Genomic DNA, 144,179 nt, shown 5'->3' with positions numbered 1-144,179 from the left:
TCAGAAGAGTAATAACATCGCGTCCTCAATCCTCCCAAGCTTTGGACTGCTAAATGCGCCAGGGAGCCCCGCCAAACAGCTTAGAAGCAAATCGCTTGGGCTGTATACTTTTGACGGGGGCTGTGCTCTCGTGGAGGAGGTTTTAGGCTTGGCGGTGAGCTCGAAAAGAAACAATCTGTGCAGGCCTAAACGAAAAACTGCATGATGGTTGTATCCACTTTGTCTCTGTTGCAACTTGTCAAAAAAGGAGCAGATGTTACAACAGCAGTTTCGATAATTGCTTGTTTTTCTTTCAGGAAAATAGGGCAAAGCCACGGCATTCTACAAAAAAGTGAAAGCTTTACGACCCAAGCAGAACAGATAATTGGCCCAATATTGTAAATGGATGGCCACTCTGTTCCTTTGTAGGATCAGCCTTTGTCAATATATTTCCAATATTGCGCCGATTATCTGTGGCAAAGGCATACCAGAGCGTCCGAAATGCGCATGTATTCTTCATGGGCGTGCAGATTAAGTCCACCCTGTCAAAGGGCTACTGCGGGCTTGTTTTGAACAATTTGAGGCGATAGTCGCATCACTTTCCTTACAGTCTGTTCTAAAAAACTGCTTTTCAAAATACCGAGTAGAAGTTTATTTAACAGCAAAAACCAAGAAACCCAAACGTAGTTTTGGCCATGATATGACGTCACGGATATTATCCCAAAATCTATCGTGTGCGCGTTGGTTTTGTAGACTGAAGAGCTTGAATGCTCGGGTCGTTACTTGTCTGAAGTTTATTTATTTATTTATTCATTCAAAATACCCCCAAAGGCCCTCATTTGAGGGTATTACATGGGGGGGGGGGGGGGGGGGAGTAAGTACAAAGCATTGTTATAAGGTTAAAAATATTGCACTAAAATAAAATAGAAATCACAAATTATTAACCATAATTAGGCATTCACAGAAAGGGTCGCAACAATGCACATAACAGCAAAATTTGAGAATAAATAACAGCACCGGTAGAAAAAGAAAAAGACGACACTGGAAAAAGTGCCCTGAAGTACAAAACAAAAAATATAAAATAAAAAGAAGACAAGGCGGAAGAAAGAACGCTGAAAAAAATACCTTTTTAGTTGTTGAAACATGAGTGGATAAGATGTTGGAATTTATTTAGATCAGATTCTGTGGCAATTTCTGATGGCAAAGCGTTCCATTCGGTTATTGTGCGTGGTAAAAAATAATAGGCATAATGGAATGACTGGCAGTTAATGCGTTTAACTTTGTAAGGATGATCGCGACGTGGAAAGATAACTGGCGGTGGCTGAAAGAATTCATCATGAAGGGAAGGATGGTGATAAAGCTTGTGGAAGAGTGATAGACGGGAAATTTTTCGGCGCAGTGCTAAGTTAGATATAACTCGGCTTTAGTCTTCAATGAGGTGACGCAAGTTCACTAAGCTTGAAATTTTGTCCTTCCGCAAAAACAGAGCTAATATCAACTAGCGCAAAAACTCTGACGCCCCATACGCAAGGATTAGAAATCAATTGTATAAATTGTACCCGATTGAGGCCACAAAATAGAGGATTTTAAACGCATTCGCTCTACAATGAAACGCCGTCCGGATGCGAAATTTTGCACTAACATCAGAAAACTAGGGAGAACATACCGTGAAAACTTCGGTAAAATCCGTAGAAGTAGAAGAAACGTCCGAGCTGCCCTTTAAGGTTATGAATCTAAATCAAATCAAGTGATGCACCCCGCCGCGATGGCTCTGGTTACGGCGCTCGGCTGTTGACGCGAAAGACACGGGTTCGATCCCCGCCGCGGCGGCAGAATTTCGATCGAGGCGAAATTCTAGAGGCCCGTGTGCTGTGCGATGAACCCAAGGTGGTCGAAATTTCCGGAGCCTTTCACTACGGCGTCCCTCATAGCCTGAGTCGCTCTGGGATGTTAAACCCCAATAAACTAAACTAAAACAAGTGGTACGTTGTCGGCGAGACTGTTCAAGGAACCTTGTCTTCTTTTATTTGATTGCATTTATATTACTTAGCGAGAGAAATTATGAAGGTTTCCGGGCAGATAAGGTTACTGGGCGCTCAACATTTAAAACAGTAAACTCATTGGTTTGCAACAGAATTTGTTGTAGTACAGATGCGACTTTAAAGAAAATTAGCAGTGACCATCATAAATTTCATTCAGCGTGGACCGTCAAAAAAAAAAGCTACACCTGAGCGTCTGGAATTCGAGGACGTCTGAAGTGTGCCTAAGAAAAATCGCTAAGCTGCTCACGTAGCAAAACTAAACCCAGATGGTAACTAAATCAAATCAACGTTCGGGCCCATAGTTCACTCCAGGTCGCGCCGAGTCCCTTCGGCGATGGCCGCGATCTGGGGCGACATGCGGGGGCTGTCTCCAGGGCAGGTACCGGCGAAGTCGTCCAGGTATGCGTCAAACACCGCAACGGGAGCATCGCCCATGTCGTCCGCATACGCACGGTGCATCCGCTCGCGTAGCTGCTTGGGCCCCGCGTAGGTGGCAACCTGGAAGCGGCAGAGGACGAGACTATATCCTCACTGATTTGAGGACAACTCTGGCCACTTCGGTAAAATGATGTTTGAAATCATGAGGGCGTATTGAAGCGAAAGCTACATTGGCCACGAACTTGCGATTTCGCTGTGGCGGTGCTCCGAGGAGGCACAGGGACCGACCTTGAGCCGTTGTTGCCTAGCAACCGCCGCTGCTGGCGGACGCCGCGCGCTCGCCGCGCCATTTGGCATGACGTCACACCGCTTGCCTCATTGTCAGTTTTTTAGACAGTCTATAGACTGTCCGTAGACTTCAGTCTATAAAGTCTAACCCATCTATAGATTTATGGACATACACTTTTAGTAGACATCTGTCTATTGACAGTCTAGACTATGAATACACAAAAAGAAATATATATAGAAAAGCAATAGAGTCTATCAAAAGTGTATAGATCATTTTTATAAAAGCGTTTACATATAAATACCAATGCTATAGACAGTCTATATACCATATATAGATTTCTGGCCATATACTTTTAGTAGACTTCAGTCTATAGACAGTCTAGACAATGAATAGACAAACAAAATACCTATAGGAAAGCAAGTGTATAAAAAGTCTATAGACCATTTTTATTAGACAGTCTATCGGCCATCTATAGATTTATGGCCATACACTTTTAGTAGGCTTCTGTCTATAGACAGTCTAGACTATGAATAGACAAAAAGAAATATCTATAGGAAAGCAACACAGTCTTCAAAGGTCTATAGACCATTTTTTAAGGGCGTTTACGTGACGTCCATCATGACGACAGCAACAGGAGGTGGGAAAGACAGCTATTAATCACAGGCACAGCAAGTTTGGATGCGGTCCCGCCCCTAGACACTCAACGCATCCGGTCGCGTCGCGTCATAGTGATCTGATTAGTGGTGGTTTTTAAGGAATGCATATGGCGCATGTCACTGTCTAACTCTGCCAGTACGTCACACCACCACCGCTAATCAAGTTTCTTTCACGGGACTAACTGAGCTCTTCAGATGCGTCAGATGCGTTATGAGTTTTCCTCAGTGACAGTATCCTTCCGTAGTTAGAAGGCGGTAACCTGTCGACACATGCCAATCATGTCCTTGGCGTCCCTTAAAAACTTCAGGGGGGGGGGGGGGGGGGCACTTTGGTGACCTAAAGTGTGGTGAGGCCAAAGCTTTTAGTGTGGTGTTGCTGCTTGTGTCACTGATGTGTGGTTAAGATGTTAAGTACACGAATGTTTGTGAATTTTAAATGCTGGAGACACTGGAGGGCGTTTAGGAGGCGTCCGTCTGATTCGACGCCTTTCTGCAAACACTCTCCAGCGTCCTAGACAAGGAGAACTACATATGCGTTGGCAGGAAGTAGCGTAGCCATTAGCACGCTCGGCTGCAGAACGGAAGGGTGGTGGTTCGAATCCCATTGTGCAAAAAGATTTTTTTTCTGGTCTGACTAGAAAAAGCGTGACACCTCTGCTGACAACCTTCTGTCGACAACGATGACGCATTTAAAGGCTTTCGCCTTAAAATACCCCCTAGCACTTACGTGATACAATTTGCCGGCGTCCGCAGAGTTCAGGACCTGTGTTATGACCATGACGCACTCCGTGTCGTCGGGATTCACGAACACCGGAGCGACGTTGCAGACGCTCTCGAAGCTCGTCTTGTTGGGACGCAGGACAAGTCCGGAGGAAGGAGGCGGCGGGAGGATCGCCGCTCCCAGCGCCACGGTGGCGGTGACGAAGGTGTCGCCTCCGACCTGTTTGAAGAGGGAAGCGAAAACGCGGTGTTTAGTGCACGAGTGCGTACTATAGAGAGCAGTAGGCTTACTCAGACTTGCACTATAGAAGGATTCAACTTAAAAAAACAACAGCAGTTGCTAACACTGGGACGCGGTCCGCGGCGTCCTGTATTACTCCGCTAGCCAATCGCAACTGTAAACGAAATCAGCTTTTTAGTGTTTGACTATATCAAACAATCCACGTATCAAAATTCTAGAGCTCATAATTTTTTTCTTGTGCTAAGCTTCCTGTTTACGCAACAAGAAACGTTTAAGCATTGCACTACTTTTTCGTCGTGGAGGAATTCTGTGCGCGGAGGCTGAATGTGGGCGGAGCTTCACTGCAGACTTAAGTTGTGACTATAGTCGTGTGAGGATTCGTATTAGCAGTGCAACTCAAAATATTTACGCGGCGAACCACGCTGGGTACGTTGCGTTATGGGTCAACGACAAATTCTACAGCCAACAAACGAATTCAACTCGTCAAAACCGAGGCTGCAGGAACCACCCTACGTCCAGAACTGCGCGCTGCGCCATCTATGGTCAGGCTCGACTACAGACGCGACTGCGTTGCGCACAAACTCGCCTTTAACGCGACAGCGTTAAGGCTCCTCCGGTTCCGCAGAAAATCCAACGTCCAGAAATCCAGAAAGTCCAGCATACCAGGAGCGGTATGAGGAGTTCCAGCGGTATATGAATGTAAAGTATAGCGAATGACCAATTCCGCATATATTGGCATGAATCCATTAACGCTATCACTCCATATTCTAAGGCGGAGCTTACGTATTCCTTCCAATTTTTGAGGCTGAGTTATGTAAAGGGTAAGGCTAAAGAACTCTTAACACGTACGGCATGGCTGACCGGCATGTACAGGCGCGGACAAAAGTAAACGGAGCACGCAAATGTCTTCGAATATTTTGCACGCGTCACCTATTGAAATTTCCAGAAGTGGTACGCGCATGCTGGTAGAGGAGGTTGGTGGGCTTTCTTGTAGACAAACAACGCGTCTTCATTATCAATGGAGAAGGCGTGATTGCACTTCGAACGCAATAGCGTGCTCCGTTTACTTATGGCCGCGCCTGTACATACACGCCTTCCCCGAGTACAAAACAGATTACTGCCCGTTACTTTTCAGCCCTGCCCCGGAGCAGAATGGTGAGACTTTAATAAGGCCTAGTGTTCTTGTCCTACCGCATATTGCAAGACGGCGACCAAACGGGTGACAACGTAGATACTTGATATAGAAGACAGGAGGGGATAATACGATGAAGCGCGAATTGACTTCTGTGACCTGTACTCTTTCGTTTTTGTTTCTGTTGTCACCGCTTTGGATGTCACCGCAAAATCTGTCTGCCAACAACACTCTTCTTTGCAGTGGTGCTGCCAGCGTCGTGTAGAGCTCCGTCGACTGCGTGACATCCAACGTTCAACTCGCCTCTATTGCTGGATATTGAAATGCAAGCTGTCGCATCCCGCTAGTTGAACGACTCCGAACCAAAATCCATGCACGTCTAGAGGCCACTCTTCGGAGGCTACGAGATTACAGCGCCAGTTCTCAATCTTTGCTATTGCGCTTGTGCAGTAGCGCGCAGAACGAAAATGCAGAACCAACTGGCCCCTGCTTTAGTACTGACAGTTGAGCTCTCACTGTGACCGCGGCGGCTCTAGCAACCTCTCACACTGCGCCCCAATGCGGCCTTACTTTCAACGTGCAGTTTAGACTGCCAAGAAATGTGACACGACGACCGGCAAAGCGCGATATCTAAGACCACTCAGCATTATATGCTTTTGAAACGTGGCACCAATAGACGAATCCAAAGTGGAATTCACCATACTGTTTGCAACCATGGTTTGTTCACCTAGGGCTACCGAACCCTCCTTGGGCGTCGCCTTATCACTTTCTGGGCTGTCCATACGCAACCACAGTGGAAAGTGCTTACGGTAGTATAGCGAGCCGTAGGCGACGATCAGTTTGGTAACGTCTTCTGTGAAAAGGCGGGCTCGAGTCAGCTGTCTTCTCGGAAAGGTCAATAATGGATGTTTCGCAGATGCAGAGTTTAAAGTAGAGTCTAGTTTCACACGTAATAGTGCGACTTCTGCTGGGGACATCGAGTGGATAGTGGAGAAAAAAGCAAAGAACGACACCTCGTTTCCATGCAGCTTAAGTCGGGTGAAATTCAAGAAAATGCGGATATTCCCTGGCAAAGGACCCCCTCCAGCAATAGGCGTCGGCCGACTCACACGGCCCTGCTATAGTGGCAATGCAGGAAGTTTCGTGACAATGCGGGAAGGGGCTATTCCAGGAAGTGCAAAGAGGGGACTATCCCCTTTCATCTGCCACTTCCTGCATTGTCATGCTATCTGGTTCATAAGAATCAGCCAACGCCATTGACTGGAAGGGGGTACCTTCGCAGGGAACAGCCGCATTTTTCTTGACTTGTATCCGACTATAGCTATTGACACGGGGTTCTCACCGCCATGCTGTAGGCGAACTTCCTCCGGTAGGCGACGCTGTACGAGTCCCGGATCTCCCGGAAGGCCTGCGCAGCGTACAGCCGTCCACCGCTGCAGTCGACGGAGCCCCGGGGCCGCAGTTTGTGCGTTGCCACGACAACAAGAGCGACGCTCTCCAGGATTGGCTCGAGGTCGTACAGCGCGGCGTAGCGTGGCAGCGGTGGCACCGTGAGCATCACCTTCACCCGGCCGGAGCCGAGGCTCTCGACGAGCACGTGGAAGAGCTGCGGCTGCTTGAGCACGTCGCAGCTGTCGCCAGGGTGGTTCCAGTCGAGGTTCACGCCCTGCGTGACCACAGCAGGCGTCAAGGCTGACTGCAATGCTAATAAACGGAGTGCTAAGTACAGGTAAAGTTGGCAGCTTTACCATACCATATTAAGTGGCTAACACGCTCACTTACTATGGTACTGTAGTAAAGGCAGCTTCCGAAGCGTTGGTGTCACTCACGCGCCTCTACGACGCCAGAGCGCCCTCAGTCTGATGAGGATCATGCAGAAATGAAAAAGCGTTGACTCACTATGGCGGGAAAGAACTAAACTAACCAGTAGGTATGCCGGACACGAGGACGGAGAAATAAAAAGCATTAAATGACAGGTTAAAAACGCGGAAGGTAAAAACCGGATTAATTCAATCCAGGCGACCATGGTGCCTGTACTTCTAGCTTCGCCCCGCTACACTAGGAAGGACAGGGCCTACTCCTGGGCCAACAATACGTGCACCTGGACGACCGCAGATGACACACTCATCGGTCAGACGATGATCAAGTGATCTCATAGTGGTGACATCTTTGAAATTTTCGTTTTGATATAGATATACCCCTAACCCTCCGCAGGACATAGATGCCATGAACACCGCATGGAGGACCTCATACACTCATTGTTATAAGAAATATTCTAGAACTAGTTATAGTTATAAACATCCTTTTGCCCTTACAAGAATGTTTTAGGCAGTCTATAGACTGTCGATAGACTTCTGTCTATGATGTCTATAGAATCTCTATAGACAAATCCTAGTGAACAGTCTATAGGCAATACAAATGCTATTAGTCTATAGACAATCTATATATTTATGGCCATATACTTTTAGTAGACTTTTGTCTATGCAAAGTCTACAATTTATGAATAGACAAAACGAAATATCTATAGGAGCAGTAGAGTCTATAAGAAGTCTATAGTCTATAATTAATTTTTATAATGGTGGGACCTACTCACGTCGTATTTGGGCCTCTCCGACAACGTAGCGTCGTTCACGATACCCTCAACGGTTGCTTTCCGCCAGGACGGGTCCCGGAGCATGCGGACGAATTCAGCGCTGTCACTGCGGCGACCACCGAAGGTGGCGTAGAAAGGGATACGCCGGCCTCGGTGTTGCAGTCGCCCGTCGAATCTCGAGGCGGATATGTTCTCGAAGAACTCGGCGTCTAGGGGCCTGCGGAAGCCGCCCGCACCGATGTTGTCCAAGGCCGCGTTGAATCTACTGAAGGACAGGCTGTAGAAGATAATGGTCGAGCAGAAGGACGTCGGTATCTGGAGTGGCGTGTACGGCCTCTTCGGGTGGAGGTACCTGCAATGAACGTTTCAGCGTTCTCTGGTTGGCCATTCGATGCAAGCGAGTTTAGTTTGAAATACCCCAACGGGCACTGAACCTCCCTCGGTCGTCCTGAGGATGTTCAGGATGTCTGCAGGACGTTCAAGGGAGGTTCAATGTCCATCGGGACTATGGACCCAAAGGTACACCCACCCCTATGACCAGCAGGGAGGCAGTAAAAAAATTACTGTCGGGTAGCGTGTCCTTGCTCTAGAAAAATAATATGGAGAAGAATAAGAAGCAGGCAGTGCTAACTAAAGAATCGCGTTAGCGCTCTTTGGTAGCCGAAGAACTTTTTTCATTTATTGCTTATATTTTCTCTTTCCATTTCATACGCCCGTTTTCTTTACACTCAGTGAATGGTATCTGAACGGAAAACCATTATGGCAAATTGCCTTCCTTTTCCTCTTCCTATCCTTCTTTCCTGATAATTTGAAAAAAAAAAAACCGTATCGCACCACTGTTTATTGAACTAGGAAACTTTTTTGGAACTGCAAACAATAAACATACATAGAAGGCAACGGCAACGGCCCTTTTGGGTTCGATTCAGCGAGAAATGGATGTCTTTTTTCATTGTTGCAGCAACAGGATGAGTTGTTTTGCCCAATTGATTCTGCGGCGTCCGTAATCACGTTACTTGCCTGCGAACTAGCTCTAGTGTAATCCCGCCGTTGGCTGGACGTCGTTGTGGGCCGTCTATAAATATTCCATTCCGATTCCATTCCGTTTTCGTATTTACGGCTCTCGGTGATTGGCTGAAGCGACGACACGCCCCCGATATCGCTTAGCTTGAATTAGCTTGAATAGCGATCGTAGGGCGTAGCCTCGCTTCACGCAATCATGGATAGAATAAAAAAAAATGAGGCCGTCTAAGCACATTCATAAAGAAGAAAAAGGGATAACATTTAGGTTGTCTGCTATGGTGTCTACAATGAGTGTCTATTGTTGCGATTTTCTCGCCAAAGCTCAAGTTGGAACCGGTTTTATTGCCCTTTTATATAGCATGCGTGAGTCATCACCTTCCAGAATGTCCGAGTATACCCTTCTTTTGGATTATAATATAGGGTACATTTTACTAATCCAACCTTAATCAACTTTCTGGGGTGGGCCGGCTTCCAAAATTGGTCATCCTTTGGAATTTTTGAGGGTGGGCCAACTTCCAAATATTGGGGATCCTCAGATTTTCAAATTTGGCGGTCTCCTATGATTTTGAAGACGTCACAAACCTCTCAATTGCATTCATAGATCCCTGGGAGTCCTCCTACCCCTCCTGGTGCAGTGGTGCGGTGGTTAAGCGATGCGCCACTGCACCGGCAGGTGGCTGTTTCAAACGCGGGAAAACAAGTGGGGTTTGCTCTTCCCGAGCTCCCATGAGGCTTATGCGCAACGCCATAGTGGGAAGGTGGCGACTGCATTGAATCTGGCAACGTTGAACAGTGTGCTCAGAATCAGGTGGGTAGGTTTTGATGACGTCACGAGGTCACGAGACCTCTCTCGACCAATCAGGAAATTTCGTTGTGGAGAAACCGGAAACTGCATGACGACAGCCTAAATGCTACCGTATTAATATTTATGATTGTCCTGGCATGTAATGCGTATGCCCAGTGAAGACCTAAAAGTCTCCTCCGGGCAGCGCGATCCCTACTGACCACGTGATCTTGAACACAGGCCATGGCACTGACGAGATGCCCAGCGGCGAGCACATGTATCGAAACACATCTTGACCACTTTGCTCACGTTCATTTCCACAGAGACAAGTACGCTTTGATGCCGGTAGCTGTCGCCTTACTACGCCTTCCTGGGTAGCGAGAAGTGGCCCGTAATTTTTACTGCTCTGGAGGTGAGCCAAGACGCTTTGAAATCACATCGCATTGTTTTCTTCTGTCTCTTGGCATTCCAGTTTTAAGTTGTCTACAATTCTTGGCTTCTATCAAGGCTGTATGAACTCATCCGATTCATGATCAGCAAATCATGCGACACATTTAAAAAGGTAAACGACGCTGCTCACTCGGTATCGAAGACGCAAAACACAGGCCGAAACTGCGGCTTCAAATCGGCGTCTGGTTTGTAGGGCGCACGGTAGGGGCCGCCGTCCGACAAGGCGGAGGTATTTTCCAGCTTCCTGGGCGCAGTGCCGTTGCAGACGTCGGCAACGTCGGCGTCTTCTACATACACGTCCTGAGGAAAGACAGCACGTCTGGCGTGAACGGTATGCAGTCAGCACGATGGCGGGGAGGGGTGTACGAATGCCATTAATAAAAACTATCATTTCCGCCTTCTTGTCAAAGGACTGCTGGAGCACTTTTCACGGCCTTTTATATTGCATTTTAATAGTTTCTATCAAAGACACGTCATCTTTTTTCGCATCAAAGTTGCTCTTGTTGCCCGATCAGCAAATCGAGTCCACCGGTAGCCGTTTCTTTAATATCTCGCATGAGAGCACATTTAAGGCGAAAGCCTTTAATGGCTCATACTGTAGCCCGTTAGCAGAGGGTGTCACACCTTTGGCAGCGTGTTAATTCGGGAACTAAAAAAGATAGGAGAAAACGAATGGTCGCTTCAGATAGAGGAGGAAAAAATGAACCTAGAAGTCACGTTTGATGACTGTAGAGTAATGAGCTAATTAATTATAGTAAAAAATGTCAAAATTGCGTCGAAATAAGATAGACATCGATATAGCCACAGAAACGATGTGACCTCACATCCACCGGAAGTCGTCACGGCATAGTGCAAATTATCACAGAATGGTCAGAAAAACGCCGGATTTGTGTCAAATTAGATGGAAAAATGTGTAATTAGGCGTAATTAACACTTAAGATCCCGCAAAGATGTATTTTGGGTATCAATATAGCCACAGGAATGGTGTGACGTCACATCCACCGGAAGTCGTCATGGAATAGTGTCCTCGGCTTTCGCCTCTCAACACTTCAGTTGCCAAAGCGTCCTCTTAATTTTTACACGCTTATGGCCTCATAAAGCTGGAAAATGGAAAGCATGCACGATGTGAACATATGACTATAAAAGAATTGCGCATATTTCGTGTAACGGAGCCTCATGTGTCTGCAGTTTCGGGGAATCTCGGTGTGTCTTTAGACAAGAGGGATTTGTCGTCGTAGACAGCAAGAAATTGCAGTCGCAGCTTAAGATGTCAGCACGGTTTATTGGAAGATCGTTTACACCACGCCCTGCGTTACTGATTCTAGTAAGCCGACGTACCCATCACACAGTGGTGGGTGGTTCTAGCTCACTAAATGCAATCCACAGAGCTCATCTGCCCCTCAGCTGTCGATGCGCTCTTCTGTATTCGGAGTGTTTTTTCCGAGTGCTCAGCTGAAAAGTTCTGTGCGCTCGCTTGATAGGCTATGTACAGATGAGTACAATAATAAAATGAACACCTGATTTTCACATAACCAGCAAATTCTAGTAGATGAGGTGTGAGAACCCGCAATTTTGTTCATTTTACTATCATTTTACCAACTATAGCCTTCTTCCGGAAGATTGATGCCATCTTCAAGTTTTTTTCATGTTCCATGCTGAAGTAAAAGTAAACCAGAGGCCGTAATTTCTAGAGATTATTTTCAAGCATTATTATGCTTCCTGTCCATTGCCTAGCCCGGCCTTCGATACCAGATTCGATACCGATACCGACTGATACTGCTTCTTTAGGTGTCAGTAGTGACGTCACATGCTACAATTACCAAAGGAAGAACGGCGTAGCGAATTAATTGGGTATTAAATTGCAACAAAGTACAGCCCCTTATTATTCACTGTGAATTATTGAGCGTTCCCTTTAGAACTGCTCCTGTTTGTACAAACTGTTCTAAAGTATATCGTTTTCTTTATGCGCTACTCTCTTCAGGTACCGTTCTTTCTGCGTCGCCACTTGCCTGAAGGGAGAACACTCTCCTGGCCGAAACGTCGCTGTTGCCGGCCGACGTGTTGTGAGCCGAGCGCGGGGCACCGGGAGGCCGCTTCCCGTCACCGGGGCCGGAGCCTAGGATGGGTGCGAGCGCGAACGCCAGCGGCACGAGCATCATTACGCCCGCGGCTGAACACAGGCTCCACGGCTGCCAGAAGCGGCTCCTCCATGGGCTCCGTACAGCCGCCTCGGCCGGGGTGTCCTGCCAGTCGATAAGTGACACACGCGGAGGTTTAAAGAACGACACAGAGCTAGAGAGATGAGGGGGCTAACTAGAGATCATATAGAATTACATCCTTATACAAAAATAAAACTCAGTCTCCTCTCCTAAATAACTTTCTTGTAGTATATTAGTACGCGTGTTTTCCGTTAGCGACAACGTTTCCCAAATGCACAGCCGCCAGTCGTAACGAGGGGGAGGGGGGTATTTGGCAATATAGGTAGGCCCATTGGCACGCGCTTTTAATTTCATCATGCAAGAAAGGTGCAGACAGTTAGGGACACGCCTATGGTGTCATCAAAGCTGCGGCTTTTAAGTGAATTCACGTAGTGTTTTCGGACTTCCTCTGCATCTGGTGAAATCCCTCCCACCAACATTTCAATCTTAGCCCAAGCTACTTAAAAGGGAGCCTGCAAACTTCAGGAGCGGGAAGTCCTGGAGAAGCCCAACTAACACTGAAACTCCACTGGACGTTCAGTGGACGTCCGCAGGACGTCCCACACGTCCCCAGGACATCCAAGAAAGCTTCAATGCCCATTGGGAGATCCTTAAACCAACACATGCATGAAGCTATGTGCGGTGGTCATGAACTCGCTGATATTTAAATACTGCCTTCGACTGCAATAAAGTTCCTCTACCGAGCTAAAGATTCTGCGCAATCTCTGAATTTTCATCCAGGGCAGTCACGCGTAAACTTGAGCGATGCTTCCCGAAAGGTGAGGTAAAGCAGCGGACAACAAACCCGTCTCCCATCAGCGATGACGGGCCACTCTTGTTGAGGCTGGGGCAGTGACTGTGTTGCAGGAGCTCCGACGTCTTCAAACCGTGGCTTCAAGCGCTCCCTCGGGGAGTCCCCGACTGGCATCGACGGTGGAATGACGATCTACGAGTGCGGATCAAAAAAGCGAAAAACGAGTCATGCTTAATGTTTTGATGACACAGTCCAGTAGATGGTCAAATGTTTAGGGGAACCATCTTGCAGGCGAAATATCACCTCTTGCCTCGCAAATTCTAAGACGCGCTCTCGCCGATCCAACTCGCACAGAAGTGATCTGGGCTCCTGGCCACCAGGGTCTACGAGGCAATGAGGCCGCTGATGCGGCCGCCCGAGTGCTCACACACCGGGCTCCTCATCCTAGCTCTCATGGCTCAGAAGCTCATAAACCGCTTCTGCGGTTCCGCGAAATCCTAATTTATTATTGCGACAGCCACCGTCTCTACCCGGCACCTGCCAAGGGGCTCAGTAAGGCGGAGGAGCGAACTCTGCGGCGCCTGCAGACAGGAACCCTTCTCTGTACTGCAATAGCAAAACACTTCGATCCGAACACAGATGGGCGCTGCCCGCACTGTGGAGAGATCTGCGATATCTTACACATGGTGTGGGCATGTACTCAGAATCCTCACCTTCCCCCCTCCCCCACCCCCACCCGAGAGGCATGGGAGACTGCCCTCCTCAACTGCTCCACACTGGAGTCCCAAAGGGCTCTGGTCAAGCGGGCGCGAGACGGGGCCTCGTCATGCGGTGTCCCGGACTAAGGATACCGACCATGCAGCAGGGTTTTTTTTTTTATCCCTCAAGCTCTCTTCGATTAAAGTTTTCACCACCACCCCCAAGGTGGAGTAGATTTGTAATGAGGAAGTAATTACTCACTGACATCCACCCAAGCGCAGCCATACGGCTACAAAGGAAAGCTATACAGCTTTCTCAGAAACTTCGCAGTTGAAGAAAAATTCGTCCTGGTCTGGGGCTCGAACCTGGGACCACCGCTTAACCGGATTAAAGTTTTCACCACCACCCCCAAGGTGGAGTAGATTTGTAATGAGGAAGTAATTACTCACTGACATCCACCCAAGCGCAGCCATACGGCTACAAAGGAAAGCTATACAGCTTTCTCAGAAACTTCGCAGTTGAAGAAAAATTCGTCCTGGTCTGGGGCTCGAACCTGGGACCACCGCTTAACCGGAGCAGTCGCTCTATGAGTAATCACTTCCTTATTATAAATCTATTCCGCCTTGGGGGATTCCCCTAAACATTTGACCAGCACTGTTCCCACTTCGAGTTACTGATCAATTCGCTCTCGCCCTACCATAAGCTTGCCGTCCCGGCTAGCTCAATTGGGAGAGCGACTGCTCCGGTGAAGCGGTGCTCCCTGGTTCGAACTCCGGATCAGGAAGAATTTTTTTTTAACTGTGAAGTTTCTGAGAAAGCTGTATAGCTTTCCTTTGTAGCCGTATGGCCGCGCTTGAGTGGATGTCAATGAGTAGTTACTCCCTTATTACAGTCCAGTAGATGAGGTTGGTGTGCATGTATAGTAAGATAATGCGTTCCTCTTGAGTGTGGTACGTTTTCAGTCGCACTTTAGTCCGCTTCTAACACTACTGAATCGAAATTCTTGTGCCCATGAATATGCTCAGCGCGGAATTCTACGAATTCACCTGGGAGACAAGACGCCCCTCTTACTGGCTTATCTCATTCAATACCCCATAGCACTTTCGAGGTTCCACCCATCTGTGAATCACAATGTTACAAGAACCTCTGCTCCATACGACTGAAATGCAATAAGCTGGGCAGCGCATCACCGACAATACCTGTTGAGACCTACTGCCAAAGGTTGCGCAACAAGGCTAAGCTTTTTCTTGACAAGCAACAAGAAGTCTGCGTTTTCACTACAGGACTACACAAGCAACAAAAACTGATGTCTTTCATAGTTAGTGGTTGATCTTGAATGTTTTCAGAAACCAAATGTGACCACTAGTATCGCTGCTTCAGCTTATACGATGCCAGTGGTCACGCTATCACCCCGGTCTGGTTGCGCAATTTTTTATGAAACGGACACAACGTCCAGACTGTGCAAGCAACAGAGAAGCATTGGGCGGGCATTTCAAATCTAAAGAACCTTCTCATGTTTTCCCAGGTTATGGGAAATTCAGTTCTGCATCCCGGAAACTTGTCTTTGTAGGGAATTCCTTGGGGGGCATATATGAACAGAGTAGAAAATCAAAACCAGACGCACACCTGGTTTTCGGCCCTTCCCGTGTCTTTTTATATTGCGCTGATCACCCTTCTAATGCTCACAGATGCACTGACCTCCAGTAAGAAGTAGAGGAAAATGGTGACATCTTTGTGTGGTGCTAACTTTTGGGCAATATTCTCATCGCAAGTAATAGCTGACGGATCTAGAAATGACCAAAGGTCTTGGTGCCAGGCTCAGCAACCAACGTTTGACAAAGGCGCTTAACTGCGACAGTAACATCGTCAATGAAGCCTCCCAAGCTGTAGAGTTGACGTTGAGCAGCGCTTATTCGGTTTTGACGCAGAAGGTTCCTCTGCGCCTAACATTACCTTCGAAGTGAAGCATCACGCACAGATCTTGTTCACTTCCACTCAATAATGTATGTCTTCTCATCCCTTTCTTCAGTATGCCGATAACAGATTTTGAGGGGGATGTAACTGCGTTCGAAGTATACAGCTACATAGTCCTCAGAGTCACAGTGACTACAAGTCCACTCACGTTTCCTCCGAGATAACTCGACGAACATGGTTCCAATTCGCCAGCCCCAGGATCTGCGACGGGATGTCCTCCGCCATCTGATAATGTCAGCCGAACCACCTTTCGAACAACAGAGCGGTAAAAACAAACCATTTGTTCAACTATCATGAATCTGGTGTCGTAGTAGAAACCTAAGTAGAAACGACCAAGTTCGCGCTATCCATTAAGAACTCTCTCTCGATCGTTCTTTGAAACAACCACTTAGGCAACATCCTATTCGCCATAATTCTAACGTGATATGAGAACATCGTTGAGTTTTGTTTGCTTATTAGCCCAGAAGTGTCAAGGATTAGGTCAAAATGACCTATGTTGTAAAAATTTGAGCATCAAAGCAAATGTTTGTTGAAAACATTTCCTACCTGGAGGAAAACAAAGTTAAGTCAAACCCTAGCTCTGCTTCTTTTAAACACTGCTGAAACACTCAGCATGACCCTTCCCATAATTCCGTAGGTTTCTCGCACTTCTCAAATGAAAACCATATGCAACATACGGAGTCTAAACAGAGTACACTGACAGCGCATACGAAAAACATGCTGCGCATCGGGCACTCCATGACGTTATAGGCATCATAAATTATTACGGAATTAGAATAAAATGGTTTGGAGCTAACAGAGGAAGCAAGTGAAAAGCGAACGTATTTTTGCACATCTTACAAATCATACGGACTGTGCATTTTCGCAGTTACATACGCGCGACTCATATATGCGGTACATTTCTGTGGGGTAGCGAAACCGTCAAAAGAAACGATTTATAAGTGTCTATAACTATTTTTCAGTGCATCTTAATCTGCCCGTTGGAAATGTAACAATGAGCAAAAATAGTGAATTCACAAAAAAAACATAGCCACACACTCATGCTTCTATCTTTTTGGCTCCTTTCGCCAGATGTTATATTAGCGTTTTACTGGCTGTTCTACGACAAGACGAGGCATTCAACTCATCTTTCACCATGCGCATTAGTTACAGATATTTTGCTCAGAGATCGATTTAAAAAATGGCCTGGCTTAGCTTATGGTTAAGTTTAGGATGCGAAGCATACTTCCGGCGGAGGCTGCGCGTCCGCAAGCGAGCGCACGAGTTGAGCCCCAGCTTTCACAGCTGTTGTGACGTCAGCGCCGCTAGCGGAAGGAGCGGGAGTTAGGCCGCCGGCGGAGGCTGCGCGTCCGCAAGCGAGCGCACGAGTTGAGCCCCAGCTTTCACAGCTGTTGTGACGTCATATCAGGTGGTGCGCCGATGTAGGTCAAGTGGTAGCTACGCGGCCGCGCGCGGCGCAGCAAGGAAGAGCTCGGTTGTGCGGCTAGTATGCTTCGCATAATAACCCGCAAATTGACGGCACACGTTCTGCGCACTTACGTCCGTAAATGATCGCTTAGAATTCAGGGCTCTGTCGTCCTGCGTGTCGACTGCCTCATCTGCCGGCCGTCGTTCACAGGTTGGTTCCAGTGGTTTACCTTCTCCCTGCACCTGAAGAAAGAAGAAAAGTGCATAACAGACCATGACCTGCACCTCATTCTTGAGCCTGTTTTAGGGCGAAAGCCTTTAATGGCTCGTCCGTTAGCAGAGGGCGTCACAACTTTGGCAGCGTGTTAATTCGGGAATTAAAAAAAGACAGCAGAAAACAAATGGTTGCTTCAGATAGAGCAGGAAAATATGAACCTAGAAGCCACGTTTGATAACTGCAGAGTAATTAGTTAATTAATTATAGTAGAAAATGTCAAAATTGCGTCGAAGTAACGCAGACGTCGATATAACCACGGGAACGGTGTGACGTCACATCCACCGGAAGTCATCACGGTAAAGGAAAAATTGTCACAGAATGGTCGGGAAAACGCCTGATTTGTGCCAAATTAGATGGAAAAATGTGCAATTAAGCATAATTAACACTTAAGATCCCCGAAAGATGTATAATTTGGGTATCGATATAGCTACGGGAACGGTGTGACGTCCAATCCACCGGAAGTCGTCACGGCATAGCGTCCTCGGCTTTCGCCTCTCAGCACTTTAGTTGCCAAAGTGTCCTCGCAATTTTTAGGACTCAGTTATTCTGGGAGAAAAATACGAAGGGGTGTTTAATTTCGCTGGTGAGGAAGGGCACTTACCAGCGGCAGTTCGGATACAGTTCGTTGGTGCCTTAACGCGGTCGTGTCGCTGTACTCTGCACCAGCGCCATCTGTGTTTTCAGCGGGAGCTCTGCTGTTCGCAAGGAGCGTGCTTGATCCTGCTCTCAGACACTCGGGATCGACATCTTTGTCAGAAGACCCTGTTGTTGACGAAGACCCAGTGTCTTCTTCCTCCCGAGGTAATGTACCCGAGACGGCAGTGTCCTTGTCCTCAAATCGTTGCGTGTCGTCGGTTGTCTTAGAAGGGGCGTCATGTGCCGAGAGACCTTGAGTGTCCTGCTGACTTTTCGGGGTGGTCGTCGACTCGGCACCGAACGCCTGACCGGAGGAGTGAACGGCAGGAACCGCAGCGCAGCTTTTGGTGTTTCGCCGAGCGATCATGATGGGCGAAGTGGATCGTGAGACCCTTCCAGGTTTGTCAGTAGTGGCTGCCATTTTCTCAGGACGCTGATTATCTGCATGTCAAACAACACAGACTGTCATGCGCAAACTTTTCCCGGCGGTTATTTTTAAGCTGCTTTTGTGACGTAACTTTCCACGCAGTACTTGCACAAGAATCTAACAGCTGAACAAAGTGGGTTAATAACCACAAACAGTGGTTACTATGGTTCCAGAACACGCATGTGTTAATGTTTTAGGAAAGAAATCGAAAAAAAATTGCCAATAGTTTAGCTCTGGTTAAACCTGGAGGATTGCGAAAGCAACGAGGAGAGAGAGAGAGAGGTGATGGAGAGCGCCCGGCAGCTGCGGCGGCCCCGGCACGCTAGGTATGTGCCCCTACTGCGTATATGCAGCTGGCGAGTGCGGCGGCAACGCACCAGCTATGCGCCGTGTGACATCACTGCTCCTCGCGCATGCGCAGTATGGCCTTTCCTCGGCTCCGCGAAATGGCTCGGGGACTCGCATAGTGTTGCTTTCGCAACAATAATCCGACGTCATGCTTCAAGTAATGAGCACGTGAAGACTTTGAACTTGTACCTTGTTTGTGTGTCTGTACTGCCTGCGGTGAAGAGGCAGTTGAAGCCGCTCTGCTCGACGAATGTCTAGATGAGTGCAGTCTGCTGGCCACACGCTTTACGGGTCTCGGGAAGTTCGTCTGACTACCTCTGGAAGTGGATATTCGATGCGTTGTGGTTGACGAATCAACTGTTTGCGAACCGACTGTTTTCCGACCACGTGCTTTCGATGTCTGAGGCTTCCTTCCAGCCACGGCGCCGACGCCCTGTTTACTTTCTTCACCGGAACTGGAACTGCTTCCGCTCGTGGAAAAGGTGGCAGAAGAATCGCTTCCTGAACTAGTGTCGTTACTTGTGGAACGCTTGCGCAGGGTGTAGCGTGATCTACTCGGTTCACCTTTCGTAGTACTACCACCGCTTCCCGGGACACTCTCAAGACCACTCATGCTTCTAATCGTAAAACCCTTCGAGCGTCTTCTAGTCGCAGATCTGCTCCGTGACGTCAGATCAGCCGAACTCCTTGATCTCTTGACACGCCTCCGGGATGTCTGTGGTTCCAGCTCCGTAATGCTCGAGGAAGAACTGTCGTCTGGAGAGGCATATTTACCGGAACTGACTCCCGTTTTAGAAACCGGGGTAATAGCCCTTCTGGGAGCCAGATTCGAAACGTGGCGTCCCTTCCTTCTCGGCGGTCGCTCTTCCTCAAGGCTGGAGAACCGCACACTCGGAGTTAGACGAGGCTGGGACCCGTCAGCCCTGTTCGTCCTCTTGCGCGGTGAAAGAATGGATGAAGATGCACGCGGTTGAGACGAATGGCTGCCAGCTCGTACTCCGCGACTACTGGGTGCCCCGGCAGAGGCTGGCGTCAGATAGGCAGAGGACACATCCCGCCTTGGCCTTCGCCAATTATGCACGTCTTCTGGTCTCCGTGGCGCAGTTTGGTTGACCGAGTACCGATGTTGGGCGGGAGCGGAGGTAACGCTGTCGGGAACTATCGTCGTAGGCCTTCGATCTCGGGACCCTCTGGAAGACGCCTTGTCTGAAGTACTGTGGGGCGAAGCTCTCCGTCGTCGGGCTAGAGGTCTTCCCGTTCCTATTTCTGCAGCCGACCCCTTGACACTGCTAGAAGCTCGGCTGGTGCCATCGAGGGACCGGGACATCAGTGCTCGAGTCTTGTCTCTGGTACTTTTGTTCTTTAGAAAACTGCAACAAAAGGTGTCGATAGCGTGCTGTTTGATTTTGTATTGTTTACTTCCCATACATCAGTTTCGATTCTCTTTACAGCATATATGCATGCATGCACGACATTAACTATTGTTTTCCAGCCCAGAAACATTTATTTCCGAGGGTTAGGCTCTGGATTCTAACACTAACGAATACTTGGTAAAAGCAGTCATAGGCTTGCGAGAATTAGCAATTTGCCATCAGTGGCCCAGCGGTAACCAAGATCATAGAGTAATAAATGGAAAGTGATAAATGTAGTTAGTATAGGCTAAAGAAATGAACGTCTAAAAGATTAGTTTCGGACACAGCACAAAAGAATGGTCAACTTACCTTTGAGCGTAGAAATAAACCGTAACCGATGGTTGTCAAAAATGCTTAAAGGAAGTGAATGGGTAAAACAAAAATATTGCACTGGTACCTGGCTTGCACAGAAGCTGAGTGAAATATCTTGGTGTGCATTCAAGTATGTTCAAGCACTGAAATGCCACCAGATTTCAGGAGCGGTTGCCTTCATGTTGTCATAAAGGCAGCTTATATAATCGCATTGCACTGACGTGATGGTACGATAAATCACTTTAGAGGTTTTAAACTTGACGCAGTAAGAAATTTCTAGTGGCTGATTGTACAGACCTACGACGTAGCACTCTAAACTTCCCTTATTTATGCATACAATAGCGGACGCTGCTTGTGGAGAGCACTAAAAATTGTGTGACACTCAGCTGAAAGGGAATAATTCCTACTAGGGTAGTTAGTCATCAGAACGTTTGTGGAAGCATCGGCCTTCTCATTTAGTGAATAGCTAGTGTCGTGTTGCAAAACGTGAAGCCCACACTTCTGCAGTGTAATAGCTAAACGTGAAGGCCGTACTTCTGTAATTCAGCCGCTGCGGTGACTCAGTGGTCGTGCTCCTCGGCTGCTGACCCGAAAGACGCGGGTTCGATACCGGCAGAGCCGGTCGAATTTCGGTGAAGGTGAAATGGTAGATACCTGTGTACAGTGAGATAGATGTCAGTGCATGCTAAAGAACCCAGGCGGTCGAAATTATCCGGAGCCCTCCACTACGGTGTCCCTCATAGCCTGAGTTGCTTCGGCCGCTGTGGTGACTCAGTGGTTGTGCTGCTCGGCTGCTGACCCGAAAGACGCAGGTTCGATCCCGGCAGAGCTGGTCGCATTTCGATGAAAGTGGAACGCTAGATTCCTGTGTATAGTGAGATAGATGTCAGTGCATGCTAAAGAACCCAGGCGGTCGAAATTATCCGGAGCCCTCCACTACGGTGTCCCTCATAGCCTGAGTCGCTTCGGCCGCTGTGGTGACTCAGTGGTTGTGCTGCTCGGCTGCTGACCCGAAAGACGCAGGTTCGATCCCGGCAGAGCTGGTCGCATTTCGATGAAAGTGGAACGCTAGATTCCTGTGTATAGTGAGATAGATGTCAGTGCATGCTAAAGAACCCAGGCGGTCGAAATTATCCGGAGCCCTCCACTACGGTGTCCCTCATAGCCTGAGTCGCTTTGGGGCTTTAAAGCCCCGTTAGCCTAAGCATACTTCTGTAATATATCTATGTAAATAAATAAATAAATTAATTAAGAAAAAGTGCAAATGTCTCGATTACTTCCTGAATGCAGTACACCAGCGCTGAATTCGGCCCCTTTGCCGTATACGTTGAAGGCAAGATCTGTGTTCATCTTTACACTTTGTTTTAACAAAAGTATTCCCCGAGCAAACTCTCATTGTTTGGCCAACCACGCGCCTCACCCCGCGTAAATATTCATGCAAGATCGCAGACGCCTTTTATCCGACAAAGCTTTGATGCTATGAAAATCATGGCAGCTAAACTGGACTTCCACCGGTGGGAGGCCAGCCTAAACGTTTAGCTGACATGTCACGAGACTAAACTTAAAGAGTACGGCAAAATGAGTAAGTCTGTCATCCTTACCTGGCTGACCTCGTTTCAACGTGGCTTCCTCTTTCCAAGTCGGCAGTGGCATCTTCAGAGCTGGATGACCCGTCTTCAAAGTGTTTTTTCCCGTGATAGCGTGAGCTTACAGAAGTACGCTTATCAGACATGACCCCTCTCTTTTAAGAAAGCCTCTGTTGGAATGCCTGGACACGATGCAGTCTTTGCGGACTTCTTCCTCCTTTTCATCTTCAGCGATGTCAGTGCACGTTAAAGAGCCCTAGGTGATCGAAATTTCCGGAGCCCTTCACTACGGCGTCCCTCATAGCCTGAGTCGCTTTGGGACGTTAAACCCTGTGGGGTTTAAAACGGGGAGATAGACCCGTTCTCCCCTTTTAAATGCGGCTGACACAGTTCAAAGCCGCGCGGACCTCACCCCGTGGTCGCGAGCGCTACCGAGCGCATGCCGACCACGGCGGGCCTTGCTCTGCGGGAACAAAGGAACGACACACTGGCTGACACAAACAAGGCATTTATTGCTATAACAACAATAACGCCAGCTAGCAACAAAATACACTGAGGAATCGAGGATGTCCGACTCACCAGCACGGTTACGAGCGAACGTTCGCCCACGGTAGGGCAAAGGGATAAACTCCGAGGCCCGACGGGACGGGCTCGGCGGGAGCAAGTTCCGACCAAGAGGCGCCCGCGGCCAAGAGCGGAGTAGCGCGCGGAAACGTCCGCTTGCGTTCCCGGTGCCGAGCGGAAGACTTGACTTGAATCATTATGGGATATTCTTGGGGGGGATACTGGTCCCGACGTATGTTGGCCTTGTTCACGGCATCACTCTTGGGGACCAGGGGGAAGGGAAGTGGGAGTTGGGAAGGGTAAGGGGAGGGGGATTTGTAGTCGCCGCTGTCTCCAAGCTTGCCGAAATCCAGGGCACACGTATCCAAGAGGTAGGCAGGCCCGCCGCAGCGACAGGATCGCACCAGGGAAGGGAAAATAAACGGCAGCACGCTGGGAGTGGCGCGCGCACGTTGGGGGGCTTGCTGGAGGCAAGCAGCATGGCCTCCGACCAGCTGGAAGGCTAGCCAGGGGCCAGGAAGGACTGCATGGCAGCCGGGGCTGTCAGCAGGACACTGTCACGATGATGGTCCTCGCGACAGCAGGTGAAGACCGCAAATAACTGCTCCGAGGTAGCAGCGCGGCGGGGGACGCTGTAGACCGGCGTTTCTTCCGGCGCGTGACGGGCTGTGTACACAGCAGTGGCACTAGGATGGTAGCACCACGAAGGCCAGCGGGCTTTAGCAGGAGCACTGCACAGTGTCCTGGGTAGTCCACTGGAAGCCGCACCAGAGGGGCAGCTGGATGGTGTCGCTGAAAACCGCCATGGTGAGTGGCGCGATGAGGCCCCGCGCGCACAAGTGCACGTGGGGAGGGCAGAGGGCAGCAGGCAGGCCGCTCTCACGTCCAAGTTTGGCGCAGCAGTCCTTGATGAGGTGGGCAGGCCACCGCCATCGGTGTCCGCTGTGCCAGCTGCTGGGAGCATCCAGGGAGGAAGGGGCCGCCGCCGCTGCAGCACACGACGGCGGCCCGGTGAGGCTGTCCCGGTGGGGGTAGACTACGCGACCGCCGGAGCGGCCGACGAGTAGGGAGGCCTACTTGTAGTAGGAACGCGGCCGCCTAAGCGACCGACGGCTGGTGGAGAAGCCCTAGTAGGGGCGGGAGAGCGCCGGACGGCGCTGGACGCGCGCGGTGTTCCTCGAGCTCGTCCGGAGGGCAGGCACGAGGTGGAGCCGGGCGTGGCGAGGGCTAGAGCACGACGGTAACGTCGGCAGGCGCGAATACTTCGCGAGAGGGGTCGCAGGGAACATCCGCACTCCTCGAAGGCCCAGACGGGAATGAGCAGAAGAGACCCCGTCGCTCCCCGTGAGCGCGCAGCAAAACGCCATCCGTGGCGCTGGTGTCGCTGCGACGCGAGCGCCCTCCCCTGTTAGAAGTAACCCCACTAAAGGGAGTGCGTTGCGGGGAAGCTAACCACAGGGAACTAGCGAGTTGAGGGAAAGCGAACGCAGGGGACGAAGGCGTCCCCACAACCCCAATAAAACCTAAACCAAGGCATAGCGCCGAACGGGCGATGTCATTCCGTGGACTCCCTGGCAGGGCTGCAACACGCTGTCACGTTTCAATTTTAAAGGCGAAGCTGAAGCGTCCTCCAATTTTTATTGCATGCAGCCCTTCGAAAATATCAGTGCCTCGTTGTTGGGATTAATACAATCCAGATCAAGTTAGGAAGTGCCAAAACTATTCAAAAACCTCTGCGAAACTTCTGCGGAAAATAGTGCTTTACTCGACCATCTAAAGTTGAGGAGAGATAGGGAGGGGGGGGGGGGGGGGGAGCAAAACTCGACATTTTGTTACTTAGCGCCCCCTAACTTTTAAATGAGCGATCATATTAAGTTGATATTAATGTGCTATAACCCACCACATCTTCCCAACAACTCAGTTGAAAGATGGCCCTTGTAACTTTCAAATGGATTCACTTGGAAATGCAATTGGTTCCAATTGTTTTTCTTTAGTGGGAGGGCCGCCGCGGTGGCTAAGTTGTTGTGATGCTCGGCTTCTGACCGTCGTACTGTGCGATGTCAGGGCACGTTAAAGAACCGCAGGTGGTCGAAATTATACGGAGCCCTTCACTACGGCGTCCCTCACGGCCTGAGTCGCTTTGGGACGTGAAACCTCATATACCAAACCAACCTCATGACAAGGATGACAAGGATGTTGCGAATTAAGCGGGTGCCTTAATAGGATAGGATAGGAAAACTTTTATTGTCCAACAGAAAGAGGGTAGCCAGAGGGCTACCCGCCTAGACGACGGCCGAAAGGTCTTGACTCTCGGCGGCGGCTTCGGCCAGTCGGACGAGTTGTAACTGAGTCGCCGGGTCGGAGCTCAGTAGCAAGGTCTCCCATTGATCTTTTGTGTTTATACCTCGTCCCTCCCGGGGAGCATGAGGACATTCCCATAGTATGTGGTCCAAGGTGGCCCTAAGTTCGCAGTTTGCGCATTTGTCTGAAAATTGCCCTGGGTACATAAGACTCCAGAGGGCCGGGTTTGGAAAGGTGTAAGTTTGTAACCGGCGCCAGTTGATGGCTTGGTATCTGGACAAGGATCTATCCGCTGGAGGAAGTCTAGCTCGTTGGAAACGATAGTGTTGTGCAATTTCCCTGTAGGTCACCATGCGATCCCTGTCGGTAAATACCACCTCGCTCGGGTCCGCCCGGAAAGAAAAGCCTCGGGCGAACTCGTGGGCCGTCTCATTACCAGGCAGGGATGCATGTGCTGGTGTCCAGACTAGTGTAATTTTCCGGTCTATTACATGACGGCTTAGAATTGTATTTGTTAGAGGGGAGACCCGGCCCCTGCTGAAATTTAGTATGGCGACTTTGGAGTCACTGATGATGTATCTCGCTTTTGTGCCTACACAGGCCAGTGCTGTGGCAGCTTCCTCTGCAGTCTCTGGGTTACCCGAGAGTATGGAGGCACTTATTTTGAGGAGTTGCTTATTATTGACGACCGCGACGGTCATCGTGTTCTTACCATACTCAGCGACATCCACGTAGACCACGTCCTCGTCTTTGTAGGAGCAGAAGCGTTTCTCTAGCGCCTCTGCCCGCTTGGCCCGGCGCACTGAGTGATGAATAGGATGCATATTCCTGGGTAATGGGGGTACAACTATATTGTTTCGAATTTTTCCGAGCATGTCAACTTTGGAGGTTGTTCTGTTATCTCGGCTCAGATTGAGTTTTTCTAGAATGGCCCTGCCGGTTGTGGTCCCGGCTAAGCGTTCGATTTGGGACGTTCTCACTGCTTCCGTAATTTCTTCCAGGGTATTATGCATTCCTAGCTCTAGGAGGCGGTGAGTGGATGTACGGATGGGCAGTCCTAGAGCTTGTTTCGTGCATCGCCTGATAATTCCATTTATCTTTTCCTTTTCTGAAACTTTAAGATCAAGGAAGGGGGCAGCATACGAGATACGGCTTACTACGAACGCCTGTACCAGCCGTAGGAGATTCTGCTCTTTCATGCCGTGTCTTCTGTTGGCAATCCGCTGTATGAGCCGCATAGTTTGTTGCGCGCAGTTTTCCATCTTAGTTATTGCATCACCGTTATGCCCGTTGCTTTGTATAATCATTCCTAAAATTCTGATTTTTTCAACATGAGGAATCTCCGCCCCTTGAGTTTGTAATTTGATGTTAGGGACGGTTCTAGTTTGTCTTTGATGCAGAGGTCGATAAAAAAGAAGTTCAGACTTCTGCGGCGAGCATTGCAAGCCCCTACGGCTGACATAGTTTCCGACCTCATTTATGGCCTTCTGTAGCGTACTTTCGATGTGCGCGTCGTGTCCACGGGTCATCCACATGGTGATATCGTCCGCATACATGCAGAAATTCAAGCCATCTATTCCCTCCAGTCTCTTCGGTAGCCGTATCATGGCCACATTGAAGAGAAGAGGGGAAAGTACCGAACCCTGAGGGGTGCCTATGCTGTCCAAGTGTATGTCTTGAGACTGACTTTCACCAAAGTGGATGCGCGCTATCCTGCCCGGAAAGAAATTGGCAATGTAGTTGTATGTGCGCTCCCCGACGTTTAAAAGAGTCAGGTTTTCTAGTATCGCCTCGTGTTTTACATTATCGAAAGCTTTAGTGAGATCAAGTCCCACTATTACTTTCGCATCCAGCGACTTAGTGTCTAATATGTCATGTTTGAGCTGTATCATGACATCTTGCGTGGACAAATGCGATCTAAAACCTATCATCGAATGGGGGTATAAGTCGTTGTCTTCCATGAAATTGTTTAGTCGCGTTTGTATGACATGTTCCATCAGTTTTCCAACGCAAGATGTGAGGGATATAGGCCTTAGATTTTCTAGATTGAGCGGTTTCCCTGGCTTTGGTATGAAAATTACCTTAGCAGTTTTCCATTGTTTGGGAATCTCACCCTTCTCCCAGCATTCTTGCATGAAATTGGTCAGCGCCGTTATAGATTTGTCATCTAGGTTTCTAAGCATTTTGTTGGTTACACCATCGGGTCCGGGGGCTGATTTGGTTTTCAGTTTTAGTATTTCTGCTCGAACCTCGAATTCGTGAATAGGGGCGTCTAGTTCGCTGTTGGATTTACCCTCATAGCGCGGTAAGGAAGTTTTGGTGCGGAGCCTATATATCGACAACGAATTGCATCGAGGAGTTCCTGCTCCGAACCTTCAAATTTATAACCTAATTTCTGTAAATTTTGTCGCTGTGTTAATTTACTACCTTCTGGATCGAGGAGGTGCCGAAGGAGGTTCCATGTTTTGGCGAGGCCGATATTGCCCTCAAGCTGGTCGCACATTGTTTCCCAGTTCTGACCGCAGAGTCTAAGTGCATATGCCTCAATCTCTTTGTTGTGGCGCGCTAGGCGTCTTCTGAGATTGCGATTCCACTTTTGTCTCTTTAATCGCTTTTCCATACTAGCTTTGGCCTCCCACATATGAAGAAGGCGGCTGTCTAGTACTTCAAGTTCCGCGTTGTCGTCGAGCGTTTTAGTCGCATTCTTAGCATCCCTGCGGAGTTCCTCCGCCCATTGTTCTATGTTTGTGATTTCTGCCTTTCTCCCGTCCTGGTTACGAGCGTCGCGGAAAGCGTCCCATTCGATAATATGCGGGGAGCGCGTTTGGCGCTTGGCATAAACCACGGGGTGTGTGCAGTGGTGTCGCATAAAAACGCTGACTAGGGTGCCTCGATTCAAGGTTCTGTTCACGATGGATCAAGCCACCCGCTGCTGACCCGTCTCAAAGGGTACGTGGGGCACTTTGATCTTACTAAATTGCGATGAGGCGAAAGCCATTTCCGCCTCTGCTGCTGCCCCTGTTACTGTGGTGATGACGTCATAGCTGACGGCACGCGCATGCGCCGGCAGGTGCCAGGATGGAGTCGGAGCGGTGGTCAGCGCTCCATATATATATTCTGGTGATGACGTCATAGGTACCGTCACGTGCATGCGCAGTAAATTTTTGATTACGACATAGTACGCCATCTGATGATGTCATCAGTTTTATTTATTTATTTTAATTATTTATTTATTGATACTGTTAGCCCTTTTTGGGCCGATACAGGGTGGGAATTCAATGACTTTTTTATACAACACAAATTGATTGATTATTTTTGATTGATTATTGATTATTTTTATTAATTTCTTAAAAATTCTTATTAATTTCGTGTTGTGACATACTACGCATTTTCGTTGACGTCATCAATTTTATTAATTATTTTCATTAAACTATTATGATTACTTTGATTAATTAATTCTAATTAATTTCGTGTTACTCCAAACTACGTCATGTTAATGGCGACATCAGTTTTTACTTGGCAGTTAAGGTGCAACAATTTCGTGTTACGACATACTATGCCATGTTGATGACGTCATCGGTTTGATTGACAGCTAGGGTGGGACAACAGCGGACGCACACGCGGGCGAGTCATGAACCTATAAAGGCTTTTGCCTTAAAACGGTTCGTTGTCGTCATCCAACCCACAGCGCTGTTACCTCTGGGTGTAAAATACATGATGAAAGTAAATGGTCAATAAACCCTCTACTTTCATCACGTATTTTACACCCAGAGGTAACAGCGCTGTGGGTTGGATGTCGACAACGAACCGTTTTAAGGCAAAAGCCTTTATGGGGCTTGATGAAAGTAAAGGGTCAATAAACCCTCGCCGCCGCGGTGGCTCAGTGGTTATGGTGCTCGGCTGCTGACCCAAAAGACGCGGGTTCGATTCCGGCCGCGGCGGCTGGAATTTCTTTGGATGAGAAATTCTAGAGGCCCGTGTACTGTGCGATGTCAGTGCACGTTAAAGAACCCCAGGTGGTCAAAATTTCCGGAGCCCTCCACTACGGCGTCTCTCATAGCCTTAGTCGCTTTGGGACGTTAAACCCCATAAACCAAACCAACAAACCCTCCTTTTAATCCGATTCCTTCGTCGTCACCTCATTTTACAGCGGTTCTGAAAGGGGATATAATAATGTTGCGGTACGCCTGGGATGTTAAAGCACGCCGCTTCACGAATATTGTCCAGCAAGAATTCTTTTAATGCGTTTTGTAGAAGCTCGAGTTACCTGAAGTCAAAATTGTGAATTTCAGCGTCTTCGCGCCTTTCCCTCTCCCCCTCGTCACATTTTAACGCGATAGCGTTAAGGGTCCCGTGTCGCAGAAAAGCCGGTGTCGTCGTCGTCGGCGTTGGCCGTGAGCGAAAAATCCCAGAAACATTAATACATAGAACCGAGTAGGAAATTGGTCGAGCTGGGGAATCGAACCAGGGCCTCCGGAGTGCGAGACGAGCACGATAACCACTCCGCCACGCCAGCACTTTTTTATTTATTGCCTGGCTTTGGCTCATAAAATTTAACCAAAAAACACTCAACAAACAACACACAAACTCTAGGTACATACGACACTGTCGTGGTCAGTCAGCACGAGTCTGGCTTCGTCAGATTAAAATTCCTGTAACATACACAACGGCTCTAGTATTGAGATCCACTCGGGGAGGCTCCGCAGCGGCTTTCGGGATGGCAAGAAACCAGTCTATTCTTTCCCGAACGTGAATTCGGGCAGGTCGTGCATCTGTATCACAATGATAGCCCAGCTGCCATTCTTGAGCGCCATATACAGTGGAGGCCCAAGAGCATTACGAGATCAAATGGGTACCCCATCCTCATTATCAGTATTTAACGAATTCCCTGCGCGTCAAGTGGTAGCTCTTTGCCACGCTAGCTCGGTGATTTGTAGTGAACAAAGGCGCGTCTAGTGAATACGGTGTTGTCTTAGAAGGGTGCTTTAGACATGTACTGTGGCGTATATTAGTAATTATGAGCATGAAATTACAGAAGTTGGAGTACTTTTCCGCTACTTTTCCACTTCGCTTGGCGCGCACGTAGCGCCATCAGGCGGCGCCCACTAAAACCACTCCCTCGTCCTCCTCCTCCTCGCATTGTACGCCACTGCCCCAACAGATAACGCGTGATGGCAGCGCCTCCCGCTCTTCTCGTCCGGGCGCAGTGAGGCCGTGCGGGGACGCAAGAATCACGCGGTGTGCGGCGAACAACGCAGCGCACATCCAAGGCGCTTTCACCACGAAGCTTGCGGCTTGCTGCCCGTTCGGTCGGCGCGGAAGCTGTGCTGGCGTTCGTGGCATCGGGTTTGTTGAGAGGCCTCCTAGACTCCGAGCGATTTGTCTAAAGGGAATTAGCTGTCCTTCGAGGGAGACATTGAGGGACCCTTCCTTGTGTTTCCCTTTGTGGACTCGCAGGAGTTCTGATTTTTCGGTGGAGCAGGCGAGGCCTCGTGCACTGACATATTCTTCCACGCAGGTAGCCGCTGCTTGCAGTCGTTCTTCTTTCTGGCCGAGCGACCCAGTGGTAACCCAGACCGTGACGTCGTCAGCGTATATTGCGTGCTGTATGCCTTCGATCTTCTCGAGTTGTCTCGCGAGGCCGATCATGGCCACGTTGAAAAGTAGTGGCGAGATGACGGACCCTTGAGGTGTGCCTTTGTTGGGGGTCGAAAATTTAGCGCTGCGAAGGTCTCCGAGCCCAACCGTTGCAGTGCGGCTGGAGAGAAAGGCCTTCACGTAGCTGTGAATCTTCTCGCCGCAGTGGAGGTTGTCAAGTCCTTCCATTACAGCCGTGTGGCTAACGTTGTCAAAGGCTCCTTTGATGTCGAGACAAGATACGAACGAGACAAGATACGAGTCTTGGGAATGTGGCTGCAGAGCAACCAGCGATGCGGCCATACGCTCGGCCTTCTCAAGCAATCGGCCACTCAGGTCGCCAGAATGATCACGCGCGTGTCGCAGAAGCGGAGCGGCATGCGAGAGGGGGATACCCTGCGCCTGGTTCAGAGCCTGGTGGTCAGTCGCGTGGGTTACGCCCTCCCGTACTTCAACCTCAACAAAGGAGAAGTGGATAGTGCAGATACCATACTCCGCAAAGCTTACAAGACAGCCCTGGATCTACCCATGAACACCTCCAACGAAAAACTACTGGCTCTTGGAATTCACAACACCTTCGAAGAGATCAAAGAAGCCCAACTGGTCACGCAGTTAGCTAGGCTCCAGCAGACTCCTACGGGGCGCTCGCTCCTTAGGCGACTGGGGCTAGGCCACGGTGTAAGATTATTTTAGGTGAGAGAACGGCGCGGAGGCGACGCTTCCCGGGGAGAGGAGAGTTGAGTTCTAGTAAGAAGAGCCCTCGAGAGGTGGCGCGCGAAACTAGCGCCCGCCGCGCCCGCCTCAGCGCCTGCTCTTTTGATCGCGCGCACGTGTGTTTGCGCGTCGATCTGTTTGGTTGTTTAGTGTACAGGTATGCTGCACGACGGGGAAGTGCTTTGTACCTTACTGCAACACAGGCTATAAGTCCTGTAAAGAGAAGTTATCGCTTTTTACGCCGCCGCACGACCAAGCCAGGCTCGACGCATGGAGACGTACGGGCGATCCCTCGCAAAGACCGGGTACTGCAGCGCACGGACCGTGTCTGTGAAAAACATTTCGCTCCTCACTTCATACTGAAAACGTGGTCCGCAGCTATTGATGGCCGCATTCTGATGTCGGGCAACAGGAGAGCGGGAATTGCCAAGGATGCTCTGCCAACTATTTTCGAAGGAGCGCCGAGCTACTTGTCAAAGAAGGTGAGAAGTCCTCGCAAGCAGTCAAGACGGCAGGCTTGTCGTGCAGCTTCCTCCGCGTGTACGCGCAGGACCAGCAGTGGAGGTACCGGACTTCAAACCCTGCCAGCAGCACCATCTGCTCAAAGCGCAGACGGCCAAGTCAACGAGAGCAGCGATGTTGTCGGGGCAAGTGACCTCTGCACTTCATCGCCGTTCGAAGAAATGTTCAACACAGCATCAACTCTCTGTCTTCCGACACCGTCCTGGGCTGTGCATCGCATCGACGCGGAAGAGTTTCGTGATCTCGTGTTCTACGACGCCTCTCTGCTACGCACAAGTGACGGAGCATGTGTGTTTTTTAACAGAAAGTCTGTGCATGTGAAAAGTGACATGGGTTTGCAAGCGTACATATTCGGCAAGCCGGTTGAATGTAGTGCTGTAGGCATAAATAATTTTGCTGTTTCGAAATCTCAAGTTGATGTGCTAAAAACCGTTCACAACTTGCACATTTGCAGTGGAGGACCTAATATGAAGGAGTTTCCTTCTGTGGCTCCTGATTGTGCTTTAGTTGACTGCCAGCGTAAATGGAGGCATAAAAGATGCCCACTGCTGTTACCGGTGGGAGACATATGTCGTGCATGCAGTAGCCTATCGGATACTCTCAGAATCCATGCCGACCGGCAAGCTCTTTTGCAAATAAATGAAATTTATCATGTCAACGCCTTTTTGCCATCCACACAAATGTATGCATTCTTCTCATGAACAACACTATAAACTGTATGTATCTTAACGTAGGAATATTAAAGCATAAAGACAGTATCGAATCTGTAGTTGTCACGGGTTATCACGGTTATCACGGTTTATTAGACATTTTCTGGGCTGAAATGTTGCAACTGTTTCCTGTGAATTCCCTTTACTTTGACGCTATCACCAATTGCGGCGTTATTGCCATGACGGGCCACTCGTGAGCGGTAGAATATAAGCTCGGTGTCGGTGTATAACAGTAGCTACGCTTGACCGCCTACGACGGGTGATTGGGGTAAGCGAAAACATTGCAGACGTTTATTCATGCGATAGCCAGTATCAGAGAAACTACCTAACGCATGCTCCAAAATCGGCCGGACGAACGGGGCCTAGCACCCCCCCCCCCCCCCCCCCCCCCACTCGCTGTTTCGCCTTCGCTGCACATAAAACCGAACGCTAGGGGTTAACATGAAGCTGTTAAGTGATGCTATTTATTTTACTGGACGATTTGCTTTGGCCTCGCAACGATGACGTTGCGAGACCAAGTTGGTTTCTTGTTTACTTGTCGCACCTATTCTTATACCGTGACTTCGCCCACACAGCGACCGGGCACTACCGGGTCTCTACCGGGTCTGAGTTGGTAGCGCCATCTGTTGGAGAGCTGAGAAGCAGAGGTTTGTCGCGAAGCGGAGAGCGGCGGCGTCGTCTCACCTAAAATATTCTTACACCGTGGGCTAGGCCGAACTGCGGAATTCGAGAATCGTACTGCGAGCATACCGGACGCAATTCGCCAGACACTAAAGGTTCGCTCCCTTCCCCGGAACATGGACCCCAACTTGCATGCGGCCCGTAGGGCAGCCCGGGCGAGGTATGTACAACAAAATCTAGCTACAAAATCCACAACGGTATACACGGACGCGGCTCCGTATACAGGAAGCTCACATAACAGCACAGTGGCGGTAGTCATTGATTCGAACTTAAAGGAATTAGCTAGCGCCTCAGTGAGGGATTGCACGGTAACCGAAGGGGAGGAGCTGGCCGTAGCTCTAGCGGCGGTAGCCGGTTATCGAAGCAACATGTCCCTTACCATCCTTACAGATTCGAGAGAAGCGTGCCGTAACTACATGAACGGCCGCATAGGTCGCGCCGCGCTCCGGCTCCTCCAGAGCGCGACCCCACCAAAGGTCACACATAGCATTTACTGGGTGCCAGGACACACCGACATAGCGGGGAACGAACGCGCCGACGAGGTAGCTCGAGGGTATACGAGCCGAGCTTCCTCCCAGTCGGACGATCTACCCGACCGAGTCAGCCCTACGTACTCAGACATTCTGAACTACTATAAGGGGGTACGGATCCGCTATCCGCCGCCTCATCCTGATTTAAATCAACTAAAGGCAGTGTATTGGCGAAGATTGCAGACAGGAACATTCCCAAACCTGCATATCCTTAGCAAGATTTACCCGACGCAATATCGGGACACTTGCCCGTGGTGTGGCAGCAAACCATCGTTGTACCACATCACGTGGGAATGCAGTAAAAACGACAACTTTCGCAAAGACCCGAGTGCAGAACAGTGGGAGAGCCGGCTCTCCAGCGGCGATCTGGGTTGCCAACAAGGTCTGATCCAGCACGCCCAACGAGCAGCGAAGCTCAGCGGAGCCCTGGAATAGGGCCACCGACCCTGTCAGAAGAAGGAAGATGGACCTCTTCTTTCTCGTCTGCTACTAGCACCTTTCTAGAGCAATAAAAGTCTTTCCTACCTACCTACCTTGTCTAAAGGGCAATGCGTCGCGCCGAACGGGCGATGACGTTCCGCAGACTCTCTGGCAGGCTGCGACATGCTGTCGCGTTCCACTCTTAAAAGCGATGCTTAAGCGCCCTACAACCTTTTGCACGCTGGAAGGTCGGCGCTCCTCCGCTGGTACGCCCTAATGCCGGCCCCACATCCGGGAGCGGAGCGTTCTGACCCGCATGAGCTACGCGGCTTATTGGCCGCAGCCATGGTAGCTGCCTATCTTCTGAAAGAATCGAACCAAAAAATTCAAGGGGCACTTTGACTGTCTAAAGTGCGTAGAGGCGAAAGCGTTTTCCGCACCACTTTGCCTATGTGACACTGGTGACGTCGCCACTGGATGACGTCACACATAATTGATGACGAAGTAATGACAAATTACTAATCAATGACTAATTACTGATTCATCACTCAGCACTAACTGACTGCTAATTAATGGCGCTTAAGCTTTTCCTTTGGGAGTGGAACGCGACAGCGTGTTGTAGCGCTGCCAGGCAGTCCACGGAACGCCACCATCCGTTCGGCGCGATGCCTTACCCTTCGAACGCAACGCTTTTTGAGGAAAGGAAATGGCGCTGTAATTCTCAGTTATCCCGGTGGACACCTTAACCGCACCGTACAGGAAGGGAGGAAGTGGCAGTGAAAGAAGCAAGAGGGGCCGTAATGAAGAAACTGAAAATCGTATTTGAGGAAAGGAAAGGAAATTACGCAGTAACTGTCTCATATCTCGGTGGACACCCGTCAAAACGCGGACACATCTGTCGACGCGGCTGCCGACACGGACGCAGACACGGCTGCCGATACGGATTGCTAACGACAGCATGAGGCATTAAAAGCTACCTCTCAACTTGCATACGCAGGTGCGACTGACAGAAAAGGGTGCGAGCATGAATAAGTCGCCGGGCTCGTCAACTTTAGCGCGTGATTGTGGGTCCTCTGCTGCCTGTAGAAGTGTAATATTTGACTCAGGTTTTCATAACAACACAGTGCTGTGATTGAACGTGTAGATGTGCTCTCCGCGGAAGGTGTTCCAGAGCCCCTTTAAGTCGCGATGAACAGCACGACTTAATTTTTCGAACAGAACTTGTCAAGTGTTTACAAGAAATAAACGTTCCAGGTAATAAAAGAACAGGGGCAGCCCCATTGGTAAGGAGATCAAGAACTACCGGACCAATCCTGTGTGAACACGAAGGCGAGTCCGCGCTTGATCGGTCTTGGTTTGATCATCGCCTCCACAAGATTAACGCCAGCGTCCTTGAATGGTCAGCGTTCTGCCCTCATCCTCGTCTCTCTCTTCATGGGCTGTGGCGTCGGCTTTCCAGACCACAGGCGGACGCTTCGCTCAAGGGTAAGCGTTTGTGCCCGCTACGTGGCGCTCTGTCTACACCATCATGTCGAATTTTTAGAGAGATTGTGCGAGTCCCAGGGCTTTACTTACTTAAGGCCGTTTTGAACGTACAGCGTGGACAGAAGCACTGAATCTTTCCGTGCTAGCACTGGCTTTGCGTTGTACCGCTCAACGAACAAAGAAAACGGGTTTTTCGACAACTTAGCACACTTCTACAAAGCACGCGCAGCGCCGATCTTCATGGCTTCCCCACGCTAGGCACCGTCAGTTGAAAAGTCGGAGGACACTCAAGCTTACGCGACAGCGTGTCGCAGCCTGCCGGGGAGTCTGCGGAACGCCATCGACCGTTCGGCGCGACGCCTAGCCCGTTGGACAAGTCGCTCGGGGCATCTATGAGGCCTCACAACAAACCCGATGCTACGAACGCCAGCATAGCTTCCGCGCCGACCGAACGGGCAGCAAGCCGCAAGCATCGTGGTGAACGCGCCTTGGATGTGAGCTGCTTTGCGTTCCTGCGTCCCCGCGCAGCCCCACTGCGGCCGAACGAGACGAGCGGGAAGCGCTTAGGAGGCGCTGCCGTCGCGCTCTATCCATAGCTCTATCTGTTGGGGCAGTGGCGTACATTGCGAGGAGGAGGTGTTAGTGGGCGCCGTCTGATGGCGCTACGAGCGCGTCAAGCGAGGAGGGAATTTTTATTGCGAGAGCAATACTACGCTCATGAACTGCCTTTCGCGTAGCGGCGGCCGGTAGCCACGTTTGATCTTTAGAATGGCCTCTGACGTCATGCTATAGTAGGATACAACTTAAAAAACAGCAGTTGCTAACACTGGGCCGTGGTGCGCGGCGTCCTGTATTACTACGCTGGCCAATCGCAACTGTAAACGAAATCAGCTTTTAATGTTCACTACATTAAACAATCCATGTATAAAAATTCTAGAGCTCGTAATTTTTTTTCTTGTGATAACTTGTTTACTTAACAAGAATCGTTAAACCAGCGGACTACTTTTTCGTCGTGGAGGAATTCTGTGCGCGGAGGCTGAACGTGGGCGGAGCTTCACTGCAGACTTACGTTGTATATAGATGGGCTACCAAGTCGAGTCGTCGCGCAGCGGCGGCTGGTAGCCACGTGTGACATATAGAATGACTTCTGACGTCATGCCATGCCTAGTGACGTCATAGCGTGACGTCATACAATGGTGAAAGATGTGCTACCAAGTCGAGTCGTCGCGCAACGGCAGCCTGTAGCCACGCGTGACCTGTAGACGCATAGAGTTTCTTACTATTACCTAGAGGGAAAGCTGGCGGCGCTGCCCTTCAGCCACCATGGACGCCCAAAGCATCATGGGGCGGTGAGCTACTTGTTGCGGCACAGTCGTAATTTTTCGGAAATATGGAGTGGCACTACTAAGATGTTTCATTCCGAAAACTCTGTTCGTGTGTGCGCAGACGACTTTCGCGCGAACGCAGTGTGCAAAAGCCATAGTAATGAAAACGCAACAGCACACGACGCCAATAAAAGGTTTCACTTTTCTGAAATGCCACTAAAAACCTCTTAAAGTGTTTAAGCAACAACACTTTTTTTGAAACGATATTTACTTTTAAAAGTGTGCCTGTTAATTACGAAATATTAGTTTTTAAGGCGAAAGCCTTTAATGTCTCATCGTTGTAAGCAGCAGTTGTCGACAGAGAATGTCACGCTTTTCAGTTGGTCGAAACGGTCGTGACGTCACAGGGCGCCAATTTCAAACGGGGCCAATTGTACTTTGGCTAGTAACCATGCAACCAATTTAAGGGACCATATAGTGATGCTCCAAGTAAGTGGGACTGAGCTTAGTTAATTGCTTAATTACCCAATTAGCCTAATTAACTTCTCTAGTCAGGCCATATAAATAAATAAAACCTCGTAAGAAATTGGTCGAGCTCGGGAATCGAACCCCGGTCTTCGGAGTGCGAGACGAGCGTGCTATCCACTCCGCCATGCCAGCTCGATGGTTTGGAATGAACAAAGGCACGTCTAGCGAATACGGTGTCTTCGCTCACTGCCATCCTCCTCCCTTCCCTTCCGGCGAGGTTTAGGTGTCCACCGAGATATGAGAGAGGAATACATTTCCTTTCCTCAAAAACCAATTTACCGACGAGCGAGGCGTAGAACCGAATGGGCAATGGCGTTCTATGGACTCCCTGGCAGCGTTGCAAGACGCTCTCGCGTTCCACTCTTAGAGGCGAAGCTTAACATCTTAACCACACATCAGTGACCACACTTTAGGTCAAAAAAGTGCACCCCCCCCCCCCCCTGAATTTTGACGGGTGTCCACCGAGATATGTGAGACAGTTAGTGCGTAATTTTCTTTCCTCAAATTTTCATTTTCTTCATCACGGGCCATCTTCGTCTTTCTTCTTTCACTCCCACTTTCTCCGTTCCTCTACGGTGTGGTTCAGGTGTGCACCGAGATGACAGAGATTTACTGCGCCATTTCCTTTCCTCAAAAACCGTTGCGTTGAAACGGCAAGGCATCGCGCCGAACGGGTGGTGGCGTTCCGTGGACTTCCTGGCAGCGTTACAACACGCTGTCGCGTTCCACTCCTAAGGCGAAGCTTAAGCATAAGCTTAATTAGCAGTTAATTAGTATTCAGGCATTAATCAGTAATTAAACATTAATTAGTGATTTGTCATCACTTAGTAATTAGTACTCAATTACATGTGACGCCACCAGTGCCACAGAAGCACTGAAAGTGGTGCGGAAAACGCTTTCGCCTCTACGCACTTTAGACAGTCAAAGTGCCCCCTGAATTTTTGTAGTGTTCATTAATTGGCCAATAGGAGAGCGAGTCGTCTCTTATTTTGGGCAAACTTTGCACTTAAATGCTTTTCTGCTCGTTTGTTGCAATCATTAGACAAGATATTGAATGTTAGGACGTTTGTAGTTATCAAACAGCTTTATTTTTCTATTATTTTTTGGCCAAAAGTTGCAGTTCCGCAACAAGTAGCTCACCGCCCCATGATGCTTTGAGCGCCCATGGTGGCTGAAGTGGTCTCGAGGGGTCGCCATGCAAACTCCCATAGACGGGCTGCCAGCTTTCCCTCTAGGTAATAGTAAGAAACTATGTGTAGACGCGGCGCAGTGCGTTCCTTCTTTAGACGCGGCGCGCCACGTTCCTTCCGTCAGAGGCGCTGCGCTCGCTTTCGCAACCTACCAGGCTTAAACAAGCTAAGCACCCGCCAATTTTTTCGCTCACGGTCAACGCCGCCGACGACGACATCGGCTTTTCTGCGACAAAATTAGTTTTTGACAAAAGGAAATGGCGCAGTATCTATCTCAGATCTCGGTGGACAGCCGAACCACGCTGTAAGGGAAGGGATGAAGGTGGGAGTGAAACAAATGAAGAAAGAAGTGCTGTAGTGGAGGGATCCGGAATAATTTCGACCACCTGGGGATCTTTAAGGTGCACTGACATCTCCCAGCACACGGGCACCTTCGGTTGATCGCCTCCATTGAAACGCGGCCGCTGCGGCCGGGATCGAACCCGGGAACTTAGGCTCAGTAGACGGGCGCTCTAACCACAGAGCCACTGCAGTGGGCTTACTTTCGGCCACATGTGAGTCTAGCGTCCGCTGACATCGCACAGAACGTGGGCGCGTTTTAAGCTTCGCGTTCATCGAATCGCTGCAGCCGCGGTCGAGATTTCATCCCGCGTCCTTAGCTCATCAGGTTTATGGGGATTTAACGTCCCAAAGCGACTCAGGCTACGAGGGACACCGTAGTAAAGGGCTCTGGAAAATTCGACCACCCGGGGTTCTAACGTGCACTGACATATCGCACTGGACACGGGCCTCTGGAATTTCCCCTACATCGAAATTCGACCGCCGCGGCCGGGGTCGAACCCGCGTCTATCGGGTGAGCAGCCGAGCGCTGTAACCGCAGAGCCATCGTGGCGGTTCGTCCTTAGCTCATCAGCCGAACGCCGCAACCACTGAGCCACTGTGACGGGCTGTCCAGTCCATCGCGGCGCGATTCAGGTGTCCGCCGAAAGTGAGACCGTCCTCGCACCTTTCACAGCTAAAGCTGTATTAGCTTTGCATAAGCCGTTTAGGTGGAACAGTGGGAGCCGTAACGCGTTACTCTTTAAAGCGAAAGCTTTACTGACCTAGTCAAGCCAAGGTCATCGGCGCCGCAATTTGACCTTCAAGTGGAGGAGCGGTGGTCTGGCAGCCACGTCACTCGCCGTTTGCTGGAAAAAGAAGTCGACGCCGCTCTCGCGGCATTCGCGTTGTAGAGAGAGAGAGAATAAACTTTATTTGTGGAGTCTTTGAAGAGGAAGGCTCTCTTCTGGCGCAGGCGGGCTACTGTCGTTTGGTGGCCTTGATCTGTTGGATCTCGGCGACCTGGTCAGCTCTCTCTGTGAGCAACTTTTGTTGCCACAGGTCCGAGCTGCGCAGCGCGGTCTCCCACTGCTCCTCTGTAGTTATTGGTTGGTTTGGTTTGGTTTATGGGGTTTAACGTCCCAAAGCGACTAAGGCTATGAGAGACGCCGTAGTGGAGGGCTCCGGAAATTTCGACCACCTGGGGTTCTTTAACGTACACTGACATCGCACAGCACACGGGCCTCTAGAATTTCTCCTCCAAAGAAATTCAACCGCCGCGGCCGGGATCGAACCCGCGTCTTTCAGGTCAGCAGCCGAGCACCATAACCACTGAGCAACCGCGGCGGCACCTGTAGTTATTCCGTTGAAAGGGTTCTTACTGCAGGCCCACATGATGTGGTTGAGGTTAGCATACTCTCCGCAGCTTTTGCATTCTGCAGAGTACATATCCGGATGAATTTTGGCTAGTATTACGGGGTATGGGAATGTGTAGGTCTGGAGCTTCCTGCGAGTGGTTGCTTGCTCTTGCGTGAGCGCGGGGTTGGGAGGGGGATATTCCATTCTGCTCCTTTGATAAAAAGTCGTTATTTCGCTAAAGGTGAGTAGATGGTCCCTAGCTGAGCTGACCCCGTGGTTTGGGAACGCACTTCCTGCCCGGATTGTTCTCGCCACGGACGGAGCGAATCGACCGGAGCCGTCGACGTCGTCGGAACGATTTCAATAACCCACGCTTAGCTGAGCTAAACTGCAACCATTTCTGAGGTTGAGCGTTAAATGAGACAGTTACCGCGCCGATTTTTTTTTTATCGAAAGCTTAGCCTAGCGGTGCCGATGAGAGTGGGTGCTCGCAGACGTCAGGCCGAGTCTGGTCGTCCGGCCGACATTGCCAACCTTGCGAGAGATTCAGCAATAGATAGGGAGCACAAATAAAGCAAAGCTTACATATAGCCGGATACAGCTTAAGCCTGCAATGAAGCCCCTCCCACATTCAGCCTCCGCGTACAAAATTCCTCCACGACGGAAAAGTAGTACGCTGCTTAAACGTTTCTTGTTACCTAAACAAGCTTATCACAAGAAAAAAATCTCTGCCTCTCCCGTAACCGAGAGTAGAGTAAGCATGAAATGTTTACGGGCCTAATGTCATCTCGGTGGACACCCGAACCGCACCGTAATGGAAGGGAGGAACGCCACCACCCGTTCGGCGCGATGCCTTGCCCTTTGAACGCAGCGCTTCTCCCCCGGGCCCCTGTGCGTCTGCACGGCTTTGCTTCGATGCGCGAAGCCCCTAAGAGATCACGTATGACAACGAAGTGTATCGTGGCATTTATGTGCTTTTTGCACGCGTTATTAGAAATCGGAAATTATAATTCCGTGCATTATCAAACGCACAGCGACTGATATCTTGATAAACATTGAGAAGGTTTGGAGACCAACCGGCGCTTGCATGCCGGTCGCGTAGGAGGGCTTAGAGAGTCTCGTTAAATCGTACGGTGCCCGGATGTTCTCGTTTCAGTGCCCGGATGACTGGAATTCAGTGCCCGGATGAGTGGATTTCAGTGCCCGGATGATGGCTCTCGGTCTCGGCGTGACGTCACCACACTGCCGACAACGGGGGCTAAAAGCATTTCATGCTTAAAATTGAGCTCTAGAATTCTGATACGTGGATTGTTTGATATAGTCAAACATTACAAAGCTGATTTCGTCCCAGTGTTGGCAACTGCCGTTTTTTTTTTTGTTGTATCCTACTGAGGGGCTTTAGCCGAAACCGATGAAGAGCGGGGGCTTCGAAAGCAAAGGAAAGGCGCATAGCTGGCCCCCAGGGTCAGTGGACACCTCAGTCGCGCTTTAAGCTATGTGGCGGTAGACAGATGTGGCTGCATGCGTTGGCATTGACAACGTTATGGCTGAAACGCGGCACAGGATATAGACCGTCGGCGTTCGTTGTATTCATTGGCATTGGCGTTCACAACGTACTAGATGATTTAGGAAAGAAAGCACGCATAACTGGCTCCCTGGGTTAGTGGGCGCCTCAATCGCGGTTTGACGCACGTAGGGGTGGTGGGAAAGAGATGCGAGCTTGATGCTGACAACGATGATTTTGAGGAGAGGGAGGGAGCATAACCGGCCCCCTGGGTCAGTGCACGCCTCATTCGTGCTTTGAGGTATACATGGGGATCTCAGTGCACGTTAAAGATCCCCAGGTAGTCGAAATCATTCCGGAGACCTCTGCTATGGCACCTCTTTCCTCTTTCACTTCCACCTTTCTCCCTTCCCTTACGGCGCGGTTCAGGTGTCCGCCGAGATATATGTGAGACAGATACTGCGCCATTTCCTTTTTTTCAAAAACCAATTAAGGTACGTGACGGTGGTGTGAGAGAGATGTGGGCTGCATGCGTTAGCGCTGACAACGTTGTGGCAGATACGTTGCACTGCAAAAATAGGCCGCAGCGTGCCTTCACGCTGCTTATGCAACCGTGACTTTCGCTTGCATAACCAGGGTTAGCCGAGCTAAACCGCAGGCATTTTTTATGCGAAGCATATTAACGTAGGTTTCGGGCCTTCGCGCGACGCCCGGCGGTGGCCACCATTGACCTTGAAGTGAGATCACATGATGTGACGTCACGTGATGACGTCACACCGGCTGCAGATGGGGCCTCATATCGCGCCGTCGGACGTCGCCCAGCGGAGGTCTCCACTATATTCTAGGCACTATACCTCCACGCTTCGGTTCGCGCCGTCGCGCGCGACGCGGCGGCGGCGCCACCATCGCTGCATCACGTGTTATGTGACGTCACGCCAGGGATGAAGCGGCGCGCGCCCGCCGTCGCATCAGTCTCTGTGCCCGCAACCGCGCCAGCGTCTTTGCGCCGGGCGTGTATGCGGTCAAGATGCCTCCAAACGCTAAGGAAGATAATAATAGGAATGCAAAACGAATCAGTGGGGAAACAGTTTAGACGTGTTGTGTAGAAATGCTCAAAGACAATACAGAATAAGTGACGTGCAAACCAAGAGTCATGCATTTACGGACCATAAGAGTGTGTTTGTCGGGCTGCAAAGAATAAAGTACGACGATTAACCTAAAACCACGTCTCCGTTACTTAGCCCCATCCACACTGAGGCAGCTGCTTAACATGCTTCGCATCCACTGGGCTTAACCTTGATAAGCCTCCAATTTTTTTCCCTCAAAACTAACCGGTGGTTCTCACTTCCGTCATTCACCGTCTCCCGCTGACTGGAAAGAGTGAAATCACAGAATCGCCTTTCGCCTCTATCGCCGCTGCGGTCAGGTTCGAACCCGGGTACTCCCGCTCAGTAGCTCAGCGCTCTAACCACAGAGCCACCGCGGCGGGCGGAGCCCAATGGCGTTATGTTGCCAAACTAGCAAAAATCAAACTAGTAGGTACATTGAGATAAGATCAAGACCGGCTAGGTGAGTCGACTTCTACCTCCCTTGGTACCTGTGGGTACCGATGAGACCTAGGATATAGAGTGAGTGAAGGTGTTAAATCGCAGACAGCTGGGTTCTCGCTAGTGGATTCATTCCAATGTTGTAAAGGGATTGGGGAGAGTACGGAACCAAGAAGGGCACCGCGTGTGAGTGATTAAAAGGGAAGGGGGGGGGGGGGGGGGGTGCTTTCAAGAATTTTGGAGTAGCTATAGCAGAGAAAAGCACATATATACGAGTAAAGGCGGGGACGCAACTTAAAGGGTCAGTCTACTGAATTTTATCGACCATATTTTCTTCGCGGCAACCGATAGCTCTTTACTCAAATTACCGTTTAGCCAGCTGTTGTGCCAAGGAGTGCGGTAGAACATTTTAAAATAGAATTTATTAACGTGGGAACACATCTGTATGAGATGGTAGTCTCATCTGGCAACCATCTGGATTTCCGCCGCGCGGCGACAAACATGGCGGCGCCCGTCGAAGCCGGACCTCTCGCTTCGGACTGAATTCTCGTTGTTGCTGCCTTTTTCAGTGCGTTCACTGGCCATAAATGGGGCGCCTGTCTTTCGTTTCGTCTCATCTCGCCTGTAAGAAAACATATAGGAGATAAATTTGCTTTAATTTAGTAATTAGAGTGAGAGATTCTGCCGTTCCTAGGCTTAAGTGGAGAGTCGGTTTGTTTACAGCAATGGTTCCCGTCCTGACGACCAGATGGCGCCACTATAGGCTGAGTTTATTTTTGCGTCTCTGCTAGCATACGCTGAACTAAAAGTGGGAATGTGCCTGCGTTTTGCGTACGTGTAACTATAAATATTCATGTAATTTACAGAAAAAGCGAGCGGTACGCCTTCTACAGTTTACTAGAACAAAACGTGCGTTTCTCTGACATTGGGGCATACAAATGGTACGTAGTATATTCACTTATGCTTCTACAAAAAAAGACTACCACTTTCTTGAACAAAATGAACGTTTGGGGTCGCCACCATGCTTTTTTACGCAACTTTTAACGCCGAAATAAAATATAAATTCCTGCCTAAACCGGGCGCAGACCCCTCGTTATTGATGTTATAGGGTGCCAACTACCAGAATATGCCATTATTTATAAACTCATCTCGGTGAGTAGACTGACCCTTTAAAAACCCATTTCTAGCTTTGCTATATAATAATTTGTAGCCCATTAAAAATATTGTAACTGCTTTGCAAATAAATTGTTTCGTTCAACACTGCTTCCTGAAATCAGCAGCTTTTCTTGAAGTGGTGCACTTTAGTTTCTGTGGGCATGTCACTGTGTATACCTCTCTGTTTTGGCTGCGTAATGGTTTTTCCTACTCTGTTTTCTTTCCTGTATTTTTTATTTTGTGCCATGCATATATGCACTGCCGTAGAATTTTTCTTCGTTAATAGCGAATAAAGTTATAACAATCTCCCAGAGTTGTAAATACTTTATTAACGATTTGAATAACCTTAAAAACTGAGAAGAATCTTCAATTGTCTTCTAAATTCGGCATCTAATACGAACACCGAGGGGTAGGCACTTTGATGCACGCTTCAACAACCGCTGAAGTCGTCCGAAATTGTGAGTGGCATACTATTTCAATTGTCATTGTGTCGTGTGTTATTGTAAACACTGATTTGAAGCTTCTGTTCTTTGTACTCGTTTTCTTCTTTGCATGCTTCATCGGGAGACCGTTTCTCTTTTGTATTTCTCTTTTTACAGACATAATGGAGTGGCCCAGTGGCTCTGCCCAGCGCTTGATGCCGCGGTATGGCTCCGAGTTTTCTGGCCGAGCTAGAAGATCCTTATCAGAGCACCTAGATGGCGCAACATCCCAGTCTGTAGGCTCCACCGTCGGTTTACATTTGCCTTGCACAGGAAATGACCACACCGGCTGCCAAATCACGACGCATCTTTCGAAGCTCAACAAGTTCTTCTGGAACGCTCGACTGGAGCTGCGCAAACTGTCCGGCACTCCCGGCAAGCTCGCTCTCGTCAGCATCGACGAGTCGTGCCTGCCGCATCCGAAGAGGAACCAGATACGTCCGGGAGCCTCTCTCGCCTACCGCCTTCTGAAGACCCATCCATGCCTCGCTGCCCTCGACATCAGCACCGGCAGCTTCAAGGGGTCCGAGGCGCTACTCCGCGATGCCCTAAAAGGCAACGCTTCCATCAAGTCTTTGAAGATCCACTTCAGCGGCTACGTGAGGCGCAAGGATTTCTGCTCGGCAATCCCGTCTCTTCCGAATCTGGAACTGCTGGAATGCTTTACAGCTGACGAGTGTCCAGTCGCGTTTTCCGCGGCGATCACGGAGGCTCTCCAGAGGACGCCATCTTTGAGGGCTCTAAGAGTGCCGAAGTTGCGAATGAAAGGCAGCGACGCTAATGATTTTATCGGAGCGTTAACAACAAACTGCTACCTCGAAGAACTCTCGCTGCATGCTTCCATGATTTGCGAAGCTTCTTCGGAATACCGCGCAGAGTTCTCAAGGTACGTAGCCGTCAGCAGGACCTTGACGAAACTCTGCGTTGGAGCCCACAATGAGGGGCGCCAAAACTCGCTGAAGTGGATACTGCAGGGCCTCTTAGAAAACCGAACGGTGACGGATGCTAGCCTCACGGACTTTGTCATAGATCCTGAGAGCGCGGCGCTGATGACCGAGGTGCTCGTTCGGAACCGCGTATTGCGGAGGCTTAACATCACGATTCTCACCTTCGATGCCTGGACAGGTCGGCAGTTAGACGTCGCGAGTACGGCCGACTGCAGTTCCTGGCTCCAGGCGTTGGCAGACAACGTGACCCTAGAAGCGATCACATTACCGCTCGGCATTTTCGAACCAGAGTCTTGGCGGTTGCTGTTCAGGACCCTCGCGGCCAATAACAGCGTCTTGAAGCTAACCATTTCCGGACTATGCAGCGAGCGTTACCTGTGGGAAAAAACCTGCGAAGCTCTCACGGGTAGCGGCGCTGAGGACAATGTTGCCTTCGACACTACCATCTACATCCTGCAGAACAGCGAAATCCTAAGGTGCAGGGGATTCTCGCAGTTCTACGCCTTTCCATGCCGCGACAACTGGGGAGAAGTCGATCGGACATTTGTCCTGCTACCCTCCCTCACCCACATCACGTCCGCCCACCTCGAGATCTGGCTGCCCGACGTGGACGAGACGCTGAGCACGGCCATCGCCTTCTACATCACAGCTACGGCCACACTTAGGAAACTGCACCTCACTGTGTGGCTTCGCAACGTATTTACAGAAACCACCAAAGAATGCTGGCGGCTCATCTCTGACGCTCTCCACCAAAACGCGAGCATTAAGGAGCTGCGGGTCGGGGCCAGGTGCATGGATGACGAGGAGGTCGAGCTTCTGGCGGACGCCGTCAAATGCAGCCGGACCATCCGACGCGTTCACCTGACGGCCGGTGAGCCGCGCATAGCCCTCGCCTTTGTCCGACGCCTCCGCTTCAGCATAGAAGACCACTACAAGCTGATCAGCGTGACCGTGGATGGCTGCGAGCTGAGCGCAGTGCAGCTGGCGATTGACCTGTTTGTCGTCCGTGACGCGGCGCGGCGAAACGCGGACGTTGTTGCCTGGGCTTCCGAATTCGTGATCGGCGCCGTGTATGACAGGTAGGTACGCAGAGTTCGACATGGCAGTGCTGTAAGCAACCGGATAGTAGGCAGATTTCTTTTTAGAGCGAGAGCTCTACTCCTCGGGTAAAACTTCCGATTTCGATGTGGATGAGACAGTGACCATCAAAGCCTCACAAGGTCAAACCGAACTTAACTGCGTGGTGGAATGGCTCAAGCTATGGTAGGATGACTATGTTATCATGACTGTAACCATTGGGTACCTGACCTTGACCACATTTGAGACAGTGGGCACCACATCGACAATGACCTTCAATGCCACATAAAGTCAAACCGAACTTAACTGCATGGTGGTATGGTCCAAGCTATGGTAGTATGACCACGTGTTCATATCACTATGACCATGAGTACCTGATGACCTTTAACCTTGACATTTGATTGGAGACAGTGGAGGTCATGCTTAACAGAGCTTTTGGCTCGTATAACTAGGTTGAGGCCACGTTGAATCCCAGATCATTGGTACTGATCTTGACCTTTGACCTTGACATTCGATCTGTGGCAGTGGAGGCCATGCTTAGCAGAGCTTTGGCTCGTATTACTAGGTTGAAGCCACATTGAACTCTAGACCATTGGTACTGATGTTGACCTTTGACCTTGACATTCGATTTGAGGCAGTGGAGGCCATGCTTAACAGCTTTGGCTCGTATTACTAGGTTGAAGCCACGTTGAACCCCAGACCATTGGTACTGATCTTGACCTTTGACCTTGACATTTGATTTTAGGCAGTGGAGACCATGCTTAACGAAGCTTTGGCTCGTATAACTAGATTGAAGCCCTGTTGAACCCCCGACTGTTTTTTTTTGTCACACTGCCTACCACTGTATGATATGGGATGACAAACTGTAGGTTGAAGCCACGTTGAACCCCAGCCATTTTTTTTTAGTGTTACACTGCCCACCGCTCTATGAAATTGGATGACAAATTGCCGTTTTCACTGATTTTGCTCTAACACTACCACTGACAAGAGTACACTCTGGCGTCCGCACTTCTTCAACTGTTGGAAATTTTTTCTCTATCTTCTCATGTGGACTGTTTGTTCCTCGCAGTCATTGCTGTTAAGATTTTTAACCTAGTTTCATGGACCACCATTTCATCCCCCCACCCCCCAATAAAACATAATTCGGAATTTCTAGACCACGGGCACTGTGTTTAATGCATACTTTGTTGCATCATTTAACGAAAAAGAAATTTCAGGATGTCGTTAGTAATGGCCAAGGACTAAAATCATGTCATGTCATCCGTGACGCCATATACACCATTTTACGAGGAGCGGGCAGGCGAGGGAAAAATACTCTCAAACACGTGCGCTGCGCGACACCCCACTGTTGCCGTCCTCCCCTGGACTGATAATCCGGCGCTCGGAGCAACGTCCGCGGCTGCTTAGCTACCGGTCAAGCGCGTGTTTGCGTCTGTACAACAAAAGCAGCAATGTTGTACGGAAGACCAACGTCTTCTAAACATCACTGTTTTATTGTCGGTTGCGGAAATAGTAGACAAAAGTAGAAAAAAACAAACGCCGCCAGTATGTACGCGCACCATGTTATGCGAAGGTCTCATCACGTCTGCGGAGTCCATTTCTTCACCGCTTTTCCGCCGGTCCCGAGTTGCATTGGCAGTGGACGTAGTTGGTGAACAAAAAATACTTGCGCCAACAAAAAGCTAAACGTTAGAGCAGTTTGTGAACGAAATGCAGACAGAAACAAACGCACTGCCTGTGCCTAATATCGGGCGCGGAACGAAGCGCAGCGCCTGGGTTACCAATCTATAATCTGTGCATAATTTTAAGAGATCAAGTATTTGGACGGCCTTGGCAGAGCTCTTTTTTAATTCAGCAGTACACTATGTGAGGACTTCACATATTTGGCCACAACTTCTTTTCGCCGCCCCACATGATCGTCAATATCGGGAGGGTGTGGGGATCGCCACCTGAAAAAAATAAACATGTCGTTAGTGCAAAAATACTAATTTAATTTGCACAGCATGCCATGAATAGAAGCGGCGACATGAACTTTTACCCAACTGCAAAGTGAGAAAAAATGCAGCCATGGCAACGTAAGATGAAAAAAATACACGGCATGCTCAGGACGGTAAACTCTGCCATGCATTGTAATAAATTATTCGACTGAAATCGCATCGAATGCACTGTAAAAAAAAATCCACACTATGCATAACCGTGCCAGAGATACAACAAACGCAGCGACTTGAGCAGTGCCCCGACCGGACTGGGATTGGAATTCTCAACACAGGTCGGCGATTCTGCCTGTCAGTAATTGGTAATGGCGTTCCATTAGCGTACCAACCTATTAGATCGTGTAATTGCACATTTTATGGCATTTGTGCACCAGTAAGTGCTGGCGGGAGCGGAGAAGGCGAGAATGCGAATCGCTTTCAGTCAACTGGCTTGTACGCTCGTAGTACGAACAGCAAACGGCAGGAGGGGCCGAATTTCAATTTAATAGCGCGTATCTCCGCAAACAAACATTCTAATCATCAGAAGTGGATTCGTTTCGGTCATGTACTCGCTGTTTCCAAAATGTTCAGTTTGTAAACAGAGTTTGTACTCTGTCGTAAGCTCAGCATCTAAACTGTCACACTTGCCATGTCCAAGCAGGCAGCGAAAGCGTTCATGAAAAACTGCGCTCCGCGAAAAACTAGATATTCATTGCCCTCCGCGATCTTGTGTTTCAACACATTTTGCTTCCGTTTTTCTAACATGCAACACCGTGCCACGTTTGCCCTACAGGCAACCGGCGACAAAAAAAGCACGCGTGAACTGCGAGCACCGTGCTGATCGCTTGCTTCCAGTTGGTTATTGCAGGAGCTAATGGCATAGCACACACGAGGATGGACACGAGGCGAACGCCCACCCAAAATTTCTAGGCTTGGCAGGAATAAAATGGGCGAATGACACTTTCAGAGATCGCACGCTGCTTCGTCTGCAGCCCACCGGCTGCAAATTATCAGTCCAAGATGGCGTCGGCGGTAGGCGGCGCTCGAGTAAAACAAACATGGCGGCGCCCAGGTATCGAAACTAAAATCATGTATACAGAAGTTGTGATGGCGATACTGGATTGTGGTGCAACCAGCGGCGACTTGTTCGTATATGACTGGTTACATCATTTGAGCAAGTTTTGGATAGAGTTCGTTTAGTTCATGCGACAGCCGTTGGCTTCTACGTGGTTCTTGTGCATTTTTTGTTTCTAGAAAACGATATATTTGGAGCACTAACTTAATGGCCAAATTATTTCTTGCGCACCATAATCAACAATGCTACGAGCCACAGACAGGATTCACTTCAGTGTTGATCGGGTATCATGGTCCCGAGTAATTTTAGAAAGTGTATACAAAATGCGGGTGCCTTGTGCGCTGTTATCAACAAGCGCAATGCGAACACAGAGACTAGAGAATCTCGATCCCTCATTTGATTGCAAACTAATGCTATGTTGGCCACCGCGGTGGCTCACTGGTTATGGCGCTCGGCTGCCGACCCGAAAGTAGCGGGCTCGTTCCTGGCCGTGGCGGTCGAATTTCGATGTAGGCGAAATGCTAGAGGCCTGTGTACTGTACGCTAAAGAACTACAAACGGTCGAAATTTCCGGAGCCCTTCACTACGGTGTCCCTCATAGGCTGAGTCGCTTTGGGACGTTAAACCCTCATAAACTAAAATAAGCTACATTGTGGCAGACGACAAGGGGTGAGAAATAGTGTCTCGACCCGTACCAAAGTTCTTCTCTTCACAGGTGCTTTGCGGCAAATAAAAGATATTGCACTGCACATACATGTGATCGTCGTAACGCTCGCTTCTCTGGATGTGCATTGTTAAGGTTAGCCTATGCCAATCCAACGGTTGCCATATCCCACATCGCCACAATCAGTCCGCAGAGGAAATATAGCAAGCACACTTATCGTAATGCGAGTTTGAATGGCACGTTTCGAAAGATGCTGTGGCGAAAAATAGCAGTGCTTTTTCTCTTGGGTCTAAGCCTGTTTTCAACGTCAGGGGGCTAGATGAATTCAAAATTGGGGATGCATGGGTCGCGGGATAGCTGCGTTTCTGAGAACGCACGAAACCCTGATGCAGATACAGCGCCCGTGCCTTGGAACGAGTTGCCCGACATCCCGCGCTTCTGGACGAGCTCGCCGAGCAGCTATCGGTGAGCGGCGCCGAGGCCGCTGACATGGTGGGCCGAGGGCTGCGCAGCATCGAGAGCATGGACGACTTCATGCGGCTGGCGGGCGTCGTTAGGGAGCGGGTCCAGTGCCGCGCCGTCCAAGACGGCCGCACTCAACTGGACAGCCTCAACGAGTACTGCTGGAGCGCTGTGAGGCGTCACCTCCATCTCGACGACATTCGGGAGTGACCGGAGGACCTCGGCAAAACTCACGCGTGGTCTTTGCAATCGTCGCGTGAAACAAATGTATTGAAGACAGAGAGAACGCTGCCACAGCAGTAGCTGAAGGTTCTTTGCTTGGTGTCATATGTCATCGTCATCAGCCTGACTACGCCCACTGCAGGGCAAAACCTCTCACATGTCTCTCCAATTAACTCTGTCCTTTGCCAGCTGCGGCCACCATACGTAACCATACCCCCGCACACTTCTCAATCTCATCCATAGAGTTTCTTACTATTACCTAGAGGGAAAGCTGGCAAGCCGTCTATGGGAGTTTGCATAGAGGCCCCTCGTGACCCCTTCAGCCACCATGGGCGCTCAAAGCATCATGGGGCGGTGAGCTACTTGTTGCGGAACTGCAACTTTTGGCCAAAAAATAAAAAAAAATAAAGCTGTTTGATAGCTACAAACGTCCTAACATTCAATATATTGTCTAATGATTGCAACAAACAAGCAGAAAAGCATTTAAGTGCAAAGTTTGCCCAAAATAAGAGACTACTCGCTCTCCTATTGGCAAAGTATTGAACATTATAAAAACTATTATTTCGTGCTCAACAGGCGCGCTCTTAAAAGGAAATACGTTTTTAAAAAAAATTTAGTTGATCAAATACTTCAAAAGGTTTTTAATGGCATTTTAGAAAAGTGAAACCTTTTATTGGCGTTCGGTGTCGTTGCGGTTTCATTACTATGGTTTTTACACACTGCATTCGCGCAAAAGTCGTCTGCGCACACACGAACAGCGTTTTTGGAATGAAACGTCTTAGTAATGACACTCAGTGTTCCTGAAAAATTACGACTGTGCCGCAACAAGTAGCTCACCACCCCATGATGCTTTGCGCGTCCATGGTGGCTGAAGTGCAGCACCGCCAGCTTTCCCTCTAGGTAATAGTAAGAAACTCTATGATCTCATCCACCCACCTAACTTTCTGCTGGCCCCTGCATGGCTTGCCTTCTCTCAGAATCCATTCCGTTACCCTGAAGCAGCTTGCCACACTGCCACCCTCAGTGAACGCTACACTGAAAGAACCCCAGGTGGTCGAAACTTTCGGAACCCTTCACTACGGCGTCCCTCGTAGCATGAGTCGCTTCGGTACGTTAAACACCAACCAGCCAACCAACCGTTACGCCTCTATCGAAACGCGGCTGCCACGGCCACGTTGGAACCCGGAAACCCCGGCTCAGTATAATTATTCGCTTTTTTACTGGGAAGGGCTACTGCGGTGGCTAAGTGGTTAAGGTACTCGGCTGCAGACCCGACAGACGCGGGGTCGATCCCGATTGAGGCGGTCGCATTTCGATGGAGACGAAATGCTAGAGGCCCGTGTACTGTGCGATTTCAGAGAGGAAGAGGAGGAGAAGGAAAGGCAGGGAGGTTAATTAGAACAACAAACCGGTTTGGAACCCTGCGCAGGGGCAAAGGGATGAGGGGACATAAGGGAGTAATAGGAAAATGAAGTCAGTCAGCGTTGGGTAAAGACACAGCCTATCATACATGCCAGAAGTTCTCAAGAAGCCGAGCAGTGCCTGGGAGGCCTTCATCGCAAACGCCTGCCGCAGCCAGTGGTCGAGAACCTTATTTTCCACCAACGGGCGTGGATCTAGATGCTCCAGCGCATAGCAGAGAGACTGACTTTTGCCATTGTGTACAGGACATTCACAAAGAATGTGGGCTGTAGTCTCACCACACCCGCAGATGGTATGGCCTCCGTCAAAAGTATAAAGCCCAAGCGGTACACTTCTAAGCTGTTTAGCGGGGCCCCCTAGAACATCTAACAATCCAAAGCTTCAGAGGATTGAGGACCCAAAGCCATTTATCATGCCGGAGATTAGTCGCTGAGGATGTATAACAAGGCACGCTGAAGGCCTCGCAAGTAAACCCTTTGGGCTGTATACTTTGGATTGGGGTGTACATGCATGGCTGTTATCCATACCGATTACAAACGAGTAATGGTTGGTGAAAGTTACACCAAGTGACACATGGCACAGCAGAGCTGCTTCACATCACAGTAGGCCAGGTGGAAGCCTGAGCTTCGGATCAGGGTTTAGGGGTTTTAAACGTGAATTCGAAAATTGGCCGGGTTTCTACATGGCAGGTGTGATCTCGCATGCAAGTATGCGAAGCCTGCATGCTGCGTCTGCTCTAGAAATGGGGATTGACACACAATCATTGTCGTGGATGACTGCTTGCTATGCTGCTGTGTCCTAGTAGCCATAGGTAGATAACGCCATGCCCTTTTTTGATGGCAGAGTGATGTAGTCCTCTGATTTCCGCGAGTAGTTGTTCATGCACAACGCGGCGAAGAGCAGCTGGTAAGTCTGAAAGGGCTGCTTTGGAATCTGACGATAGACCACTGCTGAGGACTGTGCCGATTGACGTGCTCAAAGGCGACATGAAGAGCGGTTAGTTCTGCACACGTCTAAGAAGTCTGATGAGCTGTCCTGATTTCTGTAGCCCTTGCTGGGATGACCACTGAGCCTGAAGAACTGATAGGGTTCACTGAGCCGTCTGATTAGATGTGCAGCAGGTTTGCATGATGCTTATGGAAATATTCAAGAGTGGCTTGTTTAAGTTCCATCGGCAATAAATCAATCTTCTTCCTGATGCCCGGTATTGAAAGAAGCGCAAGGGGTTTGTGCATGCTCCATAGTTGAGAGGGCCATCTAGAGGAGGCTGTAAACTGTGACGCCGCGATGTGCATCAGTGGTGTTTGTGAATGATATGTGTGGCCTGGTAATAGGACGACTGGCAAGGTGTTGAGAGGGAACCCAGGAGGAGTGTCCGAAATGTGCCTTCAGTGTGTCAAGTGTTGAGTAGGTAGTGATTGGTTTCTGCTGGACGATTTGTACGGCTAAATTTCGGTAGTCCTAGGCAGGTCCGAAGAGCTTGAGCATGAACGCTTTGTAGGCTTCGTATGTGGTGATCTAAATTATCCAGAGCCCTCCACTATGGCTTTTGGACATTAAGCCCCATAAACCAAACTCATGACAAGGATGACTAAAATTCCCCGATGTGTGTAAAAAAAAAATCGTTACGAATTAAGGGAATGCCTTCAGAAAAACAGCGGAGTGTGCAAAGCAGTCGCTGGTCTGTGCCTTGGATGTGCCGCCACGGCGGATGAAATGAAGGTTTATTGATCATTTACTTTCCTTACGTATCCTACATGCACAGGTAAAAGCGTTCTTTGTCTGGATGACAACAATTTTTTTATGATGATAACGCTTGGGTACCCGCCGCTATGGCTCAGCTGTTAAGGCGCTCGTCCACTGAGCCGGAGTTCCTGGGTTTGAACCAGACCGCGGCGATACGCAAAAGGCGCCCATGTGCTGTGCGATGTCAGTGTACTTTAAAGGTCACCAGGTGGTCGAAATTATAGCAGAGACCTCCACTACGGCACCTCTTTCTCTCTTTCTTCTTCCACTCCCACCTTCCTGCCTTCCCTTGCAGGGACAGTTCAGGTGCACATTGAGATATGAGACACAGTTGCTGCATCATTTCCTTTCCTCAAATTTCCTCAATTTTCCTTTCCTTTCAATTTTTTCTATATCATCAACTAAAAAGACTGGCTAACACTCATCCAAGTTTCAACACTGATTTCTTGTAAACAGCAAGCCTTTGAACGTTTGCCAAGTTACTGAAGCTTAAGCACATCATGGCAGTGTGTTCTAGTGCAGGCTAGCATGCAATATACAAAAAGTAAAATGTTTATCAACTCGGCTGCTTCAACATTAGTCCAGAATTGTGGAACTATGCAGCCACAACATTCATTTTAATCTAGCTGACAGAGCAAGTATTATCGTATTTTCCGGTGTATAAGACGCAGCTTTTTTTCAAAAATTTTGCTAGTGCGTCCTATACAAGGGTGCGTCTTATACGCTAATTTTTCGTGTTTTTTTTTTGCGAGTTCAGAAGTTACCCAGGTTCATGTTCAAGCTTTTTTCATCGAAAAAATATCACTACCAATGACGCGGTTGTAACACGGTTAATACTTCAATACGGTGATCGCCGTGCGCAGCTTTTCTTAGGTGAACTTTATCATGAAATGGCTGGGATGACGACATCCGGGATCACAAACACGCGACCGTTTCGGAGGCCCCAAGCAAAAGTAATGTGAAATGCCAAAAGATGAAGACAATCGCACTTCTCGCCATTGTCAAGACAAGCGAAGACAAGCCGGCGTTCTTTTTTAGCCATCCTTTGCAACTTTGCTCCGTGTACGTAGTACGAAGAGAACGTTTCAGCCGCGTTGCCGCCAGAAATGGGCGAACATTTTGATAGCGCATACGAAGATGAAGACTTCGTAGGTTTAAAGTAGAAATAAAATGTTATGGACATAATGCAGAGTACTTTCGTTTTTTCTTTTTTTTCCTAAAACGTAGGCGGGTATAGCGTGAGTGTTGTCTTTTTCGATCACTTAGCGTTGCTTAAGAATTTCTCACAGACTGTGAATTTCGCGATGGTCGCGCAAGCGTGTTTAATTCTCAGTAACCTAATCGGTTAAATTGGGGTGCGTCTTATACACGTGTGTGTCTTATATACCAACTTTTTCAATGACAGCCTGCATATATGGCGGGTGTGTCTTATACAAGGGTGCGTCTTATACACCGGAAAATACAGTAATTAAAACGAATGAATGCAGCTCAAAGATCATATTTCTTTAGCAAAAAAGTGCATGAAAGGCCTGTGCACTTCTGTTCCAGTAGGCTATATTCGATTCTTCCCGCAAAAAATGGCGACTGTTGACAGAATTGCAAAAGCATGCTTTGAAGATGTGAAGAGGAAATGTGACGCGCTTGAAATAATTTTTCCTACTTTGGTCAATGTGCATGTCATCACGAGCGACACCAAGAGACGCAAAACAAAGTGCAACCCTTACGCAAAATTTTCAAATATATATATTTACTCTCCATCTACCATTTCAAGGGTCTCTCCTATTTACAATGCATGTGCCAAACAGTAGTTTTGCCAACATCTGTACAGAACGGCGTTTTTGTCCATATGCACGCCACTCCAGCAAAAAAAGAAAAAAAAACAGCACAAAGAATGAGCACTTCCTAAGATCACATCATTCACTCACTTCCCCCATCACACACACACTCTGAAAGACAGAAGAGATAGTCTCACAAACAAAAATTCCTTGCCTATTTCCTTCTCTTCCGATCATCCCCAGCCTCAACAATGCACTGGTTTATTGCGAGACGTAGTGACTGCTAGGCGTTGCAAAACCATGCAAATGAAAAAGTCTGCTGCTTCCCTTCTTCACGCAGCTCTGAGCTGAACCCAAACCCAAAGCACAAGCCGAAGCAGAAATGAAACGTGAAGCTGGAACTACATCCAAGACGGGTGGCTGAAAGGCCGGCGAAGCTGTGTGCTGCTGGCTTGAACACTTGTTCCCAGTGGCACAAACACACTAGACTGTGCACACCACACATCTGGAAATGCAGAAAGGCAGGAGAAAATGCAAGCAAGTTTCAAAGGTGTTACTGCACTGTGCAATGCTTTGGGAGCAATGAAGGCAATCATGAATGGCAGCCCTTGCTTTTCTACACTGACGTGTTAGAGCAAATGCCCCAAAATGTGAGCCTCTGAGAGACGAGCAACTTTGAAGCCACTCCTACATCCAGCTAGGTCAGTAAGGTGGGCCAATAAGTTGCAGGGTTACAGGGTTTTTGCAAAGATTGAGAACCACTGGTGGAATCAGGCAAGTAATTCAGCAAGCACAGTTGAAGCAAGCAGCTGAGCAAGCTAAACGGCAGCCTCCGTAAAAATGCATAAAGGAGAACCGTAAAGACAATCGTGTGATTCTGGCCAAATGTGTCTATTCAAGACAGCAAACACTTGTCATCAAAACTTAACTGTCACAAATCGGAACACCATGCTCGGAAGGCAGTTGCAAAATGTTCACCACTCTAAGTGTTGTTCAGAGTATAAAATGAAGGCAAATTTTTAAACAGCACGGGATGGCAATGTCAGGGCTGCTCATCCCGATCAACACAATCGTAGGTTCCTAGAAAAACTGCAGAAAGACCTTATTAAGCAACTATTAGACTACATGCGGCAACAATGTACGATTCATGGCTTACAACATGTGTGCATAAACAAGAGTGTTCAGAAACAAAAGCTGCAAATATGTGATCAAGAGGACCCTGAACAAGCCAAAGCACTTTGATCGCCAATACTCAACATGGCCCAGCAAACCGTTTTGCAGCTACAGTTTCATCACATACAGTTTCATCACATACAAGCATTCGCAGTGCCGTCACAGTGATGTGTCCCACAACAACGCAAGTAACAAAACAACATCATAATTAAGCACAGCACATCCACTACGAACTTTCAAGTCAAGGTTTGTACTGTCAGCAGATTGAACTTGATGGATAACAGACTTGAAACACTGTTGGCCATCAAGGCCAGCAAAGCCAAAATCCTGTTTTATATGCATTTATTCACATAATAGATGCACTAGCTCTTTAGTTGAAAAAAACAAAACAAAATTTTATTCAAATTTTATATTGCCGCACATAATAAGCCCATTTACCAAATTTTTGCAGATTTTTCCAGCAAAGTGCAGCCATTATGTGAGCAAACACAATGAGTTGCCCATAAGACGGTTTATTTTATACAAACGAACTTCAGCAAATTAAGAAAACTGCTGTTAGACTAGTCATGTAGCCATTTCAAAATTCTTGCGTTTACGAAGAACCCCACTCGACCCACCCTGAAAGTGCAGACACAGGTAGTCCTTTCGACCATCTTTTCTCACGTTCAAAAAATTTTTGCATCTGTGCTTGGCATACTTTGAATGGGGAAGTAACAGCCGTCACACAACAAACAAAGGACCCACCAAGCAATGAATGTCATTGCATAAACTGAACTTTGACATACTTTCAAAGAAATGAAGAAAGGTGCTTTTTAAGGTGCCTAAGACCAAGAATGCATTTAGAGGAGCATACTTACTCTCACTGGAATAACTCGAATCAACTTTACACACAGCGAAGACTAGCACAAAATGTTGCAAAGCCTGAATGTGTGCTAAAATAGCCAATTTACTTTCCTGTTTGATGAAGTTGGCAACAGTTTTGTTACTAACATAATAAGCAAATGCAGTTTTACAGAAAGATGACTAAAAAATGCAGAATGAAAGCTTTCTAGCCTTTTTTTTTGAACTACTGAACTTTGCAAATTTTGAACTTTTTGAACTTCGCAACAGGTTCAGAAAGAATGCACAAGTTCGGCGGCAAGTAGCGTGCATTGTTTTCGACACACAGCACTGACATCTAACAACCACAAACAGTCAGTACAAAAGGTTTTCAAAGCTGTGCTCACTCAGAACCAAGACACTGAATGTCACAGAGCTCTTCAGAACCGAGGAGAATATTTTTTGCACACTTCACGGAGTAGGAGGTTTGAGCATAAAAAGCGCAAGACACTGGCACAGGGAGCTCGCATGTCACACACTTTTCTTCTACAAACATTCAGAAACACTTTCAGTCAAAGACCCAATTAAGAAACGGGTTGTGCAGTTTACTAGAGCAGTACTCACTCCTCCCAAATATACAGACTGTTCGATCAATAACAGAAGAAGGTATAGCCCTCAAGACCCTGAGTGTAAATTAGGCCTCCAATTTGGTTTAAACATCTTTGTATGTTTAGGATGTAATAATTCAAGTTCCAAAACATGAATGAACTATCTTTTTACCCATTTTGAACTTATGGCTGCATGCTGGGAAATGTGCGATTACTATGGAACAAGCCGTGAAGATTCCCGAAGCACACAAGAAAATTCCTCATTTGCTCAGATGCATGCTTATACTATGTGCATTAGCTGCACTATAACTAGTGCTAATAAGTGCTTTAACGCCAGCTGGAATGTGTGTAAATCCTTTTGTTTTATTCTTACCCCTACCATAAAAGGTGCTTCCACTGCCTCTCACTTTTTTCAGAGCTCCTGAAGACGAGGGAAATGTAACGACTTTGACCATACTCCCTAGATGGCAGCACAGGCTCTAAAAGTAGGTAAAAAGGGCTTTTTTCAACACTAAACCTCCTTGCATGACTGTAGTGTTTGCAGCTGTACTGTCCAATGCGCGAAAATTTTTGATAGCTGGGTCTCGGGGGCACATATGCTGTTTTCAACAAACGACTGCCCAGTTTACACTCAAACTTCACACGAAAGCAGCCATTAGTGGTGGGCATGGGCCAGTAACTGCATTCATGATGGTATGTGTAAGTTCGCTAAAAAAAATTAACCCCTGTGCCCTGTTGTCCGCAGCCAGCTTATACAGTAAAGCAGGGGTTCTCAAACTTTTTTGCTTGGAGGAACCCCAAAAGCCTTCAATAAGTTCCAGGGAACCCCCCCCCCCCCCCCTCCCCTGCTTTCACTTACCAGCAATGTTGTCGAGTGCATTTTTGCAAAGAGAGAGTTGCAAAAGTTAAATGTTTATGGGTGATACTGCTTCCCTTTTAAGAGCAAGTCAAAGCGTGGCTCAGTAGCACTCAGAGCCAGTCTGATATCAGCTGCCGGGTCAGGGCCGGTGAGGGTTCTCGCGGAACACAAGAAGACAGCCCGCGGAACCCCTGTGTTCCGCGGAACCCAGTTTGAGAACCCCTGCAGTAAAGTAAGGTTTCACTGAAAGATGACAACAGTGCTATCTATTGCTAAGAAGGCGATGCTTGTGTCGAAACAAGCTGGAAAACTCAGCACCTATGGTCTCGCGTTGCAGTAGGCCAGGGGTTCTCAGCCTTTTTGGGGAACCCCAGAGGCTGTCAAGTGGTGCTAAGCAGCCTTGTCTGTCCTGGCTTCCGTCCCTTCCTGCCTAACGTGCATGCAAAAAAAAAGTGTGCCGACACATCCTCGTCATCATCAGCCTGACTACGCCCACTGCAGGGCAAAGGCCTCTCCCATGTCTCTCCAATTAAACCTGTCCTTTGCCTGTTGCGGCCACCGTATCCCAGCAAACTTCTTAATCTCGTCTGCCCACTGAATTTTCTGCCGTCCCCTGCTACTCCGGCCTTCTCTTGGAATCCACTCTGTTACCCTTAAGGACCAGCGGTTATCTTGCCTTCGCATTACATGCCCTGCCCAAGCCCATTTCTTCCTCTTGATTTTGACTAGGATGTCAGTAACCCGCATTTGTTGGTGGTCCTGGTGGTGAGGTGGGATTAGCCTTACAGTGGACTGTTGGCAATTGCTCCGCCTCAGTCACTAATTTGAATGACTGCGTCTCTGCCACTGTTCTTAACCCTTTGAAGGTTTTTGCCGTATATGTACGGTGGCGGTTTTCTGTCCCGCAAGGTCTTTGCCATACGGGTACGGTTTCGATCTTCCGTTTGAAATTTTGCGCCAAAAGAACAATGCGTGCTCACTGGGGGGTGCTGCCACCTCTTAGGACTTACAAGAAGTGTTTGAATTTTGTGCTGCCTTCTTACGGAGATAAGCAGAACTTATGTCTAGCTTTAGCGCGGCGGCACAGACTGCGGCAACACCCCTTTTGTAGTTTTGGTTTCGCCGCGTGATCGCAACGGAGTCGCGCGAAATTTGAGTTTTCTTTTTGTCAGCACTATCTTGCAGGGGCTGCTGAAGTTGATTTCTATCTTTATTGGCACTGCTCTTAGCTTGCTTATCACCGTTGCTCGCGAGGTATTCTCGCCCTCTGTGGCAACGCGCCTACGCGGTTTCGATTCCGCCGCGGGATCGCAACGGAGTCGCGCGAAACGTGTGTTCTCTTTGTGGGCACTGTTTTGCAGAGGCGGCGAAAGTTGATTTCTATCTTTATTGGTGCTGCTCTTAGCTTGTTTATCACCGTTGCTATTCTATTCTATTGAACATTTTCCAGTTGGGAGTGATGCTGTCACCAAAGTACTGTTCCTAATTTTTTTTTTACTATTTAATCTCGATTATATACATTTTGTAGATTCAAGATCCGCAATAAAGTAATTTGACCACCTGGGAAAGTTTCTTCAAAATAATTCGACGCTCAAAGGGTTAAGGCCAGTGTCCTCTGAAAACTTCAACTGTGTTTTTGGCACCGATCACCGCTCAGTTCAGGATCCCCCGAGGTACACTACGCATAGTGAAACAGTGTGCTGTATGCAATTGCAGTGCAATTAGTCTCAAAACAAAGGGCACAAGGGAGAAGCGTTAGCTAAGGCAAGCGGAAATTTAATTGCTCGGAGAACCTAAAAAGCATTCCAAGGGTTCCACGAAACCAGGTTTGAGAGTCTCCGCTGTCGACTAGAGGCAATTTTCCTTGTTTCATTCAAAACATGCAAATAACACGGAGGAATGTAGCAAACGCCACGTCTGTGTGAAATCTGAGTGTTAGCGAATCGATACTGCAGGACTGAATAAGCACCGACGCACTGGCTCAAGTAATTTCAGGAAATTTTTCAGTCATCGCACTGCATAAATCGCAATGAAATTGCATGCTGTTAATGCGTCAAGTGGATTTTCATCTCATCTCTCTCTTAACGTCGTGGCTTGACAAAAATTTCAGCTTCGCTCAACATGCAAAGCAACACCACTTTTGCTGCCATCGTACTGGAACTACCACAACTAACAGTGTCATTCGCGTCAACACCACATTCACCATCACAATTACTCTGTCAGACTCTTTCACAAGCCCAAGATACTCGCACAACTTGTTCGGCATTCCATTGACCGTTGGTCAGGAGTGGCAAACAGAACTGCACTATGCACCAGTCTCTCAGAAGTTCACTACTGAGAGACCATCCATGCCTAGAGACTAGACAAGCACTATCATAAATTGTGCGCTTTATACAAAATAAGGAGAAAAACTATTCTTTACAAGCTATATATACCGCATCACGAACAGACCTCTTCGCTAGCAGAGAAAACTGCAAAAGGTGCAAAGGTGTCTTCCGTGAGATTAAAAAAAAAATTCACTCAGCATCACGAGTCCGTGCCTAGGAATCTATGTGTCTTGTCCTAGAAAACCTCACTTCCAAGCACTATACATCTACGTACTGCCCACTGTCTCGAACCTACAGCTGTACTACCCAGCCATACAAAAGCTCTAGCTCAGTTTTCACAAAGCGCCTTTGTACAAAGGAAGCCTCTGTTAGGTTATTCAACACTAGTTAGTACTCGCAGTGCACAACATCAACAGTCCATTAAAAACGCGCCACATTTCTGGCTGTTCTAAGGGAACAGGTATAATATTACCTATAGGAAAGAACAGATTACAAAGCCATATAAAGGTCTTGTAAAAGATGCAACCACCATAAAACCGGTATATATATAAAAAACAAGGCATAGTATGCATGACAAGTATGCATCAACAGAGCAAATGTTGGGGCTGATAGAAACATTGCAATTTTTTGTAAAAACAAATTTTTACACAGTGACGGGACAGAAATCTAGAGATACCAGGTTGTTTGTCAGTTAGCACAATGAGAAACAAGTGGCTAAATTAAAGTAATCAAAACAAACACATGTCAGTATCGTGTACAGAAAGATTCAAGCCCGTGGTTACTGGCAGACCTAACAGAATACAGTAAGTGCCAGAAAACTAGAATCCAAAAATCATCTTTTTCAGTTAGAAAAAAAAAAAAATGGCTCCACAAAACAACTCTCTTCTCTAGTTAACAAGAAACATGCTACTGCCAACTACAGAACTGCCCCAAGAGAGCCACTGTTTTACCAAATAAACCAAACCTTTAAAGTGCCATGATGCTAAAACTTTTGTTGAGTTTGCTTACTTTACATATCTTGCATGATACCGAAACCATGAGTACTCATAAAATTTTAAAATTATGACACCATATTTCAAAATGTGGTTTTGATTTTCAACCTGATGCAAACTTTCAAACCTGATGCAACACCAAAACTACCCAACAGGTGAAAAAATCCTACAAGACATTTAAAATAAGCCAGCACAAGAAGCAAGATGCAAAAATGCACTGGCTACGGCTTAAGGAGCAGTGAAAGATGCATTTGAGATGTCCGTCCTTTAGACGACAATCAAAACTGAACAATCCGCTACTGCTTTGCAAAGTCATGCAAAACACCTCTTACTTCACAGGTGCTCAGCATTTATCGATCTATATTATTCGTCTATAGGCGCCAACATTGGGAAACTAAGAGGCTCCACTTAGCAGAAGCAGCTTGAATATACAAATATTTACACAGACTGCTAGGGGTTCAATGTTAGGTTTTCTTATGTATGGTTAGTACTACCACTCGGGGAAGAATATAAAATTTTCAACACAAAGCGCAAACGTAGTGGTCGGCAGCACTTCAAGCAGCTACAGTCAATACGCCATGTATTGAGCACTAGATATTTCACTAACACGTCTTACTTATAAATTCGTACACTTTGAGACGCAGTGTGTGCAGCTGCTGCTGACAATTCCTCCTTTGTCCAGACTTCACTCGAGCTTGATCTTTCTTCTTCGCACTTAACGAAGAAAAAACAAAGTTAGGCAAGTTCACGTCGATCCAGGTGGGAAACCATGTGGAACGACGTGCGCTGCATAACTAGGCCGCATGGAAAATGCTATGCTACTGTGCATTAGGTGGCAGCAAATTGCTGTTCTTAAGGGGGGACACTGGTCTTGAAAAGAAAATTTTGATTAATTTAGCCATAGTGATTACATTTTCAGGGCACATGTATTTTTGTGCGCTGATTCTAGGTATGTCATTTAATTTCATGTAAAACTATTCCTTGAGCACTTATGCACTTTTTATTCTAGTATTTTGCGGAGAGTTTTGAAGAAAATTTGCTGCAGGAAACTCGCTGAAATGTATGCCATTGGGTTCTCTTGACACCAAGGAATACAATAAGGGTGAAATTGTCTTCCTGGCTCTCATAGAAGTCGACTAATAGGGTACTGAAGCTGCCACTTCAGAAACAGGAATACACACTTTCCTTCTCATTTCTGAAGCGACAACTTCAGAACTCTATAACTTAAGTTCTATGATAGGCAGGAAGACATTTTCACCCTTATTGTATTCCTTGGTGTCAAGAGAACATAATGGCATACATTTCAGCGAGTTTCCCGCAGCAAATTTTCTTCAAAACTCTCCGCAAAATACTAGCATAAAAAGTGCATAAGTGCTCAAGGAATTGTTTTACATGAAATTAAATCACATATTTAGAATCGGCACACAAAAATACATATTCCCTGAAGATTTCATAACTGTGACTTCATTAATAAAAATTTTTTTTTCAAGACCAGTGTCCCCCCTTAAGATCACGAGCTTGTTGCCACTGTATGTAAACAATAAAAACCTGCAGCCAAGCTGTTCACAGGTCACCAACAAAACTGCTCAACATGCCAGCCAATGCTCCAGCACGGCTAAAACCACCGGCCGCACAGTGACGACCGCATCTCGACCCTCAGCGCGGTGCGACGAAGCAGGACGGGCGCGCCCATCAGACTGTGTGCACCACACCTTTGGCCTTGGACGTTGCGGCCAACGTGAGTGTGGCCTCGAAGCCGTCGTCCACCTCCGTGCCGAGGACGGTGGTGTCCTCGGACAGCGATCGACACGAATCTTCCTCCTCCTCCGCGAAGTCCCCGTTGTAGTGTTCCGCGATGTTGGACCCTTCCGAGAATGACGTCTCACTGACGCAGCACGGCTTGTGGCACTCTTCCGACGGACTTTCGGCCCCTTCACCAACACTGTGTGTGGAGAGAGAAATTTACGTTAAGAAGTGCAGTTTTAGCAGCACTGCCAGCAACAGGATACGCTGCACCAGTGAAGATAAAAACGATCATCGAGGGGTATTTCAAGTGATCTTTCATTGCTAAGTACCGTAAAAACCCGCGTATAATAGGAACCCGAATATAATGCGAGGCTAAGTTTTAGAGACGCGAAATGGGAAAAAAAAAGTTTCACCCACGTATAATACGAGTAGCACAAGCTCACAGAAGACATTTATTCAAATCGCATCCCGCACTTCACTTCAATTACTTTGTTCTTCAGTAGCGCTTTCTTCGGACATTTCTTTGTCCGACAAATCATCCCAAATGTACTCATCTTCCGTGCCATCGAGGGCGCTCGAGATGCCGCGCTTCTTAAGCCCGCTTCAGCCGCCCGGTTGGCGTCACTGCAGGCTCACCTGAGCGCATCCACTCTGCGTAGCACCGCTTGACTGCGTCCTTGAATGGTTTGTTTACACAACCATCAAGCGGCCGCGAAAGCTTCGTCGCGTTCCGCTGCACGCGAAAAGGGCTTCTTTCTGTTGTGGCCATCCACGAATGCTTCCTTCGACGACACCAAACTGCCTCCCGGCCGCACCGTTGCCGATGTTCTCCGCAGCTAAAATCGCTTGAAAGTAGCCGAGTACTGTTTTCAAGACCGTGACATCGTGCTCCCTAAAACAATATCCACTTCACGAAGCGTGCCTTACATGCGAGCACGTGCGTTGTCAACAGGCGCATGGCACACCGCGACCCCCCGGCGCACCCAACGGATCAACAAAGAAACGACGTCGTGACGTCGTTTGTCGAGAGTAACGAAGCCAAGCCGTAGCCACGCGCCAATAGCAAAGCCAAGCCGTAGCCACGCCACAAAAACGAAACCAAAACTTCGAGCAACTTCGAAAATTTTGTTCGGATCCGCAAATAGTACGAGGTGGAAATTTAGGACGCTAATTATGGGAAAAAAACCTCGTATTATACGCGGGTTTTTACGGTATTCCCTTGCAGCGCAATACACTGTAGTGTACATTTTAATTTATAGTACTACAATGTTCAGGGTTGCCTACTCCCAGCTTGCACATGCGAGAGATATATGGCTACGCTCTTCAGATGGCCAGTGCGTCCGATGTGGCCACGCATCAACACGAAGTGGCACGGGCACCTATGGTCGGGTACAACTCAAGGACGAAGCGGTAGATGCCCCCAAAAGAGGCCCCCCCCCCCCCCCCCCCCCAACCTTTAAGACATGAAAAACAGCATGATAAGCCAACATTAGAAAGCCACCAGTAAAGTAACAAGACAAGCCAATGTCCATGCAATTCTGCTTTCGCATGCATATAAAATTTAGGCAAAAATTCTCTCATTTTTCATCGAATTCTATAGGAAAACAACCATATAGGTTGCACACTGTTCATCTTATCTGAGGATTCGTCTTCGCTAAGTTCGCCTTAAGAGTTTGTTGTAACGGGAATCTACTGTATTGTTGTATGACGATGATCATCATCATCAGCCTGACTACGCCCTCCGCGGGGCAAAGGCCTCCCCCATGTCTCTCCAATTAGCCCTGTCCTGTGCCAGCTGCGGCCACCGTATCCCCGCAAACTTCTTAATCTCATCCGCCCACCTGACTCTCTCCCGCCCCCTGCTACGCTTGCCTTCCCTTGGAATCCACTTCGTCACCCTTAAGGACCATCAATAGTATAGATACGTGCTGTTTAGTAACACAAAGCTGCACGTGTGCCAATGAGCAGCATGTAAGAATGCAGGGCTCTCAACTAATTTTTACCTCTCAGTTTCTTTAGCATACACTCACATCCCACAGTACACTGGCATAGGCATCCAACGTGCAGTAGATAAAAAAAAAACCCAGCTGCCATTTCGTTACACAACAAGCCATGTTCTAGATAGAAACTTAAAGGGACAGTGAGGAGAGCTCTATCAATATTTTTTTTACAGTAAAATCTGATAGTTTGGCATTTCATGGCTTTGTTGTCACTTGGCTGGCAGCGAAAGATGCATTTATTTCTAAGAAATCTGGATTCAAAGTTGAAAAAGTTTTTCCCGCCGCTCTGATTCAAACTTGGGATTCTCCTATGACGACACAGGACTAAGTGACGTGAAACACGACGTGCACATGACGTAAGGCAGACTCCATGATTTCTGACAGCCAGCAGTGCGGCCTGGCAGCAGCCGAAAACAAAGCTACCACTGGCCACACGTTGAAGGCATCTATCTATCGGCTATTGCGGCCGTCGCTACCGTCGCTTCGTTTACATTTGCACCGGCGTTTTGCCAGCGTTACGATGGATCCCGTTCTAGAAGTCGTCAACGAAGTTCTCGCAAATAGACACCTTTAGCATACCGTGTACCTTGTTACCGATAGCAGAATACCGGGAGCCCGCCTACTGCCGGGGAGCAGGCGCTGATTGGTCCCGGCGCTGCAGGCACGCGCGTAGTTGCCGGATACGTGGCGCCATCTGGTGACGTCAAGGAGATATGCGCATGCATTGGCTGTGCCTCAGTGATTCGTGCTTTCTCGTGATCTAGTGTTTCTAGAACCATTGGTTCTAGCAACACTGTTTTGTCCTATGACGTCATCACGCTTGTACTTGCGAGTTTGGCCTGTGGCGGCGATACCTGTATTTTGATTCTTGCTCTTTTCTACGTTACAAGAGCTTTGTTATCAGTATGAGTGGCGTTTTTCTAATCAGGAGCTGGTATTCTGTCGATACAAGCCAGCTTCAATTTCTCCTCAATGTCCCCTTAAGCAGGCATAATAGCTGGCAAAGAGATTCGTTGGGGCAATGTTGCAGCTTGTGATCAGTGCGAGCTGCAGGAATTCCTCGCAGGCAAGAAGAATTTCTAGATTAGGCACTCAACAATCGGGGATGCACCTAGAGACAGGTGATGGAAGCAGCGCTGCGGAACCTTCTTTGGGCGGAAGCAAGAGTGGGACGTCAAACTCTGTGGACTCTGTTGCAGAAGCCAGCAGAGAGACCGGTGGCACTGCAACGACAACTTTGGGCAAGGCCGCGACAGCCTGGTCCACGGCAGTCTCTTCAGAGCGCAGCTTCTTCGAGACACCGCCAGAAGAACCACTGTCACTGGAACTGCCTGGGCATGGTCTCATCTGCACGGAAGTTGACAACAAAAGACAGTGAGCCATGCTGGTACCAAAAAAAAACAATTGTCCTTTTATGAAAGACGTGAATTTCGATAACAATACAGTGCAACCCTGATCATGCGCCCCTCATTTGTGCAACAAACTGCATTTTGCGACAAATCGGTGCAAAGAAACAGACACATTTTCGCAGCCAGGATGGCAGGCTTGTTTCTTACGGGAGCGTGTTCCATTATGAGAGATTTCTTATAAGACGATGTATGAAACACACAACTGCCTCACGCGGTTTCCTAGAATTCATATAACTGGTGGTGTTCCTCTTTACCAGGAAAAACAACCCAATCTGCAGATCCACGTTGCTACTTTACTAAGCTCCATGCATTCTTTCGCACCACCAATGTTGTTCCGCGCATGGGACCATTCAAGTTCGTAAATCCCACTGTTTTCAAACAAGTCTGCGTACAGGACACCCGCAAAGGCTGTCTCCCTACCATGGCAGCACAAAATCCAAGGAAACAAATGCCCCACACAGAAACAACTGCGTATCACATACACTTATTCAGTATCTGCCTGGTGGTTCTGAAAGTGTGCTGCGTGCAGCCACTGAGTGATATTACCAGAGGGTTCTAGATTCGAACACAACACGCAACAATCAACATGATTGCACCTAGAAAGGTGCCCAAAAGCACCAAGCCCAAGCAGCCATGACAACAAACCCAATGCAGAATTCTCATCGCAGTTCTAACAAAGAAGCCTGCAACTACACAACAGATATTAAAGCATGGATGCATGATATCTGTATAGTTTAATTACTAAGTAGTTTCTAAACATATGATCAGAAAACTGAAGTATTAAAGGCTGCTTCCGAGTATATAAGCACAGCAACCCATCTAAATCACAAAAAAAATGTTCTAAAGCACGGCCCTTGTGCAAGTGTGTACAGTTGTAAAGCTTAATACAAACAGAGAGGAGATCCTAATAAGGAAGTCATTACTCATTGACAGAAACTTCGTAGTTAAAGAAACGTAGTTCACGTAGAACTACGTAGTTCTCAGAAACTTCGTAGTTAAAGAAAAATTCGTCCTGGTCTGGGGTTCGAAATCTACTCCACCTTGGGGGATTCCCCTAAACATTTGACCAACACTGTTCCCACTTCGAGTTATTGATCAACTCGCTCTCGTCCTACCATAAGCTTTCCGTCCCGGTTAGCTCAGTTGGTAGAGCGACTGCTCCGGTGAAGCAGTGGTCCTGGGTTCAAACCCCAGACCAGGACGAATTTTTCTTTAACTGCGAAGTTTCTGAGAAAGCTGTATAGCTTTCCTTTGTAGCCATATGGCTTCGCTCAGGTGGATGCCAATGAGTAATGACTCCCTTATTACAAACCTACTCCACCTTGGGGGATTCCCCTGAACATTTGACCAAACAGATCCCGTACCAGCACACACATACACACACCTGTACGGGTGAAGGACCAGTCGCGACAGGCAGTGCCCTCGTGGACAGGTCCTCCAGGGGTATCTCCTCTGAATGGTCACGTGACCTGTGACCCATGCGTGGTGAGGACTCCCGCGACGTCGACCGGCCACGGGATACAGGGCTGCTTCCCGAACGCCTGTTGAAAGAGCAAGTTCCTTCAGATAGAGCGAAATTAAAAGTATGTGGAACCAGCCACACTACAATTTCTTTTCACAGTCAATCGTAAACATTTCTGGCAACACTCGGTTATGCTACTTCTTTCACACAAATGCCGATACGAATAGAGAGAAGCAAAGAAGGAAAACCACTTCCACAGCTCAGTCAACCAAGCTCGTTCAATCCGATCAAAGGTAAGCTGTTTCTATTTGTCTGTTTCTTTATTCTTTTCCTCCACTTTTAGTCAAAGTTGAAAGAAATTCTTGGAATCAGTTTCCCACTGCACTCAGGGCTGCCACGATCCTCGTGTCTTTCACTCGATTTCCGAGACTAGCTGGCTCCTTTAGCATGCTAACTAAGCAAGCAACTCATCCTCCACAAATTATTAGTGGCCATAAATAAGCAGGCCCTTTTATTACAGCTTGCATTTTATATTTGCTCTTCTACACTATGCACCCTAGGCCAAGTATGTGAATATCAAATAACACGGCTCTACAAACAGCACTTTTACACAACTGAATCGAACACAAACGGTGCAGCTAATGATTGAACAGAATAAAAATCGAACAATGAAAGAAATGGATCCCGTATGAACCAAACACTCGTATGATTATTTGCTGCTTGCGCAGAATATTCACCGCATCAGGCATGCGAGTGAAAATTTTCTTCACCATCAATATGTAATTTTTTTGCTTAATATTGCAATGTTAAAGCCAATAGAAAAGTATGTTCAAACCCGATCAACTGCAAAATGGACACTTCCACGCACTAGAACTAATTATGGTAAACAAGCACTTAATTTCCTTATACCTAATGTTCTAAACAGCTACGAATCTAACCAGTTTAGCATGTATAACCTCCGACCACATGATTTAAAAGTGTACTTTGTAAATAATATTCCATAACTTTCTTTTCATGTATTGTAGTTTTGTGTATGTATCGGTGTCCTTTTCCCCTTTGTCATCAACCCAGCAGTGTATAACTTTCAAATGCATTTGTTCAGTTTTAATTGTTTTTTCTAGTTTCAAGCTACATCTCTGTGTAGCCATCCGTTCAATCGTAAATATTATAAATTCTTTCTATAGTGTGCTCATATGCGACCTGCCACCGTTGTATGTATGTTTATTTTATTTACTATTTTGTAATGGCTCTTAGATGAGCCACAGGCATTTTCAAGCTATTTTCTTTAGCTTTTGGCCTGTGGCTCATTCTAAAGACTGTATGCACATTTGTAAAATAAAGTTTGGATTCAATTCAATTCAATTCAATTCAAAATAGTGAAGCATTAGTGGTGGTGGTGCAGCATGGCGCTATAAACCATGAAGTTTGGCCAGAAATGCGAAAAGAATCAATACTGTAATCCAGTAAGAGTACGTAACACCGTCATGTCATACGCACAGGAAAATGAACTTTTGCCACTGATGAGAACAGTGGATAGACTGGCTGCAACACTTCGGTATAGGCAAGGCCTCCAAGACCAGGCCTGGCGAAAATCTTTCCCAGCCCAAATGGTTTATGGAACAATTTCCAGTTGGTTCCAGTTGGAACCAACTGGGTTCCAGTTGGTTCCAACTGGAACCAGCTGGGAATTGTTCCATAAACCAGTTGAGCTGGGAAAGATTTTCACCTGGGAACGTTATATCAGAAGGGTTTGCTAAACCTGGCTAAACACTCAATAGAGTTTAATCGTAGAAGCCATGTAGTATGAGCATTATGAACGCCACCACATGAATGGACTGTTTTGCGGTGCTGCAGACACATCATGGCAGCACGCTGTTGGGAGTGAGAGCTGCGTTTGGAACAGTCGCCGTTTGAAATTATGGTGTTTCCTCATATTGATTATCCGAAAACTGCTCGAAAACTTCAGAGCACATTCAGATATAACTTGTGCAGCGAATCAGACATTCTCGAAGATTCGTACACTCCTGTAAAATATCTTTCTCTGTCACCTTTCCCTAATGGCGTTATTACTGAACTGAACCAGATAACTGATTCACCGAGTAAGCAAGGAAGCGAGACCGAGCTCGATTTAGAAATGATAACGCTGCGTTGGATTTAAAGCCCAACACATGAGTTGGACTCCCTATTCCCTTGCTCGTGACTACAGCGACCTGTGTAAAACAGTCAAGCATGCTTTCGTTGCTTGTCAACCCTCACTAATGAGTATTTTGCAATGCCCAGATGCAAAGCGTACCTTCTCTGCCGACCCTCGATGTCCCCAGCACTTCCCCGGTGGCCAGAGCGGGCCGTGGCAAAGCCGGGCACCTTGGTGGATGACGTGAAGAGTGGCCGGTAGGGCTGGTGGGGTGGAACCGCGCCCACCGTGCCTGCCCGACCACGAAGACCCGTGTCTTGGGACAGACTCCGATGCATCAAGCCTGTGTGCCAGAGAAGAACAACTTTGTTCCAAATTGTTCTTTATACAGCAAAAGCTTTAAAGGTGCACTGAAGAGGATTCTGAACTTGTCTTTTTGCCACGGGAACTCGATCTACACGTTCCTAGCATTCTTAGAAACTGCGACTTATTGCCCTGTGTGGCCGATTTCCCAAATTAAATCGAATTAACGTCCGGCTCCCGCCGTTTTTTTTTTTAATTCTGCCTCGTACGGTGGGCGGAGTCGACCAACGCGTGGAGCGCCTTTCAGCCAGTCCCGTGGCGGCTTGCCGCTCTGCCACCGGCGGAGTAATACGTAGTAGTCCGTAGTAGCAAATAGTCCGCGTGTATTTTTATTTCTTCGGGCTTATTTTGCGGCTATATTATCTGCGAATGAAACTATTTATTCATGTAAACCTAAAAAACAAAATAAAGCGAAAGCAAAGCCTCCACGGGACTGGGTGAAAGGCGCTCCACGCGTTGGTCGACTCCGCCCACCGTACGAGGCAGAATTAAAAAAAAAAGGCGGGAGCCGGACGTTAATTCGTTTTAATTGGGGAAATCGGCCACACAGGGCAATAAGTCACTGTTTCTAAGAATGCTCGGAACGTGTGGATCGAGCTCCCACGGCAAAAAGACATGTTCAGAATCCTCTTCAGTGCACCTTTAAGCTACCATTTATGAATTTTGCACAGTAGAAGTAGTAGTAGTAGTAGTAATAGTAGTAATAGAAGTAGTACTAGTAATAGTAGTAGTAGTAGTAGTAGTAGTAGTAGTAGTAGTAGTAGTATGCCGTAATCGTCAACATAACCAGTGGGTGCAGTGTGCCATGGGAACCACTTGGAAGGTGGTTACTGTGGAAGGCGGAGGAGGGTACGGCAAGAGCGTAGTAATGCATAACCAGAGGCTGGTTACACGGAAATCATCCTGCTGGTGGTTACCATCGAAGGAGGAGAGTATTGCGAAAGCACAGGAAAGCTTGACCAGAAGGTGGTTACCACGGTACGAGGAGAGTACTACGAGAACACAAGAAGGTGCAACCACTGGGCGGTTGCCACGGGAACCCCCCACATCCTGGATTCCAAGAGAAGGCAAGCGTATCAGGAGGGAGCCGAAAGTTAGGTGGACGGATGAGATTAAGAAGTTTATTTACAGAAGACTGCTGGCTTTATTGCAAAGCCTTAAAGGGCCACTGCCCAGGGTCCGGACATTTTTGAAAAACAAGCCCACTGCATAGATGAGGCATCGAAGATAACCTCTGCAAAATACTAGAGCCATGCGCGCCCCGAAAAGCTGCGAAAATTCTAATCAAAGCCCGTTCGTTCTTTCCTTCCTTCAAAAACGGGCCCGGCCCACTACTCTGCACCCCGCTGACGTCAAGGGGGGCTACTTTCGCTAAAGGCACTCCATTGGTGCATCGTTCTGACTGACGGGAGAAGGTTGGGCGTAGCCTTGGCGTCGCGTCGTCTGCACAAGGCTTTCCGCAGCGCCTTCTGTTCTGGCTCATGCCTACAAACCCGCATGAAGGAACAAAAAAAAAAAAAAAAACTGCGGAGGGAGCGTGTGGCGACAGCCTTGAACCCTAGCCATAAAAAGTAAAAAAATAGTAAAACTGAGGGAGTTGGTTCGCCCCCCCCCCCCTCCCCCCCCTGCCGTGGTCACGTCACGAGACGCTCTGCGTGCGCGCTCCCTTCTCAGTTTCTTTTCTTCTATGCGAGCCCCCCAAAACAAGGTTTTAATTAGTAGTGCAGCAGAGCCTTTCCCTCGCTCGCCCACTTGACCGCTCCGCACACACACCGCTTATCTGTCGTGCATCTTGCGTACGCCTTGACTCCAATGAATGATATATGCTTTGGAGCGGAGAAAAGACACAAACACACAGAACACAAACACGCATGGAGAAAAGCAAACGGGCGGTTGCCGGGTCCGCGCTTCGCCGTGTGTTTCGAACACAACCGACTTCCGCCCCTCCGCTCGTGAAACGGTGGGGAGGCCTAAAAGAAAATGAAAAGGTGGCTCGTTAACTGGGAATGACAAACAGATGTATGAAAGGATGCGCTTGCTAACAAGTCTAGGTGGTCGAGCCGATCGCGCCTCTCGATCGTTCAGCGTGCGGAGAAAATGCAAAAACCAAGAAAAGAATTCTATTGAAGGCGGGGCCATGACGTCGCCCTGTGACGCACTCCACAGACACCACGCCTCCGGCTTACACCGGAGAACGAAGGGGTGATTTTGCCTTGCCGAGCCTACTCGACGAGGAGCGGGAGAGAAGAATTTCGAGGAGGGAATGGAAGGAGAGGAGGCTCGCTCAAAGAGAGGTAGAGAGTGTCTGCTGCGCTGGGGTGGGCACGGGCCCTTTAAGCAGGAGTGGGTGTAAAATACACTTTGACAAAAAGAAAACCTCCTTGAGGTACACGCAACTCAGCACACAATACCGAAAAAATGAACGACGAAAAGAAACAACATTATACAATATTAGACGACGCCTCGCATCAAAATGAGCACTGGGGAAAGAAAAAAGAAAAAAAAAGGAAATGTTGAATGCTGCAAAATTGTTACGAATTCCTAAGCGACGCCGTAAATGACTCCACAGTAGAAGCCTCTACAATATTCGCTTTGAGGACATTCCATTCCCGCACAGTACGGGGGAAGAAAGAATTCTTGTATGTTTCAGTGCGGCATGAGTATTCTTTCACTTTTAAAGAATGGTAGGATCGTGTCGAACGACCCGGGACGAGCTCAATGTACTTGCTGCTGTTAATTCCTAATTTGTTGTGAACAATCATGAACATGTATTTAAGCCTCTCGCGGTATCTCCTGAGCTGCAAAGAATCCAAATTTGCTTTCTCAAGTAGCATGGTAGGGGACGTCTGCCAGCTGTATGAATTATAAATAAATCGCACTGACTTTCTTTGAATATTTTCGAGTGTTTTAATGTTTTCTTTAGTATAAGGGTCCCACACAAAAGAGGCGTATTCTAATACAGGTCGGATAAAAGATTTGTAAGCTAGTAACCTAATTTCCTGCGTGGAGTACCGGAGAGATCTTCTTAAAAAGCCAAGTTTTTTTATAGCTTTATTTTTAATATTAGAAATGTGTTTGTTCCACCGTAGGTCAGAGCTAATCGTTAATCCCAAGTACTTGTAGCTGTCCACAGTAGACAGGGGATGGCTATTAATAGTATAGGTAAAACTTAATGGCCGCTTCTTCCGCGTAATAGGCATTGAAACTGTTTTTTTAGTATAAATACTCATCTGCCACGTTGAGCACCAATCATGAATTTTAGCCAAGGCGTCATTAAGAAAAAGCTGGTCAGCAGGAGTTCGTATTTCAAGATATAATACACAATCGTCGGCAGCTTGATTTTGACAGGAATTTCTTTAACAATGTCATTTATAAAAATTAAAAAGAAAGTTTGCGGGGATAGGGTGGCCAGGACCGGCACAGGACAGAGTTAACTGGAGAGATACTTGAGAAGCCTTTGTCCTGCAGTGGGCATAACCAGGCTGATGATGATTTCGACACTATCTTGCTGTGCCAGTCATATCTGGACGCGGCACCCCTTCAGCAGTCCGTCTGAATAAACCAGTGCGAGACCCACAGTGTCCAAATTAGCGAACGTCCGATGCCACAGACTTACATGGGTGTCGGCAATTCAAATTATCCAGATTTCCAAATTCACCATCATCATCATCAGCCTGGCTACGCCCCCTGCAGGGCAAAGACCTCTCCCATGTCTCTCCAATTCACCCTGTCATGTGCCAGTTGCGGCCACCGTATCCCCGCAAACTTCTTAATCTCGCCCGCCCACCTAACTTTCTGCCGCCGCCTGCTACTCCTGCCTTTTCTTGGAATCCACTCCGTTTTACACTCAAGGACCAGGGGTTATCTTGCCTTTGCATTGCGTGCCCTGCCCAAGCCCATTTCTTCCTTTTGGTTTCAAATTAAAGGTGCACTGAAGAGGATTCTGAACTTGTCTTTTTGCCGCGGGAACTCAATCTACACGTTCCTAGCATTCTTAGAAACTCCAACTTATTGCCCTGTATGGCCGATTTCCCTAATTAAATCGAATTAACGTCCGGCTCCCGCCCTTTTTTTTAATTCTGCCTCGTACGATGGGCGGAGTCGACCAACGCGTGAAGTTCCTTTCAGCCAGCTCCGTGGAGGCTTTGCTTTCGCTTTATTTTGTTTTTTAGGTTTCCATGAATAAATAGCTTCATTCGCAGATAATATAGCCGCAAAATAAGCCCGCAGAAATAAAAATACGCGCGGACTATTTGCTACTACGGACTACTACGTATTACTCCGCCGATGGCAGAGCAGCAAGTCGCCACGGGACTGGGTGAAAGGCACTCCACGCGTTGGTCGACTCCACCCACCGTACGAGGCAGAATTTAAAAAAAAGGGCGGGAGCCGGCCGTTAATTCGATTTAATTTGGGAAATCGGCCATACAGGGCAATAAGTCGCAGTTTCTAAGAATGCTAGGAGCGTGTAGATCGAGTTCCCGCGGCAAAAAGACAAGTTCAGATTCCTCTTCAGTGCACCTTTAAGGGGGGACCCTGGTCTTGAAAAGAAAATTTTATTATTATAGATATAGTAATGAAATTTTCAGGCCATATGTATTTTTGTGTGCTGATTTTAGATATGTCATTCAATTTCATGTAAAACAATTCCTTGAGCACTTGTGCAATTTTTATGCAAGTATTTTGGGAAAAGTTTTGAAGAAAATTTGCTGCAGGAAACTCACTGAAATGCATGCCATTGGGTTCTCTTGACACCAAGGAATGCAATAAGGGTAAAGTTATCGTCCTGGCTATCATAGAACTTGAGTTATAGGGTACTGAAGTTGTCGCTTCAGAAATGAGAAGAAAAGTGTGTATCCCTGTTTCTGAAGTGCCAGCTTCAGTACCCTATAACTCAAGTTCTATGATAGCCAGGATGATAACTTTACCCTTATTGCATTCCTTGGTGTCAAGAGAACCCAATGGCATGCATTTCAGTGAGTTTCCTGCAGCAAATTTTCTTCAAAACTTTTCCCAAAATACTTGCATAAAAATTGCACAAGTGCTCAAGGAATTGTTTTACATGAAATTGAATGACATATCTAAAATCAGCGCACAAAAATACATGTGGCCTGAAAATTTCATTACTATATCTAGATTAATAAAATTTTCTTTTCAAGGCCAGGGTCCCCCCTTAATTGGGGGTCAAATAAACAAGCTTTTACTACTACAGAAATGCCCCACCAGGATAAGGAAAGCAGTGAGCCAAGGCCCACTCACCAGATGATGTGGCCGCGAGTGCCGCCCCCGCCCCGCAGGGTGCCCTGGGCGTGTGCGGGTGGTGTCGCAGCGGAGAGGGCGGCTGCAACGGCAGGTCCAGCAGCCGCGCAATGCTGTGCATCTTCCGCTGCCGCGCGCGCAGGCGTCCCTTGTTGAGGCGCTGCTTGGCCGCCATGCAACGGATGTGGTCGTCGAAGAGGAAGCGGGCCGCCAGCAGGGGGCCGCTGCCGGGGCCGCTGCTCCGGCTGGCCGCGCCCCGACTGTGCACCGTGATGTGCAGGCACCGACTGTCCTCCTTGTCGCCCGTCACCTCAATGTCCTGGTCGCACCACGCGCCGATCAACCGAATGCGAAGGAAACCGTTAGCAACCAGAATAGTCTCACACTAACCAGCACCAAAGCCTCACTCACATCACCATCAACAGCAGCAGCATCAGCATAATCCATAGAGTTTCTTACTATTACCTAGAGGGAAAGCTGGCGGCACTGCACTTCAGCCACCATGGACGCCCAAAGCATCATGGGGCGGTGAGCTACTTGTTGCGGCACAGTCGTAGTTTTTCGGGAACACGGAGTGGCACTACTGAGATGTTTCATTCCAAAAACGCTGTTCGTGTGTGCGCAGACGACTTTCGCGCGAACGCAGTGTGCAAAAGCCATAGTAGTGAAAACGCGACGACACACGACGCCAATAAAAGGTTTCACTTTTCCGAAATGCCATTAAAAAATCTCTTAAAGTATCTAAGCAACAAAGTTTTTTTTGGAAACATATTTACTTTTAAAAATGCGCTTGTTAATTACGAAATATTAGATTTTATAGTGTTCATTACTTGGCCAATAGGAGAGCGAGTCGCCTGTTATTTTGGGCAAACTTTGCACTTAAATACCTTACCTTAAATACCTTACAGCTACAGAGTTAACTCCATAGCTCTCGAAAATGTCACATCTTACAAATATCTGGGTGTTTACATAACAAACAACTTTTCATGGCATGTTCATGTGAAATATATTACCAGCAATGCTAATCGCACTCTCGGTTATCTGCGTAGGAACTTTTCTCAAGCACCAAATCATCTCAAAGTAATATTATATCAAACATTAATTCGACCGAAACTAGAATATGCCTCCGCAATATGGGACCCAGCTCTTTCGACACTAACCGACGACATCGAAGCAATTCAAAATCGATCAGTGCGCTTCATTCTGTCTAATTATGCCCGTACTGCAAGTGTTTCCTTAATGAAATCACAACTAGGTCTACCGAACTTGCATATTCGAAGGAAGATCTCCCGTTTGTGCCCGTTTCATAAAATTTATTTCAATAACCCTTTACTTAAAAGTGAACTCTTTTCTGAACCTACTTACCTATCAACGCGTGTCGATCACACATATAAAGTTCGCGCCCCACACTGCTGTACAAATCTGTTTTCTGACTCTTGCTTGCCAAAAACTATAACGGACTGGAACCACCTTCCCCCCTCCATTGCCTATATTCAAGACCCTGTGGCATTCAAAAATGCGCTAAAAATTTTTTTGACTGTCTAGCCTGCTTATTTCATGTTTTTTCTTGTCACTTGTTTGCTGTGTCTGGAGCATTTTGTTTCTTTTCTTAAGCCCTGCAACATATGTTTCAGTTTTTATTTATTTCCAAATACTGCGGGCAGCAGTGCTGCCCAAGCAGGAGTGCCTGTACGCGTGTGCTTTCTCTTTTTTTTTTCTCCAAATTGCTTTGTTGAAATTTTGTTCAACCCCTGTACCCACCCCCTCTGTAACGCCTCCTAGGCCTTGAGGGTAAATAAATAAATAAAAAATAAATAAATAAATGCTTTTCTGCTTGCTTGTTGCAATCATTAGACAAGATATTGATAGTTATGACGTTTGTAGTTATCAAACAGCTTAATTTTTCTATTATTTTTTGGCCAAAAGTTGCAGTTCCACAACAAGTAGCCCACCGCCCCATGATGCTTTGAGCGCCCATGGTGGCTGAAGTGGTCTCGAGGGGTCGCCATGCAAACTCCCATAGAGGGGTCGCCAGCTTTCCCTCTAGGTAATAGTAAGAAACTCTATGGTCAAGCCCACTTATAACAATATTCAAATTTTTTTATTTGAAATACTGCGGACCATGCATGGTGCTAGCAGGAGGGGCACATTCAAACACTTTTCAATACAAAAAATGACAAGCATATGCATAGAGAAAAAAATAATAAGTCAGACAATCAATCAGAATTGAACATATAGACAGGCATCGCAACACAAAACAAACAAAACTCATGAAATAAAGAGATGACGTTCCAACTCTGCTACAAAATTGCTGGACAGAAAAATATGAGAAGGTAATGCATTCCATTCAAATACAGTTCTAGGGAAGTAACTATTTTTAATTGTGTTTGTGCGGGCGAAAATTGGTGCCAGTGAGTGTTCCTGCGTATGCCTGGTTCTTCTCGTAAAATGAGCTTCTCGTAAAGTGCCATGGAAATACCATTGTTATAGCCAATAATTGTTATAACAGGGTTGTGCCAAAAAAAAAGAAAAGATGACAAACTTCAGAGCATTTATTGATAGTAAATATCCGGAGTGGTTTGATTGTTCTAATGCCTGTAAAAGCTCGTTAATTCGAACTTCAGGGAACCGGAACAATGTTCACCGTTCACCGATGACCAAAGCACCGCCATCACTGTGCCAACGGGAGCTTTGCGCACCTCCACGTCACAGGAATCAAGCCGGCTTTTTGGAAGTGATTCTTACGAGAAATTCAAGAAGCATGCAGAACTAAGGGTGCGGTGACAGCTGACAAGAGAAAAACCGCGCTGGCTGCACGCACGCGCGCTGCACCGACTGATTGGGGGTACGCATGGCGCGCGTAGCCAATGCAACAATGCAGCGGCTCTCCTGAGGCGATGACGCCTGCCTCTTTTGCTTTCGTGGCATTGCTGCGCCAGCCTAGTCCATTGGTCGGCCCCCCACGTGCGCGCTTTTGTGTTGTAAGCATGGTTATGCTGGTGTGGTTGTAGCATTTCTTTTCTTTTTCTGTAACAGTTGACGCTCAATTACCAGATTTAATTGTTATAACCAATAATGTGCCTTGACAGCATTGCTATAAGCAGTTTATTTTACCATAGAACACGTGGCAAAGCTGATCGTGCCACGATTGTTATATCCGATATATTGTTATAACCAGTATTGTTATAAGTGGGCTTGACTGTATATCCAAAATGCAGGACTACCAGTGACCTCAAATTAGACCTGTCCTGTGGCAGCTACGCAAATGCCCAAGAAGACTCTGAGAATGACACTCCAGACATGACTAAAAAAATCTAAAAATACTTCTCCTGTGATAGCCCTCAATGAAAGGCAGCACAAAGGTTCACAACACAGTCTCGGAATGTGCTGAAATGTTGAAGCACGTGCACAAAGCAGACCATCTGGCGCACTTACTGTACTTAACTAACCGGTCTAAAGCCCACAAACAGTACAAACCAAAGTTCAAATTTACAACAATATAGACCACCCACAGGTGCGGTCAACTCAGGACTGAATTTCTCAGGATTACGCCTTGCAGGTGAACAGACCTAGTACCCTTCTCAGGAACACCCCCCTTTTAACCTACCGTATTTTCCGGTGTACAAGACGCACTCTTGTATAAGACGCGCCCGCCATATATGCAGGCTGTCATTGAAAAAACAGGTATATAAGACGCACCCGTGTATAAGACGCACCCAAATTTACCCAGTTAGGCTAGTGAGGCTTAATTAAACATGCTTATGCGACCATCGCAAAATGAACCGTACGTGTGAGTTCTTAAGCAACGCTAAGTGATCGAAAAAGGCAACACTCATGCCATACCAGCCCACGTTTTAGCACAAAAGAAAAAAAAGCGAAAGAACTCTCTTTATGTCCATAACCATTTCTTTTTATATAAAACCTTCAAAGTCTTCATCTTCGGATGCACTATCGAAAAGGCAACGCGTCTGAAGCATTCTCTTCGCACTACGTACTTGAAAAAGGTGACTAAAAAAAAACATCGGCTTCTCTTGGCTTGTCTTGACAATGGCGAGAAGCGCGACTGTCGCCATCTTTTGGCATTTCACATTACCTTTCCTTGGGGCCTCCGAAACGGCCGCGTGTTTAAGATCCCGGAATTGGTCAGCCCCGCCGTTTCATGATAAAGTTCACCTAAAAAAGTTGCGCACGGCGGTCTGCGTATTGCAGTATTAACCATGTTGCAGCCGCGTTATTGTTAGTAATATTTTTTCGGTGAAAAAAGCTTGAACATGAACCTGAGTAATTTCTGAACTCGCAAAAAAACCCGGAAAATTCGCATATAAGACGCACCCTTGTATAGGACGCACCAGCAAGATTTAAAAAAAAAAAAACGCGTCTTATACACCGGAAAATACGGTATGCCTTTTTTCCCGAAAAAACAAAAACCGCCGATCAAAGCTGACTAATTTCTTTAACTAATAATACTGGATATTCCCATGTGCAGCAGTATGCTGCTTGCAAGACCACAAGTGGGCAAAGCAAAAGTTATTTGGTGCACTGTTCTTGAGATGCACAACAACGACCGTGATATACCTTTGCCAGCCAGAAGCACCGGCACACTCGAGAAAGCATGTGCAAATACCTGCACGACCTCTTCCCTGCTTCTCTTTTTTAATCCCTAGCTGCAGCCACACACCCACTAAAAACTGAAAAGCTCCCGGTGTCAGTACACCGCGTGAAAAAGTGCAGAAACGTCTGGCAGTAGAAAAAAAAAGAAAAAATGGCACCTGAAGGAAGCCAACGAACTTGGCCACTCCCCAGCCGAGCCGCTTGGAGTCTGGCTCGACGAGGACAAGCTGCGCCACGTCGATCACCATGAAGCGGCGAATCTTCTGCGAGTCCTTGCTCACCACCGTGCAGGCAATCAGGTCACTGTTGTCTGCACCAGTGAAGCGAGCGAGCGAAACGTCCCTCACTACGACTACCTCCGCGAGACAGAACACCTAACTTTCTTAGCAGTCAACAAGTAAAGAGAACCAAAAGTGCAATGCAGCAGACCAAAGTAAGCACAAAAATAATTAGAAACCGAAAAAAAGTGCATTGCACAACACCTCGCGTTTTTTTATACCCGTGCCACACGCGCACAAGAAATGGCAGTAAATGCTTAAGGCCTTAAGTTTGTTAATGCCATTATTTTCGGAGTTGGTGCTACACGTCCACATTTAATGACATTATCGAAAGTGGCGATGACGATAACGCTTGCAAGGTAGTCAAAAGTTTCATCTGAATATAAACATTCCTAATGAGCACAATATATCAGGAATGTTGTTCAAATGTAATGTAAAAACGATTTTCCAGAAAATATGGCTGTTCCTGCTTTACAAGTCGAAAAAGTAGCCATAAACTCGCATGTCAGCCCATAAGTCGAGAGTACCAGTCAATAAGGCTGGTTAAAATGGCGCTCTTCGCATCGAAAATGCGGTTTAGGTGCCTCATCTGGCTGGAAGTTAACAATTAACCATTTCCTACTGGTTAGGAAGTTGTTACTGACAAAGCTGCATGCTTTTCTGCGTGTAGAATGGGAACGAGAGCACACATTGCACGGCCGAATGAGTTGTGGTGAACTCAGTAGGTCGCGAATGGCAGTAAGGCTAATGCCATTAAATTTACGCGTGTGGCACCAAACGAATGCCATTAAAACTTAAGGCAGTAAGCACTTAATGGCATTAAATCTGTCCGTGTGGCACGGGTATTACTCTCGGCCTAGCAGAGACATGCAGCATTAACACATTTTTATTTCACAGGAAGCTACGCTTTCGGCATATCAAGCTGCTTATTCACCGCGATGCGATAACAATCTGACATGGCAATCACTTAGCAATCAGGAACGCACAACTGTGCATATAAAAACGGCGCCATCATCGCCAGCTGGATTATGTCTACTGCTGGAAAAAGGCCCCTCAGATCGAATTCTAAACATCTTAGCATTGCACCAGCCATAACCACTGTATGCCCACAAACTTCTTAATCTCATCTGTCCACTTGCCCCTAGCTACATTTTGCTTGCCTAGGAATCTACTCTGTCACCTTAGTGGTCCAACTGCTGTCACAAAAGAACAGGTCGGCTGTAGATCACCGCCACTTTGATCCAGCAGATGACTACCGAGCAGTAGCATCATTAGAAAGTTTCTTGTTGCTCTGCTTAGTAAACGCAACTTCACCAATTGGTTTGGTTTTGGTTTTGGGGGGTTTAACGTCCCAAAGCGACTAAGGCTATGAGAGACGCCGTAGTGAAGGGCTCCGGTAATTTCGACCACCTGGGGTTCTTTAACGTGCACTGACATCGCACAGTACACGGGCCTCTAGAATTTCTCCTCCAAAGAAATTCTAGCCTCCGCGGCCGGGATCGAACCCGCGTCTTTTGGGTCAGCAGCCGAGCACCATAGCCACTGAGCCACCGCGGCGGCCAACTTCACCAATTAGATTTTTTTTTTAAACTGCCCATCGTTTCATTACCACCTCCATATGCCCATGACAATATTGCCACGTATCATTGTAGCGTTTGTTCGTTCAAGCTCAAGGCTGCAGGAAAGGGCTGTTATCATTTTTGTTCGTGACGCCTCGATTGACTGACGCAGTCTCGATTGACGTTCGTGACGCAGTCTAATCTCGATTGATCGCAGCCATGAAAGGCTGCATCTATGTGTTTCCAGATTACTGTAGAAGATCTTCACCTGTTATCTCGAAGTTTCCTTGCCGGCTTTAAATTGAGCGATGCCGCGAGCGGCGGACATTCATAGTTCGACGATTGACGAGCACGCTTGTTGCTTACGCCGCCACCGAGTGATTCAGTTCTTTTGCGGGCGCAAGTCAGCCCAAATAAAGAGCTTCGTTTGCAAGTATTTCTGGTGTCTTCCTGACCGCTGGACTGCCGTCACTACAACGTGACAATATGCAATCCACAAGCACACAAAAAAAAGTAAACGTAAAAGCAGTATCCCAAGCAGAAAACACGTGATCAAAACAGGTACTGGCAGCACACAAGCATGGTAAACACAAACAAGTAAAAACACAATGAGACCAGTCCTGAAAGTCTGCCTCGAGATTAGGGAGCACCTTACCATTCAAAAATATGCATGCATGCGTGTGTGTGTGTGTGCGTGCGCGCATGCGTGTGTGTGCGTGCGCGCGCATGCGTGTGTGTGTGTGCGGGTGCGTGTGCGTGTGTGTGTGTGTGTGTGTGTGTGTGTGTGTGTGTGTGTGTGTGTGTGTGTGTGTGTGTGTGCAAATTCTGCTCAACACTTCAAGCACACAGAAAATATTACAGTAAGCCCACTAGCAGGATACTAGATACCATATTTGCTTGCATGATAAACCACTTACTTTCTTTGTTTTTTTTTTTTCAGAAAAGTTTACAACATTTGGGGGAGGGTTCATTACACAGATAAAAAAAAGTTGACGGATTTTTCTGTGCAAGGCAAAATTTCATATCAGACATCCCCCCGACTGTTCGCCCACTTGCCCACCCAGCCATCGTCAACAAAAGTGCTCGATCGACAGTCGTGTCCCTGCATCAAACGCATTCATGTCGCCAGTACTTAGCACTGTTCGCTTCAAAAGGTGCTTGCTGTATCACAGCGCAATCAGCCAATCACGGCAGCAGCCAATGCCCACTTGCCCACCCAGCCATCGTCAACAAAAGTGCTCGATCGACAGTCATGTCCCTGCATCAAACGCATTCATGTCGCCAGTACTTAGCACTGTTCGCTTCAAAAGGTGCTTGCTGTATCACAGCGCAATCAGCCAATCACGGCAGCAGCCAATCACGGCAAGATAAAGCGAACATGCTGTACACCAGCCCTAAAGGTCAGGTGTGTTTTTTTACAAGAGGCTAAAAAAAAAAGAAGTAAATACTCAACCACAAAAGTGGGGAGTGGGTTCATTACACGAGTAAATACGGTGCTTGTAGTGCTGATCCCCATTTTCCTACTTGTGTCAAGTCCTCCACTACACAGTAGAAGAACTGCAGATTGGGCTAGTTGGTGTAGATTCATAGTGATGGTTCAAAAGTGCAAACACACACAGACCAAGACGGAGACAAGACAGACACAGCGCTTAACTTACAACTGATTTTTTATTAGGAAGAAGTATGTCATAAATATACACACACGAAAACAACACACACAAAAAAACGCTTATAGCTGTGTGTATCTGCCGAGCTTGCACCGCTTTGTGGCACTGTCGGCAAGACATTTGCCCTCAGGATGTACAGGCGCTTTACACAGGGGATAGCGGTTCTATGGATACACACGTGCTTTTAAAGCGGTTTTACCTTTTTTAGTACTATGAGATTGATGACATTCCGCATGTGCGCTGCTTTTTCGTGTGTGTTGTTTTCGTGTGTGTATATTTATGACATGCTTCTTCCTAATAAAAAAATCAGTTGTAAGTTCAGCGCTGTGTGTGTCTTGTCTCCTTCTTGGTCTGTGTGTGTTTGCGCTGTTGAACCATCACTATGACTCCACTACACACACTGCTGAAACAGAACACTCACTCACTCACACAGTGAGCATCTGCTTGGCTGAAGCAATGCAAAGTTAGTTCCCTTCCTCCCAGAAGAATTTGTGGGGTAGCCCAAACACCCACTCTCCCCACCCCCTAAACAACCTCCACAGCTTTAGGGCTTGATGAGGACCACTAAGGAGATGAAAAAATGGCTGAGGCTTAACTTGGTTAAGCCTGGAGAATGCGAAGCATCATCGTGTCGCGTAATTTGGAGGCACACAACCACAGCGACGGCGCGAGGTGGGCCCCCGTTTCTCCACTGCCGTGACGTCATCGTATCACGTGGTGTGACGTCGTTGTCGTGACGTCATCGTGTCACGTGGTGTGACGTCGTGTCACGTGATTTGGAGGCGCACAACCACAGCGACGGCGCGAGGTGCGCCCCCGTTTCTCCACTGCCGTGACGTCATCGTGTCACGTGGTGTGACGTCATGTATCACATGATTTGGAGGCGCATAACCACGGTGAAGGGCTGAAGTGGTAGCTAAAGTAGTATGCTTCGCATAAAACACGAATGAGAAGAGAGATGCTCACTCAGGTCGAGGACATCGTCCACCTTGACACAACTCGCCAGGTTGGTGAGCGGCAGCTGGGTTTCCCTCTCGCTGCTCAAGAACAGCGACAGTTCACGGAGCAGGAAGAACACTCGGATGGCCTGCGGAAGTTGAACAGGCGGGGACAATACGTTAGGTGGCTGCAAACTGCGCGGCATAACGACAAAGCGAATGGCAATGCGGACGTAGTCTGTAATATTACCTGACAACAGAAGCAACCACCCAAAAAGGAGGCTAATAAAGGGACAATGAGGAGAAATTGAAGTTGGCTTGTATCGACAGAATACCAGCTCCTGATTACAAAAACGCCACTCATACTGACAACAAAGCTCTTGTAACGTAGAAAAGAGCAAGAACCAAAATACAGGTATCGCCGCCACAGGCCAAACTCGCAAGTACAACCGTCATGACGTCATAGGACAAAGCAGTGTTGCTAGAACCAATGCTTCTAGTAACACTGAAACACGAGAAGCCACGAATCACTGAGGCGCAGCCAATGCATGCGCAAATCTCCTTGACGTCACCAGATGGCGCCACGTGCCCGGCAACTACGCGCGCTCCTGAAGCATCGGGACCAATCAGCGCCTGTTTTCCGGCGGTAGGCGGGCTCCCAGTATTCCGCTAGCGGTAACAAGGTACACGGTATGCTAAAGGTGTCTATTTGCGAGAACTTCGTTGACGACTTCGAGAACGAGATCCATCGTAACGCTGGCAAAACGCCAGTGCAAACGTAATCGAAGCGACTGTAGCGACGGCCACAATAACCGATAGATGCCTTCAACGTGCGGCCGGCGGTAGCTTTCTTTTCGGCTGCTGCTAGGCCGCACTGCTGGCCATCAGAAATCACGGAGTCTGCGCTACGTCATGCGCAAGTCATGTTTCACGTCTCTTAGTTCTGTGTCGTCATAGGAGAATCCCAAGTTTGAATCAGAGAGACGGGAAAAACTTTTTCAACTTCGAATCCAAATTTCTTAAAAATACATGCATCTTTCGCTGCCGGCCAAGTGGCAACAAAGCCATGACATGCCGAACTATCGGATTTTACTATAAAAAAAATATTAATAGTGCTCTCCTCAGTGTCCCTTTAAAGGCAAACCACCACCTAATCTTTGCTAATGCATACAAAATGCGGTGCAGAACGCGTTATACTAGTCGAATGTGTTTGGGGAACAATCCAAAAGCGTATTTCAATTGAGGTCCATCTGACCGTCGGCAACAAAAGCGCATGGTTTAAAGTTGCGTCACCAACATTAGTGTTGCCGATGTTTGTTCACTTCAAAAGATGCTTGCTGTATCCTGACGCGATCCAACAATTTTGCGACATTTGTGGAGAGATTAGTGAACATGCTGAACACCGGCCCTGAAGGTCAGGTGTGCATTTTTTACGAGAGGTTAAAAAATGAAGTAAATTTTCAACAACAACAATTAAGAGGCGGGGGTTCATTATGCGAGTAAGTTCATTACGTGGGTGGGTAAGTACGATACTATGCTGGGACGAAAAAGAAAATAAAAATGAAGGTCCTGGCCCATGTCATTTTCAGCACACTTTAAGGGCCAAATTTCATGACAATAACATGATATGCACTCAGATAATCAGTACACAGCCTTGGTATGGCTCCCACATTCCTTTATGGCTCAAATTTCAAGCCTCTCATGTTCTCCTCCTCAGGCCACCAATTTTACATGCCATCTAGAACTCTGCCTAGCATGCCTTTCATAGGGTTTGGGAGATGGCCAGATTATGGAATACTATTGTTTCGAAACATGCTTTGGACTTGCTATTTCATTCCTTGAAATGTATGGAACCCCGCCTCCGAGCATGTCACGCTTCACAAGTTGCCCACAGCGAAGCATTTCAGCTATCACTTTTTCACCTTGGAACAATGGGAACACTGCCACCAGCAACAAGGCCCAAAGCTGAACTCCCAAATGTGCCATGGGGTTCTCCGAATTCAAGCTTATGTCTCTATTTTTGATCTGCACATTCCCTGCTAGTCTATAAACAGCAATGCGCTCATTTTTGGTCCCAGTGCTCGGCCCAGCAAAGAATTTTGCGTACCTCACGGGATATCTTCTCCAGTCCTGTAATGCTACGCTGGCAGATGCTCTTTTTCTAGACTTTTGAAGGCTTTCAACAAGTTTAGCTATAATTTTCTTCTCAAGATTTCATGTCTCTACCCAGATCCTTCAATTACGGTTTGTATTTGAGGATTTCTAACCAACCATCAACCACCTGATTCATTTTTTTTTATTTAAATTTTATTTACAGAATACTGCAGACCCTATAGATGGGTCCAAGCAGGAGGGGCAAAAGCACAAAAAAAAAGAGACGCGGCAGATTACATAGCACAAAACACACATAACAGTAATGGAACATAGTAAAGAACAAGGAAAAAAAAAACAAGTCGGCAATTATCAATAAGTAATTTTGTTAATGGCATCGATGCTGTTTACAACCTCAGGCGAGAGTTCATTCCATTGAGTTATTGTGTGAGGAAAAAATGAGTATTTAAAAGCATTGATTCTAGCGCTGTAAGGTGTTAGTGATTCCGTGTGACGATGTCATGTTAGTCGCATTGTGATCAGTTTAAGAAATAAATCTGGGCTCACGGAGAGTTTGTTATTTCTGAGTAGGAAAAGAAATTTCAATCGTTGAATTTTTCTTCGTGTTTGCAATGTCTGTATGTTGTTTTGTGCCATAAGAGTGGTTGGAGAGTCAGTAGAACGATATTTATTAAAGATGAATCTCACACACTTTCGCTGGATCATTTCCAGTGCCTCAATGTTATGTTTTGTGTAAGGGTCCCAAAAACTATTTCCATTACAGACAGCAAACTTCTGTTATAGGCAGTTTCTCGCACATTGGGATCTTCTGCACTGCTGTTTGCAGCAAACAAATTCATGAACCTTGTTTCAAGGAAGAAAATGCAGTCAAAATTTTGTTGCCTGTGAAGGCTTTTCAAAAGGCAGAGGGGGGGGGAAAGGGGAGAGTGGGGAAGGAGAGAACAGAAGAGGGCAGAGCCAGACCCTTCGCGCCCGCTCCACCTCTCCACAGGGCAGGCGCTTGTGGAACTCCACTCCGGACATGGGGGTGCCCATGGGGGGAAGCAGCAGGTTGGCATCCATCATGAGGTACTCCACGTTGAGCGGCTTCTTCTGCGCACAACACGGAAGAGGCTCAATTCGATTCCTGGCACTGGCGTCAATCAAGGAGAAAGGATGGGGGGGGGTGTCAAAAGATAGCGCTTACACAAGCTCAAGCTTGCCCTCACTGAAAGCAACAAGAACACTTAACAAGCAATTCATGGAAAGTCTATGCAAAAGCACCAAAGTTTGGGCCAGTTGGTATTGATCCATCTTGAAAACATAGCAGCACGAAAAACGAGGACAAAACAGACACAGGTACGACAGGACATATGCTGCACTTCCAACTGAATTTTATCCTGTCATCATGCTTATCTGTCTCTTTGGTGCGCTTTTTCTTTTGTAGCAACGTCTCTGCAACAGCTGACAGTGAATCTGGAGGAAAGCCTGACATGCACAGTCGGTCAGTTTGCAATTGAATACTTTCTAACATTTTATGTGGACATGACTTTTCCAAAGCAGAATTGAGGCAATTCAGGATGGCAACTCAAGTAATTCCATACCTTCATAGAGTGTCTCATAATCTTAAGAAAATTGCAGCAAGATACGATGTAAACGTGCTCTTCTCCGCCCCAAGCAAGCTATCAAAAGTTTGTCCTATGATGGTTAAAAAGAAAAAGCCGATTTGTACTATCAACCACCAACTAGGTTTCACCCGTTGCACCACTAAGGTAGTGTACAGCATTCCGCTCACTTGCAACAGAGTGTACATAGGTCAGACTGGACGTTGTTTTAATGAGAGAGCTAGGGAGCATTACAATCTGGTAAAAGAAGGAAAGAGCGGCCATCTTGCTATCCACTGCCGGGACTGTAAGTGTAAACCCATTTTTCGGAAAACTAAGTTTCTTGGGCATGGAAAGGATCGGATGGAAAGAGAGATTATTGAGGCATATCACATTAGAAAAGCAGGTGGTCAGTGTGTTAGCACCGCTTCCTTGTCTCTTCTTGATAATGAACTGGCGTTTTTGGATCATTGCGATTGATTTCCACGGGGACGATAGTAGCGCTGTACTTAAGCTTTGGTTTCCGCAATAAAATTCAGTTGGAAGTGCAGCATATGTCCTGTCGTACCTGTGTCTATTTTGTCCTCGTTTTTTCGTGCTGCTACGTTTTCAACATGGAAAGTCGCAACAAAAAGCAAAGTGATGAACAATGCATGAACATGAGACATCAGCTACGAATTGATTGAACATTGGCACAGAAGCATAAGGCACCAGCAAATAAGGCTGCGGAAATAAAGGAACGAAAAACAGGACAATCTCCATAAACAAAACCAGAAGCAAACACAAATGATGCCAGCCAACTAACTGGCAATGTCAGAAGACAATTTTCTTTCGTCAGGCATTATCGTAGCATGAAACAATTTGATTACAGTAGACTCACGATAATTCAAACAATTTTCCTTTTTCGTTAACTAGAACAAATTTCAAAGCTCTGGCTGATCGGCCAGGTATACTGTGAATGTTTCAAAGCTGCTTAATTCGCAACACAGTTTCGCCCAATTCACTTAATCCAAACTTCCTTTTCTTGCACCAACGTTCCCGGCATGCAAAAGAGCGGCGGCCAAGGCCGAATATATCAGGTTCGCTGTGCCCCGTGAACTGAAAATTGGGCCCCTCCAACCAGTTAACTTGGACACAGTCCGAAAGGGGGCCGTATCAAAGTCCGATCGGCACTATGTGGTTTTGTTTCTAAGTTTTGCAACCAGTTTGCGGTGATAGTGACTATCGGCCGCAGGTCAACAAACCAAGCCCAGTTGAGCACCATTTTGATGCTGATTGGCATGTCACTGGTCTGTTTCTAAGTTTTGCAACCAGTTTGTGGTGATAGTGACTATCGGCCGCAGGTCAACAAACCAAGCCCAGTTGAGCACCATTTTGATGCTGATTGGCATGTCACTGGTCTTTTTTTTTTTTTTCTTTATAAGGCACCTCGCCACTACATGCAAATATGTGTTCCCCTCATTTCCATGGCTGACCTAGCTCCACGTGCAAAATGCGATTGTGACAGCACTATTAGGAGAAGTGCCACTCGTAGGTGTGCGGCATACAGTTCGACATATCGAATGTTCCTATGAACTTGAGTTCAATAAACGCGGACAGTGGGGCTATACTTTTGCGCAGGATTTCCCTGGCGATGCTGACTCTGTGCAATCATCATCATCAGCCTGACCACCCCCACTGCAGGGCAAAGGCTTCTCCCATGTCTCTGAAATTAACTCTGTCCTTTGCCAGTTGCGGCCACCGTATCCAAAAAACTTTCCAATCTCATCCATTCACCTAACTCTCTGCCGCCCCAATTAAGCAAACAAGGGAAGGGGATGAGGGGCTCGTTATAAATATGAAAGAAGCCAACAGCCACAGAAACCAAGGGGCACAGGGGATTTTTTTTTTAAATTATTTATTTATTTTGTGGTGTTGATCAATTTAGAATATTACTCAATATGTTATCGCTTAAAGCTAATTGATTGGAAAAGCAGAAGAAAAAACAACCACATGCCGCCGGTGGGATCTGAACCCACGACCTCCGAATTACGCGTCCGGTGCTCTACCTCTGAGCTACGGCGACGGCTGTCAATTCTTCTGCCTTCGGGGGTATTTATGTTTACAAGTAACCTAACCTTGAGAGTGTTCATCAGCGCGGAACGTCCTGAGTTACCGCAGGTGTGACGTGGAACGTCATCGAACGGAGAGGGTGGAAGCTGCGTGAGAACCCTCTTATGCCTCCTATGGCGTCAAGGCTACCAGAACCGAGGCCCTCGCTAAGCAATTAAGCAAACAAGAGAAGGGGATGAGGGGCTCGTTATAAATATGAAAGAAGCCAACAGCCACAGAAACCAACCTTAATTCTCTTGGAGTCCACTCCGTCACCCTTAAGGACCAGCGGTTATCTTGCCTTCGCATTACACGCCCTGCCCAAGACCACTTCTTCCTCTTGATTTCAACCAGAATGTCATTAACCTGCGTTTGTTCCCTCACCCACTTTGTCCGCTTCTGATCACTTAACGCTCCACCTATCATTTTTCTTTCCATAGTTCGCTGCGTTGTCTTTAACTTAAGCTGAACCCTCTTTGTTAGCCTCCACGTTTCTACCCCATAGGTGAGAATGTGTGATATAAACAATAATTCGATAATATCAGAGTTGATACATCTGGGATTGAGTGTACACTGAAACCAGCATGGATTCAGGCAAGCAGAGCACAAAAGAAAAAATACTGCAATGCATTACCTTCATTTCTTGGTACTCGTCTTCGAACATGTCGAGAAAGATCTCCTCACTCTGTTGGCCATCGGCAGCACATGCAACGAAGAAAAACAAAAGCAAATACCATGTAGACTGCGTTTTAAAGGAAGTCCCATAACACTAATTTTTTTCACAAGAACCTGTACACATTCGACTTGAAGATTTTGTCACAGTCAGCAAAAGGCACTCACTAACTACAGCCACAGTTATTATACAAGCCCGGTCATCCACTACAAATCAGTCGTTCCACTTTTGAAAATTGAAAATTGGTTTTTGAAGAAAGGAAATGACGCAGTAACTGTCTCACATATATCCGTGGATTCGTCTTTTTTTTTTTGTCTCTTCTGGCTTACCAAAGCTCCGTTTCTCAGTGGAAGCGGCCCCTCTATCAATACAGCAAGGTAATCAGCACCCAGAAATGTTCTACTGTTATTTCACGGTTTTATGTTGAATTTTTGTAACCGAGGGGCCCCACAACTTAGCACGGAAGTTTTCAGAGGCGTGCTTAAATTAAACAAACCCAGTACATCAGTGGTGATCCTTGAAGATACAAAATGACTACAAGTAGTCAAGAACTGGTAAGAATGAAAAGAACAAAAAAGGTGTACGAATTGGCATAGTTAAATTGTTAAAATGGGTGACGTGGGCGGCTAGCGTGTTGGACGAGCATTTAGTCGACATACAGGCAGATTTGGATTTGGCCTTCGTTGCATCCCCCATTCTAATACTGCTGTCACACGGGCACTTTCGATCGCGATCGGTCTCGAGCGCGGTTGAAGTTTCAAGTGCGATCGAGATGGACAGCTGCTACACGTATCCACTCGATCGCGATCAACTAGTTGAAATGCTACATACGAGATGGCACTGCTTGTACTATCATCATCACCATTGATTTTTTAATAAATTTATAGTAACAATAGTTAATAAAACTTTCTTGTGAAAATATCAAACTGTGAGCAGAAAAAGCACCTTAATTACTTTCTGCTGCAACCAGCAGTGGACTCGATAGCGAACAGCAGCAAAACAACGCTCGGTGCACGCGTGAACGGTAGCGCCATCTAGTGACAAGGCGCCAAAGCACATCAACGCTGTGATGAAGAAGTTTTCTTCCGTAATTACTGGTAGCTAGGGTCAGTGCATTGCAAGCCTTTTTTTCGTTCCAAGAAGAAAAACTGCAAATAGTAGAAAATGTAACAACTGACTAAAAGCAAGACAACTGCTTCGCCAGGTGTCGCTCTTGCGAGGTAAACACACTGCATTTAGTTAGGCCTAAGAGTTTGAAAATCGCCAAATTATCTGAAAAACAGGGGCTAGTTGTCGCTTAAATCTCTACACGTGGGCGAGAGTGTGCGAAATAAAAGCGAACCGCTACCATTTGAGTGAGCTATCGCGTCGAAGAATCCAGCGGTGGCATGTATTTATTCCGAAGCGGGCGAGCAGGGCGCCGCCATCTTGTCAACGCATCCCCTCGATCGTGCTCCATGCGCTCGAGCAGGATCGCGGTCGATCGTGATTGAATTTGCCGTGTAGCAACGCCGGATCTGCATCGAGTTCGATTTCGATCGACTCGATCGCGATCGAAAGTGCCCGTGTGCCCCCCTTCTAAGAGGAGCCCTCGCACCTTGTAGAAGTTCCGGAGCAGGAGCGTGCTCTCCTCCTTGGCCTGCTCCAGACCGGCCAGGTGGTGGTCCTGCAGGCACGACTGGCCGTCCACGGTCGCCAGCTGCCGGAGGAGCAGCAGCGACATCTCCAGTGTTGCCAGCCGCACCTTGCTCCCTGCCGGATAAAAAGGAGCGCCGTGGGGACAGGTTTACAAGCCACTCGGAATTTTCAAAAACCGTGCAAGGAGAAATAAGGACAGCCGCAGACTTCCAAGTATCTCATGGAATGAAGCAAGGCATGCTGTAAGTGCAGCAATCACCTAGCAGGCTTATTGAGGCAAGCGTTGGCAGCTTACAGAAACTGAGCCACTATGGTGGGTCTTAAAGGGTAACTGCAGCACTTTTTCGAGAATTTCGCGATATTCAAGGATTCAAATCTATATAGGCTGTAGGTAAAGCATGCCAAGTGCTTTAGCACTAGCATTTAAAATGGTGACATAACTGACGACTGAATTCTGTGCTTCTCTTCAATGCACCAGAGGAGTGCAGGGAAATTCAGCGTGACGTCACCGAAAGTACGATTTCAAATTGCCGCTGTCGTCAGCCACACCCTGCCCCGACTTATTAGACACTGCCAAACTACTCTCGGCAGAATTTGCCTTCAGTGGCGTTGGTTTTTTCCTTCGAAGCAGGCATTTGTGCGTTGGAAATGTATCGATACCTTCGATGACGTCATCATGCGCCCCCCACTTGGCGTTGTGCGCTGCAGAGAAGCTTGAGGGGCGTCCGGATTTTAATCGGCGATTATTTCACTATTTCAAGTGCTAGCCCAAAAAGACTTCGTTGCTTTACCTGCAAGTTTCACACATTCGACCCTCTTAAGCTCATTGATATCTAAAACCTATGCAGTTTCTCTTTAAAGCTTTATAAGAACAGCTAACTGGGAGTAAAAAATTCACACTGCAGCAGCAACCTCACTGCAGAGGCATTCTTTGAGGAAGGGTTCAGATGAACTAGTATTACATAAATAAACAGGGTCCACAAGAGACAAGTCAGTCAGAAATGAAAGCTGCATGCAGCGGAATTCCACAAAGGCTAAAAAAAAAAAGGCAAGAACACCACAGACACACACACTCACCATATTTACAGCTCAAGGTGATGATCTGGATCAGCTTGTCCATAAGGGCAACGTTGTACCAATGTTTTGTCTGCAGATTATAGACGGGCAATAAGTTGAAGGACGCAACTAACAACACTCAGTTCCCATGCATACCTCTGGATTCAGCGAAGGCATGAGAACCGTGTCTAGAAGTTCCCGATTGATGCCTGTTAGAAGAAAAACAAAATGTTAACAGTTATCTCTCCTGTGGTAAGCCGCTGCAATGAAGAAATAGAAGCGAATACATCCGCCAATATGCTTAATATCAGATACTGCACAGCCTTTTGCTATGCAAGATGAGGAGGGAAACCCCCAAAATGCAATGAGAAACGTTTGCCAAAGATTCCACCAGAATTTTGCCATCCTTCAAGTGTGTTTATCTTTAAGGGGGTCGTAACAAAACCTTGTTTCCACCTTTTTCAAATGACTGCTCTGCTCCACTGGTTAAAAAGAAACCTCTAGCTCCTACTGTGCATGTGCTGTTTATGTTAGCGACAGGCACATGTGACACATGCCAGCAACTGTCAAACACATGCATGCCACTTAGCAGGCACAGATGGCACCTTGTGGGACCAGGTCGCGCCTGGCGTGCATGTTTGTTTTCAACCAGTAGCAGACAAATTTCCGCCATTCCCCAGGAACCACCACATCTTGTGAAAAAGGGGGATTGTAACCTAAGAGCAGACCTCAAGGTTTACAATGAGTACCAGCAACAAAAAAAGTATGCCGAAAAATAATTGGGGAAGGGTTCATTAATGTTTAAACAATTAGAAACATAAGGAATAAGAAATGAACTTCTTTTATGCATCCTTAGTTTTCTTCGCCACTATTTGAAAAGTTAATAACTAAATTCACTACCAGCAATAAAGCATACATTCTTCTATATCCTCTTCATGAATGCTTAGGGTGAGTTTTTGATCATTTCAGTATGGCAAACATGCCCAAGTAGAAATGCAGCAGAAAACCAGGGCCCTCGTTGCAGAATGCAAACTACTGTAGGAAGGCAGACACAGACGACAAAAAAGCCCCCCCCCCCCCCTCCCTCCCTCTATCTTCCCCGCCCCCCCCCCCACAAAAAAAAAACAACAACAAAGTTTACTACTTAGGCAGAAGGACCTGTCCTCTTCCAATATCATACAGCTGTATGTTACTTCTTGAAGGCTGGTCTATCAGTTGAAATACAAAAGTACATGTGACCTTCTTTTATCACATAACATTAGTTTCCTGTAAGTACCACTGTTATAGAGTGGAATCCTGCTAGTTCAAATTTTCCTTATTCAAGCTCCCTGTTAATTTAAATTGATGGATCTGGTTTAATGAATATCAAGTGTATCAAAACAGACCTCTAATTCAAATTCTATAGCAGTATCAGAACAGTTACAATCTCCTTCGAGGCTTGGATTATCATAAATGATTGCATTTACATAAACGCAGCACCATGTTAGACACCAAAGTCAATCTCAATACAGGCAATACATGATGTCTTCCCAGACGGCGAAGTTTTATACCATTCACATTCCTGACTGCAAAGCAAGACGCGACAAGAACAGGAACGCACACATCGCCCACATATATATCTTAGTAGAACACAGAAAGATGTTACATTACCCACCAGCTGCATGAATCCACAGAGGGAAAGAGAGGCAGAAGAAGAGCAACATCAGAAGAGAAACAAATTACGCAGGAAGACCGACTGGCACATCGTGTACAAGAACAGTACAGAAGAAAATGAAGACATTACAACAATAACAACACAGAGATGAAGACAAGAGAGACACTAATGACACAAAGACAAAGCAAATGAGGCACATCTACTAATTATCAGGCAGAGCAAAAAGCAAAAGCATCAGCGCTAACGCATAAACAGTAGTAAACAAAAATCTCGCAAAATAGATAACCTTCCAACTGTTCTGCCCATTTGTATGAGAAAACACTCCTGATCAATGTATTGCACTGTCCCATTCGTAATGCTACATTTACCATCTACCTTCATCGCCCGAGAACAGAGCCCACAGTAGTAACCAAGTTCAGGCTGTCTCAAATCACTCGAACAAGAAGGCCTGTCTCAAATCACTCGAACAAGAAGGCTACAGGCCTGTCCGAATGTTTTAAGACTACTCAGCGGTGGGTGCAAACACAGGACTAAGACCTTCACAGTCTGCATGAAGGACTCTGAAGGCTTTGGCAAAATTTACTGGTTAGATGCCAGGACTGTCGGTGAACAATGAAAAACCCTAACAGAGTTGATAGTGGAGTCAACACTGAGTGTCAAATTCGGTTTGGGTTCCGCCGTGGTGGCTCAGTGGTTATGGTGCTCGACTGCTGACCCGAGAGACGCGGGTTCGATCCCGGCCGCGGCGGTTGAATTTCTATGTAATAAGGGAGTAATTACTCATTGGCATCCACCCGAGCGCAGCCATACGGCTACAAAGGAAAGCTATACAGCTTTCTCAGAAACTTCGTAGTTAAAGAAAAATTCGTCCTGGTCCGGGGTTCGAACCCGGGACCACCGCTACACCGGAGCAGTCGCTCTACCAATTGAGCTAACCAGGACGGCAAGCTTATGGTAGGGCGAGATCGAATTGATCAATAACTTGAAGTGGGAACAGTGTTGGTCAAATGTTTAGGGGAATCCCCCAAGCTGGAGTAGATTTTGTAATAAGGGAGTAATTACTCATTGGCATCCACCCGAGCGCAGCCATACGGCTATGGAGGCGAAATTCTAGAGGCCTGTGTACTGTGCGATGTCAGTGCATGTTAAAGAACCCCGGGTGGTCGAAATTTCCGGAGCCCTTCACTACGGCGTCCCTCATAGCCCGAGTCGCTTTGGGACGTTCAACCCCATAAACCAAACCAAACCAAACCTCAAATTCGATTATGCATTGTTTTTAGCTTTGCAGCTCTGGGGAGCTGTTCAGACACCCCCTGGAGCAGACTGACCTGGATTGTGGCCCAGTGCGTAGAGTAGACACAGCGCGAACAATGCTGGGTGGTCGTTTTCGCTGCAGTCCAGGGCATTCAAGATGGCAGCCAGGAAGGGCCTTGAAAATGAAACGGGAGGAACCGAGAGAACACATCATGCCATCAGAGCAACTTATCCCGCACCACAGATGCGTCAAATAATCACACACAGTATGAAGATGGTGCTTTACAACAATGATGATACAGGCAACCGTGTGAAAAATGCAGGCTGGTCAATGTTCACCGAGGAATAACAGCCACTTAGTTCGTAACAAGTTATTTCCTACAGAATACCCAGTCACCAGCACCCTTCCTATGTGAAACCCAGCATTGAATTTCTAATTCATGTCAGGACACCTCAAGTACCTGCAGACACCATGAGAAAACTTATGCTGCCTGTGACGTGACCTGTGCTACTGAAAAGCTATTTACACTCCAGCCGAAAGGCATACCCCTAAGGCCCCTAATTTTCTTCCGGCGGACAATTTTAAATTCTGCGAATTGAGAACAAAGAATCTGCATATTCCATGGGAAGCCTCCCATGCGTTAAAGGGACTATGAAATAAATTTATCGAGATTATGTAAAGACAGGCAATCCATCACTCGTCACCCCAGCGCAAGAATTTTTGAGCTAGCATCAATAACAACGAAGTTATAGACGATTAAAAATCACGCTCCTCCTCTCCCCCCTCAACTCGTACGCGCGGGGCACCATAAAAAAATAAAGAAAACAGCTCCGGGACTGGGCTCCGCCCATGAATACGTCATTCGCTGACGTTCGGTTTACGACTTCCGGTTGTCCCACTCCCGAGGAGCAGCGTGCGTCGGCAGCGTCTCTCCGGTCTCTGCGCTTTCTTGGCTCCCGAACTCGCGACAGAAAGAGGCGGCAGAGGTAAATTGAAAACATATGCGCGAAGGCAATGTCCTGGCTCGCGCCTGCCCGAGGGGGGCGCGCAGCGGCTCGAGCAGACGATTTTCACCGCTACCGGAAGTGTGCTCGTGACGTCGTAGCTGCCGCTGCTCAAGCGAATGACAGCGTGTGGTGGCCTGCCGACGTCATGGGACTAGTGACGTCTGTTTTCCCGATTTTGGTTCCAAAATGGCTCCCTACGAAGACACCAAACGGCCCGCGAATTTTAAAAAACACGATTTTTAAAAATTCATAATAAATTGCCGGCTCAGTTCCGAAGACTCATACTTGGTGTCAATGCTTCTGAGCATCACTTCTAACATTTACAAGCGGCTTTTAATTCTTTGCATGGTCCCTTTAATGCCTGTGGCCTCACCTGCAGCAGCGACCACTATGCCACAACTTCCTGCCTTGCTGCTTTGTGTTCTGTGCTGCACAGTTCAGCTTTCATGGCCTTCATTCTTTCTCAATGGCATGTACTACCCTTCTCCCAGATTTCCAGCAACCCTTTTTCTCCAGTGCATGGCACGCACTTCGCCTCGACGGTCAGGGTCATCAAGAAGTTGGCATTTTCTTGCATCTCACAAGCCTAGTGGGTGCTTGCTGTGGGTATCTCAAAGAACAGCGGAAAAAAACTGGCTCTATATTTGTAGTTTGGCTCCAAATAAAGCGCGAGATGTTTTTTGAAGCACACTATTCAGAGGAAAAAAAAAGTATTACGTTTGCACAAACATGGTAACACTGCTTTCGACAGATGCCAGTGCTGTGCCTCTTCATAAAGAAAAGTGTGCGACTGCATTACTACAGATTCATAGAACTCCACATGCTAGCTTGCTTGAACGGATAGGGTAGGAAGCACATCACGGCATCGGCAGAGCTTCTTTCGTTAGCAGATTTTAGGTTTCTAGAAAATTCATACATTTAATTTATTCCCAATCCATTCCTTGTAACATTCCAACTGTTGTCCATGAACACAACAGTTTCAAAAAAAAAAAAGAAGTGGCTGCTAATATGCAGTTCCGTGAAATCGCAGGCAACTAAGGGCCTAAGGCATACCTAGCAAAGCAACAAAACATGAAACAGGTTTACGTTTGCAACTGAAGTCCTCCGAGTCCAAGGGTCAAGTTATTCAACGCCTACTGGTATGCACCAAAATAAATTCCACAACAAATGTTCACTGGTGGACAATACTATTTTCTCTCCAGTCTCTTAAAAGCATCCGCTGGACAGACTTGCATATCTTTAGAACAAAGTACACATTACAATTTCCTCTGTACCCTCACTAACTCTCATTCTTAGAAGTTAAGCATCATTCTTCGCAACCTGCTCCCTCATCTTACCGAACTTCGCATGCTGAAAGCACACTTCGCGAGCTGCTTTCCGTCTCTGAGCAAACTTATTTTTCGTGGAAGATGCACCACTTACCGCTCACAAAGCCAGCCTTGGCTAAACTGCTCCATGGCAGCCATGTTGAGCCTCTGTGCAACTTGAGCCTTCTGTTCATCGGTGATGTTGAGGCCACCGTCGGGAATGTAGGCGGGATTCACCTCGCCTGCAGAACAGCATTCACATTCACGGCAGTCAGAAGGGCTGTCTGACAGCGTGACAAAGAGAGAGACGGGCGTCTTCTACACTGTAGAAGACACCAAGCCCAGTGCACCTGTGATGCACAGGGCCTAATGTATCACAGGTGCACTTGGCATGCTGTTTCTACCAGCACGACAGACACGACAGGCACAACAGACGACAGGCACAACAGACGACAGGCACAACAGACGACAGGCACAACAGACGACCGGCACAACAGACGACCGGCACAACAGACGACCGGCACGACAGACGACCGGCACGACAGACGACCGGCACGACAGACGACCGGCACAACAGACGACCAGCACAACAGACGACCGGCACAACAGACGACCGGCACAACAGACGACCGGCACGACAGTTTGCAACAGACGATACATTCTGATTGACAGCCAGGGTTCACAGCCACTGACCAGGAGTGTATGTGCATTGAAGGATGTATGCGAACGATGATGCCCATTGTGATTGACGTTTCACTTTCCTTGTGCTTGCCACAATAGCTCCCAGCACATGTGTGTGCACTTTACTAAATCGAAACCGCAAGAAAGGCTGACCACACTAAATCATGAAAAAATATATGTACGAGGTTTCCAGTAAAATTAAGATTGGGAAAAAAAAAACAATGAAACTATTAACACTGCAGATCTGATTAAAATAACATTTGTCCCTATCAGGGTGTGCCTGCATTATTACAAGGCTAACACAAGAATTACGAAACCACCGCAGATCTCGGGCAGTATTTTACGAAAATTTTTCCTCAATTCATTCTCCTGCTCACTTGCCACTCCAGCCTTCTTGGAAGACTGGACTTGAAGTCCAGCCTTCGGCACCAGCACCAGCTGATGACATTGCCTCTTTGGCTGTCAGTCATGAATTCACAACCAGCGATAGCAGGACAAAAGAATCAATCAGGCAAAGAACCGTTACAAAACACTGATTCTGCGTTATCTTGGTAGGGAAAGTGCTTCAGCGATAACGATAACAGCCAGAGATAACAGCCAGAGATAACAGCCAGATAACGGCCAGATAACGGCCAGATAACAGCGAGATAACAGCTAACAGCGATAGATAACAGTGAGAGAGACAGATAATAAAGAGATAAGAGAGACAGACTGGCATGCATGATGGAAACTGCGACCCTTACATGCACAGTCCGTCGACGGCGTCTGCGGATGGTCCCCGTCCTCGGTGTGGCATGGCACTGATTGGCGCAGGCCCTGCGGGTATGGGTTGGTCGGTGTGGTGGTTGACGAGCTGCTGGCATGGGGGTCGCCGCTGCAGCCCTGCTCCTCCGAGCTCAGCATGGCCGCCTCGCTCGCTGCCGCTGCTGCCGCTGACGTCCACGTCTCCAGGCTCTTCTCCAGCGACTCCTCGGGCGCCACAAACTCAGGCTCACTGCCCAGGTCGCTCTGGGAACACGCACGTACACACTGATATCAAAGATTTTAGTCGACAGCAAGATTTTAGTCCATAGAAACAGCGGCACAACTGCCCTACACCATCCCAGTAAAATGCATTTCTTTGAGGCCACAGTGGCAACTCTGAAAAAGTTCATCCTTGCCAGGAAGTGAGACAGGACCCAAAAGATGCAGCCACCATCAACTCCGTCAACACATGTGTCTTGCATGCCTAACATACTGACTTTTTTTTTTGTCTAAACTTTGAACCATCGACATTATTATTTTTTTTACCGGTGAAAAACAGTCTATTCCAATACATCATGCAGCTGGTGAAATTACGCCAGCCATAAACATCATTTCATCACATCAAGGGCAGAGCTGGCATATGCACTGCCAATGCTTCCAGTAGGAAGTAACACTCTATGCTGGCTCTGGTTTGGTTTGGTTTACGGGGCTTAACGCCCCAAAGCGACTAAGGCTATGAGAGACGCCGTAGTGGAGGGCTCCGGAAATTTCGGAGCCCTCCACTCTCTTTCAAACTGCTTGCATATGGTACTGTATCATCCATTTGAAATAAAATCAAGTGCAATCAATTTCTGGGGCGAAGTCTAGTGTAGTGAACATTAAGGATGATACAGCTTGTGTCCAGGCTCAGACACATCCAACATGCAAGAAATGCAGGAAGGTTTGGCGGAACAGAAAATGAAGTCCCAGGGGAAGTCATTTATTACATAGATGCCTTAGAATGGAAGAAAGAAAAGTGAACTTAGCACAAGTGACTGCAGTCTAGAATAAGACTCGCACCTTGTTTGACGCAGAGTCCTCTTTAGGCCGTGAGGAGAACACTTTCATGTCTCGGTTCAGGATGATGTTGGCCAGCTGCCGGACTAACGGCTCATGCGACACTATCAGGAACACCTGCACATGCGTGGCACACGCACCATCAGCAACGCGCATCAACATGTGCATGTGATAGTACCATCACTGCCCCTGCCACACGAGATGAGCATTATAAATCGCTAGCACAGTCTTTTCCTCCAATATCATCATCATCATCATCAGCCTGACTACGCCCACTGCAGGGCAAAGGCCTCTCCTATGTCTCTCCAATTAACCCTGTGCTTTGCAGTTGCCGCCACTGTATCCCCGCAAACTTCTTAATCTCATCCGCCCACCTAACTTTCTGCCGCCCCCTGCTAAGTTTGCTTTCTCTTGGAATCCACTCCGTCACCCTTAAGGACCAGCGGCTATCTTGCCTTCGCATTACATGCCCTGCCCAAGCCCATTTCTTCCTCTTGATTTCAACTAAGATGTCATTAACCCGCGTTTCTTCCCTCACCCACTCCGCCCGCTTTCGATCTCTTAACGTTACACCTATCATTTTCCTTTCCATAGCTCGCTGCGTTGTTCTTAACTTAAGCTGAACCCTCTTTGTTAGCCTCCACGTTTCTGCCCCATAGGTGAGGACCGGTAGGATACAGCTGTTGTATACTTTTCTCTTCAGGGATATTGGTAAGCTACCATTCATGATCTGAGAGAACCTGCCATATGCGCTCCACCCCATTCTTATTCTTCTAGTTATTTCCCTCTCATGATCCGGATCTGCGGTCACTACCTGCCCTAAGTAGACATATTCTCTTACTACTTCCAGCACCTCGCTACCAATGGCGAACTGCTGTTCCCTTGCTAGGCTGTTGAACATTACTTTGGTTTTCTGCATGCTAATTCTTAGCCTCCAATATAAGGAACACGTTTTTAAGCTTCCTGCATTTCACATACACACTGTGTTCTTTATCAGAACCACAACTCAACTGATAACAGACTTGAGACGACCTTGTGTGACTCCATCTGAAATACAGCCGCACAGGTAAAAGATGTCAACACACACTTCATACACTACTTAGTAAAATATAACAGAGCAGACTATGCATACAAATATTTTTTTATCTGCCACAGCATTCTGAAGCCATAAACCAAAGAAGAACATATCTCAGAGACGTAGCAAGAAGAAATGGTTTAAAAAAAGTGTATCCAGTGTGACAGTGAAGCATACAAAACGGGTATCATGTGAGCAAATCTCACTAAATCCGCCAAAAATTAGCCAGGCCCACTCACCTGTGACAAGAGGAACAAGGAGACTATGCTGCTGACTTTCTTCCGGTCGTCCTGCAAGAGGTCACGGCACCCAAAGTCACCAATGAGACTACCTATACTTCAGCTCATAAGTTCCCAGCAGCACTATGGAAGGTAGTTATCTCCTCAGCCGAACAGGAGAGCGCATGAAACGTGTCATATGCTCATGGCTGACACAGATGTGATCAGAAAAAAGTGGAAATCAATGCTGTCTACGTACCACAAGAGTATGCATGCTTAACCCTTTGAAGGTTTTTGCCGTATATGTACGGCGGCGGTTTTCTGTCCCGCAAGGTCTTTGCCGTACGGGTACGGTTTCGAGTTCGTTTGAAATTTTGCGCCAAAAGAACCATGCGTGCTCACTGGGGGGTGCTGCCGCCTCTTAGGACTTACAAGAAGTGTTTGAATTTTGTGCTGCCGTCTTACGGAGATAAGCAGAACTTACGTCTAGCTTTAGCGCGGCGGCACAGACTGCGGCAACACTCCTCTTGTAGTTTGGGTTTCGCCGCGTGATCGCAACGGAGTCGCGCGAAATTTGAGTTTTTTTTTTGTCAGCACTATCTTGCAGGGGCTGCCGAAGTTGATTTCTATCTTTATTGGCGCTGCTCCTAGCTTGCTTATCACCTTTGCTCGCGAGGTATTCTCGCTCTCTGCGGCAAAGCGCCTACACGGTTTTGATTCCGCCGCGGGATCGCAACGGAGTCGCGCGAAACGTGTTTTCTCTTTTTGGGCACTGTTTTGCAGAGGCGGCGGAAGTTGATTTCTATCTTTATTGGTGCTGCTCTTAGCTTGTTTATCACCGTCGCTCGTGAAATTCTATTGAACATTTTCCAGTTGTGAGTGATGCTGTCACCAAAGTACTGTTCCTAATTTTTTTTACTATTTATTCTCGATTATATACATTTTGTAGATTCAAGACCCGCAATAAAGTAATTTGACCACCTCGGAAAGTTTTCTTCAAAATAATTCGACCCTCAAAGGGTTAAGCACCCTAAATGTGGAATGTTACACTTTTTCACGTTCGCATATTCAGTTCAGCATATGCAAACAGAGACAATGATCATCTCAGCTTCAAGCTTTAACAAACAATCATCGTCTAAGCTTCCAACTTCAAAAGCATCAGTTGGAAGCAACAGGCAATGGCCACACTATGCGCCACCCATACCGGATGGACCATAGACCAATTTAGGCTAGCAAACCAGGTGTCATGTGAAGTCCCACTTCCGGTCTGTGAGGCCAATGAGTGGCCCACGGACTGAAGCGTGCCAGAACCTTTTTTTTTCTGGCGGGGCACCCCGGACTTTTGTCCATCATGTTATTGAACGCAGCATGGTGAAAAGCGGCATGCATGACTAATCCCCTTACCACCACTTGGTTGCAATAGGCGGATTAGGCATGTGCACAGCCTTTTGTTCTGCTTGGTTCAATAACATGGCAGTCAAAGGTCAACGGGCCAGGTGAGGACCTCACGGGCTGGACGTTGAACGTCACGTGGTGGGCGATCCACGAGCAAGAACTGGTCGGTGGTCCACTGTCCGAGTCCCTCTCAACCAGTGACATCATCATCATCATTATCAGCAACAGCAGCAGCCTGACTACGCCCACTGCCGGGCAAAGGCCTCTCTTATGTCTCTCCAATTAACCCTGTCCTTTGGCAGTTGCGGCCACCGTATCCCTGAAAACTTCTTGATCTCATCCGCCTACCTAACTTTCTGCCTCCCCCTGCTACGCTGGCCTTCTCTTGGAATCCACTCCGTTACCCTTAAGGACCAGCGGTTATCTTGCCTTCACATTACATGCCCTGCCCAATCCCATTTCTTCCTCTTGATTTCGACTAGGATGTCATTAACCCGCGTTTGTTCCCTCACCCACTCCGCCCGCTTCTGATCTCTTAACGTTATACCTATCATTTTTCTTCCCATAGCTCGCTGCGTTGTCCTTAACCTTAAGCTGAACCCTCTTTGTTAGCCTCCACGTTCCTGCCCCATAGGTGAGTACCTCTAAGATTCAGCTGTTGTATACTTTTCTCTCGAGGGATATTGGTAAACTGCCATTCATGATCCGAGAGAGCCTGCCATATCCACCTCACCCCATTCTTATTCTGCTAGTTATTTCCCTCTCATGATCTGGATCAGCGGTCACTACCTGCCCTATACAGACATATTCTCTTACTACTTCCAGCACCTCGCTACCAATTGCGAACTGCTGTTCCCTTGCTGGGCTGTTGAACATTACTTTGGTTTTCTGCATGTCAATTTTTAGCCCCACCATCTGCTCTGCCTCAAACTCAAAACTACTGCACACATAATTCCATCTTCTGATTAGCTGTATTGTTTAGGTCACAAGAAGAGCATTAAAGGTGCACTGAAGAGGAATCTGAACTTGTCTTTTTGCCGCGGGAACTCGATCTACACGTTCCGAGCTTTCTTAGAAACTGCGATTTACTGCCCTCTGTGGCCGATTTCCCCAATTAAATCGAATTAACGTCCGGCTCCCGCCTTTTTTTTTAATTCTGCCTCGTATGGTGGGCGGAGTCGACCAACGCGTGGAGTGCCTTTCAGCCAGTCCCGCGGCGGCTTGCCGCTCTGCCATTGGCAGAGTAATATGTAGTAGTCTGTAGTAGCAAATAGTCCGCGCGTATTTTTATTTCTTCGGGCTTATTTTGCGGCTATATTAGCTGCGAATGAAACTATTTATTCATGGAAACCTAAAAAACAAAATAAAGCGAAAGCAAAGCCTCCACGGGACTGGGTGAAAGGCGCTCCACGCGTTGGTCGACTCCGCCCACCGTAGGAGGCAGAATTAAAAAAAAAAGGCGGGAGCCGGACGTTAATTCGATGTAATTAGGGAAATCGGCCACACAGGGCAATAAGTGGCAGTTTCTAAGAATTCTAGGAACGTGTAGATTGAGTTCCCGCGGCAAAAAGACAAGTTCAGATTTCTCTTCAGTGCACCTTTAACAATGAATTACTTTCATGTTGGGAAAGAACAGTGCGCAGTGGTCCTGAATGTTAGTAGAGCTTCAATGCAGACTTTAGCTGTGTCCAACTACAGGAATCCATATTTCTCGTGCATAGTCTAAAATGCCCGTGCCCACCTTCTCGGGCAGTCTGGAAACGTGGCTGACACTGGCTGCCGCCAGGGAATAAAAAGAAGCGCAGCTGTGAAGTGGACACTCACAGCCAGGCAGGGGTGTGGTCCCTGGACGAGCGAGTACACGTACAGTGGCACCAGCAGCCGGTTGAGCAGGTGGTCGGTGAGAACCGCGTTGAGGGCTTCGATGCGGAGGCAGAGGATGTCGTTGACGTAGTGCAGGTGGTCCAGGTGCTCGGCCACCAGGTCCGAGAGACGCGTGCTGTTGCCGTGTCTGCACGCACGAAGAGATTATTTATTATTATTTATTTATTATCTACACATACTGCAGTCATAGAGACCAAGCAGGGGGGCAACATTCAAAAAGCAAAAATAATATCAAACACTACGCAAATCCAGCGTTCCAGCAACCAACAAAAAAGAAGACAAAACAGAGGGCAATGATATTGTTAAGTTTACACATACAATAGGACACTCTTTTCAAAAGCAGCAGCATCCTGAGCCGAAAAGACATTTGCTGGCAGTGAGTCCCATGTTGTGATTGTTCGGGGAAAAAATGAGTTTTTGAACATATTTGTGTGTGCAAAGTACGGAGTAAGGTTATGGTTGTGGCTATTGCGTGTCTGTCGTGTAGAACGGGGGGATATATAGGGAGCAGCATTAATATTAAATTGACTAGAGTAAAATGAGTACAGAAATTTAAGCCTTGCGAGTGCTCTCCTTCTTTCTAGAGTGGATATGTTCTTCGTAGACATCAGAACGGATGGCGAGATAGAGCTATGGTAAGCGTTAAAAATGAAACGGACGGCTTTTCTTTGGATCATTTCAAGTTTCTTTATATCCTTTTTTAAGTGCGGATCCCATATGACAGAAGCATACTCAAGTTTCGGATGAATTAGTGTGTTGAAGGCAAGTTGTTTAAGTTCAGAGGGAGCGTGTTTTAATTTGTGTCTTAGAAGGCCAAGGTTTCTTGAAGCAGACGAGCAACACACATGCACTTTTTAGCAGCAGTGGTGGCTTATTTTGGGGGAAAAAAAAGAGAGGTTGTGGTAGCTGCAGTAACTGCCACATTCTATTCATACATGAGTCCCATACAAGCTACACACTGCCAACACTCAAGCGCATGCTTACAAATGCAACCCCCCCCCCCCCCCCCAACCCATCCCCACTGGCTCCATGCAGAAATCTACACTTGGCAATGAAGAGAAGTCTACAGGAGCAGAGCATCCGTAACCGTCGCTCCGGCAAATAGTTCGGCTTCACGACAGTGCGCCTGGCCGCATGGCGCATTGCTGTCTGCGCGATAACTTCACTCCATCCCTGAAGTGGCTGGCGCCATCTGTGGAAGCTTGTTGCAACTAGACATGTACCAAACAAATTTGTCACAATCAAGGAAACTTTTCTCTGAGTTCCTACACTGAAAGCTGGCAGTTATGTTAGAAACATGCCTTAAATAACAAATACTGACAATATACTAGGTTGTCATCATCATCATCATCATCAGCCTGACTACACCCACTGCAGGGCAAAGGCCTCTCCCATGTCTCTCCAATTAACCCTCTCCTTTGCTAGTTGCCGCCACCGTCTCCCCGCAAACTTCTTAATCTCATCCGCCCACCTAACTTTCTGCCGTCCCCTGCTATCTGCTTGCCTTCTCTTGGAATCCACTCCGTTACCCTTAAGGACCAGCGGTTATCTTGCCTTCGCATTACATGCCCTGCTACTAGGTTGTAGGGCATACTAGGTTGTAGGAGAAAACTAATAACTGCAAGTGGCGACTGTATTCCGCTGCGCAGGAAGACAGAGCATGTCTCAGCTCCGTAGCTACTGCTCCAAATGCACGTTTAAACACAACAGCGTTAATCAACAGATCAAGGCCAGTGTAGTATGCCCCGTTAAGTAAGCACAAAAGATCGTAAGGAGCTCGCACAGAGAAGACGACAAAGAGTGTTCAGCGTGACCTAGTTCAACAAGCGTCCAACTGTGCGCGGATGTACACACCAGACGACAAATGGAAGCGCTTACTCGGCGTGCATGACGCAGCTGTCCAGTTCAAGCACGTGCTTGCCGATGAAGTAGACGAGGTTGGAGAAGTAAGGCGCAGCCGTCCGATCACGAATGAACTTCAGCATTGCCCTGTCCTCGACTGCAGGGCAGGTTGGGGGTGAGCGGGGGAAGGGTGGAAGAACACACCATAGGCGACACATGTCAAAGGAAGTGACAATGCCAGGGATACTGTGCCAAGACTATTTCAGGGAAAAGGGTCAGTGCATACGCAAAACATATACACAGTGGTGCCTTCCAATATAACGTTTTTGTGTACCATTCGTCTGGTATAAAGACTCACACTTTAGCTTATGCACAAACTGCAGGATATACAAAAAAAAGACTCCAAGAAGCGGAGGAGGACTTGCAGGAATACAAGTAGCTCTGAGTGTGGACAGTGAATCTCTCACTGCGGTTGCAGATTTCCAGAAGGCACACCACATGAGGCAGAAGTGGTGGCAGTGGCGTGTTGACCCAGAAGATTGTCATTTTGAGGAAATTTAACTCATTTTACTAGTAGGACAGCAGTAAATTATTTTTTTACGAATGTATCCCGACATTGACAGACCCTGTACGGACAAATTTTACATATTCTCATCTCATTAGATGTTCACTTCCATCCCCACAGTTTTTTCACAGATGCCCTAGAGTGAAAAACATCCACGAAGGCTGTCAAGTTTTACAAGGAGAGTACAGTCATGCCAAATGGAACCTGCAATGTGTCAACACTGACACTAACATCACAAGTTTTCTTTCACATGCAGTTTACTATTTAACAAGAAACCATCAGAAATCCTGCACATACAATGAAACTCTCGTAAATTCAAACTCACTCAATTCGAACAGCGTGCTCATTCAAAGTTAACACTGTAGGCTGCTTCAAGTCTATAAAAAAAGGCTTCTGTTGATTCAACTCAGCTTAACTCGAACAAATTTATGGTCATCTCAGAGTATCTATTATCACACATGAGCCTCTCCATTTGGTTCTTATCAGACACCACCATTTCCTACATCTCAAATCCCAATTCCTTGCTCCCTAAGCTACCCCTGCATTATGAATGTGACCACACACACACGCACACCGCAAATCATCTTACCTATATCTGCATGCAAAATAAAAAAAAGAAAAAACTTTGATGCGACACACTGAAATATGTGGCATGTGCCTCACAATGAGAGCAGGTAGCACTTTACAAAACAAAGGCAAATATATTGTGTATTATGCCGTACTTGCCAAGGTGCAGTGCAGAAAAAAAAACATACAGGTGCATACACAAGAGACAATGTGTGCACACTGAAAACTGATTCAAGCAACTATTTTCGATCACGTCAGCACACGGCAGCAAAATGTTTCAGCCCAGCGCCATCACCACCATGAGCCAAGCCATGTGTACCGCATAACAAAGGCCTCTTCTAGGGGTGTGCGAATATTCGAAATTTTCTAATATAATTCGAATATTATATTTTCAGTATTCGATTCAAAATCCAAGTATTCGTGTTGTTTTGAATATTCGATACGACGCGAATATTTGTATCTAGCCGAATATTCTATTGCGAGCACCGGCGTTCATTTCGGTCCGCAAGTCCTATCGACAAAGACATAACATGGCGGCGCCCAGAGCAATGCGTAACGTTGGGCCATGCAGTAGCTTACTGCACTGGTGAGCTTCTTTGTGCGAAGCTGGTATGGTCAGAGCTGTGCACGAAATACCTCGCAATACGAGCCAGTTCAGTTCCAATTGAGAGGGCATTATCTGTGGCTGGAGAAGTCGTTTCAGCTAGAAGGGAACTACTACTTCTGCTTGACCATGTGGAGCAGCCGGTTTTCCTTCACGACAACTTTTTATGTTCATCCCAGCAACGCGCTTTTGTGATTATGGCAACCTAGCCTTGATCAATGCTGTGTACTAGCCATCTTCTGATATTTCCACTCTTCTAAGAACAATGTTTGAGACTGACACTTTTTGAGCAGACACACACACCTTTTGTGCTCATTTCATCACTGATAGTTGAACTGTGATGTTCTTGGCTGCTCAAATAAATGTTTTGTAGTGGTTGAATGCGTCTGTCCTTGATTATTCGATATTCGATTCGATATTCGGAACCAAGTATTCATATTCGATTCGTATTCGAAAAATTTGATATTCGCACACCCCTAGCCTCTTCCCAATGACTTCCATTATTCTTGTTTTACAACAACCACAACCAATACTTCAGCCTGTTTCCCAAGCCTGTCATTCTCATCAGACTCTCAGATGACCTCAACTAACAAGCATCTTGGCATGAAAGTGGTATGACATTACATTGAGCCCAATAGGAGACAGACCGGTGGCCAGCAAAAACCACATTTAGTACATCCGGTCCCACACTATAAGCGGTTGTGTTATAAGTGGTCTCCCCTGTATACCATGCCTTTTGCTTGAGGCATATGAATAAGCTGCTTTTCATAATTCACGTTGCATCAGAAGACTTCTGTGCACTAACACTGGCTTGAATTGTTTTCAGACAGAAGACTACGGGCTGCTGAAGTTATGCACAGCAGTCCGTTCCCGCAGTATAAGAGCTCACACGTGTCAGCACCAGAGCTCTCAATATAATACCCACTTACTACAATATGCACTGGGAGACTCTGTGGTCATTGTTTACACCGTAACCCACCAGTCATTCTCTATGTAGAGTCAAACAGTAAACAACAATGCGCTCTATCAGGTTTCAAAACCAAGTTTCTATATGAGCAGCAAATAATGCAGCAAGAATTCAAATGGACACAGAGCGTAGCAACAACAGTTGTCATTTTTGACCTTTGTGATGAAAGCCCCTACTTTCGCAGCTTTAAAAAGGATGAATTAAACTATTTTTGATTCATTACATCTAATCCTTGAATGTGAACACAAGTGCCCTTCATTCCTTTCTAATCTCAGATTAACAAGAAAGATCGAATTAAATAGCACAACCACAATGACATTACTGGAACCACAAAAGTAAGTTAATGTGCTGAAAGGAATTGACCTGACCTCAATAAATTAGAAGGAAACTGTTATATATAGTATATATATATATATATATATATATATATATATATATATATATAGTATATAATAGTAGTTTATAGCAACAGCTTGCCTGAGGCAGCCATAAAAACAAAAGCACACCAAGGAGTTAAAATGTAAAAGTGCCAGGGGACAGAGAAACATGCAGACGACGTCGATCAGATTCACACAAATGTACCAGCCGAACAAAAAGGGAAAAAAAAAAAAAGCTGGCTGCGACACCAGTAAACACAAGAACTGGGCCAGCAGGTGCCATGCAGACCGTGTGATTAACACTTTTACGTGGTGAGACGCCCCACACAAGGTATGACAGTGACTACGGTTGTCTGCCCTGCGAGCAGTTATGCTTACCACGTCCATTTTTTCTTTTACGTTTCGACTGCAGCATGCCTTCGTGCTTGCTGCTGGCATTAGCTTCTGCAAATGGATGGATTCCAAAAAAGACACGTCGTCCTAAGCTAGCTGCCCACTGGTGCTAAGTAACTAGAGTGCATCAAGAGCGTTAGTTTGCGTTAATGATGCCAATTAGCCGTTACCATCACTAACTTACACGTCAAGCGCATCTGTAACAGTAATCTATGCATAAATGACTCCTATTATGCCTCAACGCTGACCGTGTCAGCCATGCTTTATCACGCATCATCAAGCACAATAGATTCAAGCATGTGCCTCTAACATGAATATGCCCGAAATCTGCGAGTAATGTCTAACTGAGACAATCTAACACTCTGCTAACGCTGAATAAATTTGCGCTTCACAGCGACAACTAAAACTACGTCAAAACAACTTAGTTAATTTACTGCTCATTCAGATTAACTATTCTATTCACTAAGGTGGCGAGCTGTGCTGGTTAACTGCAGTTTAAAACTCGATTTAAAGCATCAGATAACCTACACAGAAATTTGCTTGCAAGCGCAAAGGACACAACTAACTAGACACTCTCTGGCTGAAAATGCAGGCGTTCTACCTACCTGCTCCTTCGGAATGGGCTTGACTAGTACCTTTCACGAGGAAAAGCCAGGCTAGCATTGGGATAACGAGCTACTTTCCCCTCAAATATGTATATATATATTAACAAAAATAACACAGTACAAACCCCTTCTTCACCTTACATGACAGCTCAAAGTGTGCATGCAGCCGATTCAACTGAGGCAGAGTAATCTCAAATGAACATGAATTACGGGAAACTACATCCTTTTCTTTTCACTACTTGACGCACAGAATTCAATTCTGCATTCTCTCCATCAAGCAAGAGCCGACATACATCTGAGAGACTTGAAAACCAACAAATAAAAGCTCGGGACTGAGCAAATAGCCTTTAATTCAAATTTGTAAATTACAATAAGGATATGGGGGATCTAGATAAGTTTGGAGAGAACGGAAAGTTCACTTAAGAGCGTACGTTGTTGGGCTAGTCGGTCAATCATGGTGAATACAAGGGGGGGTACTGCGCACAAAAAGACAAGGGCAAGAAGATAACACAACAAGCGCAGACTCGCGACTAACTTTATTTGAAAACACGACACTCCTTTTATAGTTTCAAAACTGTCACATCACACACATGATGAAAGCAAAAACCTGTCTTCATTGTGATACAGTTTGATAGAAGGGTCACTTACGCAATCTTTATCCTTCTGTTTGATGCAAAACGCCTCCGCCAACTCACGCGCCACCTGGTCACGGCTCCTCCTCAAAACTTTTGTATCTGTCAGCAAAGGCAGGCAAGGGTTATTGCGCTTAGCATCCGGGCATGCGCCACAATGCAGGGGTAAATTCGACCCTGTCCCTGATTTCATGGAAAGCTGGTGTTCCCTTAAGCGCTCATTCAGACATCGGCCTGTCTGACCGATGTATACCCTGCCACAGGTGAGGGGAATCTGGTAAACGACACCCGTCTGGCACCTGACAAAACGAGTGGTATGACGCTTCCCCTCACCTGTGGCAGGGTATACATCGGTCAGACAGGCCGATGTCTGAATGAGCGCTTAAGGGAACACCAGCTTCCCATGAAATCAGGGACAGGGTCGAATTTACCCCTGCATTGTTGTGGCGCATGCCCGGATGCTACACGCAATAACCCTTGCCTGCCTTTGCTGACAGATACAAAAGTTTTGAGGAGGAGCCGTGACCAGGTGGCGCGTGAGTTGGCGGAGGCGTTTTGCATCAAAAAGAAGGGTAAAGATTGCGTAAGTGACCCTTCTATCAAACTGTATCACAATGAAGACAGGTTTTTGGTTTCATCATGTGTGTGATGTGACAGTTTTGAAACTATAAAAGGAGTGTCGTGTTTTCAAATAAAGTTAGTCGCGAGTCTGCGCTTGTTGTGTTATCTTCTTGCCCTTGTCTTTTTGTGCGCAGTACCCCCCTTGTATTCACCAAAGTTCACTTACTTTGGGATCTTTACCTAAAATTGATCATTTTGAGCAACAAGCAAAACTATCGTTACACTATGACAGTACACCTAAGAAAAGCTGATCTGAGCTAACTCTCTTCAGTTATCAAGGCTTACACATACATGAAGAAGAGTCTCAAGTGTGTAGAAAACAGCTTGCAGACAATAAGGACTACTTCACCGAGTAAGCAGCAGGGGTCTGCATCACGTCAAGTAACGAAAAATAAAAACTTTTCGTAAAAACTACCACTGTTCCCCCTCACCTTTGAAGACGTTCAAGGTGAGAGTTCGGACAGCAATGCGGACCATGCTCTCGTTGTGGTTGAAGAACTTGATGGCCTCGGTGTACAGAGGAAAGTCGTTGGTGTGCTACGGATAGATGGACAGACAAAGTATGGACAAAGCTGCCGTGAGAAAAAAAATGCGGGTCTGCCAAAACAAGGTTCTGTGCAGTGCGGGACGTACAGCGTGCTGTAACAGGACAGGGAACACTTAACGTTATTTCATTTTCTTATTACTCCCTAAATGCATGCCGGTAGCCAGTTTAGTCCACAGATAATTACACACCATTGCTGTTTAGGGAGGAATAACTTAGTATCTAGTGCACATTTAGTCCTTGCAATTACTTCCTAGCGTATGCGGCAAAATGCATGATAAATGCTACTCGGCTCTGTACTGAATATCTCCCAAGTGTGTATGTAAATTTACTGTATTCAACTAGCGACAACCGCCTAAAAGTGACCTCAGCCTATTACGAAACGACCAGTATGTGAGTCAGCGAATGCTGCCCAAATACAAGAGGCAAATATATTAAGTTCGTATACATATAAACAATACACCTTCGCAGTAAATGTGTTAGTATGGGACATCAGACAATTATTTAAGTGATTACTTCACATGAATGCAAATCAGCCTTAACTGAGCTGAGTACCTCACCGATAAAAACAAGCAAGTATCATATTGCTTTCTTCAAATCAGACACAGCTGATGTGAAAGCAACATTGGCTACTGAAAACTATGAACAGCCCTACCATACTGAAGTGTACATACATCCCACATACACACAAACACATTTATATACAATCGCAATCAGTATAACCTGCAACACTGCAACGCCTGCAACATTCCGCATTTCATAGCAGTTGAAGTGGTAGTGGTAGGCACGAGAAAAAGCGTGACCTTTAATTGGCGCCTAGATGCTTGATTTCTGTTAATCCATATCTACAGACTAGTTAAGAACAGGTTTCTCATAGACAGTTTCACTTACACTGTGTAACCCAGTCAGCCTTCACTAAACTTCGTTGAGATGCAACTGTTGTTTCTCCTTGACGATCAATGACTGACCCTTTTCCGTTACCCAGTTACCTAAGCTTGATGAACGAAGGTTAGATCATGTCTTGCATGTTGCAGGTCATACTGAGCAAGGCTGTATATGCATGCACTTTAGACTTAGGCTAAAATATGCAAAAAAAAAAACAAGCTTCTACTAACATTTCAACAAGACTTGTTCAGGGACGGTGATAAAGACTGATTCCCAGCTAGAATGTAGTAAATAAAACTTTGCTATTTCTCTTTTAGTTGGAGTCAGTTTGCTTCATAAGCAGACTGATCTATGGACCTTCACTAGTCTCTACCCCCCCCCCCCTTTTTTTTTTCAGAAATTACACACACACACACATGTGTACATTCACACAGCCGCACGCACACACACAAGCACACACATCCTATACTACACAGTACACACAGTACACGTCAGGGGCTGCAAGTCCACGTTTTCCACGGCCTCTTCTGTGCTGTCCCACTTTCAGCAACAGAAAAAAAAAAAAAGCAACAACCAGGCAATGAATAATACAAAAAGAAAGGAAACCAAGCATAAAGTAAGTGAAAGCAAATCATAAAGCACTTGACAGGAACAGCAGGTTTCAGTCCTCATAATCGGTTCATGAAATACGAGATGGAAAGCAGACAGATGAAAACAAACGTCACACATGGATAAAAAAAAAAAAAAAGTTCAGCCTACGGATGCACACAGTCCTAACAGCGTATAGCTATGACAAGATCACTGCTGCTAGGCTGCAATACAAATGAAAATTCAATCTTTGAAAAAAATAGAAACGAAAAAAAAAAAAGGCCGACTGAATGCAGGTGCGTTCTGACAGACCAGGTAGAGTGTCACCTTGTTTTAGACTGCCTTGAACTCTAATGCACAATCTGCACCAGTAAGCCCTGCCTTTATTTAGGCACAGCCCAGACAGAGCACTCATTTCTGGAACACTTTCTAAAATTAAACCCCAAAACAGCCATGGATCCGGTTGTCTCCACAAGAAGTACAGGGTCCGTCAAAAGTTCCCAGGCCACATGGTCCGCTTTTAATCGGTATATCCTGGCACTTAAGATTCCGATAGAGCTATCGAGGTTCTCAGATGGTAGAACGATCCTTCTTCTATTCTCTACAGATATTTTGAGCTTCGAGGGTATCTCAACAGCCCAAATATGCTGCTCAAAAGCAAACCCTGTGGCCTTGGAACTTTTGACGGACCCTGTACCACACAAAAAAAAAGGTTAAATGTCAGCTACGTTCTAGCTAACACAATTCACGAAATGAATTAGGTAAGGAATGATGGCTCATTACATTTGACATTCAAATTCAAGCACAATTAACTTGCATTACATGTGCCTTTAAACCCCTTGTGGACTTGGCGAGCGAGGCTCGTCATTACCAGACTGTCATTTCTGGCTCATGACAAGTCCAGCATGTCATATGTTTTCTGAAATTTTGCGTCCTGCTTAAGGTAAGTATGGATACTCCAAAGCATTTTTTGGTTTGCCAACAGAGGGTAGCACGGGTACTAAGTGACCATTTTGGTGCCATTAAAAAAAAAAAAAATTACTCCGTTAAGAAGGGTTATAAGTGGAGTGGGTGCAATTGCTCAACGGCTTTACAGATGTTTGTTTCAGTGACCACCTGATATTTCATTACCAGCTTTTGCGCTTCTTTCGTACTTCGCCAAGAAAGAAGTCAAATCTTGTAGAATTGCTTTTCTCAGGTTCTAAATTTCTAACCACACAAAGCTGAAATCACGTGAAGTGTGGAATTTACAAAGTTCCTTCTTTTTGTTTTTTTGTGTTTGCGTGTGTGTATGAATGTTTTGTTTTGTTCGCAGACATTAATGTAGCACTTGCATTTTTTTTTTGTAGTGCACTTAAAGGGAAACTGCATAGGTTTTAGAAATCAACGAGTTTAAGAGGGTCGAATATGTGAAACTTGCAGGTAAAGCATGCGAAGTCTTTTTGGGCTCGCACTTGAAATAGTGAAGTAATCGCCGATTAAAATCCGGACGCCCTTCAAGCTTCTCCGCAGCGCACAACGCTAAGTGGGGGGTGCATGATGACGCCATCGAAGGTATCTGTACATTTCCAACGCACAAACGCCTGCTTTGAAGGAAAAAAAACCAACGCCACTGAAGGCAAACCCTGCCGAGAGTTGTTTGGCAGCGTCTAACGCGTCAGGGTAGGGTGTGGCTGACGACAGCGGTAATTTGAAATCATACCTTCCGTGACGTCACGCTGAGTTTTCCTGCACTCCTCCAGTGCATTGAGGAGAAGCGCACATTTCAATCGTCGACTACATCACTATTTTAAATGCTAGTGAAAAAGCACTTGGCTTTACCTAGAGTCTACATAGATTTGAATCCTTGAATATCACAAAATTCTCAAAAAAGTGCTGCAGTTGCCCTTTAAGTACACTATACACTGCCACAATACAAAATACACTATTCAATGTGGGTTCGTGCTACCACATCTGCAAACACAATCCCTCAGCGGCGCCTGCTAATAACGCAGCTCACAAGGTACATTCATGCTCTTAGAGGATGTTGAAGATCAGCTTAGGCCATGGCTTTGTGGTGCTGGCATTCCCCTGCTATCTGGGAACTCAACCCATTAGAAAGTTGGTACACCTAACGTGACTTGTACCAGTTGCAATGTGACAAGGCAATTAATAAGGAAATGCGAACGGATGACAGTGTTGCCTCAAATCTCGAATGGAGGACTGCACCTCAAATGACGCAGCCAAGGTTTGATTTATGGTTTATGGAGGTTTAGCGTCCCAAAGTGACTAAGGCTATGAGAGACGCCGTAGTGGAGGGCTCCGGAAATTTCGACCACCTGGGGTTCTCTAACGTGCACTGAGATCGCACAAGTTGGATACACTCATTGCACGTGCAACCAAACAAGAGACACTTCTTCCTCACCTCGTTGTAGAAAAAGTGAATGGTGTGATTGTTGAGCTTGAGGGAGAGGGTCTTCAGGAAGGATATGTAGTACGCCATCACCTGCAATGAGTTCGACAAAAAAAAAAAAAACCTGTCCACAGATGTCTGCACATAGTAGTATGACTTTTTTTGTTTTTTGTAGTACCGGGAACAAAAACTTCCAGAATGTGTGAAAATCACACCTAGGCGCACAGATACCCCATAAGAAAATGATCACCTCATCTGACTACCAGACATACAAGCATGCGAGTCAACCTTCACTTTAACAAGTGGAGTCTCAAGTCGCTGGACAGTGAGGCAGGGGCATCGGCTTCAGTTACAACGTGCACGTCCTTACAGCTTTAATCCTTGGTAGTGCGTGCAACAGGGTTTTAATTTTAATTTTAATTAATTTTCTTCACCACAAAGCACATAAAGGCAGTAACCCAACAAAACTTGAGGAGAAAAAACAACACAAAAGCGCCTGTTTTCCAAACTCCGTGCACTTACCTCCTCGTCCGAGAAGTCAAACTTGTGTACAATGATGGAGTTGACATGGTTGTTGGACAGAAGATAATCTGAAGTGAGCAAAAAGTACAAAGCTCTTCGTACAAAATATTTGTTGTTTTTTCCTTCAACATGACTCAGCACAGCCGACCCCACAGCAGTGTGTAAAGTTGAAAATAGAAGTCAACCTGCCAGTTGCAAACTTCTAAGAAGAATGGGTAACAGCTTAAAGTGCACCATACACCCCACATTTTAATACATTTTAATACTCTTTCAAGTATGGTTACAGAACAGATACATAACTTAGGTCATGATCCAAAAGCCGCAAATTCTGAACAAGTCCATGCTAACTAAACTAATGACAATGGTTCAGTGGCCTGCACTATGTGGCAAAAGAGCACAAATTGAAAGAGACATATAGATGATAACATTTACAACTAATCACTGAATATGCGTCATCCTGCTGTTCTCTAGTTTTCTCTGTTCTCACAAAGAAGCCTCCTAACTGCAGTTTTTAAGAAACAAGCAATCATTAATCTTTGAGCAATGGCTACATGACGATGACTAGTCTTTATGGCCCAAGAGCAGCTCAGTCTAAAGAGCACCATAACTAGGGCCCGGAAATTTAGGCACTAAAGAACCTCGAAATAGGTAGGCATCTAGGCTCTAAAAAATATTGAAATAGGCGCTATAAAGCAAAAATAGGCGCTTTGAATAATACTCTTTATTCATATGTTCAAGATTTGTAAGTCAAGCACGGAGCGTACGCAGTCCTATACTGAAGCAATGAAGCAATAAAGCGCATTATCAGGTTTTCGAACTTGAAGCTCCTTCGGTTTTCGCTAAGCATAGCTTTGTACTTCAAAAGGCTTCTTTTGAAGTCACGTTAGTGGCGCGAACCTAAAACATGAGAGTTGATAAAGGCTTAGGCCTTCAGGTGATGTGGCCGTATCGTCTCCGCGTAGAAAGTCTCTGATTTGGGAAATTGTTTCTAGGCATCTGTTTTTTTCTACCAATTGTTGCATCTTCGTAGAAGCAGTAGATCCCTTTCCTTCCAGTCCCCGATGTGCTACTTCTGCCACTACCTTCAACGATTCATCTATTGAGAGTCCAGCCTTTTCCAACTTTGTCATCCTTTCCGTCAGTGTTGAGAAGTTTGCACTAATGTATGTCAGGTCTCTTTCCAAACCCGCCTCTTGCTACACTCCGAGATGAACACTTCGGTATACGCTGCGTTCAAGTTACAATTCGGTAAAAACGTTCGGCGAGACCTGCGCCTTTTGTGCGTGCGCCGAGGACCAAAGTGTCGGATTTAGGCATTTATAGGCAAAAAATGCGGTTAAGTAGGTAGTATTTACTAAAAAATGGCAAAAAGGCAGGCAAGTGCAAAAAGTCCCCCGTTTAGGCATTTATAGGCATGTTTAGGCGAATGCCTAAATTTCCGGGCCCTAAACATAACACAAGGTACTTTCGTCTATGTAAGGTAGCTGCATTCAGATCCATTCTCCAAGCATTTCACCCCAGAGCAACCGAGCACCCGGCCAGGGTAAAGCTTATACCCACTGTATCACCGGTGGGTACCCGGTGGCACTGGGGATCGAACCCCGCGCCTACCCGATACGAGACGGGCACTCAAACAACTAGGCCACCGCTATGGAAGCGATGGCTACAGGTCACGAATAAAGTCACTCTACAAAACTGGCACACCAACAACACAACCGCATTTCTATACGTCCACCGTAACTTGAAGCCTCAAACTTGTGAAGAAAAAAGCCTGCAATGCAACAGGATTCATTGAAACCAGCGGCGATTACTTTGTTAAAGCACTAGCCTCAGTGAACAAAAATTTTTCCACCACGCTTTTAGTGCAGTTGTCAAAATGAGGAATTACCAGGAAGTCGCTTTCTCTTACCAAATAACTCTAATAATTCTCTTACCAAATTCTAAATTGATCAACACCACAAAATAAATAAATTAACAAAATCCCCTGTGCCCCTTGGTTTCTGTGGCTGTTGGCTTCTGTCATATTTATAACGAGCCCCTCATTCCCCTTCCCTTGTTTGCTTAATTGCTTAGCGAGGGCCTCGGTTCTGGCAGCCTTGACGCCATAGGAAGCATAAGAGGGTTCTCACGCAGCTTCCACCCTCTCCGTTCGATGACGTTCTACGTCACACCTGCGGTAACTCAGGACGTTCTACGTCCGCCGCTTATGAACGTGGGTGGCGCTGATGAACATTCTCAAGGTTAGGTTACTTGTAAACATGAATACCCCCGAAAACAGAAGATTTGACAGCCGTCGCCATAGCTCAGAGGTAGAGCACCGGACGCGTAATTCGGAGGTCGTGGGTTCGGATCCCACCGGCGGCAAGTGGTTGTTTTTTCTTCTGCTTTTCTAATCAATTAGCTTTAAGTGATAACATATTCAGTAATATTCTAAATTGATCAACACCACAAAATAAATTAATTAATTAACAAAATCCCCTGTGCCCCTTGGTTTCTGTGGCTGTTGGCTTCTTCCCTTGTTAGGGTAAGCTAGGTCAGCCACGCAACACGTTCTTTGCCAAATTAGTAAAAAAAAATAATTCAAGAGAAATATGCAACATTCAATGTAAAATAACACAACATATGAAGGGAACATCGATTTAATTTACTCAGTTAAAACGAAAGCACAGGCTTACTGGTAGTTCTTGGTACAGAAACAGAAAAAATCAACAAGAAGCGCAGTATAGAATCACAGCACCAAGAAAGGCACCCTTCAATAACTTTGTGCAGGCTCCAAGAGTTGACGACTCCCGCCTGACGACAGTGTTTTAACTTCCATCTTTCTCATGTATGCCCCAACTTATTCTCCATGTTCGACTTGCACTAACTTGTTCAAACTGAACGCTTGTGGAAAATTGCAGCGCAGCAGTAACAAGGACGAGACGAGAAGGATGCAAACACAAGCGCTGACTAACAACTGTGTTTTATTGCTCTGAGCCAGCCTATATAAGAACTAGGCACAAAACAACAAAACAGAAACCAACACATCACCTCACGCGTTCGTGGCACGATTATCGGAATTGTCTCCCGTTCCTCCAATCTTTCGTCCTAACATTGGCGTTCAGAAATGGCATTTCTTTTTCACTAAGGCGCACAGAGGGGTTGCTGATACACATTAATGTGCGCATTTTGATATCGCCAGAGCTTCTACTATCAACCTCGTAGTAAATTTCAGGTTCTTCTTTCTCGCACCAGTGGTGCCCCGCCAGAGACGGTTTGTTCAACTTGAAGACTGAAGCTATGATCTCTGCACCAGGGGTGCTCCGTCAGAGACGGTCTTGTGAGGAGTGGAGACGCAGGGGTAAGGCGAATACTTGAAGTTTTATAAACAGAAATTTACAATAGATACAAGTTCAGGCACTAGAGACAAATTAGACGGCAAAACGATACAATACAACAAAAAGGGTGGAACTGGCTAACACTAGGGGAGGCCCCTACTCGGCATAGCCGAAGATGCATAGCATCTCACCTTAGCGCAGAACCTTGCTTCCAGCTGTGGGGCCTGGTTTTAAAGCCCTAAAGGCCCGGCCCACATTTCGTAGCTTCCAATCATGTTGTGCTCTCAACATGATTGGTTCTTCAAGGGCATGGCCAGCCCTCCGGCTTCAACAATTGGTAAAACCACCCTCTCCACCACTAAATAAACATAAAAACAAACACAAATACACATTCGTGCCAGCACGTGCGCAAATCGGTTCCGCGGGGTGGGGGGGTACACCCGTACTTGCCGGCGTGTTCGCGAGCGGCCGCGTTCCAAGAAAGGAGACGCTTCGCTTTGAGCGCCCCCAGCCGCGTTCCGATGACCCCGCATACACTACCAATCCCTTACACTCGTGGTGGTGTCCCGACACTTGCGAAGAATAACCGTTCGTCCTTGTTACTGCTGCGCTGCAATTTTCCAGTATGCAGAACCAACTAGCCAGTCACTATGTTTTGAACGCTTGTGGTGCCACGTTTCTCTCTTCTCGTCTTCACTGATCTGTGTTGAATGCACGGTGAGGGAGGGGCAGGATGCGGGATGCTCACACAGGGACGTCTCGTTGCGGATGTTCTCAAAGAGGATGTTCAGCGTCTGCAGAAGCTGGACGCACACGTAGCGGCCACACTTCTGCTTCATGATCTTGAGGAAGAAGGACAGCATGTTCTTCTCCAGGAAGAAGCTGCAGGTACAAAGGCACGCCAGTCACGAACAAGGAGCAAGAATGTCATGATGTCATCTGTATTACCCCTTACTGCAGCTTATAAAATTTCACCACTTTGACTGCTTCTGTGGCACTGGTGGCGTCACATATAATTGAGTACTAATTACTAAGTGACGGCAAATCACTAATTAATTGTTAATTACTGTTCACGACCGCCTCCAAGCGACAAGACCACCGCTTAAGGGGGGACACTGGTCTTAGGCCTATTTTCCTTATTTTTAGTCCAATCCTAATGAAGCTGCACCACCTTGCTCAGTTTTTTATACTGATTTCAGCAATGAAATTACCTTTCTCATAAATAAGTCGGTTGCCAAGATAACTTTAATGAGTCATTTATTAGTACCTCAGTGCAAAAAAAACTGCTCAATAAAACATCATTTTTAATCCATGGCTACATAGTATGGTGAGTAACGAGTGCAATAATCAAAGCCACTTTTCCATTTTTACCTTCATTAGCAATTTCACAGCACTTGGAATATTAATATACAAGGTCTGAATGTAATGCATCAGACCTTAACTGTGCGGAATTATAAACTGTGCGGAATTATAAATTTTTGAAGTGCAAGTGAACAAATCTGCTTTGATTATTGCACACACTGTACTGTCAGCTTCCCTTAGCAAGCAATATGACGTCTCCATCTGTCCTAGATGTTGAGATATCGACATAATAAGACAGCCTGATGTCCAAAATTTTCCATGCCATTAAATTGTCTGCTCCTGCATACATTCTGCCCACACGATGATCTGAATTTAATATCGTGGTCAAAATGCTAATTTCTAGAAGGAAAAAATTGGAGCAGTTAGAAAATACTAGCTGTAGATTCCATAAATGTCATTGTTTGAAAATAGATTTTTTGGTCATTTTTTGGTCTCAGAGACTAGTGTCCCCCCTTAATCGCTCCCTCACTCACTGGCCCTCTCTCTAATTACTTGAGTGATTAATTAATTATTCATTGATTCACTCTTCTAGCAAGACTACTACATCTATGAGTGAATCGATGAATGAATGAATGAATGAATGAATGAATGAATGAATGATCGTATTTTCCAGTGTATAAGATGCACCCCTGTATAAGACGCACCCGCCATATATGCAGGCTGTCATTGAAAAAGTTGGTATATAAGACGCACCCGTGTAAAAGACGCACCCAAGTTAACCAAGTTAGGCTAATGAGACTTAATTAAATACGTTTGCGCGACCATCGCAAAAAAAATGCACCATACCTATGAGAAATTCTTAAGCAACGCTAAGTGATCGAAAAAGGCAACACTCACGCCATACCCGCATACCCGCCCACGTTTTAGCAAAAAAAAGAAGGAAAACACGACAGAGCTCTCCCATATGTCCATAACAACATTTTACTTCTACTTAAAACCTTCGAAGTCTTTATCTTCAGATGCACTATCAAAAAGTTCGCCTATTTCTGGAGGCAATACGGCTAAAACACACACTACGTACACAGAGCAAACAAAGTTGCAAAGAGTGACTAAAAATGAACGCTGGCTTGTCTCGGCTTGTCTTGACAATGGTGAAAAGAGCGATTGTCACCATCTTTTGGCATTTCACATAACTTTTGCTTGGGGCCTCCGAAACGGCCGTGCGTTTGTTATCCCGGAAGTCGTCTTTCCGCCGTTTCATGATAAAGTTCACCTAAAAAAGTTGCGCACGGCGGTCCCCGTATTGAAGTATTAACCGTGTTACAACCGCATTATTGGTAGTGATACTTTTTTTGGCGAAAAAAGCTTGAGCATGAACCTGACAATTTCTGCACTCGCAAAAACAAAAAATTCACATATAAAACGCACCCTTGTATAGTATGCACCAGCAAGATTTTTGAAAAAAAAAAAGTCGCGTCTTGTACATTAGAAAATACGGTAATTAATTTGTTCATTAATTGATTCACTCGTAGATATAGTAGTCTTGCTAGGAAATCTTAGTAGGGTAGTTACAATAGTTTGCGTGAGATAAAAGCTGCGCAGTAGAACTGAGGTAGAACTAAATATTTGCAATACAGATGATCGCGTAGAAAAGGAAAAAAATGGTACATGAACATGATGTCATACAGCAAACAGCAGAAGACATTGTGAAGTGTGGAAAATGGCTTTTAGCAACACATCCACTACTTCTACTTGATAGATATGCATTGTAAATACAGTCCTTGCAAATGTACATTGTTTAAATCTTCGTATTCCACCCTTCTGAAATTTCAACAGGGAATTCTTACATGCGCGATTAAATGAACAAGCAGATTAATCAATGTACAAAAGGCATCTGGCAGCTGTGATGATGTCGTCTGCTCTCTTTCAGGGTCATGCGAAAGTTTTAAAACAGCATGAGTACTACACAAAGAAAGTGATCTTGAAACTAGTGTGCTTCTGTATTCGGGTACAAGAGAAAGATTAAAAAATCCCATTCTCTCAATGTATTTGTACTGACAAAGCTCATGCCTCCACAAACCTTACTGAACAGCAAGCTTCATGAGAAAAAAAAACAAATAAGTCAAGCCTGTCTGTTGCTGCTTATTTCCTAGCACCCCTATGCCAGGAAACAAAACTTGGTGCACTGAAGAGGGATCTGAACTTGTCTTTTTGCCACGGGAACTCAATCTACACGTTCCAAGCCTTCTTAGAAACCTCAATTTATTGCCCTGTGTGGCCGATTTCCCTAATTAAATCGAATTAACGTCCGGCTCCCGCCTTTTTTTTTTATTCTCCCCTATACGATGGGCGGAGTCGACCAACGCGTGGAGTGCCTTTCAGCCAGCTCCGTGGAGGCTTTGCTTTCGCTTTATTTTGCTTTTTAGGTTTCCGTGAATAAATAGTTTCATTTGCAGATAATATAGCCGCAAAATAAGCCCGCAGAAATAAAAATACGCACGGACTATTTGCTTCTACGGATTACTAAGTATTACTCCGCCAATGGCAGAGCGGCAAGCCGCCACGGGACTGGGTGAAAGACACTCCACGCATTGATCGACTCCGCCCACCGTACGGGGAGAATTAAAAAAATAAAGGCAGGAGCCGGACGTTAATTCAATTTAATAAGGGAAATTGGCCACACAGGGCAATAAGTCGCAGTTTCTAAGAATGCTAGGAACGTGTGGATTGAGTTCCCGCGGCAAAAAGACAAGTTCAGAATCCTCTTCAGTGCACCTTTAAGGACAACAAATAACAAGATCAACCTGACCTCCGTACCCCAGATACTAAAACAAAAGGCAGCTCCTGAAATAACAAAAAAGTTTAAGCTCCTGAAATAACAAAAAGGTTTATATGGTCATAAGGCGGCGACAATGCCATGGACAACTGACGATCAGACCAGCATGGCACTGAAACAAACTCTGAATGGGATGACTTTCGCCCACAAATAACTGAACAACTCGGCAGCGGCGATAGCAATGTGTGCATGACGAAATCACCGCCACTCTCAGCCATGCTCAATTTAAAGCTGACAAAGAACTCTCGAGATAAGACTGAAACTACCAACCACAATCTCAAATAACGCAGAAACAGTTGCCACGGCTGCAACAATTCCATATAAATCTGGCTGCATTTTGCGTCACAAACAAAGTGATAAAGCCACGTGCCAGCAGCTTCAAGCATAAACAAATGAACATCACAAAGCTTCCTGACAACATGGCCATGGAGGGAAAAAAAAAGAAAAAAAAACGCAGCGAGTCCTTTCATACTCTATTAGCTCAAATCATCCCCCCGTTCTTATTAGCAAAAAAACAGCACTGTTGATGCTAGATTTTTGTACTTGTGTCAACTTCAGCTGCACGCTGCCATTACAACCAGGTGGCAGAAGGGGCATAGATGCATGACTAAACAAGTGCATGGTCGCAATAGAAATATAAAAAAAAAGAAAGCTCACAGCTGCACGGAGACTGCCAACCCCATGGGTTTCAAAGGCTCAAAAAGCGCACCGCTGTATTTCCCTAGCTGGATATACACAAAGCTCACCTCTTGCAAAAAGACTGAATTACACCTCTCTGGAACTGAACTACCATTGTGTCTGAGTGCACCTACTGCAGGACACTCATGGTGAACTGAACTCATATTTTGGGGTGAAAGTTATTCAAATGTTTTATGCAGAATAAATTTTATGCCACTTGTAGTTACTATCACTGTACTTGTGTACTGTCATCCATGAGTTTTCAAAAACACGAACAGGATAACCGCAACTTGAAAATACGAATACAAAAACGATAACTCCTACAAAGAAGACACATCCTGCTTCCACTAAGAAGTGAAAATCAAACGTGCCAGCATTAATTCTACCTCAACTGATGTCTTCTTTGTCTTTATTTGCACCTGTCCATTACAGAAAGCTGCTGCAAAAGGCTATCATGCCTGATAAAGGCTTTTGCATCGGGTGACATTTAGCATACAGGTAAAGGAACGTCTTAGAAGAGCATTCGACAAGAGCACCTCCAAACAAATAGAAATCGTAAATATAGTATTGCACCGGGTCACATTAAATATGGCTCACACAGGATCACAAAACTAAGAATTTTTTGAGTGAATAAGTAACATTCCCACTGCAACTGTTTTATTAGCGTTTCTTTTTACTCTGACAGTAAATCCATGCAGAATTATAAATTTATTACAAAAAATTTTTGCAAAATACAAGCGGTATGTGCCTCAGACGATGAGTGAAAAAATACATTCACTCTTGAGGCAGTCACATCAGAATATGTGGAACTAAGGGGGTTAGTTACAGAACCCACAAAAAGAACAAAAAATGACTTAAGCAAATGTTGCACCTTGTATGCCCTCCTTAAAGGGACACTGAGGAGAAATTAAAGTTGGCTTGCATCGACAGAATACCAGCTCCTGATTACAAAAACGCCATTCATACTGACAACAAAACGCCTGTAACATAGAAAAGAGCAAGAACCAAAATACAGGTATCGCCGCCACAGGCCAAACTCGCAAGTACAAGCTTCATGGCGTCATAGGACAAACAGTGTTGCTAGAACCAATAGTTCTAGCAACACTAGGACACGAGAAGCTTCGAATCACTGAGGCGCAGCAAATGCATGCGCAAATCTCCTTGACGTCGCCAGATGGCGCCACGTACCCGATAGCTACGCGCGCTTTTGCAGCGCCGGGACCAATCAGCGCTTGCTCTCAGCGGTATGGGGGCTCCCGGTATTCCGCTAACGGTAACAAGGTACACGGTATGCTAAAGGCGTCTATTTGCGAGAACTTCGTTGACGACTTCGAGAACGGGAACCATTGTAACGCTGGCAAAACGCCGGTGCAAATGTAAACGAAGCGACGGCCACAAATGCCTTCAACGTGCGGCCGGCGGTAGCTTTCTTTTCGGCTGCTGCTGGGCCGCACTGCTGGCCACCAGAAATCACGGAGTCTGCGTTACGTCATGTGAATGTCATGCTTCACGTCACTTAGTTCTGTGTCGTCATAGCAGAATCCCAAGTTTGAATCAGAGCGGCGGGAAAAACTATTTGAACTTCGAATCCAAATTTCTTTGAAATAAATGCATCTTTCGCTGCCGGCCAAGTGGCAACAAAACCATGAAATGCCGAACTATCGGATTTTGCTATAAAAAAAATATTAATAGAGCTCTCCTCAGTGTCCCTTTAAAGACCTTAGACATACTACACTGAGGGACAGTTACACTCACATGATAACTACTACAAAGCAGCCTATTACAGCTATGATCTACTGCAAAAGCATTTCAGGAAATCCTGCTAATGATAAGATAACAGGTGAGACAAGTTAAAGGTGCACTGAAGAGGAATCTGAACTCGTCTTTTTGCCACGGGAACTCAATCTACACGTTCCGAGCATTCTTAGAAACTTCGATTTATTGCCCTGTGTGGCCGATTTCCCTAATTAAATCGAATTAACGCCCAGCTCCCGCCTTTTTTTTTTTAATTCTGCCTCGTACGGTGGACGGAGTCGACCAACGCGGGGAGTGCCTTTCACCCAGTCCTGTGGCGCTCTGCCATCGGCGGAGTAATACGTAGTAGTCCGTAGAAGCAAATAGTCCGCGCGTATTTTTATCTCTGCGGGCTTATTTTGGGGTAATATTAACTGCAAATGAAACTATTTATTCGCGGAAACCTAAAAAACAAAATGAAGCCAAAGCAAAGCCTCCACGGAGCTAGCTGAAAGGCACTCCTCGCGTTGGTCGACTCCGCCCACCGTACGAGGCAGAATTAAAAAAAAAAAAAAGGCGGGAGCCGGGCATTAATTCGATTTAATTTGGGAAATCGGCCACACAGGGCAATAAGTCCCAGTTTCTAAGAATGCTAGGAACGTGCAGATTGAGGAGTTCCCGCGGCAAAAAGACGAGTTCAGATTCCTCTTCAGTGCACCTTTAAGCCATAGTTGCACACAGGTTATGATGCAGCAAGCGTAAACTGTACAGGATTTATTACCGTGTTCTTTGGGAACACAACAGACTTCACTCAAGAGCCGCAATGCAAACCAATCGACTAGCACTCTGAAAGACAATGGGTAGCCTTGCCCTTGTACTTACTACACAAAGGAGAACAATTATCACGAAAATTTTATCGTGAGTCCCCATCCATTTCGTGCCAAATGATATCTTAGACACAAAGATAACCTTGGCTCAAATGAATGACGAGTGACCCTTCAACGCCGCCCCTGGGTGGACTGCTATGAGACAGAAAATATGAAGGCGGATAAAAGAAATGAAGTACGATTGACACGCAGCATATTTCAGCACCCTTTTTCTTTCATGAAATGACATCTCAAAAAAAAAATATGGCTGTTTGGCCAACTCCATGCATGCTACCACTCATACCATTACAAGTGACCTCTGGAACTAAGACAAGCACAGAAAAGAAACTTGAGTAAAGAAGGCCAGTTGGTAACCCATAACAGGCCCCAATAACCCCAAAGGACACAGGATGGTTATCTTGTTGTTGTAAAAGATTGTTGACGGGCAAAAAAAGTTCCCTGAACAGTTCGGCAACAACGCGCCGAAGAATACGCGCATCGACAAAGAGCAAACTAGCACTGCATTCTCTACCAATCTTTCGTCACATTTTCCACCTCATGTCTTGAGCGTATTTCATGTTTCCTATCAAACCAGAGACTAAAGCAAGCATCAAAGTTTAATGACATGCTCTTCATGCAAAAGCACCTTATGGCCTAGTACCAATGCATATCACATCCAACAGCAGTAATCATCCGCAGGTCAGGAAGAGTACCAGCCCCCTATAAGCTGCAATAAAATGCTGCTCATTCATTTCATATGGCCCTTATACCTTTCTTCCAGTTTCTCTCATAAATTCCCTAGTGTAAGACTCTAGCTTATTTTCTCCCTAGCTTGGAATGGGTGTTAAGTTTTTCACTGTGTTTTGCTTGAAAACAAATTCTCCATCAATACTTGCCTTCTTCATCCAAAATGAAGTACAAAATTGATATTACTGTTACAGTGTTATTAGTACTATAACTACATATTAAGGACAGTGTTACATTTAATATTACAACAGACAGCCATAATCTGAAAATATAGTCATGTTAGCAAAAGACAATCTATGTAGCTAGGCTAGTTTCGGCACCAGCGCGAAATAGGTAACACGAAAGACCTCCCCCTGCTGCAGCTGCTCTACACAGTACTTGTTCCATCCATTTCCAGCAGAGGGCAGCGATGGTCCAGTGGACTGGCTGGGCTTGTTTTTGCACGGTCCAGCTCCCCGACAACACTTATTTTTCTATTTACAATGGGCCAACTGTGACAGCCAACAGTGAAACTACTTTTTAACATCTATGAACAGGTACCGGCTATATAAACCGGATAACTGGACACAAAACAACCGAAATCAAATTTTATTTACCAGATCTTCTCATAGGTTAACCGCACTCAAACAACTCAACGAAGCCCAAATGACCCTTAAAAGAGTGCGCACAGCAAACCCATAAAAAAGAAAGCTTCAAGGACTATGTTGCCTTCTTTTTTTTACTTACACGCTGAACAAGGAGGAGATTGTGGGGTTCAATCGTACCAAGAAACACTACACAGAGAAAAATGGCTGAGGCTTAACTTGGTTAAGCCTGCAGAATGCGAAGCATCATCGTGTCGCGTAATTTGGAGGCGCACAACCACAGCGACGGCGCGAGGTGGGCCCCCGTTTCTCCACTGTCGTGACGTCATCGTGTCACGTGGTGTGACGTCATGCATCACGTGATTTGGAGGCGCACAACCACGGTGAAGGGCTGAAGTGGTAGCTAAAGTAGTATGCTTCACATAAAAATAATTCCTGCTTCCCCGATTTGCTCAGAAAGTAACTGCAGCTTGCATGCTAATCAGACGTTTCCTTTTATGCCTCCAGTAGCTGTGCACGATATGTGCAGGACAACACAATGGTGTACACTGAGATGTTAAAGCTTCGGTGGCAAAGGTGTGGCGCTGTAGATGAAGAACCACAACAGCAACTCTCCAAACCGGCCAGGTGCAAGCCTACAAGCACCCAGTTCCACACTCACTCGAACACGGTGCTGTCATTTTGGTCTCCCCAGATGAGAATCTCAGCGATGGAGCGGAGCGTCTCCACCAGAATGCCCTTGTTTTGCTCGGTGACAGTCTGGTTCTTGGACAGCAGGTGGTACAAGTACCTGAGGAAAGAAAAAAAGTGACGAACGATTTAGCACGGTTATGCGAAATGCAACTTATAGGTGTGCTACCATTTTGCTTTTCACTAGGATTTCGGTCTCAGTTTAACGGGGCTGCGAAACACTGCTTGGGGGGATACCGGCTATACTTCAGGTGGATTCTTTATGTCACACAGATGCTGACTTAAAAAGAATTACAGGAATCAATGCACAGGAACGGGAGTTATTCAGTGGAGAAATTTCAAAATACAAGCAAACAAAACGCTGCCCTCAACTCGATTTTGGCGGGGCTTCCCACTCCTATTTCACTCTCCCAATGACGGCACCTGGCGCAACCAATCAAAACAGCCAGCCAGAGCACGTCGCGGAAGTTTGCACTCCATGGTGGCCTGCTCTCCGTAGCTTGTTCTTGCTGAGACCGGCAGCGTCGTTTCCATGCCAGAGCGCCCCTGGTGGTGTATTTTTATTTACTTGCTTTGCAGGGCTTTTATCTAAGACAAACAAGTTGTTTTTGTTGATCTAATATAAAACGCAGACAGGTTACAAAATGTGTCTCTATTTATTCACACAATTTGCAGTATATTTACTGTTTGTCCAATCATCAAGCTCGCGCCAGGTGATGTCATATCCGCTGCTAAAACCCGCCACTGTGTGGGGACACCATCAGAGCCATGAATCTGTTTTTGGGAGGACATTAAAATATTAAAAAACGGAATATACGCGATATTACCGACGCTAATAGCACCATTGTTACTCACTGTATGTGGTCAACAGGCAAAACAGTCAACTGAGGTTGTGTTTCTGGGCCCCTTTAAGGCTTGGTTTCCAAGGCCAAGACGGCTTCAGAAAAAGACTGAATTGAAGTTAAGCTCTGCCTTAACCATATGACATAACAGTGTTAATGGGTTAGTGCAGAATTGGTCATTCTCTACTTTAAATTCAAAGATAATGGAGAGTCCAAATACCACTAATACCGTAGTGGTACAGCGGTCAAGCGATGCGCCACTGCCCTGCGATGGCAGGTGCTGTCACCGGTGGGGGATTGTGCGATCCAGATCGCTCTTCCCGGGCAACTTCTCATGACCAACCTTTAACTGGCAGTTTCAGTCTCTTATTTCAGTCTTTTGCTAACGCCGTCTGCCCTTGACCAAGCATTTCTAACTTGAACCCACAAGCGTGGCATAAGCCACGAGCTAACAACTAACCCGGGATTCGTAATTATTAAATTCCTGGTCCTTGCCAGCAGTGGCTTGATTAAGACAAGCAATGCACAGTTCATGTGGCAAATATATTTGCTGACAACTTGCACTCATTTAATTGTGATCTTGCAACATATTTTGTCAACTTGTTATGTAGAGTTTCTTTTATTTTTAATGCAGCAATTGTAATGACTTTTAAATTATTTTCTGTGTACCACTTCACTGACCTGCCTTTCTGTCAAAAAGCAGTTTGTGTTTGTGGACAGCGAATGTATCAGAAGAAAAGCACATTCAACAGTTAAGTATTATTATTATTATTATTATTATTATTATTATTATTATTATTATTATTGGAAGCAGTACCAGTAGGCAGACCAAGACCACAGACAATGCGTGTACAATGCTTCATTACGCAAGCTAACCAACCGGCTCCCTTCGGCAATCACTGCAAAATGTTTTCAAGTACCTCAAAGCTCAAAATTTTGCTCTGATTTTTTTTTTTATTCTAAACTGATCACTTGCCCGTTTTTCCTAGCAGTGTGCAAGTCTTAGATCTTTTTTTTTTTTTTACAATGCTTGACCCGAGTAAGAGGAGTGCCTCAAAGGCGAAAGTAAGCGGCAGACCTATCTCAGTCAAGCCGCAGACAAAAACAGGTACGCTGACAAAGATAGCCCCACTCATTCACCTGTCTCAACTTACACTCCACGACTCTCGCACTGTATGGCCCCTTTCACTCGGCTTGCACTTCAAACCTGTTTTTGTGTGCTACAATCTGCTATACATATTCTCCAAGGTTCCTAGCAATTAGCACGTTCACTGCGTCGCGAGTAACCAGATGGGTCATGTCATTTATTTATGCTGTGTGGCCGTGAATACTGGGTCACATTATGATGAAGCCACTGGTCAGATTTTATTGTGAAGTGTAACAAGGAGGATCTCAACAGTAAACTCTGTCTCACTGCATCATTGTGTGACGCAGAAGTCGTGGCAGCACAGCATGAATAAATGACCTGATCTATCTGGTGACATACAACGCAGCGAACCTGCTGTCACATGTAAAGGTGTCAAGCACTTGCAATTTTGTCAGCAAATCCTGCAATCAAACACCTAGGTCCTGCCACTAAAAGAACATCTGCACACAAAAAAATTTTTCATAAACTAATGATGCACGACAGCCATGTTAAATATCAAAATTTTTGCATCAGTGCTGCGTTTGTCAGTGTTAGGCAAGCACCAAAAAAAGTTGCAAGTCCACGGACATGAAGCATGAAGCTTCTACGACTGATGGTAAAAGCTGTGCTAAGTTGTAGGCAGTTACTAACGTGACAGTGTTAAGGACCCCGAGTCGCAGAAAAGCCAGTGTCAGTGTCACGGTGTAAGAAATATTTCAGGTGTAGTAACAGCGCCTTCGCGGCCGCGGAAATCTCGTACCAACTTCGACGCTTCACCGTGAGATGGCGCTACTGTACAGGAGGCTTTCAAATGTGCGCCGTGACGCGTGCCACGGTGCAAGAAATATTGACGCATGCTATCAGCAATTCTAGCGTTGTCGGTGATGCGTCACCTGTGCGAAATGAACTTACTTGATTTTACTAGTACTTTTCAGCGAAACTGGTCAGCTAGATTTCCAGGTTATGACGTGATGTTACTTTAAAGATGCGATGGAATCTGAAACCGCGATAATTTTTGGCATGTGGTCCGCTTTTCCTCAGGCAACGAACGCCTAACGTGGCCTGTTATTGTGTAGATAAAAAAGCACAATCGAGCTGCAACAATTATATCACAGCTAGCCATGTCTACTAACGTCCGCTATTTCGATCGCCACTTTTGCTTTCCATGTGTGTGTAGAACAGCTAGACACTGGTGTACATAGCTCGGTAACAGGTCATCATTCGTACGGAATTTAGAACCAGTGGTATTGGATGCAATACTGACGCCCACAAATGTACTGACAAGTAGTATGTGTGTATATTTTTTTCTCGTGCCACACAAACGGCTTTTCACTACAGGTAGGTGTTTGTAGAGCTGGGGTTAAAAAGAGGGAAGTAGCTGCAAGAATTCAAAAGGCATATAGAACGCACCTCAATTTATTCTCTGAAAACACAAGCCATGAAATGCACCAATTCATTACGCAGTTATGACAACAAACAGGCCCCATGGGCGATACTTTACTCTGTGACAATGCAACGAAAAGAGATTACTTCAAAATTTCAACGAGGATAAAACAGTTTTAAACTAGCTTCGATAGCTTGCGCAGCTTTTGTGTTTTGTTTTGAGCATTCTATTTCAGCTGCTTGCAATACTGACGCATGCGTAGTGCTACGTAATGGTGCACGACTTGTGCCATTATGTCGACTTTATGCTCACCGCATTGAAATGACATCTTATCATTGTCTAGAATGTAGTCAACAGTTATGTCGTAGACATTCTTATCAGAAGCATGATCCTGAAACTGTTTTTCTATTTCGTTTAAGAGAGAAAATAAGGCAACATTTGCATGTAGCAGCCTGCCTCGTGTTTTCTGCAAAACTAAGGCTGCTTCAGGACTGGTCACGTTTGCAGAAGCCGTTAGCTCAGTTTTGCACGCTGAGCAATCGGTGCATTTCAGCAGTTTCCTGCATAGAAACCCGGTCACATAATAAATTATACAATCGGTTACACTACCTGAGTCGGGTTCGTTGTGAATAAAGTCCTCACATTCATTCTCTCTCTACAAGACCATCAAGTTTGGCCTCGTAAGGTTCTTTGAAGGCTAGAATCATGTCGGACAGTGTTTATCAGACGCGAGTCTTCATTGTCATGTACCGTCTTTGTCAAAAGTAACCAGGCTGCATGGCTTGCTTCTAGCTTGTATAGTTGAGCCCTTGTGGCTTCCCTAAAGACCAAAAGTTGTTGGAAGGTAAGAAGACCCCCCGTCCTTCTCTTTAACTGCCATTTGAGCTCCAGGGAAGCTGTAAGGGTTCCACTGTATGAGCTAGAAGCAAACCATGCAGCCTGGTTAATTTTGACAAAGACGGTACCTGGCAGTTACCATATTTTGGAGGTTTCAACAAGCTGTACACAGAAAGCATGCTGTACAGCTGCAAGAAAGTTGGTAGACACGGGTGCTCATTTTGCCCACCTGCTTGGCGGATAATACCGAATAATTTTTCGAGCACATCTTGGTTAAACTTCGCAGTTAAAACATACTTGATATTGCATTTCTCCAACAGGTACTTGGAAAGTTGCATGGCTTGAGAGAATAGTCACTCTTAAGCCCTCGGCAGTTGAATCTGACAGAACATTTCTGCCTTCACGTTTTTTTCCCATTCATTGAGCCAATTCAGAAAAGAATCCTGAACAACAAAATCTTGACTGTGCAGTTTTAACCCTTCCTTTTGATGTTTCCGATTCAATGCATCGAATAAATTGCTCATTTTCACAGTAAAATCAACAGTGCCCTTGACATTATCTAGACATGGCGTACCTCTTTTGGAATAGAACTCTAGCCCATTGGCAACGCTGAGGCTGAACAGCAGTGTTGCTAGTTTCACCCGCATCTTTTCAGTATTTGTTGGGTTTAGATGTGAGTATGAGAGTTTAGGACAAGCCCTCAATTTCCCTTCATGCTTAGTGTCTGCAATGAATGGCGTGTCATAGTGTGACCAGAAAACACGGGTTAACACAAAGCACTTTTTTCCCATTTCTCTTGCCTTCAAAGAGACGACTTGACTACACGCATGAAGGAGATAATCCTTGGCAACCAAACACCACCACACAAGTGAAATGATCACGAACAAAGCAAGACACAAACGTGAAAAGCAAGCGCTAAAGCAGCACGCTACGAACACAGCGTAAGGCGCCAAGCCCCCTCGGCCCTAACGCCATCTAGTGGCGTGGGAGGGAAATGGGTACTGAATTTCCTCTCCGGCCGCCGTGTGGACGGCGCGGTGAGCTGTATCACCTGAAATATTTCTTACACCGTGGTCAGTGTCGTTGGCCATGAGCGAAAGACCCGCGAAATATCCCCAGAGGAGCAACCTAAAGAGCAAGGGGGCCAACTAGGTCACATGACTTTGTGATGTCATCAGAACCTACCCACTGAATTGTGAGCTAACTGCCTACCACGGCAAGTGGTAGCCAATTAATTACTAGTTGCTCGGGAAGAGCAACCTAGTTGCTCGGGAAGAGCAACCTAGTTCTCACAAGCCCCACCGATGGCAGCACCTGCCATCGCAGGGCAGTAGCCCCTACACCTGGAGTGGTATGATGACTGCCAGGGATCTACGAATGTAAAGTAGAGAATGACAAATTCCATATATATGGGCATTAATCCCTTATTGCTATTGCGTCTTATAGGGGAACATAGCGTTTCGCAGCAGCAACTTTTTTATTGTTTAGCATGTGGGAATCCTGGCTTTCCACCGTTGCCTCTGCGCGGCTGTGCCAGCTTCCCGCGTTGTTTCTCCTCTTTCCCTTGCTCCCGCCTCAGGCGGTGGAGAGGCGGCTAGGTGACTAATCACTGTCATTTGGCCACAGCTCCGCCCCGGCTCCCCAACGGCCTTTGCCATTGGTGCCTTTTGGCGGGAATTCGGGACCCGCTTTGGGCGGCCGCGCACCGCGCGACCGTCCGAGCGGGGCCCAGAGAGGGATCCCTCCGAGACATCGTAAGGTGCGTACGCTACTGTTTGTCCGAGCCGGCCTTTGCCGTTCGGACCAGTGCATACTCGAGCTCGCCCGCACGTGTCCTCTGACCTGCAGCGGCTCGAGCCTGTCCAGCGGGGTCCAGCGACCTCCGACAGGCGTACCTTGCGTTGACTGCCCACTCTCTCTCGCAACCGGCCCAACGGTCGACACGAGAGAGAGATCACAGCACTGCCGCGGGGACATTCTCCTGCAGCGGCGTGCTAGCGGCGCGCATTGCTCGAGTCGCTTCGTGCGCGCAGCGGAGCCTTGCTCCTCGCGCGCCCCCGGGACGGGGTGACGATTGAGTGTGTGTGTACTGCTGAAGGACGACGTGAATAAACGTCTCCTTGGTGAACTTGGAGGCCTATTTCTTTGCGGCGAATCGCTCTCCTCCCAGCGGAGGTTGAGTGCACCGCGTCGGTGTCCCAGGGTGTGTGTGGTGACGGCTGATCGGGGCCCTTGGCTCGCGCGAAGCTCGAACCCGCGGTGGGTGGTGGCCTGTGTCCACTTAGAAACCCACAAGCATAGTGATGAAATTTCGCAGTTGTTTTGAAAAACCCACTTAATGCTTAAATACAAAATTTCATTGACATACCTTCAGTACTTTTGACATTATAAATTTTGAGGTACTCCATCGCTATACCGAACTTCCAGAAAGCATGACATGACGACAAGACATGCTAGGAGCTTGCAGTCAGTCTTAATCTAGCCAAACGAATGGTCGATGCAGTGACATCAAAATACTTTTATCAGCTTAACGTTTTTCTTCACAGAACAGTAAGTCATGCTTGCATAATGCACTCATTATCATCACGTCAATGTAGTTGCAAAGTAAAAAAAGTAATTCAAAAAATAACAGGATGGTTTACCAATGCGTAAAGCAAATTTCAACGAAAGCTGTTAAAGTATTTATATTTTATAGTATGCCAGGGTCTTTTAAGGAGTATGACAGTGACCCCATATCTGTATAGTTCTAGACCGCTCTTTTTACTTACTGCCACATACTTATTTTTTGACTAACTTTCCTCTCTACTCACACTGAAGTTTCATAATCAGTCGCTTTTTTGATACCTATGATCACAAGACATTTTTAAAAGCCAGTTCGGGGCTGTTTTTAGAGGAGATTTTCTGAGATGTCATTAAAAAGAGATTATAGATTCCAAATCTGACGTTTTCTGAAATTCAATTTCGTTTGAGATTTTTGCGATTTGATCCCCACGTGGAGCTTAAGTGTCCGCTACAGTTTTTGCAAATGATCAGAGTAACAATCAATATTGCTATATTTTGGTGCTGAAACATTACTCGTGCAACACTATGGCTGCACGAGTAAAACACACACCACGAAAATTATAGCACACCTAACAAGGATCAATACTCTTATAGTGTCAGGTACGAGACAACGTTTTGCAAGCAACCTCGACTCACAATGGGACATGCATGACTGCACACTAACAGAAGGTTATCAAATAAACAACTACAGTGGCTACACTATTCCTCATGTTGTATGGACACAATGCAAAGCTAACCTTTCAGACAATACCACAGGTACATTCAGAGCCAGCACTGCACAGGTTGGTAATTTAATGCCTGTACGAAGGCTGTACCATTCACAGCTAGAACAACGCTACTGATGCCACCTCACTGAGAAGACTCATTCTGCAGTGTGAGACCAGACCCATATACGTTAACACAGCATCAAATGAATTAAAACCAATCAGCTGGATAAAACGAGAAATGACTTAAAAAACTAATTATGAGCTCAACGTCACGGGCACCAAGTTTAATGATCAGTCACGGGTTAGTGGTTAGTGTAAGGCCACTCTGAAAAAGCACTTCGTTTTCACTGTTGTCAAAAGGGACCGGTAAACGCGCCACTCGGAGATAACCCAGCAACACATCCATGGCTCCACACAAGAGATCCGTCACTAGCAACACGGATAGACTGCGCAGTGCAGATCGCACAGGAATTCCGCTTCCCGTCAGAAACGATAATCGGGGGCTCTCTCCCTCGCTCTGTGCACGCTAATCGCCATCAGAACGGGAATGCAGATAAGCACGACCATGTCATACAAAGGTCCGCGCTTTGCCGCCCGCAGATGCGCATGTCAAAGGTCAGTTTTGCCACGGAGCACGCGATTCAAACGAGAACAGCGAAACTACATCAAAACAGAAACATTGTGGCGCGGGGGCAAAGCCCCGGCGGCCTGCCAGCGCGGAAGGTGAAACTACCTTGCAGCCCACTTTCCCGCACAAAATGCGTTGCAACATACGCTAATTACGTTCGCTGCGGCGTACGTGTATGCTCCGTTGCGCATCCCTCGTTCAGAGATTGCGGCCAGGTAGCGGTAAGCGCGCAGGCTTGAGAGACGAAGGCTTGTAAAAATCAGACTGTTTACGTGTAAGCAGCAACTGTGGCAGGCAACACCCACTTCGCTACGCGGTCGGCCTCGGAAGATCAACCGTCGCGTAGGTCGTGACGCGAACAGCTCGCCAAAAACAGCGAGGTTCCAACGTATTAGCACTTGCGAACTTCATGAAACAGGCCATGGAGTAACCGAAAACGAAGTAACATTAATATGCGCGAGCATAAATGAAATAGCGCCAGCCAGAAACGTGGAAGACACTGCGCTCCCGACTGACACACCTGTTTTTTCGCCCCGAGTTTCCTGCATTTGCGGCGCTCTAGAAACACCGTGACAGCTTCTTATCGAAGGAGTCGAGCAATGTTCATGCTCGACCAGCGTATGCGCTGTCGAGTACAGCCTTAAAAACAAATATTCCGTTCTTTTTTCTGCAGCACCGCGCGAGGCGAAACTCACTTGAGGTGCTCCAGCGAGTGCGGGTTTTTCGGTTTCCACAGGCCGCCGGAGAACCAGCCTTTGTTGCGAAACATGGTCGTCGCTCGAGTTTTCCTTCCTTCACCGATGGTTCACCATAACAGATGAAGGTCTCGTCGTGTAGATGACGACGTCGCGGAGTCGGAAAGACGTGCAGTTAGCGAACAAACGGTGTCCGAAAGGTAGCCATTTCATGTTAGATACAGCTGGGAAAAAGGCACGGCGGCCATGTCAGATTAAAGGAACGGCTGTGATTGGCCATTCAAAAACACAATAAGACAAACTACTTCGAATGGCTTGTGTGTGAAGAGGGCGCTACATTTTGCGTAAATTTATCATTCTAACGGCGGTCGAAGCCAATAAACGACAAAACATGCATGTTGTATATAATAGCTTTTGAATATTTTTTTTGTTGTTGCTATTTAGTTCAGAGAGTAAAAAGAACTGCTACAAAAAAATATCAATATGGTTGCTAGGTGGTTGTCACGGACGCTGTATCAGGCTGTACTCCATGCTGTACTCTACCTTACCGCTGCCGTGGCTGCAGTAGGAAGGAGACCAGCTGGTAAGGTGAATTCGGATAATCTGCGGTTCGTTGTTTTAATTCTACATGCTCACAAAATGTTCTGAACCACTCACGATGTGTTCGGGCGCGTGATTTTGATGAAACTTGGAGCTGAAACGCCGCCGTTGCGTGACGATCGTCGTCTCAACTGAAGAACTATCTGTGCGCTCCAGCAGCTCCTGGCGCAGCTGTTTGTCCGGACTGACGACAAATCGTTGCCGAAGATTGTACTTCTCCCGTACTCGGCTAATTTTTTAACGGGCCTGAACGGGCATCGAAGCTAAAACATATCTCACCAGCGGTAATTTAAAGTGAGTTGTCGCTTGGTGTTTCCCCTCGTTGCGAGTGTGAGCTTTCGCGTGTGAGCATTGGTGTTGGTGTTACCGGCATTTAGAATGCCACAAATATATGATGTACTCCATTTACATTATTGTGCTGCATTATTGTGCTGAAGCCGGCGGAATGTTACGGAATCAGCGGTTACAACTATTTATTTCGTTAAATCAAGATTTTTGTAAGTTGGGAAACCACTGGCCAGAACACTAAGCTAAACTATCAATGGCACCGGGCCGGGATCCTTAGTTTTATTTTCTATTTCTTTACGAAAGAGTCTCTGCGTGTCGATCGATGATCAGCTGGCAACAATGTTTCCAACAAAACTCTTGCAGGATAAGTGCGTTGTGCTGGTTTTTACGCCACATAAGCAATATATGTAGACTCCTTCATGCACCGAACGCAATGTTTTATGTGTGTTTTTGATGGGAAAGCACATTCATTAAGCATTTCAAAAAAGTCATGACTTAATTAGAAGATTCGCCTATTTTATTGTTCGGTGTGTCTCTTTATGCTTGGAAATGAATTTGCGCGTAAAATGCAGTGGTTATTCAAAGACGTTCTGTGTCTGCGTTGTGCACTAATTTATTAGCACATATTTGTTTCCATCAAATGTGCACATACCAGTGTCTCTGAACGGCCCCCTTAAAACGAGAAATTTACCATAGAAAAGCCAGCCATTGGCTTTTTGACGAATAAAGGTTCAAGAAATGTATTGTTAAAATAGGGCTGCCCTCCTCCTTCCGACGGCCCTCTCCAAGAGTTTACAGCATGAATCCGTCCTGATACTTGTAGGTTTTCCAAGCGCTAAAGGCGTCCTGCAAGAGAGAGCCGAAAGCTGGCTACCGCGAATTAGCAAATTTCCTTTTGTTATGAATCAATGAAATCATTACTGAATGATATTGAGAATCAGAGAGCAATTTGTGAAAGTTCGATAATATTTCGATGAGGAACCAGAAAAAGAAAAGCATTTTTAGCGGTAAGGTAATTTTCAGTTTGCTGCCCTATGATCGCAGAGGGCAGCATGAAATTCCAGGACAAATAGCACAAGATTATGGGCACTTGCTCAACAGTTTGTGCTATACGCCTCGTCAGTAGCTGTTTAGGAGTAAACCCGGGATACCCTTTCACCCAGCCATTTCCAAGGGTGTATTTGCACCCATAAGATGCCCCAAAAATCGAGCAGCTAAGGTTGCACGGTGGCATTATACCCTTTAGGGTGTAAATTGGATTACAGAATGCCTAGAAGCTCTTGAAATACGAAAACCGCCAGAAATGCCTGAATTTATTTGAAGTATAGCTTCAAAGAAAATCAGATATTTCTGGCGGTATAGGCCTCTAA

At 46.7% G+C, this 144,179-nt stretch overlaps 4 protein-coding genes and 1 non-coding gene across 10 annotated transcripts; 2 read left to right on the top strand and 3 right to left on the bottom strand.

The window, feature by feature from the left end:
- Positions 1–883: 883 nt before the first annotated feature.
- On the bottom strand, positions 884–8,376 carry LOC149348848 (uncharacterized). Its single transcript, XM_089585926.1, has 4 exons — positions 8,031–8,376; positions 6,780–7,103; positions 4,072–4,284; positions 884–2,519 (listed from the first exon to the last, which is right to left on the bottom strand). The coding sequence occupies exons 1-4, from the start codon at positions 8,112–8,114 to the stop codon at positions 2,325–2,327; spliced, it is 816 nt and encodes a 271-aa protein (XP_089442052.1). The 5' UTR covers positions 8,115–8,376; the 3' UTR covers positions 884–2,324.
- Positions 8,377–10,410: 2,034 nt separating this feature from the next.
- Positions 10,411–17,547, bottom strand: LOC149348847 (uncharacterized). The gene is made up of 5 exons (XM_089541858.1): positions 17,449–17,547; positions 16,058–16,156; positions 13,288–13,428; positions 12,294–12,527; positions 10,411–10,584 (listed from the first exon to the last, which is right to left on the bottom strand). Exons 3-5 carry the CDS (start codon positions 13,408–13,410, stop codon positions 10,411–10,413), a joined length of 531 nt encoding a protein of 176 aa, XP_089397984.1. The 5' UTR covers positions 13,411–13,428; positions 16,058–16,156; positions 17,449–17,547.
- Positions 17,548–35,330: 17,783 nt separating this feature from the next.
- On the top strand, positions 35,331–51,797 carry LOC149348846 (uncharacterized). Of its 2 annotated transcripts, XM_089588403.1 has the most exons (3): positions 35,331–35,878; positions 45,404–47,312; positions 51,415–51,797. In XM_089588403.1, exons 2-3 carry the CDS (start codon positions 45,409–45,411, stop codon positions 51,692–51,694), a joined length of 2,184 nt encoding a protein of 727 aa, XP_089444529.1. In that variant the 5' UTR covers positions 35,331–35,878; positions 45,404–45,408; the 3' UTR covers positions 51,695–51,797. The 2 variants fall into 2 exon arrangements, with proteins under 2 accessions (XP_089444529.1, XP_089444528.1); XM_089588402.1 differs by lacking the exon at positions 35,331–35,878 and having other exon boundaries at positions 44,831–47,312.
- ema (C-type lectin domain containing ema) lies at positions 49,126–142,179 on the bottom strand. Of its 5 annotated transcripts, none has more exons than XM_089588397.1 (28): positions 141,922–142,179; positions 133,112–133,240; positions 124,452–124,585; positions 120,387–120,454; positions 119,877–119,957; positions 117,368–117,424; positions 115,887–115,992; positions 113,583–113,648; positions 110,161–110,281; positions 108,223–108,409; positions 105,025–105,075; positions 103,714–103,827; positions 102,654–102,918; positions 101,345–101,471; positions 98,989–99,089; positions 96,163–96,215; positions 96,028–96,097; positions 94,910–95,064; positions 93,274–93,324; positions 89,929–90,057; positions 86,882–87,002; positions 82,570–82,721; positions 77,801–78,119; positions 72,338–72,521; positions 69,967–70,123; positions 68,285–68,520; positions 65,140–65,369; positions 49,126–49,259 (listed from the first exon to the last, which is right to left on the bottom strand). In XM_089588397.1, the coding sequence occupies exons 1-28, from the start codon at positions 141,993–141,995 to the stop codon at positions 49,186–49,188; spliced, it is 3,612 nt and encodes a 1,203-aa protein (XP_089444523.1). In that variant the 5' UTR covers positions 141,996–142,179; the 3' UTR covers positions 49,126–49,185. The 5 variants fall into 5 exon arrangements, with proteins under 5 accessions (XP_089444523.1, XP_089444525.1, XP_089444524.1 ...); XM_089588401.1 differs by lacking the exon at positions 49,126–49,259 and adding an exon at positions 56,600–57,154; XM_089588399.1 differs by lacking the exon at positions 113,583–113,648 and having other exon boundaries at positions 49,127–49,259.
- On the top strand, positions 69,711–69,784 carry TRNAT-GGU (transfer RNA threonine (anticodon GGU)). Its single transcript has one exon. It is a non-coding gene; the product is annotated as a tRNA-Thr (tRNA).
- Positions 142,180–144,179: the final 2,000 nt, after the last annotated feature.

The sequence above is a fragment of the Amblyomma mixtum genome, chromosome 4 (assembly GCF_055824585.1).
Source record: "Amblyomma mixtum isolate Tamu chromosome 4, ASM5582458v1, whole genome shotgun sequence".
Classification (NCBI taxonomy): domain Eukaryota; kingdom Metazoa; phylum Arthropoda; class Arachnida; order Ixodida; family Ixodidae; genus Amblyomma; species Amblyomma mixtum.
Note: the sequence above shows the minus strand (reverse complement) of the source record. Positions and strands in the feature narration are given on the sequence as shown.

Coding starts and splice junctions, on each gene's coding strand:
- LOC149348848 (XM_089585926.1), bottom strand. CDS start 8,114: ATGCTCCGGGACCCGTCCTGGCGGAAAGCAACCGTTGAGGGTATCGTG. Junction 4,285..6,779: donor AGTTCGCCTACAGCATGGCG/GTGAGAACCCCG, acceptor CTCTTCAAACAG/GTCGGAGGCGACACCTTCGT. Junction 2,520..4,071: donor ACGCCGGCAAATTGTATCAC/GTAAGTGCTAGG, acceptor TGCCGCTTCCAG/GTTGCCACCTACGCGGGGCC.
- LOC149348847 (XM_089541858.1), bottom strand. CDS start 13,410: ATGCCAGTCGGGGACTCCCCGAGGGAGCGCTTGAAGCCACGGTTTGAA. Junction 12,528..13,287: donor TCATCGCTGATGGGAGACGG/GTTTGTTGTCCG, acceptor ATCGACTGGCAG/GACACCCCGGCCGAGGCGGC. Junction 10,585..12,293: donor GGAGAGTGTTCTCCCTTCAG/GCAAGTGGCGAC, acceptor GTCTTTCCTCAG/GACGTGTATGTAGAAGACGC.
- LOC149348846 (XM_089588402.1), top strand. CDS start 45,226: ATGCACGCTTCAACAACCGCTGAAGTCGTCCGAAATTGTGAGTGGCAT. Junction 47,313..51,414: donor ATCGGCGCCGTGTATGACAG/GTAGGTACGCAG, acceptor ACCCTGATGCAG/ATACAGCGCCCGTGCCTTGG.
- ema (XM_089588401.1), bottom strand. CDS start 141,995: ATGTTTCGCAACAAAGGCTGGTTCTCCGGCGGCCTGTGGAAACCGAAA. Junction 117,425..119,876: donor TTCACTTTTTCTACAACGAG/GTGAGGAAGAAG, acceptor TGTTGCTGAAAG/TGGGACAGCACAGAAGAGGC. Junction 57,155..65,139: donor CGCAACGTCCAAGGCCAAAG/GTGTGGTGCACA, acceptor CTGCATTTCCAG/ATGTGTGGTGTGCACAGTCT.